This window comes from Crinia signifera, chromosome 7 (genome assembly GCF_055691185.1).
Source record: "Crinia signifera chromosome 7, ASM5569118v1, whole genome shotgun sequence".
NCBI lineage: Eukaryota > Metazoa > Chordata > Amphibia > Anura > Myobatrachidae > Crinia > Crinia signifera.
The window spans coordinates 162,165,180-162,289,715 of NC_139223.1; the positions used below are offsets into that span (position 1 = coordinate 162,165,180).

A 124,536-nucleotide genomic window follows, 5' to 3' on the forward strand; every position below is an offset into this window, starting at 1 on the left:
TTCCGCAGTCTTCACTACCCTCTGCAGTTTTTGTTTGTCGTTCTCGCTTGCGCCACCGTACCAGATTGTGATCGAGGAACATAAGACAGACTCCACGATGGTGGAGTAGAATACGCACAGCAGCTCCTGTGGGATGTTGAATTTCCTGAGTTGCCTCAGGAAGAAAAGGCGCTGTTGGGCCTTTTTGATGTTTGTGGTTATGTTTAATCCCCATCTTAGGTCACTGGACATGGTTGTCCATAACACTGACCAGTGGGTAAAACACGCTGGTATGGAGGGGTAGTAGGGTTACGCCTCTCCCATGTCTGTACAGACCATGTGTCATAACACTGACTGGTGTGTAAAACGCGCTGGTATGGAGGGGTAGCAGGGTTACGCCTCTCCCATGCCTGTACAGACCATGTGTCATAACACTGACCGGTGGGTAAAACGCGCTGGTATGGAGGGGTAGTAGGGTTACGCCTCTCCCATGCCTGTACAGACCATGTGTCATAACACTGACCGGTGGGTAAAACGCGCTGGTATGGAGGGGTAGTAGGGTTACGCCTCTCCCATGTCTGTACAGACCATGTGTCATAACACTGACTGGTGTGTAAAACGCGCTGGTTTGGAGGGGTAGTAGGGTTACGCCTCTCCCATGTCTGTACAGACCATGTGTCATAACACTGACTGGTGTGTAAAACGCGCTGGTATGGAGGGGTAGTAGGGTTACGCCTCTCCCATGTCTGTACAGACCATGTGTCATAACACTGACCGGTGGGTAAAACGCGCTGGTATGGAGGGGTAGTAGGGTTACGCCTCTCCCATGTCTGTACAGACCATGTGTCATAACACTGACTGGTGGGTAAAACGCGCTGGTATGGAGGGGTAGTACGGTTACGCCTCTCCCATGTCTGTACAGACCATGTGTCATAACACTGACTGGTGGGTAAAACGCGCTGGTATGGAGGGGTAGTAGGGTTACGCCTCTCCCATGTCTGTACAGACCATGTGTCATAACACTGACTGGTGGGTAAAACACGCTGGTATGGAGGGGTAGTAGGGTTACGCCTCTCCCATGTCTGTACAGACCATGTGTCATAACACTAACTGGTGGGTAAAACGCGCTGGTATGGAGGGGTAGTACGGTTACGCCTCTCCCATGTCTGTACAGACCATGTGTCATAACACTGACCGGTGGGTAAAACGCGCTGGTATGGAGGGGTAGTAGGGTTACGCCTCTCCCATGTCTGTACAGACCATGTGTCATAACACTGACTGGTGGGTAAAACGCGCTGGTATGGAGGGGTAGTACGGTTACGCCTCTCCCATGTCTGTACAGACCATGTGTCATAACACTGACTGGTGGGTAAAACGCGCTGGTATGGAGGGGTAGTAGGGTTACGCCTCTCCCATGTCTGTACAGACCATGTGTCATAACACTGACTGGTGGGTAAAACACGCTGGTATGGAGAGGTAGTAGGGTTACGCCTCTCCCATGTCTGTACAGACCATGTGTCATAACACTAACTGGTGGGTAAAACGCGCTGGTATGGAGGGGTAGTACGGTTACGCCTCTCCCATGTCTGTACAGACCATGTGTCATAACACTGACTGGTGGGTAAAACGCGCTGGTATGGAGGGGTAGTACGGTTACGCCTCTCCCATGTCTGTACAGACCATGGGCCTTATTCTGATCGGTGCGGCCAAACGTGCGTACGTTCACTATTAACGTACGCTAGCCGTACGCGGCCGTTGGGGTTAAGTCCACCCACAAATCAGCCGCTTACGTACGGGCAGAAATAACGTAGAGGGGGAGTGGCGTACAAATGAGCGTACGGCAACGTACGAGGATGGCCCAGCCCTTGCACTCCGACAACAGGCGTACAACTGAGCGTACGGCGCCGTTTACGGACGTCTTTCGTCCGTCTTCCCACCGACTTCTTGCGGAGATCTGAGCGTACGCCAGCTTGCACGGACGGGTCCCTATTGTTTTCAATGGAAAACACAGCTTATGTCACCGCTCGTGAGAGTGAGCGTACGTCCGTGTACGCTGCCATACCCTTCACATATATGGACCTGCAAATCTTGCCTTTCAACTACAAATCTGACAATTGATTAATTAATCTATTTGTTATTCAATTATTGTTTTCTATTAACTCAATTGTCTACCTTAATAAAGACCTAATAAAACCACATTTGAACCCTCATTACATGTATATTTGTTATGTTCTAATGTGGCATTTTAATCACTATCTATGTGTCCCCATATTGCTGTTACTTTTACATCAAGTTATGTTGGTGTTTCTGTATATGTACTAAATTATGTCCATAATTACTTTGTCCACAATGTGTAACATGTATACCTACCCTGATGTTATGTGTGATGTTTTAATCTAACAACAATAAACATGCATGCATTTTCACTATGTGTTATTTTACTCAAAAACACACACATTCACACATCAATCATTACCCCTCACCTCAAATTACAAGTATAACTTACAGTACACATCTGTATGTACCTACCCTTACAAGCCCTCTAACATATTTATTAGTAAAAACACAGGCAATTTCGAACTGTACATAAACTTTTATTTAGGACAAAAATAATAAGGGGGGGGGGATAAAAAAAAATTAAATCCGGGCCTCCAGAAGTCCAAACAGGATCTGGAGGTACAGGAGGGTCAGTACAATCTCCCGCATTAGGGCTGCCACCTCCTCCTGCTGCTGTTCAGTGTCTGTAGTGAAGGGATAAAAAAAAAAAATTAATATATAACATACACAAATGTTTGTTGTATTTGTACATAATAAAAAGTTCAGAGTTATGTGTGAAGGCCACATACCGTATATACTCGAGTATAAGCCGACCCGAATATAAGCCGAGGCCCCTAATTTTGCCCCAAAAATCTGGGAAAACTTATTGACTCGAGTATAAGCCGGGGGTGGGAAACACAGCAGTTACTGGTCTGACACACACACACACACACATACGGTATTACCGGTAGTATACATACAAACAGCGAAGAACTCACAATGTATACAAACAATACTGACAAAAACACACAAATGGTATACACACAGTTGACACAGACATACACACACTTGCACAGTATACATACACATGCACAGTATACACACATGCACAGTATACATACACACACAGACATGCACAGTATACATACACACACAAACATGCACAGTATACATTACATACACACACACAGACATGCACAGTACACATAGTGTGTAAAAAAACAGCATAAAGGTAATAAATTACAGCACATACGGTACCCAGAGCCCCCTCACTGCCCCCCCCCCCCCCCACACACACACACACACACACCAGAATTTATTTAAGGTAACATTTCATGTTGGTACGGTACCTTTATTCACAGTACCGGTACTTTAGACGCAGGACGGAGCAGAGGGAGCAGAGCACCAGGCAGGAAGTGTCCACCTCTGACACTCCTGCGTGTGTCCGGCCCCTGCTCTGTCCTGCTGCAGCGCGGCGCCGGCGGGAGAACGGGCGGGCAAGGTAGGGAAACGGCTGGTGAGCGGTTAGAGCGGGCGGATAAGGCAGGGGAGCCGGCGGCAGCAGTGCACAGCTCCGGCGCTTTGTGATATGTTTGCGCCCGGAGCTAGTGTTCTGCCGGCTCCGCCGATGCGAATTTTCACTTGACTCGAGTATAAGCCGAGGAGGGGGTTTTCTGCCCAAAAAATTGGGCAGAAAAACTCGGCTTATACTCGAGTATATACGGTACATTTTTAAACTACATTGAAGATGGGTCTGCTGTAAACACAGTACTAAAAAATAATATGTTAACACACACATACTGTACATAGTAAATAACATTAATTCAATTACTCCTTCATGGATGAATGTATGCTGTATCCCAATTGGTACTTTGGTTTTGGGGGACTGTCCTCTAACCTCACAATTAGGCTGTGCTATTTAAGGGTTATGACATTGTTGTGGCTTAAGCACTCCTTACTATTTTAAATTTCGGACATTGCTGTACAAATTATAGGCCTACAGCTATGTTTGTAAAGCATGCATCCGCATGGCCTCACACACTATTACCAAAACAATCTCTACATTTATGTTGCACCAGTGCCAGATTAAGCCTTCGGGGGGCCCGGGGTACTTTAGACCGGGGGGCCCCCTTGCACTTGTCATTACTGGCCGCACACTGCATGGGAGAATATTATACTGTCAAAACACAGAGTAAAGGCAGAATAAACTTGGTCAATGGTTAACTGCAGGGGATATATATATATATATATATATATATATATATACACACACACACACACACACACACACACACACCACATGAAAAGCCTGTGTTTGTCCCTCTGCCCCTTACTCTGGAGGAAACCTCACAGTCCTAGTGCTGCCTCTGATTAAAAACCCTCACATGACTAAGCTGCTGCTGCTGTTCTCCATGGACCTGAGAAGCATGTAATGAGCTCCACCAATCAGAGCTCAGCACAAACTTCTCAGCCTCTGTCCTCTGGTGCAAAGTGTCATGGGACTTAGTCAACTCCCAGAAATGCACTGCACACTTGTGCAATCAGTGTGCCTTGGCTCCCGATGCTCAGCACCATAAATCATTGTCACATTGGCAGATAGGTGAAGCTGCAGCACTACCCCACCCATGCACAAAACCTTTAGCTAAAAAAAACAAATAAAAACTTAAATTTTTTTTTTTTTTAAATACATGACAACCACAGGGGGCCCCTAGCTAGAGGGGGGCCCAGGGGCACTGACCCCTTGTGCCTCCATTATAATCCGGCCCTGTGTTGCACATCATGCTGGGAACTGGAGTTACCCAACACCTGGAGCCACATAACTACCACACCACTAATGTCGGATATCTCATTGGATGTACTGTTATGTCAATTATTCAAGGGGTGAGGTCATACTTCAGACATTAATCATGCAAACTAATTGATATGCTACACCCAAAAACTGAGTAAATACTTAAACCCCCCCCTATACACCCCATATCCCCCCCTATACACCCCATATACACCCATATACCCCCCCTATATACACCCATATACCCCCCTATACACCCCATATCCCCCCCATATACCCCCCTATACACCCCATATCCCCCCCATATACCCCCCCTATACACCCCATATCCCCCCCATATACCCCCCTATACACCCCATATACACCCATATACCCCCCTATATACACCCATATACCCCCCCTATACACCCCATATCCCCCCCCTATACACCCCATATACACCCATATACCCCCCCTATATACACCCATATACCCCCCCTATACACCCATATACACCCACATACTCAGGAACATATTTATAAAAAGTACAGAAAACATTAGCTAAAAAACGCAGACATACTAGTAATCAAAACTTACATCGGGCAATATGGCGGCGAAGGGTGCAGAGCAAAACTGGCTGCCGCCGGCGCAGGTCGGACCAGCGCCGCTCAACTTGCCCCAGGCTTCTGCGGACGCCGGTCGTCGAGTATATTAGGCGGCGGGCTGCAGTATACGCCCGCCGCTTGTCCATGTTGCTGACATATGGGCCCCTGGGCCCCAGGTGACGGTCCATTACGTCAACCAGGGCCAACAGCTCCTGGGTCGTAAACGGCCTAGCCCTGGTAGTAGTCATAGTGCCAATGGCGCAGTTAATAATTGCAGGTACATATATCACTTTTGGTGCTTGCTGATTGGTGTAAAAAATTGTTTGTTTGGTATTAACTTTATTAATCCCTCTTACATTAACAAACTGGATGCGAATAGAAACTTACGCGGACCGTTCCGATATACACACACCATAACCAACAGCATGCATTCAATGTATAGAGAGGAACTGTATATACCGTGTGCGGAAAATAATACACGCAACCATTTACTTACAACTACGCTGCTTAAAGGCGGCACGATACACCGATTTCCATGGAGAGGAGTACTGTATTTACAGTGTGCGGAAAATAATACACGCAACCCTCTACTTATAACTACGCTGCTTAAAGGGCCACAATGCAACATGTTGCTGTATGACAATTTCATACACATTACATATGTAAGGAAAGCATTGTAACGTGATGTTTTGAAATGTGACTCACAAAGCATACACGAACTCCAACAGATACCAGCTGACAACACTCATCATTGGAATGACAGGTGCACACATTTCACGATGTAGCCCACAATGCTCCACAACCTGTGTATGTGCATATACAGGTGATTGATCAGGTGCGTTGAGACCTGCGTAATTTAAGCGGGAATTATCGGCGGGAAATATCGGCGTAAATGAGCAAATACATTGCGGTGAAAAATATACGCCCCCTTGTTCATGGCGGGAGATTAACATATAAATATTCAGTCAGATGCAGGCCACAATTGCTGCAAACATGTCTAGTTCAGACGATTCCGCAGCTGAGGACGCTCTCCAGAGAGCAAGAGCAGAATCCTTGCTGGAAAGGTTGAGGCAGAGGGAGCAGGAGAGGACAAGGAGGAGCCAAGACCAAGCGGGCCCCTCAGTAACAGGCCCTGTTCAACCTCCACCAGCTCCACAAGGGCCAAGCAACCAGCCAGAACAAGAGGTTGCATCTCTCCAAACAGGTGTGACCCAGCAGGTGCATGGTGAGAGAACTGGGGCCACCAGAAAACGAGCTGCAACATCTAGGGTGAGGACTGAGCAGGATACCACCACCAGAAAGAGAAACCCTGCATTTGTAGAGGCCGAAATGCGAATTCTAGTGCCCAGGGCACGCGAATGGATTGAATTGCCAACCAGGAAGCCGGGTGCCAGTGCAAGGAGAAACCTTTGGGAGAAGATCACAGAGGAAGTGAACCAGGTGGCACCAGTGGTCAGAAATTGGGACGCGGTGAAGAAAAGGTTAGTGTGTTTGTCAGGGCTATTTTTCAGCAGTCTCCAGCAGGAACTGAGGCCCTTATTCTAGTTCACTCTTTCTGGCCAAATATTTATTAGATGGACAAAACCATGTGCACTGCAGGTGAGGCAGGTGTTACTTGTGCAGAGATAATCAGATTTGGGTGGGGTTTTACACCTGCCTCACCTGCAGTGCACATGGTTTTGTCCATCAAAGAAATATTTGGGCAGAAAGAGTGAACTAGAATAAGGGCCTCAGTTCCTGCTGGAGACTGCTGAAAAATTGCCCTGGTCTTTGTCCCCCTGATGTCATATGTGTGTACATATGTTACATGTATGTTTTGAGACTAATAGAAAGGTGTGTTTGTAGATAGTGCTACACTTCAATGTCACATGTGAACACAACCATGTCTAATAACCCACATTGATATATGAAACATGCACCATTGGTGTGATGTGAGGTTATGGGCACAGTTCTGCTCATGTGAAGTATGTGATGGGACAAGAGAAAGTGTGTTTTGTAAAGAGTTGTTGTAACATGTTCCATATGATGCTACTGAAACAAGAATGACCAAACTGTGCACATGTAGCTGGTGAGAAACTACACATCCCAGTATGCCATTCCATAGTTAAATTACTCCATAATAACCACATTGTCAAGCTATGGTGGAATGTGTAGTTTCACACCAGGTGGAGGTGCATAATTTGGCCATGGATGATGTCATTTCTGCATAGTGATGTATGTATGTGCATTTAGTGGCCTAATGAATGAGATGAGACACTGAAATGCCTCCTAATTGAGACATGAATGTGTGTGTGGGACACATATGGCAAAAAAACATAAGATCACCCACACTAGGAAATGTCACGTAGCTAGGGGTACCACATAGTCCCTTTAATTCCGGACACATATTAATTACACAGGTTCTGTGGCTGGCTGACTTCAAGACTCCACTTCACCTAATTTTAAACTGCCACAGAACCTGTGTAATTAACATGTGTCCGGAATTTAAGGGACTAGGTGGTAACCCTACACGTAGCACAGGGGTGCACATATCTCATGGTGATATTTGTATTTTTAAACTTGTAGGTGGACTGACTTCAAAACGGCAATGAAGAGGAAGATGACTGACCGGTACAACCACAGCAGGTCCACCGGGAGAGGTCCTATGCCCGACCATTTGGAGTATACCCCCCTGGAGCAGGACTCCTTGGACGTGATTGATGTGGGGGAGGTCAGGGGGATCTCCAATATGGACAGTGAGCTCCCGGCGGAGGTCTTTGCTGCTGCTTTTGATGGTAAGTCACAGTAATGCATTGTATTTAGAAAGATATTTTTTATTGCGTATGTGATGGTGACATTGTTTTCAATTCTTATCCTAGAAGAAGCAGAAACCCAGGATGTACCGGCAGCATCTTCCTCTGCAGAGCCACAGGTGGAGCAAGTGGTCCAGCCTCCACCAAGACGTCGCCCCCAGCACCAGCCACAGGAGACATGGGATGAGAGCCTGTTGGTGACACTGGAGAGGATCGAGCAGCAAGGGGTGGATGCTGCGATCCGTCAGCAGCAGGTGGCGGAATTTCTGGCGGAGTGGAAGGCCACAAACAGGCTGCAGTGTGAGGCCTTGAACCGCATTAACGACACTCTGGCGGCTGGCATAGTAAGCATTGGCCAACACCTCAGCCGCCAGAATGAACTTCTTGCGGAGCAGCTGTCCACCGCCAGGTCCCTAAGGGACAATCCCCCATCTGCTGCCCCACCCCAAGCTGCTCCCCAACCTTCCACCTCTGCTGACCCTCCTGTGTCGACTAGGGGAAGACGCCGCAAGGCAGCTGAGCCAAAGGCCCCTGTCCCCAAGGCCCCATCTAAAAGGGGGAAAAAAGGGCCCAAATAATGAGACCTGGTTCACTTCCTCTGTGGTTGGACCCCAAATGTTTAAATTGCACTGGACATCCGCTTCCTGAGTTGGCCATCTATCCATTTGCGTGCCATGGGCATGAAAGTTCGTATTTTGACCTCTACAAATGCAGGATAAATTTGTGGTGGTGTGTATCTTGCTTAGTATTCACCCTGGTTGTTGCAGTACGTATTCTGGTGTCCCCATTTCTTTCACCATTGCATTTGCAGGGTAACACATGTTTGGAGATATGCAACCTCTTGTTCTGGCTGTTTTATTATTTGTGTGTCTATTTTATTTGTTTATTTGATTTCTCACATTAAAGTGTGAAATAAGCTGTGATGCTGAACAGCAAATAAATTTATTTTACAAATTAAATCAAAATTGTGGTATGTGTCATTTCTTGTGTGAAAAAAATACTAGATTTATGTGTACTTACTGACCAGGGTATTTTTGAACATTTGTTGAAGTGTGGTCGAAGTTTCCCATGTGTAACCCTCTCCATGGCCATTCCCATGTTCCTATCCAACTTTTCCCTGCTAATTAGTTTGTGTCAGCACATGTGCAGAGCAACTTAATAGGTGAGAAAGCAGTTTGTGTGCAGGTGAGGTAGCTCCTACAGTAGTAGGTAAAAGCAGGTCCAGAACAATGCTTTCCTCATGGAGTGGGTGAGGCAGACAAACAAGGGTGAAAAGGTACATTTGTGTAGGAATGCATATGTGTCCTCCCTAAAAAAAGATGTGTGAATGGGCCAAACATGATAAAATAGCTTGTGAACAAACATGCATAACTTTTTAAATATATATGATTTTACAGTGTCATAAGCAGATGTAGGAATCCTTTGTTAGAGAGATGAGAGTGCAATAATGTGATTGGTGGCATCTTACATCCAGAGTGTAGTCAAATCCAAATCATAGCAGATGAGATAGTGGTACAGGTCATTATTTTGGGTACTATACAAAGATTGTGTGCAAAATAGTGGTCATGGGCTTAAAACATTGCTGAAACATCCTTTGTAGGTGTTAGATGTGGTTTATGTTATTGTATCCTAAATACAAAACCTATGTTAGTATTAGAGTGAACACGTTGACACATGTCGACTTGTGTAGATTGAGTGTGCTACTGTGTAAAGTCTATGAAAGCACGTAGTGAATGTGTCTAACTGTTTAGCAAATACCTACCTTAGCGTATATAAGCAGGTCTTAAAAAGATTCTTACCTTAAATTAAACAAACCTTTAAATGTGGAGAAGTATAGAAAGATAAGCTTCCAATGTGTTTGCGTGCTGTGTGTGGCTTGCAGGCAGTGAAGTAATGGTTTGGACTTAATAGACTGCAGCATTGCTTATTACATTCAGGTGTATGTGTTTGAGTAGTAATCAGCGTTAATTAGCAAACTCAGGCGCACGCTGGCATGCGGTATCTGTAGGGGTGGTCTGAGCTGGCGGTTGGCGGGCGCTTGTCTGGTGTCCGAAATGAACGGTGCTTTAGTCGATCGTGCGGTAGTAGCACCGCTCATTTTTGGTGCACACCCCCGTGTACGCCCATATTTACGCCCATTTTCCCTCATTATTTCGGCCGCTCCCCTCAACACGCCCCTATGCCGCCCCCAATACCCGTACACTCGCGTACAGGTTTTTTCGCACGTTGAGACCCGTCCGTAAGCGTTGTTCAGTGGTCGCGCCTGCGCATTAGCGAATCTGCACATGCGCAGATCATGAAAAACCCCGGGACGTACGCGTACGGCCCGGCCGCACCAACCAGAATAAGGCCCCATGTGTCATAACACTGACTGGTGGGTAAAACGCGCTGGTGTGGAGGGGTAGTAGGGTTACGCCTCTCCCATGCCTGTACAGACCATGTGTCATAACACTGACCGGTGGGTAAAACGCGCTGGTGTGGAGGGGTAGTAGGGTTACGCCTCTCCCATGCCTGTACAAACCATGTGTCATAACACTGACCGGTGGGTAAAACGCGCTGGGAAGGAGGGGTAGTAGTACGGTTAAACCACTCCCATGCCTGTACAGACCATGTGTTATAACCAGTCAGGTGGATAAAATGCATTGGGTAGGAGGGGTAGTAGGGTTACGTCTCTCCCATGTCTGTACAGACCCCATTTCCTAACACTGACTGGTGGGTAAACAGCGTTGGTGGGAGGGGTAGTTTGGTTACTTCCTGTTTTTTTTCCGGTGCGTGGGATGGCGATGTGGGTGGAGGCTCCATGTTGTTTTGGTGCTGAAGTGCAGCGTGCGAAGGAAGACGTGCAAGGGAAGAAGCTTAAAAATAAATCAAAATGTAGAATTCAGTTCTTGCATAAGTGTATTAATTTCTTCAAAAATCATGAGAGCAGCTTGATTTCTTATATGAACTGTATATATATATATATATATATATATATATATATATATATATATATATATATATATACACAAACACAGGGGGCCCAGCACTCACTACAACAAACTAACTCACCTTAACATTCAAATAATCATATAAATAAATAATGGGGTTTTAGTTCATGAATTGATCAATGCATTTAAGCTTGCAGCCCATCGCCAAGGGACCCCATTTCACTGCAAGTCCTACACTGGTGTAGGATGGGCTGCAAGCTTAAATGCATTGATCAATTCATGAACTAAAACCCCAGGCCCGAGGTACACCCCACACCCCAACTAACAGAACCGTATATCAGGGTTAGGTACTTGTGGATTATCACGGCTCCCACGATGTGCATCGCATAGCAAAAAATCAAATCGCATCGCATGCGATCGCATGCGTTTTTTAACAGAAAAGCATACAAATGCATTGAAATTAGTATCAAACATGTTCAATTGCCCCCAAATCTAATTTTTGAGGCTGTACCACCCCCACTATCAACGCAAACCCGAAGCGTGGCGAGTGCAGCAAGCCCACGAGGGGCGGCGGTACGCGCCCTACGACCTTTTCATACCCCCACTATCCACATCGGCGTGGAGTTGAGAATAGAAAGTGTGGCGAGCGCAGCGAACCACCGAGCCCGAAGCGTGGCGAGCGCAGCGAGCCCCGCGAGTGGACATGGATACCTTCACAGATACCTCGCGGGCTTCACAGGTGTCCGCGTCCCCTCGCCACGCTTCGGGCTCGGTGGCTTGCTGCGCTCGCCACACTTTCTATTCTCAACTCCACACCGACGTGGATAGTGGGGGTATGAAAAGGTCGTAGGACGCGTACCGCCGCCCCTCGCAGGCTTGCCACGCTTTGGGTTCGCGTTGATAGTGGGGGTGGTACAGCCTCAAAAATGACATTTGGGGACAATTGAACATGTTTGATACTAATTTCAATGCATTTGGATGCTTTTCTGTAAAAACGTAAAAAAAACAAAAAACGGCAAAAATCGCATTCCATTGCATGCCACTATATATGGCATGCGATGGGAGCCGTGATAATCCACAAGTACCCAGGGTTATAACAGTGGAAGGTGTTCCTTATACTGTAACACTTATTCAAATCAATACCAAAAGGTGGGAATCTAATTTAAAGAAATCCTGAAGTATTTCCTGTATCAAAAAGGATTATTGCCGTATAAAACAGAATGTAATCCAGAATGGTGACGCCACACTAGTGGGAGAATTCCTCCTTAGTGTCGGCATATGAAATTCAATCCCACGATAGCGCAGTAAGTTATTCACTGCTCTGCTGGCTGGGCCCCATGTTATCCTATGGGGAGAGCGTTACAGCTTCGCCCGGTGCTATCTTCGGTTCCCGGGGCGCTAGCGACGCGGGGCTGGGCTCGTTGGAAAGCTCTGGCTCTCATTTACAAAATGGGCCCATTTGGAGAGTGGGCCTGGAGCTATAGCTCCATCAGGCCCATTGTTAATCCGCTGCATGTTGGGAGATATGTTTATACAGTATATGTCATCCAGCTGGTGTGAGGTAAACTGACTGACGTCACCCATGCAGGGCACGTGACTGGCCTCTGCCATCAGCACCCCCCTCCCAGCCCGCTCGCTCTGTTGCCATAGAGACCGTGCGAAGCGAGGATGCAGCCGCGAGAGCCGCAAAGAACGCGCTCACCCCTTTCCCGTCCCGAACTCATTCAGCGCGGCCGGGCCCTCACTGCGCAGGCGCGCTTTTCCTGGGCACGCCCCCTCCCTCTACACCGTGCCCGCGGGATCAGGGACGCGCGCCTCCCCGGCAGCAGCAGCATCAGCAGCATCAGCATCTGGCGGTGCGCGCCCCCCTCTGCTCTCCTCACAGCCTGTGCGCGCCCCCGGCCTCCCCCTGTGCGCGTCCCCGTCCTCCCCCCTGTGCGCGCTCCCCGCTCTCCCTCCGCCGCAGTGTAGCAGCAGCAGCAGCAGCAGCGGGCAGCAGTCAGTGTGTAGCGGCGGCGGCTGCGGGGCTCCCGGCAGGAGGAGGATGTACTGCTGCTGCGGCTCCTGAGAGAGAAGATGGCGGAGCTGCAGATGCTGCTGGAAGAGGAGATCCCCGGCGGCCGGAGGGCCCTGCTGGACAGCTACACTAACCTGGAGCGGGTGGCGGACTACTGCGAGAACAACTACATCCAGGTCTGTGTGCCCCCGTGTGCTGGGTGATGTATAGGCATGGGTGAGAGTCTGTGCCCTGTGCTGCCCCTCACTGACCCGGATCTCACCCCAGTGCAACCCTGGCACTACCCATATACAGACCCCTCACACTGGCTGTGCCCATATACCCACCCCTCACACTGACTGTGCCCATATACCCACCCCCTCACACGGGCTGTGCCCATATACCCACCCCTCACACTGGCTGTGTCCATATACCCATTCCTGACATTGGCTGTTACCATATACCTACCCACCCCTCACACTGGCTGTGCCCATATATCCACCTCTCACACTGGCTGTTACCATACACCTACCCACCTCTCACACTGGCTGTGCCCATGTACCCACCTCTCACACTGGCTGTGCCCATATACACACCCCTCACACTGGCTGTGCCCATGTACCCACTTTTCACACTGGCTGTGCCCATGTACCCCCCCCCCCCTTACAGTGACTTTGCCCGTGTACCTACTCTCCACTTGCACAGGCTGTACCAGTAATGCCACCCTCTCCTCACACTGATGTGATGCCCTACAACCTTCTTCATACACAGGCATGGCATGGCATATACTGATATCGGCTGTGTGTATTGCCAGGCTCTGATGGCATGGTGCTGCCAGTTTACAAACATTATCTTTTCTACCCATTTAATATGGTCCTGCCTGGTTCTCATGTGCCGATTCTGGTGGCATACATCAGTGGGCAGATAAATAATCATTGGGCGGCCATTCATCATGCCACCTGTGCATATAGGGACATTGTGGGTATTGATCGGCTGAGATGGATGATCTGCTCCAGCTGGGTGTTATTTATTAGGTATTGCTATAAAATGATCATTCATCGGGGACAGATAAGCCCAAGCGTTACTCTGCTGGTGTACGGCAGTGTGCCAACCCTCGGTCATATATCTCCATAATGTATGCGTGTGTACGTCTGATGGGGCTGCATCCCTGCATGTGTGCATCCCTGCGCGCGTGCGTCTGATGGGGCCACATCCCTGCGTGTGCGTCTGATGGGGCCGCATCCCTGCGCTTGTGCGTCTGATGGGGTCGCATCCCTGCGCGTGTGCGTCTGATGGGGTCGCATCCCTGCGCGTGTGCGTCTGATGGGGTCGCATCCCTGCGCGTGTGCGTCTGATGGGGCCGCATCCCTGCGCGTGTGCGTCTGATGGGGCCGCATCCCTGCGCGTGTGCGTCTGATGGGGCCGCATCCCTGCGCGTGTGCGTCTGATGGGGCCGCATCCCTGCGCGAGTGCGTCTGATGGGGCCGCATCCCTGCTCGTGTGTGTCTGATGGGGCCGCATCCCTGCTCGTGTGCGTCTGATGGGGTCGCATCCCTGCGCGTGTGCGTCTGATGGGGTCGCATCCCTGCGCGTGTGTGTCTGATGGGGCCGCATCCCTGCTCGTGTGTGTCTGATGGGGCCGCATCCCTGCTCGTGTGCGTCTGATGGGGCCGCATCCCTGCTCGTGTGCGTCTGATGGGGCCGCATCCCTGCGCGTGTGCGTCTGATGGGGCCGCATCCCTGCGCGTGTGCGTCTGATGGGGCCGCATCCCTGCGCGTGTGCATCCCTGCGCGTGCGTCTGATGTGGCGGCATCCATGCGTGTGCGTCTGATGGGGCGGCATCCCTGCGCGTGTGCATCCCTGCGCGTGCGTCTGATGGGGCCGCATCCCTACGCGTGTGCATCCCTGCGCGTGCTTCTGATGGGCCGCATCCCTGCGCATCCCTGCGCATGTGCGTCTGATGGGGCCGCATACCTGCGCGTGTGCATCCCTGCGCGTGTGCGTCTGATGGGGCCGCATCCCTGCGTGTGTGCATCCCTGCTCGTGTGCGTCTGATGGGGCCGCATCCCTGCGTGTGGGTCTGAAGGGGCCGCATCCCTGCGTGTGTGCATCCCTGCGTGTGCGTCTGATGGGGCCGCATCCCTGCGTGTGTGCATCCCTGCGTGTGTGTCTGATGGGGCCGCATCCCAGTATTTACCAGTGGTATCCGGTACATCCATCTGCTGCTGGTACATGTAAGCAGCCGTGCAGGTAGCTGTGTACCTGATTTATATCATGTGTGCTGTAGGGGCCGATGGATGGATATATATATATATATATATATATATATATATATATATATATATATATATATGTAGATAGAACGTGTACCGCTGCTTGCTCTCAGGCTCTCTGGCTGTTACACGTTTGTCCCAGGTTTCTTGTGTATGAAGAATTTGGGTGCAGGCTGCTAATAGCCCCCAATGCCCCGACAGCCATCCATGGGAACGTTGCTGTATCTGCAGAATATTTGTATTATTTAGATTGCCATTCATGTAAAACCACATAGGAGAACGTAGTGATGGAACATGTGTCATATCCGAGAACACGTGTGTGCGAATCTCTGGCGTGCGTGTGCTTGTGAATGATTGGGGACTGATCATGGGCGGTATATGTGAGGGCTGCTGAGACTGGGTAAGACTGTTTCCTGCTGCCCCGGAGAGCCAGGAATCAGGCAGCACATGTGACGGTGGGAACGTGAGGCTCAGGTGTCACTGGCCGTGTCAGCGGGACCTCTCCTTACTGTAACCGTGATTGTGTAACTGGCCGTGTCAGCGGGACCTCTCCTTACTGTAACCGAGATTGTGTCACTGGCCGTGTCAGCGGGACCTCTCCTTACTGTAACCGTGCTTGTGTCACTGCCCGTGTCAGCGGGACCTCTCCTTACTGTAGCCGTGATTGTGTCACTGCCCGTGTCAGCGGGACCTCTCCTTACTGTAACCGTGCTTGTGTCACTGCCCGTGTCAGCGGGACCTCTCCTTACTATAGCCGTGATTGTGTCACTGGCCGTGTCAGCGGGACCTCTCCTTACTGTAGCCGTGATTGTGTCAATGGCCGTGTCAGCGGGACCTCTCCTTACTGTAGCCGTGATTGTGTCACTGGCCGTGTCAGCGGGACCTCTCCTTACTGTAGCCGTGATTGTGTCACTGGCCGTGTCAGCGGGACCTCTCCTTACTGTAACCGTGATTGTGTCGCTGCCCGTGTCAGCGGGACCTCTCCTTACTGTAACCGTGATTGTGTCACTGGCCGTGTCAGCGGGACCTCTCCTTACTGTAACCGTGATTGTGTCACTGGCCGTGTCAGCGGGACCTCTCCTTACTGTAGCTGTGATTGTGTCACTGGCCGTGTCAGCGGGACCTCTCCTTACTGTAGCCGTGATTGTGTCACTGGCCGTGTCAGCGGGACCTCTCCTTACTGTGATTGTGTCGCTGGCCGTGTCAGCGGGACCTCTCCTTACTGTAACCGTGATTGTGTCACTGGCCGTGTCAGCGGGACCTCTCCTTACTGTAACCGTCATTGTGTCACAGCGGGTGTATGTAACACTGATGGGGCGTCACATTGGGTTATGGGATGTTTATGTAATACTGATGGGGCGTCACATCATATATATGGGGGGTCAGTGTAACACTTATGGGGCGTCACATCAGATATATGGGGGGGTCCGTGTAACACGAATGAAAAGAGTTTGAATTTAATCAGAGAAGTTAATCGATGTTGAAGAAAATATTATTGGGGGCATTGGATATTACAATAATGTTTACATCTAGTTTTTGACATTTGTTAAATATACAAATGTCCACGTTCTGTGCTTGCTTTGCCTTATCCCAAAGCTTAACCCTTTGAGTGCCAAGTGAATTTGTCAAAATAGGTGTGAAAATTGACAAGCAATCCTTGTTCTTCGTCATAACGACCGGTAATGTCACCTTATATAGGAAATACACAACCTCTTCTATTAGTATTTATATAACAAATGTGAGCGACGCTGGGATTTTTAGCGGATATTTTGTGCATCTCTCACAGATGTTGGCACTCAAAGGGTTAATCCCAGAATCACCTCATTATTGATGATAATTTCCTAACCGTTGCTTTAGTTGTGGCCCCGGCATCCTGCTATACCTCCCCTGAGCGGCCCTCGGCGTCTCCTGTAATATGTACACTATGGTGGGAGATCCCTCTGCCCATGACGGGACATAGGGGGTTATACTGGTTGATTCATAAGGCTGTGAATTTGTGGCCTTGCGAGTCCACCAAACCGGCCCAGCAAATGCCGGGACGTCCGCCCCCCTCGCAGAGTGTGTTCCAACGCACTGGCTGAGAATGGATGGTTAATCCGGTGCACGCTCTTGCTATGTTAGGTGTGGGCACCCTGTGTATGCGCGTGTGCAGAGCAAAAACAACATTCCCCATGCGAACGCAGCCCTGCTACGTACATATCCGAATAACCCCCCTAGCGCATTGCTACATAGAGGAACCATTGCTACTTTTTGGTATTACTAATGGGGAAGCAGTCATCTATTAGAATGAACTTAGGTCTACAGTCATTAGGTCGACCCCACTAGGTCGACTGGCAGGAAGGTCGACCTGACTTAAGGTCGACATAGGCCAAAGTCGACATGACTTAAGGTCGAATTTGCATAAAGGTCGACATGAGGAAGGTCGACTGGTCATAAGGTCGACATGGGGTTTTTCACTGTTTTTCGAGCCGACATGTGCCGACAGGCGGTATTTCATGCCCTACCATCCACTAGGGCGTGGAGGAGGTTATTAAAGCTGTGGCGAGCGAAGCGAGCCACCGTGCCTGAAGCATAGCGAGCGTCCGATTCTCCATTCATGTAAAACCACATAGGAGAACGTAGTGATGGAACATGTGTCATATCCGAGAACACGTGTGTGCGAATCTCTGGCGTGCGTGTGCTTGTGAATGATTGGGGACTGATCATGGGCGGTATATGTGAGGGCTGCTGAGACTGGGTAAGACTGTTTCCTGCTGCCCCGGAGAGCCAGGAATCAGGCAGCACATGTGACGGTGGGAACGTGAGGCTCAGGTGTCACTGGCCGTGTCAGCGGGACCTCTCCTTACTGTAACCGTGATTGTGTAACTGGCCGTGTCAGCGGGACCTCTCCTTACTGTAACCGAGATTGTGTCACTGGCCGTGTCAGCGGGACCTCTCCTTACTGTAACCGTGCTTGTGTCACTGCCCGTGTCAGCGGGACCTCTCCTTACTGTAGCCGTGATTGTGTCACTGCCCGTGTCAGCGGGACCTCTCCTTACTGTAACCGTGCTTGTGTCACTGCCCGTGTCAGCGGGACCTCTCCTTACTATAGCCGTGATTGTGTCACTGGCCGTGTCAGCGGGACCTCTCCTTACTGTAGCCGTGATTGTGTCAATGGCCGTGTCAGCGGGACCTCTCCTTACTGTAGCCGTGATTGTGTCACTGGCCGTGTCAGCGGGACCTCTCCTTACTGTAGCCGTGATTGTGTCACTGGCCGTGTCAGCGGGACCTCTCCTTACTGTAACCGTGATTGTGTCGCTGCCCGTGTCAGCGGGACCTCTCCTTACTGTAACCGTGATTGTGTCACTGGCCGTGTCAGCGGGACCTCTCCTTACTGTAACCGTGATTGTGTCACTGGCCGTGTCAGCGGGACCTCTCCTTACTGTAGCTGTGATTGTGTCACTGGCCGTGTCAGCGGGACCTCTCCTTACTGTAGCCGTGATTGTGTCACTGGCCGTGTCAGCGGGACCTCTCCTTACTGTGATTGTGTCGCTGGCCGTGTCAGCGGGACCTCTCCTTACTGTAACCGTGATTGTGTCACTGGCCGTGTCAGCGGGACCTCTCCTTACTGTAACCGTCATTGTGTCACAGCGGGTGTATGTAACACTGATGGGGCGTCACATTGGGTTATGGGATGTTTATGTAATACTGATGGGGCGTCACATCATATATATGGGGGGTCAGTGTAACACTTATGGGGCGTCACATCAGATATATGGGGGGGTCCGTGTAACACGAATGAAAAGAGTTTGAATTTAATCAGAGAAGTTAATCGATGTTGAAGAAAATATTATTGGGGGCATTGGATATTACAATAATGTTTACATCTAGTTTTTGACATTTGTTAAATATACAAATGTCCACGTTCTGTGCTTGCTTTGCCTTATCCCAAAGCTTAACCCTTTGAGTGCCAAGTGAATTTGTCAAAATAGGTGTGAAAATTGACAAGCAATCCTTGTTCTTCGTCATAACGACCGGTAATGTCACCTTATATAGGAAATACACAACCTCTTCTATTAGTATTTATATAACAAATGTGAGCGACGCTGGGATTTTTAGCGGATATTTTGTGCATCTCTCACAGATGTTGGCACTCAAAGGGTTAATCCCAGAATCACCTCATTATTGATGATAATTTCCTAACCGTTGCTTTAGTTGTGGCCCCGGCATCCTGCTATACCTCCCCTGAGCGGCCCTCGGCGTCTCCTGTAATATGTACACTATGGTGGGAGATCCCTCTGCCCATGACGGGACATAGGGGGTTATACTGGTTGATTCATAAGGCTGTGAATTTGTGGCCTTGCGAGTCCACCAAACCGGCCCAGCAAATGCCGGGACGTCCGCCCCCCTCGCAGAGTGTGTTCCAACGCACTGGCTGAGAATGGATGGTTAATCCGGTGCACGCTCTTGCTATGTTAGGTGTGGGCACCCTGTGTATGCGCGTGTGCAGAGCAAAAACAACATTCCCCATGCGAACGCAGCCCTGCTACGTACATATCCGAATAACCCCCCTAGCGCATTGCTACATAGAGGAACCATTGCTACTTTTTGGTATTACTAATGGGGAAGCAGTCATCTATTAGAATGAACTTAGGTCTACAGTCATTAGGTCGACCCCACTAGGTCGACTGGCAGGAAGGTCGACCTGACGTAAGGTCGACATAGGCCAAAGTCGACATGACTTAAGGTCGAATTTGCATAAAGGTCGACATGAGGAAGGTCGACTGGTCATAAGGTCGACATGGGGTTTTTCACTGTTTTTTGAGCCGACATGTGCCGACAGGCGGTATTTCATGCCCTACCATCCACTAGGGCGTGGAGGAGGTTATTAAAGCTGTGGCGAGCGAAGCGAGCCACCGTGCCTGAAGCATAGCGAGCGTCCGATTCTCATTGCCAACTGTGTCCATGTCGACTGTGTCGACATTCGGATCAAAAACCAGTGAAAAACCCATGTCGACCTTATGACCAGTCGACCTTCCTCATGTTGACATTTATGCAAATTTAACCTTAAGTCACGTCGACCTTGGCCCGTGTCGACCTTAAATCAGGTCGACCTTCCTGCCGGTCGACCTAATGACTGTAGACCTAAGTTCATTCTGATAGATGTACCGATTCCTACTAATGTCACCCCCCAGCCATGGCCACGGAGCGTCTCCTGCGGTGGTCACTGCTGTACACGTCCCTAAAGAAGAGAATGAACAAATGGCTAACTGTAATGTAGGATATGTCCTACTAGCTGGCGCACCCAGCGCTGCCCGGGATTGTAGAACTGTGTACACACCGTGCAATATATCGCTCAGTGACCAGAGATGTGGGAGCCGCAGGGGGAAATAGCTGAACATGGGATTTATCGCCCACAGCCCAAGTCACTGGCAGGATGGTCGCTCAGCGATATGTGCTTAATATCGCCCGCGTGTACACAGCTTAACAATGTTTGCTTACAGAAATACATTACAATTTTAAACACACAGTATAAATAACATTGTTCTGTAAAGTGCCCACACGGGGGTGGATCAGGTGGTCACCAGCAAGTTGTTAGACAGTCATTAAGTAGACACCACCGACATGCATTTAAGTCGACATGTGTCTAGGTCGACAGGGTCATTAGGTTGACATGGGTTAGGTCGACAGTCAAAAGGTCAACATGGTTTTTTTTACTGTTTTTTGACCCGAATGTCATCATAGTCAACATGAACACATGTCGGCTCAAAAACAGTGAATATCCCCCTGTCGACCTAATGACACATGTTGACCTTCTTGCATGTGGACCCATGTCGATCTTGGCTTGTAAACTGTAGATTTGTATAGAAAGACTGAAGGACACATTTTTGCTTTTATATAGTAGAGGGAACTTCCTAGTAATTTCTAGTAATAATAACCATGGTATACCTTGTCTCTATGTAACAACCATCATGTTAGCAATGCAGCCATTATTATCAGAGCCCAGATATCAGAGTAGTGGGCGCCGGTGTGATATGACCCCACGGAGCTAGGCGTCATTACTTCTGTCCTCCAGACAGACTGCGGCTGATGAATAGTCTGAAGGTAACCCTAGGGGTTGTCTGCCAACGTTGTGGATCAGGCTACGGGCTCACCCTGAGCTGCTGGATCACTGGGCACAGGAATTGGCTGAGCTTAGGACAAGGCCCGGAACACGACTGTCTGTTATCACCAGTAATGGGAAATGCTGTTCTCCTGCCACTGCAATCCTCCTAATGCCGGAACGCTGTACTGAGACGGAGGAGCGATCGCTGAGATTGTGTCGTCTCACAAGCACAATGTTTTCTTGCACTATAAATGTGGTTACTTTTTCCTATAAATGATATTGTCTGATTCAGGCCTGATTGCAAATGCAAAATCTTTGTCATGCTGCACTGCAGGTGGGGTAGATGTAATGTGTGCGGAGAGTGTTAGATTTGAGGGAGGTATTTTGTTGCTGTGGAGAAATTTACACTGCAATTTAGATTTCAGTTTGATCACCCTTCCCCAAATCTAAAGGAGGCTGTACATCAGAAATACATCCAGTCCGCCTATCACAAAAACGCGGAATGTCTATGACGGAGATCCTTGTTGTAGTTAATGCAGGTTGGGGTGCGGGGGCAGGGGGGTGGGGTACACCGGCCCTGTACAGGCACATTCCTGAAACCTGAGTCATGAGAACGGACAGCAGTGGTATATATTGGATATAGGAGAACGGACAGCGGTGGTATACAGCAGATATAGGAGAATGGACAGTGGTGGTATACAGCAGATGTAGGAGAACGGACGGCAGTGGTATACAGCATATGTAGGAGAACGGACAGCGGTGGTATACAGCAGATATAGGAAAACGGACGGCGGTGGTATACCGCAGATGTAGGAGAACGGACGGCGGTGGTATACAGCAGATATAGGAGACCGGACAGCGGTGGTATACAGCAGATATAGGAGAATGGACAGAGGTGGTATACAGCAGGTGTAGGAGAATGGACGGCGGTGGTATACAGCAGGTGTAGGAGAACGGACGGCGGTGGTATACAGCAGATGTAGGAGAACGGACGGCGGTGGTATACAGCAGATGTAGGAGAACGGACGGCGGTGGTATACAGCAGATGTAGGAGAACGGACGGCGGGGGTATACAGCAGATGTAGGAGAATGGACGGCGGTGGTATACAGCAGATGTAGGTGTATACAGTATATAGCTATGAACCATCGGTGTAACTGATGAGCCCACCCCCCTGAGTGGAGTCCCTTGCACCTGGGTGACCAATCACACGCCATAATGAAGAGGTTGTGGTTTACAGCAGATGATGTCACTGATTAGGCCTAGGTGCTACATAGCAGCCTGCAAAGCTCAGGGTGGGGGTGTAGCATTACATAGATGGCAGCATTCACAGCAGTCACAAAACTAGGACGCACAAGACGACCTGAAGGTTTTTTTTACACTGGCTTCATTTTGCTGTTTCTGTATTTCTCCTTGTGCTAGAAAGCTCTATAATTATACAGTCTGATCTCTAGAAATGTCAGCTATAAATATAATGGTAGTGCAGTGATTATATGTTAGGATGGGAAGCAGGTCCATGCACATCACTATTCTGGTACCTGTCATTTAGTACAGTCCCTTTATTTTCCTAATTGCTGAGCACACTGACTTAACTTACAGCCAAATGTATCAGTAGAAAACTGCGATGCAGAGTGTGCGTGAGGCAGAGTGGGCACTGTACACGGCGGGGAAGAGTGGGTGCTGTGCGGGGAAGAGGGGTCGCGTGGGTGATGTGCAGGGAAGAGGGGTCGCGTGGGTGCTGTGCGGGGAAGAGGGGTTGCGTGGGTGCTGTGCGGGGAAGAGGGGTCGCGTGGGTGCTGTGCGGGGAAGAGGGGTCGCGTGGGTGCTGTGCGGGGAAGAGGGGTCGCGTGGGTGCTGTGCGGGGAAGAGGGGCCGTGTGGGTGCTGTGCGGGGAAGAGGGGTTGCGTGGGTGCTGTGCAGACCTGGCTGGCTGCACTGAGGAACGATTGTCACATGATCTGTGCTGTAGCAGTGTGCACCTAGCCATGACTTGGATCCGATTCATAGATCTACAGTGTCTATATAGACAGTTAATAAGTCTACCCCAAAAAGTTGACAGGGTCAAAAGGTCAACATGAGATTTCAAAGCATGGTAAGTGTAGCGCTCGGCACACTAATTGGGGCTTCATGTCGACAGTTTTGACATTGACAACAAAAAATGAGAAAAACGTATGTCTACATTTTCATGTCGACCTTTTGACCCTGTGGAACTTTTGGGGAATTGACTATTTATCTAGATGCTGTATATCTAATAATCCACACATCTATCACCGGGCCGTGATTCTGCATTGGTTATGGGATAAGAGGCTGACAGTGTCTTTGTCGACACAAGCAAAAGGTTGACATGGATAGTGTCCACACATGGAAAGGTTGACATCATTTTTTCACCTGAGCATGTGTACCCCCAATGAGTACTGCTAGTGGTACCCCATGACTCGGCACATGTTACCCATTCCACATGGATGGCAAAGTCCAGAAAACAACAACATCTTTTCCCAAAAAATCACATGTGAATCACATGGACCGCATCCCCTCTGTATAACCAGAGCCGTGACTTGTGGCGCGAGAGAGAACAGGCGCATGCCCCAGGAGGTGTTACTCAGGCTCACTATTACTGTTATGGGGTGTACACATGTTGGATTCAGGGTCATTTTCCGTTTGATTTTTTTTATAGAAGCAAAATAGAATCAAAATCGAATCGAAAATGACCCTGATGCACCAGCTGCGGCATCTGGATCAAAAGCAGAAGTAGACTTTCCTGGCAGCATCTTCCCCCCCGCCGCTCTCCCTCCCTCCTGTTTGATTCCGGCAACCCGCCAGATCCCCCCGGCCGTTGATATGGAACCGGTATTAGTATAATATAGTGACAGTAATGACGTGAGGGTACATCTCTGTACACAGCATACTCCTGTACACTTAATAGTTAATGTGGGACTGTAGAGGGTTCCTTAACTCCAGGAATGACCTCAAATGAGAAAATAATCCACCTTCGCTCTATGGAGTAAGCAAGATAAAATCTCTCTCTATTCAGACCTATTCCAGACTGATGTAACCCATACATAGGGGTACGTTTACTAAGCCAAGAGACAGATTTATCAAAGTGATAAACAGCCAGCCAATCAGCACCCAACTGTCATTTTTCAAACCCAGCCTCTAACATATAGGGTTCGCAAATCCTCGCTATAGCGCGTATTTTACCACAGACTACAGGCAGGGACCCGTTTTTTTTTTTTTAAACAGGCCGGTCCCCTGGGACGCGGTCCGCTTGGATTGGTCGGCGGGCAGTAAGTGGCAGGATGGACACAGTCTCCCGGGCGGGTCTGTAACTGCAACAGCTGTGGCAGGATGATGACTCCCCCAAATCTAACTCTCTGCACATGTTACACCTGTCCCCCCCCCTCTCTGTGTTGCACATGGTTTTGTCCATTAGAGAGTGAATTTGCTGTTGCAAGTGAACCAGAATAAGGCCCTCAGCTTCTAGGAAGTCCTGACATATACAATGTTTTCTTATCATTATATTTGTTTTATCAGCAACATAATTTGTAACTAATTTGTTAAATAGTTTCCTATGAAAACAGAGATAGTATTTGTTATTTATTTAAATAGTTGTAGGATAACGGATTTCAGCAGGAGACATCCCCGTGATGCAGTGATCAGTCTCCATTCATTTTCCCATGCACCTCTATGAGGGTACAACAAACAATTAGCTGCACTCCCCATATAGTCATACCCCCCACCCCCCCTCTGACCCTATGGTTATGGAGGCTGAGCACCAGGAACCTGTCACTGATGACCTATCAGACGCCCTGTGCTATGACTGGCTTCCAGCTCGCAGCATTGATTTGCAGTGACAGGTAAGGGAGACGCCTGTCCTTGTAAATCTCTGCTCCAGCCGCCATCCAGGCCCCATAATACTGAGGCTGGCATTATACTGACTTGTTACATGTGCATAGTGATATATGGGCCTGGGCTCCTGCAGCTGTTTATATACAGTATATTATATACATTGGGGGGGGGGGGGGGGGGGGGTCTCTCCCATGCGACTGAGTGGTACTAAGATGGTGCTAGACAGGTTCCAGGTCTACCTCACAAGGTCGACATGAAAAGGTAGACGTGAGTTTTGAATGAGTTTTCTTTAAGCTGGTTTGTTCTTGCTTCACTATGAGGGTGTGCGTTACAGTAACGAGGGTCTATGTCAACAGTTGTTGACACTGACACCAAAAAAAGAAGAAAAACTTGTGTACCTTTTTCATGTTGACATTTTGACCCTGTTGACCTATTGCATGTCGACCTTTTGGGGAAGACCTAATGACTGTCTATCTAATAATGTGCAGCCATGCTAGACATCAGCACTGACCCGTAGGAAGTGGCCGGGGGACAGCAGCACCGACCTGTAGAAAGTGGCCGGGGGACAGCAGCACCGACCCGTAGGAAGCGGCCGGGGTACAGCAGCACCGAGCCGTAGGAAGTGGCCGGGGGACAGCAGCACCGAGCCGTAGGAAGTGGCCGGGGGACAGCAGCACCGAGCTGTAGGAAGTGGCTGGGGGACATCAGCACCGAGCCGTAGGAAGTGGCCGGGGGTCATCAGCACCGAGCCGTAGGAAGTGGCCGGGGGACAGCAGCACCGACCCATAGAAAGTGGCCGGGGGACAGCAGCACCGAGCCGTAGGAAGTGGCCGGGGGACAGCAGCACCGAGCCGTAGGAAGTGGCCGGGGGACAGCAGCACCGAGCCGTAGGAAGTGGCCGGGGGACATCAGCACCGAGCCGTAGCAAGTGGCCGGGGGACATCAGCACCGAGCCGTAGCAAGTGGCCGGGGGACATCAGCACCGAGCCGTAGGAAGTGGCCGGGGGACAGCAGCACCGAGCCGTAGGAAGTGGCCGGGGGACATCAGCACCGAGCCGTAGCAAGTGGCCGGGGGACATCAGCACCGAGCCGTAGCAAGTGGTCGGGGGACATCAGCACCGAGCCGTAGCAAGTGGCCGGGGGACATCAGCACCGAGCCGTAGCAAGTGGCCGGGGGACATCAGCACCGAGCCGTAGGAAGTGGCCGGGGGACATCAGCACCGAGCCGTAGGAAGTGGCCGGGGGACATCAGCACCGACCCGTAGAAAGTGGCCGGGGGACATCAGCACCGACCCGTAGAAAGTGGCCGGGGGACATCAGCACCGACCCGTAGAAAGTGGCCGGGGGGACATCAGCACCGACCCGTAGAAAGTGGCCGGGGGGACAGCAGCACCGAGCCGTAGGAAGTGGCCGGGGGACAGCAGCACCGACCCGTAGGAAGTGGCCGGGGGACATCAGCACCGACCCGTAGGAAGTGGCCGGGGGACATCAGCACCGACCCGTAGGAAGTGGCCGGGGGACATCAGCACCGACCCGTAGGAAGTGGCCGGGGGACAGCAGCACCGAGCCGTAGGAAGTGGCCGGGGGAGAGCAGCACCGAGCCGTAAGAAGTGGCCGGGGGAGAGCAGCACCGAGCCGTAGGAAGTGGCCGGGGGACAGCAGCACCGAGCCGTAGGAAGTGGCCGGGGGACAGTAGCACCGAGCCGTAGGAAGTGGCCAGGGGACAGTTGGTCTCATACCTACCATCGAGTGGTGCAGCGTGACCACACATGACTATTAACCGGTCTGCATAGTGTTTCTGTTTGTAGTATTGTCACATCTGTAAGGAAGAAGGTGCCGTGATGGATTCTCTAGGGCAGATAAGGAGTAAATGTTTGCTGTAGTTCTCAGCGTAATGAGATTCTACAGCGACCCGAGCAGTGTGATGAGCTGACTGCATTTATTATTACACACGATTTAATGCTCGTCTTTTAACAATTATGTGGTTCATTCAACACAAGGGGGTAAGAGGCACGGGTCCTTCATAGAGGAAAAGTCAGAACAGGATCCTTCTGTTCCGCTGGGAATTCCTGATCGTGATGGCGGCTCAGCAGAAGGGAGCCCAATAACATTCATTTGTGAATGTTTTATTGAATCTTATATAGGAACTGGGCTGCATGCCAATGCCGGCTCCCCTACGTGGCCAAGATGGCATCAGTGGCACTGAAGGGGTTATCCCTCATGCTGTGTTGCCGTTTACAAATAAACCAATAGCACTAGGCCCGATTTTCAAATGAATTACCGGTGACTGGTGCAGAATATTTAAAATTTTTATATTGACAACAAAACTCCGACCAAGGAGCTGCAGCGCTCAGCAAGGAGGAAGTGTAGGGCTCAGCGCATTAACCAGTGTGGTCAGGATCAGGTGCGCTGCAGCGCTCAGCAAGGAGGAAGTGTAGGGCTCAGCGCATTAACCAGTGTGGTCAGGATCAGGTGCGCTGCAGCGCTCAGCAAGGAGGAAGTGTAGGGCTCAGCGCATTAACCAGAGTGGTCAGGATCAGGTGCGCTGCAGCGCTCAGCAAGGAGGAAGTGTAGGGCTCAGCGCATTAACCAGTGCTGTCAGGATCAGGTGTGCTGCAGCGCTCAGCAAGGAGGGGGGGGGAGGGTTCAGCGCTCAGCAAGGAGGGAGTGTAGGGCTCAGCGCATTAACCAGTGCGGTCAGGATCAGGTGCGCTGCAGCGCTCAGCAAGGATGGGGTGTAGGGCTCAGCGCATTAACCAGTGCTGTCAGGGTCAGGTGCGCTGCAGCGCTCAGCAAGGAGGAAGTGTAGGGCTGAGCATTAACCAGTGCTGTCAGGATCAGGTGCGCTGCAGTGCTCAGCAAGGACGGGGTGTAGGGCTCAGCGCATTATCCAGTGCTGTCAGGATCAGGTGCACTGCAGCGCTCGGCAAGGAGCGGGTGTAGGTCTCAGCACATTAACCAGTGCGGTCAGGATCAGGTGCGCTGCAGCGCTCAGCAAGGAGCGGGTGTAAGGCTCAGCACATTAACCAGTGTGGTCAGGATCAGGTGCGCTGCAGCGCTCAGCAAGGAGGAAGTGTAGGGCTCAGCGCATTAACCAGTGTGGTCAGGATCAGGTGCGCTGCAGCGCTCAGCAAGGACGGGGTGTAGGGCTCAGCGCATTAACCAGTGCTGTCAGGATCAGGTGCGCTGCAGCGCTCAGCAAGGACGGGGTGTAGGGCTCAGCGCATTAACCAGTGTGGTCAGGATCAGGTGCGCTGCAGCGCTTAGCAAGGAGGAAATGTAGGGCTCAGCGCATTAACCAGTGCTGTCAGGGTCAGGTGCGCTGCAGCGCTCAGCAAGGAGGAAGTGTAGGGCTCAGCGCATTAACCAGTGCTGTCAGGGTCAGGTGCGCTGCAGCGCTCAGCAAGGAGGAAGTGTAGGGCTGAGCATTAACCAGTGCTGTCAGGATCAGGTGCGCTGCAGTGCTCAGCAAGGAGCGGGTGTAGGTCTCAGCGCATTAACCAGTGCGGTCAGGATCAGGTGCGCTGCAGCGCTCAGCAAGGAGGAAGTGTTGGGCTCAGCGCATTAACCAGTGTGGTCAGGATCAGGTGCGCTGCAGCGCTCAGCAAGGACGGGGTGTAGGGCTCAGCGCATTAACCAGTGCTGTCAGGATCAGGTGCGCTGCAGCGCTCAGCAAGGACGGGGTGTAGGGCTCAGCGCATTAACCAGTGTGGTCAGGATCAGGTGCGCTGCAGCGCTCAGCAAGGAGGAAGTGTAGGGCTCAGCGCATTAACCAGTGCTGTCAGTGTCAGGTGCGCTGCAGCGCTCAGCAAGGAGGAAGTGTAGGGCTCAGCGCATTAACCAGTGCTGTCAGGGTCAGGTGCGCTGCAGCGCTCAGCAAGGAGGAAGTGTAGGGCTCAGCGCATTAACCAGTGCTGTCAGGGTCAGGTGCGCTGCAGCACTCAGTAAGGAGCGGGTGTAGGGCTCAGCGCATTAACCAGTGCGGTCAGGTTCAGGTGTGCTGCAGCGCTCAGCAAGGAGTGGGTGTAGGGCTCAGCGCATTAACCAGTGCGGTCAGGGTCAGGTGCGCTGCAGCGCTCAGCAAGGAGGAAGTGTAGGACTCAGCGCATTAACCAGTGCGGTCAGGATCAGGTGCGCTGCAGCGCTCAGCAAGGAGGAAGTGTAGGGCTCAGCGCATTAACCAGTGTGGTCAGGATCAGGTGCGCTGCAGCGCTCAGCAAGGAGGAAGTGTAGGGCTCAGCGCATTAACCAGTGTGGTCAGGATCAGGTGTGCTGCAGCGCTCAGCAAGGAGCGGGTGTAGGGCTCAGCGCATTAACCAGTGCGGTCAGGGTCAGGTGCGCTGCAGCGCTCAGCAAGGAGGGGGGTGTAGGGCTCAGCGCATTACCCAGTGCTGTCAGATCAGGTGTGCTGCAGCACTCAGCAAGGATGGGGTGTAGGGCTCAGCGCATTAACCAGTGCGGTCAGGGTCAGGTGCGCTGCAGCGCTCAGCAAGGAGGGGGGTGTAGGGCTCAGCGCATTACCCAGTGCTGTCAGATCAGGTGTGCTGCAGCACTCAGCAAGGATGGGGTGTAGGGCTCAGCGCATTACCCAGTGCTGTCAGGGTCAGGTGCGCTGCAGCGCTCAGCAAGGATGGGGTGTAGGGCTCAGCGCATTAACCAGTGCTGTCAGGGTCAGGTGCGCTGCAGCGCTCAGCAAGGAGTGGGGTGTAGGGCTCAGCGCATTAACCAGTGCTGTCAGGGTCAGGTGCACTGCAGCGCTCAGCAAGGAGCGGGTGTAGGGCTCAGCGCATTAACCAGTGCGTTCAGGATCAGGTGCGCTGCAGCGCTCAGCAAGGATGGGGGTGTAGGGCTCAGCGCATTACCCAGAGCTGTCAGGATCAGATTCGCTGTAGCGCTCAGCAAGGATGGGGGTGTAGGGCTCAGCGCATTACCCAGTGCGTTCAGGATCAGGTGTGCTGCAGCGCTCAGCAAGGAGGGGGTGTAGGGCTCAGCGCATTAACCAGTGCTGTCAGGATCAGGTGCGCTGCAGTGCTCAGCAAGGAAATGCCGCAGCGTCCTTGGTTTGCGGAGGCCAACCCTGTTATTTGGCCAGACTGCGTTCTAGTAATTTACAAATTGACTTAGTCATGTGTTTAAACTCGTTCTAGATAAAAGGCCGGGTAGCACTTACCGGGAAGACGTCACTTGTCCATAGGAGCTGCTGTATCAGAATGAATGGGGATTCCTGCAATGCTGAGGGACTACACTGACTGGCTAATGGCTCACTCATTTCCATGGGTGATCTTTCAGCGCTGGCTCCACAGCATTTCAGTGTTTATTTCAATTAAATATCACGTTCCGCAGGCTCTTGGCCTTGTAGTTCTGCTCGTTACAGCACCACTGTGGTAATTATCAGTCCCACCACATAAGTCCCTTTGCTACAGGGCACCATGCATACCATCTGAGGGTAGTTGATGGGTAACTGCTGAGACTGGCATGGTCTCCATGGCAATTGTCTTTTATGGGAATATCATTAGCAGAGAATATTCCAATGCGTAAGATCTGCAACGTGGAAAGTCCACCGATTGCACGTATCCGTCGGTGCTTCCTACCGCCTGCCCGTGTCAGCCGGCGCTTCCTACCGCCTGCCCGTGTCAGCCGGCGCTTCCTACCGCCTGCCCGTGTCAGCCGGCGCTGCCTACCGCCTGCCCGTGTCAGCCGGCGCTGCCTACCGCCTGCCCGTGTCAGCCGGCGCTGCCTACCGCCTGCCCGTGTCAGCCGGCGCTGCCTACCGCCTGCCCGCGGCAGCCGGCGCTTCCTACCGTGTCAGCCGGTGCTGCCTACAGCCTGCCCGTGTCAGCCGGCGCTGCCTACCGCCTGCCCGGTTCAGCCGGCGCTGCCTACCGCCTGCCCGGTTCAGCCGGCGCTGCCTACCGCCTGCCCGGTTCAGCCGGCGCTGCCTACCGCCTGCCCGCGGCAGCTGGCGCTTCCTACCGGGTCAGCCAGCGCTGCTTACCGCCTGCCCGGGTCAGCCGGCGCTGCCTACCGCCTGCCCGGGTCAGCCGGCGCTGCCTACCGCCTGCCCGGGTCAGCCGGCGCTGCCTACCGCCTTCCTACCAACATGCCCATCGCGCTGCCAATACAGTGGTAGGCCGAAGCTGATTGATTGCTCCAGGTAGGGCTGGTACAAGGTTCCTCAGCACCCTATGCAGACTTACCAGCTCCCTAGGCAGCGGCCTGATGGTAGAACCTGCCCTGGCTCCGGGTCATTTCTATACTTTTCTCCAGGGTTTAGAAGATTTGCTGCATTTCCCCACACATAGTCCAGATCTGATTTTGATGTCCCCAGACAGCAACCACCTCCTTCTGTTCTACTATTCTACTAGCGGCCTACACCAACACCTGTATCGGCTTTCCATGGGGCTGTTATACCTATTAGTGGCTCCCCTCTAATCACCCCCTTATCTCATGATCCTCTTTCAGGGTTTTCCCAAATGTTCCTTACATGCCCCCAATTCCTCTCAGATCCCTGTGTTCCCTGCAGTAAGGATCTTGATCTATACACTACACCCAGCACCTGCACCTTTCATAATCTGAGCAGTTCCTCTTCCCTGCCTGGGGTGTCGCTCTCTGCTGTGGTGAGAGGTTTGGTAGATGAATGGAACATACTGTGGTGAATTTGTTGTCCGCCACTAGAGGGCGCGCGCTGGCAGAAATTCAATTGTGCTTCTGTGTAAGCCCCTGCTGCTGGCACCAACATTCCTTCTAGCAGCTCGTCCCCATGTTGGTGAGGACTAAAGTGCAGAAAGTGTTCGGATGCGCCCAGTGATTTGATTGGGTTATTCCCGGTCTCTCTGGGCGTTAAGCAATGCCATAGAAAAGCAATTGAATTATGCCCCAAGGTCTCCCAAAACCAGTTCTGTCCCTGTGTGCGATATTGATGCATCCTTGCATTGTAGATTTGGGCACAATTCTCACATCCCGTCCGCACCCAGACACCGATGGTGATAACTGTGCCCAGTACTATACTTATAGGTGTCTGGTTCCATTGATTTCCCCACTGTCAGTTACATAGTTACATAGTAGGTAAGGCTGAAAAAAGACTTGCGTCCATCTAGTTCAACCTGGTATAGATATCCATTGCTGATTTGGTAGGTTCTGGTATTTTACAGACAATTTATATTTCTTATTAGTACCCATGGATGTTTTTCTCCAGTAAATGTTTGTCCAACTTTGCCTTGAACGCATTTAATGAGCCAGCCGTTACCACCTCTCTGGGAAGAGAGTTCCAGAGTTTGACTGTTCTGACTGTAAAGAAATTCTTTCTACTAGCTGAATGAAATCTTTTTTCTTCTAATCTATACTCATGCCCTCGCGTCCTAGATTCCTTTCTAGTAGAAAAGAGGGTGCGTGACAGTTCCTTATATTGGCCCTTGATATACTTGTACATGTTGAGCATGTCCCCCCTTAAACGTCTCTTTTCTAATGTAAATAGTCCCAAATTGCTTAATCTCTCCCCGTAGCTTAAATTCTCCATTCCCCTAATAAGCTTTGTTGCTCGCCTTTGGACTTTTTCTAATTCTATGATGTCCTTTTTATAGTGTGGGGCCCAGAACTGTACTCCGTACTCGAGGTGAGGTCTCACCAATGCTTTATATAGTGGCATAATTACCCTTGAGTCCCTAGTTTCCATTCCCCTCTTAATACATGCCAGAATTTTGTTGGCCTTTTTTGTAGCTACATTACAATGGGCACTACATCCTAGATTGCTGTCTATTTGGACTCCTAGATCCTTTTCAAGTATGGAATTACCCAGTTCCTCTCCGCTAAGGTTGTAACTTGCACACTGGTTGTGTCTCCCAAGGTGCATAACCTTACATTTATCTACATTGAACCTCATCTTCCATTTTTTTGCCCACTCATCTAGAATTGCAAGATCATTTTGAAGCATGGTGACATCTTCTGATGATTTAATGACTTTGCTAAGTTTTGTATCGTCCGCAAAGATGGATACATTGCTGAGTAACCCTAAGAGTTCTGTTAGGACCCTCTCCTCTGTATTCTGAATGTCCTTGTAAACGATCTGTGGCCCCTTCCCCTCTCCTCGTGTGGCCCCTTCCCTGGTGTATATACAATATTTGTACAATATAATGCTGTTTAGACCATTTATGTATTCTTTAATAATTGAGTGGTTGGGGATGTCCCGATTTCAGCCCTTATTACTGACCATATGGATCCCTAAAAGTAAATAAAAGTGAGATCTGAGTATTTCTGGATTTCTGCCTGGTCTGGATTCCTGCACGCTGTATGTAGTAACAATCATCTGGGGATGGTAATGGCCGCTGTCAATCTGACCCTGTAAAGGCTCATTGTACAGAGATTTCTGTGACTGAGGCAGACAGAAAAGCCGTTTTGTTTCTCTCCTCACAGAACTTGCTGATCACTGGTTTTACCTGTCCACAATATCCTTGCACAATGGGAACGGCGAGTGCTGCTTGGTGGCGGTTATTCATCCAGTGACGATCACTATTGTTATCATTTGTGACCTCTTCCAGAATTTGTACCCTGATAACATTATATTATTATTCTCATTATTGTTGGGATTTGTGTCTCTGTAATGTAATAGGGAAGGTCTGCACACTACTAAGTTTGAGCCTATTGATTTTAGGCTGGGGATCTTTTTATATTATTAAAACAAACCCAAACAGAAATATTTTTCATTTGGGGGGGGGGTTAGGGTTAGGCTGCGGGGCAAGAATAAAGTTAGGCACAGCTGGTAGTGCTGGTGGTGGTTGGTGGGGGGGGTATAGAGTTAGGCTGCAGGAAGGGGGGTATAGAGTTAGGCTGCAGCAAGGGGGCGGGTATAGAGTTAGGCTGCAGGGAGGGGGGGTATAGAGTTAGGCTGCAGGAAGGGGGGGGGGTATAGAGTTAGGCTGCAGGAAGGGGGGGTATAGAGTTAGGCTGCAGGAAGGGGGGGTATAGAGTTAGGCTGCAGGAGGGGGGTATAGAGTTAGGCTGCAGGAAGGGGGGGGGTATAGAGTTAGGCTGCAGGAAGGGGGTTATAGAGCTAGGCTGCAGGAAGGGGGGGTATAGAGTTAGGCTGCAGGATGGGGAGGTATAGAGTTAGGCTGCAGGATGGGGAGGTATAGAGTTAGGCTGCAGGAAGGGGGGTATAGAGTTAGGCTGCAGCAAGGGGGCGGGTATAGAGTTAGGCTGCAGGGAGGGGGGGTATAGAGTTAGGCTGCAGGAAGGGGGGGGGTATAGAGTTAGGCTGCAGGAAGGGGGGGTATAGAGTTAGGCTGCAGGAAGGGGGGGGGTATAGAGTTAGGCTGCAGGGAGGGGGGGTATAGAGTTAGGCTGCAGGAAGGGGGGGGGTATAGAGTTAGGCTGCAGGAAGGGGGGGTATAGAGTTAGGCTGCAGGAAGGGGGGGTATAGAGTTAGGCTGCAGGAGGGGGGGTATAGAGTTAGGCTGCAGGAAGGGGGGGGGGTATAGAGTTAGGCTGCAGGAAGGGGGTTATAGAGCTAGGCTGCAGGAAGGGGGGGTATAGAGTTAGGCTGCAGGATGGGGAGGTATAGAGTTAGGCTGCAGGATGGGGAGGTATAGAGTTAGGCTGCAGGAAGGGGGGGGGGTATAGAGTTAGGCTGCAGGAAGGGGGGTATAGAGTTAGGCTGCAGGATGGGGGGGTATAGAGTTAGGCTGCAGGATGGGGGGGTATAGAGTTAGGCTGCAGGAAGGGGGGTATAGAGTGAGGGCTGTTTCACACAGTACGGTTCCTGCCGCACGGTGAAATCCCGTACGGTCAGGGAGCCGTGCCGCACTCAGCAGTTGTGAATGGACACTATTGTGTCCATTCACACGGGACGGCCACGGCCCGGCCGCACGGCTGCAGCCGGATCCCCCCACTGGAAGGGACGGCTGCCGGGCTGTGGCCATCCCTGCCATTATAAAATTCTGAGTGCGGCGCGGCTCCCTGGCCGTACGGGATTTCACCGTGCGGCAGGAACCGTACTGTGTGAAACAGCCCTTAGGCTGCAGGAAGGGGAGTAGAGAGTTAGGCTGCAGGAAGGGGGGTATAGAGTTAGGTTGCAGGAAGGGGGGTATAGAGTTAGGTTGCAGGAAGGGGGGTATAGAGTTAGGTTGCAGGAAGGGGGGTATAGAGTTAGGCTGCAGGAAGGGGAGTAGAGAGTTAGGCTGCAGGAAGGGGGGTATAGAGTTAGGTTGCAGGAAGGGGGGTATAGAGTTAGGTTGCAGGAAGGGGGGTATAGAGTTAGGTTGCAGGAAGGGGGGTATAGAGTTAGGCTGCAGGAAGGGGGGTATAGAGTTAGGCTGCAGGAAGGGGGTTATAGAGTTAGGCTGCAGGAAGGGGGGTATAGAGTTAGGCTGCAGGAAGGGGGGTATAGAGTTAGGCTGCAGGAAGGGGGGTATAGAGTTAGGCTGCAGGAAGGGGGGTTATAGAGTTAGGCTGCAGGAAGGGGGGTATAGAGTTAGGCTGCAGGATGGGGGGGTATAGAGTTAGGCTGCAGGAATTGAGGAGGGGTATAGAGTTAGGCTGCAGGATGGGGGGGTATAGAGTTAGGCTGCAGGAAGGGGGGTATAGAGTTAGGCTGCAGGAAGGGGGGTATAGAGTTAGGCTGCAGGAAGGGGGTATAGAGTTAGGCTGCAGGAAGGGGGGTATAGAGTTAGGCTGCAGGAAGGGGGGAATAGAGTTAGGCTGCAGGAAGGGGGGGCATAGCGTTAGGTTGCAGGAAGGGGGCGTTAGGGTTAGGCTGCAGGAAGGGGGGGTTAGGGTTGGGGGGCAGTGAGAGGGTAATCCTACCTCCATTATGATGCTGCTGTCGGTATTCCGTCCGCCGGGCATCTGTATGTATTCCCTCCTAGTGTCCACGTGATAATTACACTGTTACAGTTCTGGGGCCCACACACGTAGCGATATGTGTAGATGGGCGTTCTTTTTTTTACGCAATCAGTGTTTATTATGATAAAACAACATACATACATTGTAGTATAAACAATAATATCTTTACCACCACCTGGGAAACCAGGTGGTGGTAAAGATATTAGAGGGAAGCTTGGAGGAAGAGGAGGATGTGAGATCTTCCATAAGCATGTAGCGATCTATCCTCAGGAACCAGTGGGAGATTGGGGGCTGTGTTTGGGTTCTCCAGAAACAGGGGATAGTTGCTCTTGCTGCGTTCATTAAGTGTCGGAGGAGGGATTTCTTAAACAGTGATATAGGGATCTCCATGTAGTTGAGCAACCAAAATTCAGGGGTGAGTGGTAAGGGAATATCAGTAATCTGTATAGATAGCCTCCTAATTGTCTTCCAATAATCAGTCAGTTCGGGGCACTGCCACCAGAAGTGTAGTGGGGAGCCTTGAGATCGTTGGCAACGCCAACATGTGTCAGGAATAGTAGGGAACATCCTATGGACATGTATAGATGGGCGTTCTGAGTGCTGCACAGAGATGTGTTCTGATCCGTTAGGGCCACCCCGGCACCGACTGACTAATAACCAGTGTGCCGGGAGATACCGACGTGGTGGACATCGCACCTACATCTCTATGGCCCCTGCACACACAGCGATGTAAGTAACATGGCTCAGAGAATGCCTGTATATCGCTACCTGTGTTGGGCCCATGAGTGTGTTGTGCTCCTGAAATGCCCTCCAGCGGGCGGTGCTTACAGATAATGATGTCGATGTCTCCTATTTGGTGCATGTAACCACTTTCCTAGTAGGATCTGCACATTTAGCCTCTGTGATCGGGTTCTCCAATGTCACAACTGTAGCATTATGTTCTATGTGTGCATTGAGTTGCTATGGAATCCTGGTGAAGTCTTCATAACGTCACAGGAGAGCGTTCGTTCTAGTACCCAGCACCTAATGAGCAGGTTCTAGATCTTCATCTTGGTTATGGTCTAAATCAGGCGTAGCCAAACTGTGGCCCTCCAGCTGTTGTGAAACTACAAGTCCCAGCATGCCGTGCCACAGTTTTAGCACTCCCTAATAGCAAAACTGTGGCTAGGCATGCTGGGACTTGTAGTCTCACTACAACAGCTGGAGAACCGCAGGTTCCCTACGCCTGGTCACACCAAATTGTCAACATGCACGAGGCTGCCATAGATATAAGGTTGACATGGAAATGATCGACACATGGAAAGGTTGACATGCATTGTTGTTGTTGTTGTTGTTGTTTTTGTGGAGAGGGGGGTCAATTTGTACATTTCTTCACTTTTGCCTCGGGGTGAGGGGACACCTGTGTCCTAGGTGTGCTCTCGTTAGACAGGTGAGGATGATCAGTGTCTCGGGAGGGGGAATTAATGCTGAGCTTCTGAGAGAAGCCTTTAATCATTGGAATGATGAATGGGCCGCGCTGACTGGTGTAACCGTCTCATCATGGGGCTGATAGTCGTTACAAGGAGTTTACAATGCAATTTGGCTTTGATCATATGTTATACTTTGAGGATGATGCCGCTGTTATTAGTGTAACCCAGCCGGTATAGCGCGTTACAGGGTCTCACCAGCGAGGTCACTGCTACCGAGTGAGGGCTATACAGAGCGCACTGGGCGGTTCCCTCACATAATAAGTCTATTAACTCCATTCAGTTGGTTTTCCGATAGGCGGCCATTACCCCCAGCGCGCACATGTTTGCAGGCTTTGCCCGGGTAAGCCTGGAGCTAAGATCTGCATGGTTCAGTTGCTATCGTCCAGAGTTTGCTGTATTGTATTGTGCTGTGACTACACGCGCTGCCTCGACTTCATTAAGCATTATACTAAAAATAGTGTGGCTGCCCAGTGCGAATACATATATTCAAGCCAAAGGAGGGAGCTGGTGTTGGGGCATATTCCGATGCCATAGGAATGACGGCCGTTAAAGATATTGGTATTATCGAGAGAAAATAAATCATATGAATATTGGATTGGGGGGAATTCAGGTCTTTTCAACAGTTGTCTATTGCTCTGTTATTTACTGAACAGGTGCAATTCAATGGTTTTATTTGGACCGGCTTGTGGATGTGAGTAAGGGGGTGGGGCGAGGTAGAGTAGCGGGTGACTAGGCGGAGTTTAGTCCGTGTTTGGCGCTTGTGCTCCATGTTGGACGGTACGGCTGCAGTAGGAGCAGATTGCGTTGCACTGTACGCGCACCTGTGCGTTTGGTGTACGGTGCGGCTGCAGTAGGAGCAGATTGCGTTGCACTGTACGCGCACCTGTGCATTTGGTGTACGGTGCGGCTGCAGTAGGAGCAGATTGCGTTGCACTGTACGCGCACCTGTGCGTTTGGTGTACGGTGCGGCTGCAGTAGGAGCAGATTGCGTTGCACTGTACGCGCACCTGTGCATTTGGTGTACGGTGCGGCTGCAGTAGGAGCAGATTGCGTAGCACTGTACGCGCACCTGTGCATTTGGTGTACGGTGCGGCTGCAGTAGGAGCAGATTGCGTTGCACTGTACGCGCACCTGTGCATTTGGTGTACGGTGCGGCTGCAGTAGGAGCAGATTGCGTAGCACTGTACGCGCACCTGTGCATTTGGTGTACGGTGCGGCTGCAGTAGGAGCAGATTGCGTTGCACTGTACGCGCACCTGTGCATTTGGTGTACGGTGCGGCTGCAGTAGGAGCAGATTGCGTAGCACTGTACGCGCACCTGTGCATTTGGTGTACGGTGCGGCTGCAGTAGGAGCAGATTGCGTTGCACTGTACGCGCACCTGTGCATTTGGTGTACGGTGCGGCTGCAGTAGGAGCAGATTGCGTTGCACTGTACGCGCACCTGTGCATTTGGTGTACGGTGCGGCTGCAGTAGGAGCAGATTGCGTTGCACTGGGTGAGCCAAAGTTTTACCAAGGCACCATACCCTGGTGAGCGGTGCAGCTCTGGGATGACAGGAGATTCCTTTTGTGCATCCGGACGTCACGCAGCCAAAGCTGGGTTTTAGTTATTGGGCACTTTTTGCAGTAACTGAGTCCACTGATGTTATAATCCCGGGGACCGGCTGTCAGCAAATCATCATGTTGTCAGAAAATGTGCGTAGGTGTTCCGTGTGGTTATTTTTGGATCACAGAGTTAATGCATTATTACCGGGCTCTGTACGTAACCCTGATCTCCACCCGTTGCTACTGATTTCACTCCACAAATACTTTCTCTGTAATATGCCGTTTCCACCTAGCAGCCAGTGTTAGAGGTGCTGCACCCGCTGACATTAATATTCTGCTTAGAAGATGCTTTCAGAACACAAAGCCGCTGAGATGTGAACATAATAATGATTGGACCTACTTACATTGAATGTGCGGCGCTGCAGAGCTTTGTACCGCTGTGCGTTCCGCTGCTGAAAGCTTACAGATACCTCTATGGGAGTTCATGGTCAGGGCAGTGTAATGCCGCTAGGAAGCCTTTACATTGCAGCTGTCTACTCACACAGACATTTAGCCCTTGATGCTTTGCTATTAGTCTGCAAAACTTATTACGATGTCGTTGTTCCAGTCTTACATCATCCGTCTGATGCTGTAATTATATAGACGCGCCATTTGTGTTCTGTTTGGAGGCCTCAAATGTTGGCGATATCTGTTAATGTCCATGTTACGGTTAGTGAACTTGCAGCACACGGCACACGTGTTCAGTCCTGCCGGTGTGATCTAAGCTGCCGGTTCCAGATGTCTGCCTGCTGTGCTGTATAGTCTCATGTGTTACCTGTAACCTGCTCATAGACAAAAGATGGGTCCAGGCCATGAAGGGTGTTTTATCCTGCGACACCCAGGCTCATCTCTATGGGTATCTGATCTGCGGCTTCCTCAGAGCTATAAAGGACAAAACATACACAATCTGCTTCCCCCTGAGCTGGGTTCCTGCCAACCTGATCTCTACCTTGGCAGGAGGCCGTATACGGTGGAGGTAGTACCCGCCATGTATTACTGGGATGCGTTCGGAATCAGTGTTCAGGTTGCCAGCAGTTGGAATCCTGACACTAATCACAATGCTGACGCAGGAATGCTGACTGTTGGCATCACATACGTATGCCAGGGGTAGATATGGTAGATTTAGGCAGTATAGAGGCGTCTGGGGAAGATGAAGGTCATGGTTGGATACGAGGGTTAGGTGCTAGTGTGGAGGGGATAGGGTTAGGCTGCGCTGGGACGATGGGTTAGGTTGCAGGTTAGAATACTACCATCTGGCTGTGGAGATTCTTCATGATGTCGCTGTCAATCTTCTGTCCGCCGGCATTCCAGATGCGTATAACACCCCTATTACCTGTTATACACTATACTGTAGTTTTTGTTTCAGATTTTATTTACAGGTTAATTGAGGCCACAAGTGAATCTTTACCTTGCTATAGAAACTAGTGTTGGCCATTGACCATCGATGTTTACAGTGGTCGATGGTGTTACCTTCAATGGGGGGGTCTAATGTTAAATAGCCCAGCATGTGATGTTATATAATCCTTCTCAACCATTGCAGCTAATGGTTCGTTAATGGTTTGGCCATTGATGGTGACCTGACCAATGGTGGGTACCTTGATTATGGACAGCCATAGTACAAGCCACACACGTATTTGGGCAGTTCATGGGTGGGTTCTTTCCATCAGCTAATGCCTGTAATATAATACCGATTGTATTGCTGACACGCTATTGTTCTGTTCAGTCTGCAGATAAGCAGAGAGCCCTAGAGGAAACCAAAGCGTATACAACACAGTCCTTAGCCAGTGTGGCATATCTGATCAACACCCTAGCAAACAATGTCCTTCAGATGCTGGATATCCAGGCGTCTCAGCTGCGGAGGATGGAGTCCTCCATCAATCACATATCACAGGTGAGTGCCTGGCGGATTCGCTGTCATTTCCGAACAAACATTTTCTTAGTTATCTAGACAAGAACAAGTAAATCAGTTTCCCCAGCATACTGCGATGGAACACAAACGGAGATTGGCATCCTACATGGTAATAGTACTGCAGAGATCTCAGTTACATACATTAGTAGCGTAGGGTAACCCCCCAGCCACGGCAAGGTGTCTGCTCTGGTGGTCCTACACTACATGGTAATAGTACTGCAGAGATCTCAGTTACATACTTTAGTATCATAGGGTAACCCCCCAGCCACGGCACGGTGTCTGCTCTTGTGGTCCTACACTATATGGTAATAGTAATGCAGAGATCTCAGTACATTAGTAGCATAGGGTAACCCACCAGCCACGGCAAGGTGTCTGCTCTGGTGGTCCTATTCTACATGGTAATAGTAATGCAGAGATCTCGGTTACATACATTAGTAGCATAGGGTAACCTACCAGCCACGGCAAGGTGTCTGCTCTGGTGGTCCTACACTACATGGTAATAGTAATGCAGAGATCTCAGTTACATACATTAGTAGCATAGGGTAACCCCCCAGCCACGGCAAGGTGTCTGCTCTGGTGGTCCTACACTACATGGTAATAGTAATGCAGAGATCTCAGTTACATACATTAGTAGCATAGGGTAACCCACCAGCCACGGCAAGGTGTCTGCTCTGGTGGTCCTACACTACATGGTAATAGTAATGCAGAGATCTCAGTTACATACATTAGTAGCATAGGGTAACCCACCAGCCACGGCAAGGTGTCTGCTCTGGTGGTCCTACACTATATGGTAATAGTAATGCAGAGATCTCAGTACATTAGTAGCATAGGGTAACCCCCCAGCCACGGCACGGTGTCTGCTCTGGTGGTCCTACGCTACATGGTAATAGTAATGCAGAGATCTCAGTTACATACATTAGTAGCATAGGGTAACCCACCAGCCACGGCAAGGTGTCTGCTCTGGTGGTCCTACACTACATGATAATAGTAATGCAGAGATCTCAGTTACATACATTAGTAGCATAGGGTAACCCACCAGCCACGGCAAGGTGTCTGCTCTGGTGGTCCTACACTACATGGTAATAGTAATGCAGAGATCTCAGTTACATACATTAGTAGCATAGGGTAACCCACCAGCCACGGCAAGGTGTCCGCTCTGGTGGTCCTACGCTACATGGTAATAGTAATGCAGAGATCTCAGTTACATACATTAGTAGCATAGGGTAACCCAGCAGCCACGGCAAGGTGTCTGCTCTGGTGGTCCTACACTACATGGTAATAGTAATGCAGAGATCTCAGTTACATACTTAGTACCGTAGGGTAACCCCCCAGCAACGGCAAGGTGTCTGCTCTGGTGGTCCTACACTACATGATAATAGTAATGCAGAGATCTCAGTTACATACATTAGTAGTATAGGGTAACCCACCAGCCACGGCAATGTGTCTGCTCTGGTGGTCCTACGCTACATGGTAATAGTAATGCAGAGATCTCAGTTACATACATTAGTAGCATAGGGTAACCCCCCAGCCACGGCAAGGTGTCTGCTCTGGTGGTCCTACACTACATGGTAATAGTAATGCAGAGATCTCAGTACATTAGTAGCATAGGGTAACCCACCAGCCACGGCAAGGTGTCTGCTCTGGTGGTCCTACACTACATGGTAATAGTAATGCAGAGATCTCAGTTACATACATTAGTAGCATAGGGTAACCCCCCAGCCACGGCAAGGTGTCTGCTCTGGTGGTCCTACGCTACATGGTAATAGTAATGCAGAGATCTCAGTACATTAGTAGCATAGGGTAACCCACCAGCCACGGCAAGGTGTCTGCTCTGGTGGTCCTACGCTACATGGTAATAGTAATGCAGAGATCTCCGTTACATACATTAGTAGCATAGGGTAACCCCCAGCCACGGCAAGGTGTCTGCTCTGGTGGTCCTACACTACATGGTAATAGTAATGCAGAGATCTCAGTTACATACATTAGTAGCATAAGGTAACCCACCAGCCACGGCAAGGTGTCTGCTCTGGTGGTCCTACACTACATGGTAATAGTAATGCAGAGATCTCAGTTACATACATTAGTAGCGTAGGGTAACCCACCAGCCACGGCAAGGTGTCTGCTCTGGTGGTCCTACACTACATGGTAATAGTAATGCAGAGATCTCAGTTACATACATTAGTAGCATAGGGTAACCCACCAGCCACGGCAAGGTGTCTGCTCTGGTGGTCCTACACTACATGGTAATAGTAATGCTGTGATCTCAGTTACATACATTAGTAGCATAGGGTAACCCCCCAGCCACGGCAAGGTGTCTGCTCTGGTGGTCCTACACTACATGGTAATAGTAATGCTGTGATCTCAGTTATACATTAGTAGCATAGGGTAACCCGCCAGCCACGGCAAGGTGTCTGCTCTGGTGGTCCTACACTACATGGTAATAGTAATGCAGAGATCTCAGTTACATACATTAGTAGCATAGGGTAACCGACCAGCCACGGCAAGGTGTCTGCTCTGGTGGTCCTACACTACATGGTAATAGTACTGCAGAGATCTCAGTTACATACATTAGTAGCATAGGGTAACCCACCAGCCACGGCACGGTGTCTGCTCTGGTGGTCCTACGCTACATGGTAATAGTAATGCAGAGATCTCAGTTACATACATTAGTAGCATAGGGTAACCCACCAGCCACGGCAAGGTGTCTGCTCTGGTGGTCCTACACTACATGGTAATAGTAATGCAGAGATCTCAGTTACATACATTAGTACCATAGGGTAACCGACCAGCCACGGCAAGGTGTCTGCTCTGGTGGTCCTATTCTACATGGTAATAGTAATGCAGAGATCTCGGTTACATACATTAGTAGCATAGGGTAACCTACCAGCCACGGCAAGGTGTCTGCTCTGGTGGTCCTACACTACATGGTAATAGTAATGCAGAGATCTCAGTTACATACATTAGTAGCATAGGGTAACCCCCCAGCCACGGCAAGGTGTCTGCTCTGGTGGTCCTACACTACATGCTAATAGTAATGCAGAGATCTCAGTTACATACATTAGTAGCATAGGGTAACCCACCAGCCACGGCAAGGTGTCTGCTCTGGTGGTCCTACACTACATGATAATAGTAATGCAGAGATCTCCGTTACATACATTAGTAGCATTGGGTAACCCCCCAGCCACGGCAAGGTGTCTGCTCTGGTGGTCCTACACTACATGGTAATAGTAATGCAGAGATCTCAGTTACATACATTAGTAGCATAGGGTAACCCACCAGCCACGGCAAGGTGTCTGCTCTGGTGGTCCTACACTACATGGTAATAGTAATGCAGAGATCTCAGTTACATACTTAGTACCGTAGGGTAACCCCCCAGCAACGGCAAGGTGTCTGCTCTGGTGGTCCTACACTACATGGTAATAGTAATGCAGAGATCTCAGTTACATACATTAGTAGCATAGGGTAACCCACCAGCCACGGCAAGGTGTCTGCTCTGGTGGTCCTACACTACATGATAATAGTAATGCAGAGATCTCAGTTACATACATTAGTAGTATAGGGTAACCCACCAGCCACGGCAATGTGTCTGCTCTGGTGGTCCTACGCTACATGGTAATAGTAATGCAGAGATCTCAGTTACATACATTAGTAGCATAGGGTAACCCCCCCAGCCACGGCAAGGTGTCTGCTCTGGTGGTCCTACGCTACATGGTAATAGTAATGCAGAGATCTCAGTACATTAGTAGCATAGGGTAACCCACCAGCCACGGCAAGGTGTCTGCTCTGGTGGTCCTACACTACATTGTAATAGTAATGCAGAGATCTCCGTTACATACATTAGTAGCATAGGGTAACCCCCAGCCACGGCAAGGTGTCTGCTCTGGTGGTCCTACGCTACATGGTAATAGTAATGCAGAGATCTCAGTTACATACATTAGTAGCATAGGGTAACCCACCAGCCACGGCAAGGTGTCTGCTCTGGTGGTCCTACACTACATGGTAATAGTAATGCAGAGATCTCAGTTACATACATTAGTAGCGTAGGGTAACCCACCAGCCACGGCAAGGTGTCTGCTCTGGTGGTCCTACACTACATGGTAATAGTAATGCAGAGATCTCAGTTACATACATTAGTAGCATAGGGTAACCCACCAGCCACGGCAAGGTGTCTGCTCTGGTGGTCCTACACTACATGGTAATAGTAATGCTGTGATCTCAGTTACATACATTAGTAGCATAGGGTAACCCCCCAGCCACGGCAAGGTGTCTGCTCTGGTGGTCCTACACTACATGGTAATAGTAATGCTGTGATCTCAGTTACATACATTAGTAGCATAGGGTAACCCCCCAGCCACGGCAAGGTGTCTGCTCTGGTGGTCCTACACTACATGGTAATAGTAATGCAGAGATCTCAGTTATACATTAGTAGCATAGGGTAACCCACCAGCCACGGCAAGGTGTCTGCTCTGGTGGTCCTACACTACATGGTAATAGTAATGCAGAGATCTCAGTTACATACATTAGTAGCATAGGGTAACCCACCAGCCACGGCAAGGTGTCTTCTCTGGTGGTCCTACGCTACATGGTAATAGTAATGCAGAGATCTCAGTTACATACATTAGTAGCATAGGGTAACCGACCAGCCACGGCAAGGTGTCTGCTCTGGTGGTCCTACACTACATGGTAATAGTACTGCAGAGATCTCAGTTACATACATTAGTAGCATAGGGTAACCCACCAGCCACGGCACGGTGTCTGCTCTGGTGGTCCTACGCTACATGGTAATAGTAATGCAGAGATCTCAGTTACATACATTAGTAGCATAGGGTAACCCACCAGCCACGGCAAGGTGTCTGCTCTGGTGGTCCTACGCTACATGGTAATAGTAATGCAGAGATCTCAGTTACATACAATAGTAGCATAGGGTAACCCCCCAGCCACGGCAAGGTGTCTGCTCTGGTGGTCCTACACTACATGGTAATAGTAATGCAGAGATCTCAGTTATACATTAGTAGCATAGGGTAACCCACCAGCCACGGCAAGGTGTCTTCTCTGGTGGTCCTACGCTACATGGTAATAGTAATGCAGAGATCTCAGTTACATACATTAGTAGCATAGGGTAACCCACCAGCCACGGCAAGGTGTCTGCTCTGGTGGTCCTACGCTACATGGTAATAGTAATGCAGAGATCTCAGTTACATACATTAGTAGCACTGGGTAACCCACCAGCCACGGCAAGGTGTCCGCTCTGGTGGTCCTACACTACATGGTAATAGTAATGCAGAGATCTCAGTTACATACATTAGTAGCATAGGGTAACCCACCAGCCACGGCACGGTGTCTGCTCTGGTGGTCCTACGCTACATGGTAATAGTAATGCAGAGATCTCAGTTACATACATTAGTAGCACAGGGTAACCCACCAGCCATGGCAAGGTGTCTCTGCTACAGTGGCTATGTTAAAAATGACTAATACCACACAGACAATGATATGTTTTCATGTTTTTTATTTACCCCATGTAAACATTCACAGTGCAGGGGGGACAAGGTATGTGAACCCAAGACTAATGACTTCTCCAAGAGCTAATTGGAGTCAGGAGTCAACCCACCTGGAGTGCACTCAATGAGATGAGATTGGAGATGTCAGTTAAAGCTGCCCTGCCCTATAAAAAACACACACCAGTTGTGAGTTTGCTATTCTCCAGAAGCATTGCCTGATGTGAACCATGCCTCGCACAAAAGAGCTGTCAGAAGACCTACAGATGAAGCCCCTGTCAGCCAGCCTGCAGTATCCAGGAGATCTATCCGATGGAGTAGCGTGGGGCTCTCTATTGAGAACTGCTCCATCTGATTAAGACTTGCATAAGGCTGGAAAGTTTAAAAAAGTATCTCTAAAAAGCCTTGATGTTAATAAGTCTACAGTAAGACAAATTGTATATAAATGGAGAAAGTTTAGCACTGTTGCTACTCTCCCTATGATTGGCCATCCTGTAAAGATGACTGCAAGAGCACAGCGCAGAATGGTCAGTGAGGTGAAGAAGAATCCTAGAGTGTCAGCTAAAGACTTAAGCAGCCCATACACGCTGCGATGCGGGCTGTGCGTTCTGTGCTTTGAGGTGCGCGCTCCCGCGCACCTCATCGCACAGTACAAAAAGTATGTGCTGCACATACTTTCTCTACCGTCCAATGGGATACTGGGCTTCACTACTATGGGGATTGAGACCTCCGCAGGAGAGACAGGCACATCAAAGAACTTTCAGTGTGGGTGCACTGGCTCCTCCCCTCAATCTCCCTCCACTAGTCAGTTTTGAAAAATGTGCCTCAGGGGAGGCAGTGCTTCTGGATGCTCCAGAGTTTTTTCTACATTTATTTTCAAAGTTTGTTATTTTGGGGCGCTGTGGTGACCACACAGCTGTCCTGCTTCATGGGTGTCAGGGGAAGGGTCAGTCCCCGACCTCTTCAGGTGCAGAGCTGACCCTGCTACAGGACAATTCGGTCCTGTGTGGGGCTTGTCACCGCACAGCATTGCGCTGTGGCGAGCAAGCCTCCTAGCCGCCGCACACCCCCTGACAGGTCTGAAGACTTCAAGTGGTGAGTACAGGCTGGGGGTTCCACAAGGGGACCCCGCAGCCATTTCTGGTGCGGCAAGACGACGGGCAGTAATGGCGGCCTTCTAGCAGGGACCGCGTGAACCCTGCGTCTGGAAACTGGCATAGGGATGCTGCCGCTGGACACCAGGGACACCCCCCAGGGTATATGTATGTAATATTATACCTTTTTATTATATGTCAGTATAAACGTATGAAAGCGCCAGCTCCGTGTACAGGGGGGCGGGGCTTCACTCAGAGCGGGACCAAGCTCTGCTGGGCACGCGCTGTCACTTCCTGCTTCTTTACACGCTGCCAGACTCCATTACAGAGGGCTCCTCACTGGCGTGGTGGATCCGGATCCTTGCAGCACGGCAGAGACAGCAGGTTTTTATAGCGATTTAGCGCTGCTGCGCTATCTGGCTTATTTTAGACACTGTGTTGTTGATATCACTGTGTTTTAGCGTTACCAGCTCACCCAGATCTGTGAGTTCAGGTTAGGGGTGCACTTGGTTCCTCAATTGCTCTGTTTTTCCCCCACTGATTAGTTACAGACACACATAAAACAAGCACATAGTCTGTTTTTTAACATCCAGCGGTGTGGTGTGTGCACGTGTGTGACTGCGTGGGGGTTGTATTGTACTGCTGTACACTGTAGTACTGTCTCATCATGGTGAAAAAGTTCACTTGTATGGTGTGTAGCACCAAGTTTGTGCCCAAATCACAGTCACAAGTCACTTGTGAGGCTTGTATGTCACCACAGCCCAGTAGTGCTGACACTCAGATCATTGGGGTACCCCCACAGCTTGTGGGGCCATCTCAGGCTGACGAGCAGGAGCCTGTCTGGGCCTCCAACATAAAGACATTGTTGGATTCTGTGGCTTCACAGCTTTCCACTAACACTCAGCAAACGCAGAGGGTTCAGAGGGAATTGTCCATGTTAGCTGCCAGGGTGGATATTCTTCATACTCTTAATGTACCTCCTCCTGCCGCACAGCCCCAAAAGAGGCCGGCTGCTGCGATGGCCCCTGATTCAGATGATGATGAGGAGGACATATTGGAGGAGGGTGAGGAGCAGGTTCTGCAGGAACCAGTCCCTGAGGCAGCAGTGCATGGTCCTGAACCGCTTATCAGGGCCATCAGGGATGTTTTAGATCTCCCGGTGGAGGCATCCGCAGAAGGAGATCCTTTCTTCATGACTCAGAGGAAACAGCCAGTATATTTCCCTGAGCAGGCGGAGTTAGAAACGGTTTTCAAGGCTGCATGGCAAAACCCTGATAAGAGGTTTACTCTTTCAAAGCGGTTCACTTGCTTATCCTTTTGAACCTTTGGGCAGGAAGAAGTGGGAGGAGCCACCAGTAGTGGACTCATCTGTCTCCCGTCTTTCTAAAAAGGTGTTGTTACCAGTCCCAGGTGTATCCACTCTTAAGGACGGGGCGGACAGGAGGCTGGAATCTACCCTCAAGTCCATATACACGGCTAGTGGGGCCTCCCAGCGCCCAGTTCTAGCCAGCTGCTGGATGGCTAAAGCCATACATACCTGGTCAACCCAGATTCAGGAGGGGTTGTTAGGTGACATGACTGTGGCTCAGATTGGCGACAGCCTGCGTCACATTCAGGATACCGCTAAGATCCTGTGCGAAGCGCAAAAAGAATTGGGCGCAATAAACGCACGCAATTCAGCCATGGCGGTTTCAGCCAGACGGGCCCTGTGGCTGCGTCAGTGGTCTGCGGATGTGGACTCTAAAAAGAGTGTGGAGGGTATTCCCTTTACAGGAGAATGGCTTTTTGGAAGCAAATTAGATGGTTGGATTTCCAAGGCCACGGCAGGAAAATCTACCTTCCTCCCATCAGCTCCCACAGTAGCAAAGCGTCCCTTCACAGCTACTTCCCAGCAGTCCTTTCGTGGGAACAGGTTTCGCCCCAAAGCTAGGGGCGCCTCCAATGCCAACAGAGGCACCAGAGGCAAGTTTAGGAAGCCCAACTCCTCCAGCACACAGGACCGTCCCAATGCCGCGGCTTCCTCCAAGCCTGCAGCATGACAGGGTTTTCCCGCCACGAGACTCTCTCGCGGTGGGAGCACGATTGTTGCATTTCAGCCAGGTGTGGGACGCCTCTGGTCTGGATTCCTGGGCCAGGGATCTCATTTCTCTAGGTTACAGGCTGGAATTTGACAAACCCCCTCCCAGACGATACTTCAGGTCGGCCCTTCCAGCATCCCAGGAGGATCAGGTTCTCCTTCAGGGGGCCATTACCAGGCTGCTTCAGTCTCAGGTAATTGTACCGGTGCCAAGCACGGAGCGGGGCCAGGGATATTATTCCAACTTATTCCTGGTGCCGAAGCCAGACGGCTCAGTAAGGCCCATCCTGAATCTAAAATCACTGAACCCCTTCCTGCGGGTGTTCAAGTTCAGGATGGAGTCCTTGCGCTCCGTGATTGCCGGTCTAGAGAGAGGGGAGTTCTTGGCCTCTATAGACGTCAAGGACGCCTATTTACACATCCCCATTTGGCCCCCACACCAAATCTATCTCAGGTTTGCCTTGGGGAACGACCATTACCAATTCCGGGCCTTACCTTTCGGCCTGTCTACTGCCCCGCGGGTTTTTACAAAGGTAATGGCGGAAATGATGTCACTACTCAGACTTCGAAGGGTGAATGTCGTGCCATACCTGGACGACCTGCTAATAAAGGCAGGGTCGGCAGAGGCCTTGAGGAGTGCTCTCAATCTGTCCATGCAAGTGCTAAGAGACCACGGGTGGATCCTGAACATGGCCAAATCATCACTGGTTCCGACCCAGAGGATGGTTTTCTTGGGCATGATCCTGGATACATCGGAGCAAAGAGTCTTTCTGCCGATGGAAAAGGTCAGTGCAATACAACAGCTGGTCAGGGAGGTCCTACAGTCTCCTCTGGTACAGATCCATCTTTGCCTCCGGCTTCTAGGCAAGATGGTGGCTTCATTCGAAGCAATACAATTTGCCCGTTTCCATTCCAGGGTCTTTCAATTGGATCTCCTGACAAAGTGGTCCGGCTCCCCCCTGCAGATGCGCAGAAGGATTGGCCTTGCAACAAGAACCAGGATCTCGCTACAGTGGTGGCTAGATTCATCCAATCTGTTGGCAGGCAGACGGTTCCAGATCCAGGACTGGACGTTGGTAACCACGGACGCCAGCTTGAGGGGCTGGGGAGCTGTCACACAGGGAGTCCGCCTCCAGGGTCGATGGTCTCCACTGGAGTCGGCCCTTCATATCAACAAGCTGGAGTTGAGGGCGGTCTACTATGCCCTGTTACAGGCAGCTCCATTGTTACAGGGCAAGGCGATCCAGGTCCAGTCGGACAATGCCACCACTGTGGCCTATATAAATCGGCAGGGTGGTACCAAGAGCATGCCTTGCATGAGAGAAGCGTCAAAGATTCTGTCCTGGGCGGAACAGAATGTCCAGGCCCTGTCTGCCATTTTTATCCCGGGAGTCGATAACTGGGAGGCGGACTTCCTGAGTCGTCACGATCTTCACCCGGGAGAGTGGGGCCTTCACACTCAAGTGTTCGATGCCATAGTGGATCTGTGGGGGCTCCCTCAGATCGACCTGATGGCTTCACGACTGAACCACAAGGTAGCAATGTACTGTGCACAGACCAGAGACCCAGGGGCGATAGCAGTGGATGCTCTCACCTGGACCTGGGAATTCCAATTGGTGTACCTGTTCCCACCTCTCCCATTATTGGCTCGGGTGCTAAAGCGGCTCCGGCATCAGGGGACGGAGGCCATACTGGTGGCGCCAGATTGGCCAAGAAGGGCCTGGTATGGGGACATTCAGGCCATGCTAGTGGAAGACCCGTGGCGTCTGCCCCTAAGAAGAGACCTGCTCCTCCAGGGCCCGTTCGTCTTTTAGGACTTACAGCGGCTACGTTTAACGGCCTGGAGGTTGAGCGGCAGATCTTAGTCAACAAGGGTCTCCATCCCTCTGTCGTCACTACAATGATAAAAGCCAGAAAGCCGGTGACGGCTTCTCATTATCATGTAATATGGCGCAGATATATTGCCTGGTGCGAGAAGAATGGCTTGCCTCCGGCCAGTTTTCGACTAAACAGCCTGTTACGTTTCCTCCAGCCTGGTTTAGATAAGGGACTCAGATTGGGTTCCTTAAAGGTCCAAATCTCCGCATTGTCTGTGTTTTTCCAGAAAAAGATTGCGGCCTTGCTGGAAGTGCAAACCTTCTTACAGGGGGTTCTGAGGATTCAGCCCCCCTTTGTACCTCCCACTGCACCATGGGATTTGGAAGTAGTTCTTACTTTCTTAAAATCAGTCCGTTTTGTTCCTTTGGAGGAGTCGGAGCTGCGACACCTTACTTGGAAAACAGTTGTTCTGCTGGCTCTAGCTTCGGCCAGGAGGGTGTCCGAGCTTGGGTCCTTATCTTGTCGGAGCCCTTACCTTGTGTTCCACAACGACAGGGCGGAGCTCAGGACTAGACCACAATTCCTTCCAAAGGTGGTGTCAGGGTTCCACCTAAACCAACCTATTGTGGTTCCTTCGGGTGCGGCACACCCGGATATTCCAGATACCTTGGACGTGGTCCTCACCCTTAAGGGATATGTCAAGCGCACAGCTAGGATCCGTAAGACAGACAGCCTATTTGTGCTTTATGATGCGCAGAAGAAGGGTTTACCTGCTTCAACGCGTACCATTGCCAGGTGGATAAGATGTACTATCCAACAGGCTTATGCATCAGCTGGTCTATCGCTTCCTTTTTCAGTAAAGGCTCATTCAACCAGGTCTGTAGGTACCTCTTGGGCTGCTGCTCGAGGGGTGTCGGCTATGCAGCTTTGCAGGGCCGCAACTTGGTCAGGGCAACACACGTTTGTGAAGTTCTACAAGTTTGACACCCTGGCCAGGGAGGATTCCCAGTTCGGGAATGCGGTTCTACAGCAGACTCCGCACGTTCCCACCCGTTCTGGTAGCTTTGGGACCTCCCCATAGTAGTGAAGCCCAGTATCCCATTGGACGGTAGAGAAAATAGGATTTTGGGTACCTACCGGTAAATCCTTTTCTCGTAGTCCGTATGGGATACTGGGAGCCCACCTCGGTGCGGCTTTTCTGCTGTCAGATCCTACTTCTTGTTAGGCTTATTGCCTTGTTTTCTATAGGATAGATATGTCTATAGACTTGTTTACAGTTACAGGTGTCCTCTGAAGTTGTTAGGATTCACCTCTTTTTTATATGTTGCTTTCTTCGTTTGGGTGTGCTGGATGAATCTCACCACAATACATTATCACATGCTCTCCTTCGGCACAGTTTTTGCATTAACTGACTAGTGGAGGGAGATTGAGGGGAGGAGCCAGTGCACCCACACTGAAAGTTCTTTGATGTGCCTGTCTCTCCTGCGGAGGTCTCAATCCCCATAGTAGTGAAGCCCAGTATCCCATATGGACTACGAGAAAAGGATTTACCGGTAGGTACCCAAAATCCTATTTTTTGTACTTTGTTTTCATCACATTGCATCGCATTGCATGCACAGGCAATGCAATGTGATCCGTGCTTGTTAAGCACGGAACGCACGCACGTATCGCAGCGTGTATGGCCAGCATATGAGACATCTCTGGCACATGCTGACATCTCTGTTGATGAATCTACGATATGTAAAACACTACACAAGAATGGAGTTCATGGGAGGACACCACGGAGGAAGCCACTGCTGTCCACAAACAACATTGCTGCACCTTTGAAGTTGGCAAAAGAGCACCTGGATGTTCCACAGCACTACTGCCAAAATATTCCGTGGACAGATGAAACCAAAGTTGAGTTGTTTGGAAGGAATACAACACTAATGTGTGGAGAAAAACAATCACAGCACACCAACATCAAAACCTCATCCCAACTGTGAAGTATGGCGGAGGAGGCATCATGGCTTGGGGCTGCTTTGCTGCCTCAGGGCCTGGACAGATTTCTATCATCAACGGAAAAATGTATTCCAAAGTTTATCAAGACATTTTGCAGTAGAACTTGAGGCCACCTGTCCACCAATTGAAGCTCAACAGAAGATGGGTGAAGCAACAGGACGACGACCCAAAGCACAGAAGTAGATCAACAACAGAATGGCTTCAACAGAATAAAATAAACCTCCTGGAGTGGCCCAGTCAGAGTCCTGACTTCAGCCCGATTGAGATGCTGTGGCAGGACCTCAATAGCGATTCACACCAGATATCCCAAGATTATTGCTGAACTGAAAAGAGGAATGGTCCAAAATTCCTCCTGCAGGCCTGATATGCAACTATAGGAATTGTTAGAAAGAGGTTATTGCTGCAAAGAAGGGTCAACCCGTTATTAAATCTAAAGGTGCCCACACACTAGAAAGATCTGCGATCTTAAGATGAGCGCATAAATTAGCCTTAAAATCTTTTTTACGTCCTGGACAAAAGATTTCAGGCAAGCGCACATCTTTACCAAAGATTTTTCTTAAGATCCTGTGTGCGTTCCTATGGATCTTTTGTTAAATCTTCTTATCTTTTGTGCAACACGTAAGATCAGAAGATTCAGCTAAAGATCCACGCATCGGACTAAAATCGGCCGATTTTCGACCGATTATCGGTACACATCGGACGAAATATCAGCCGATTTATCGGATATCTGCCAATCGGCCCAAAAATCGTTCTAGTGTGTGGGCACCTTAAGGGTTCACATACTTTGTCCCACCTGCACTGTGAATGTTTACATGGCGTGCTCAATAAAAACATGATAACATATCTTTGTCTGTGTGGTATTAGTATAAGCAGACTGTGTTTGTCTATTGTTGTGACAGGTGAAGATCAGGACACATTTTTTGACCAATTTTAATCCGGTAATTCCAAAGGGTTCATACTTTTGTTTGCACCTGTATATGATATATATGATGTTTATGTAATAGTAATGCAGAGATCTGTTACATATGTTAGTAAGTGTAGCTTACCCCTGTAATGTTTGGTTGTATTAATGGGTTAATATGACATGACTCATTTTGCAGACGGTCGATATTCACAAAGAAAAAGTTGCAAGAAGGGAGATCGGAATTTTAACAACCAACAAAAATACGTCTAGAACACACAAAATTATTGCTCCAGCGAATTTGGAGAGACCGGTCCGTTACATTCGGAAACCCATCGACTACACAATTCTCGATGACACCGGACATGGGGTGAAGGTACATATCACACTAGCTATAAAGGCTGAAGGGATGCAAACGGCTCATCTCAGCGCCCTGTTAAGGATGTGATAAATACCATGCTTTCTTATATTATATATTCCACTGTTTGAATAAAATCTATATATGAAATGTCAGCAGTCACACTCCTGATGACCACAATCCTATTTTCACCCTACCCCTAACCCCACTGTCTCGCAGCCTACCCCTAGACTTTCCTTTGGATTCCATTGTCAGTGTTCTGAGTGTTGGTATCCTGACTGCAGGTATCCGCATTACATCCTTGTAGATGGAATCTGTGTCTGCTTTCTGCTGCACCCCTCGTGTGTCTCACTGTACCTAGTAAATCTGTGAGGGATCCATAAGATATTCAGGTGGTCGCTGTGTACTGCGTATGTGGAGTATAATCATTAATAACAATGAGCATATTGTTCTTCTCTGATCTCCTGTATAGCCCACACTAACCCGCTTGTTACTTGTCTCTTTACCTCTCTTCTTGCTTCCTTTGCACACTAAGTGGTTGCTGAGATTTAAGGTAAGAAGCTCGGCGGGCCTGGCCCCTGTATTACACATGGAGAAGTCCAGGGGGCTGCATTCCCACCATGGGTTATTTCATTACAAATGTTTTCTCCTTTGATATCGTCATTATAAGATCACACGTGTTCTCTGTGTTGTATGTTAGATGGAAAGTGCAGTTTTCCAGGACTGATTCACCCCGTTGGCGTCATATGTGTTCTGGTTCTCTACTCTATATGCAGTGTTTCCTTTATGTGACATTTCTTACACATTGGCTGAGAAGGTGTCACCCTGCTACTCCGGCTGTGACCCAGCTGCAGAAAGCGCTGAGAGCAGGGTGTGACATCACGCCGGTTATTAATACTCTGCCTTCTCCCATTTCCTGTCACTGCGCTAACACTGGGAAGGGGCTCGTGTCCAGAGATAATTATCTGTTAGATTGCTTCCTTCCTCAGTCACTTCAGTGCATTAGCGATGAGTCACATCGTCACGGTTATACTAATATTACATAACAGGTTCCTTCATCTTAGCAAGTAGGAAACATGGGATATAATATCAGCATAGCATATGTATATTCCAGCATAAAGGATACTGACTAGTGTGGTACTGTGACCAGTGGTGCTTACACTCTATACTCCCTATCACATACTGTATACACACACATTACAAAGAGCGTATCAGTCACATCAGTCCCTGCCCCAGTGCTGCTTACACTCTATATTCCATATCACATGTACACACATTACAGAGAGCGTATCAGTCACATCTGCCCCAGTGCTGTTTACACTATATATTCCCTATCACATGTACACACACATTACAGAGAGCGTATCAGTCACATCAGTCCCTGCCCCAGTGCTGCTTACACTCTATATTCCCTATCACATGTACACACACATCACAGAGAGCGTATCAGTCACATTAGCCCCTGCCCCAGTGCTGCTTACACTCTATATTCCCTATCACATGTACACACATTACAGAGAGCAAATCAGTCACATCAGTCCCTGCCCCAGTGGTGCTTACACTCTATATTCCCTATCACATGTACACACATTACAGAGAGCGTATCAGTCACATCAGCCCCTGCCCCAGTGGTGCTTACACTCTATATTCCCTATCACATGTACACACATTACAGAGAGCGTATCAGTCACATCAGTCCCTGCCCCAGTGGTGCTTGCACTGTATATTCCCTATCACATGTACACACATTACAGAGAGCGTATCGGTCACATCAGCCCCTGCCCCAGTGCTGCTTACACTCTATATTCCCTATCACATGTACACAGATTACAGAGAGCGTATCAGTCACATCAGCCCCTGCCCCAGTGCTGCTTACACTCTATATTCCCTACCACATGTACACACACATCACAGAGAGCGTATCAGTCACATCAGCCCCTGCCCCAGTGCTGCTTACACTCTATATTCCCTATCACATGTGTACACACACACATTACAGAGAGCGTATCAGTCACATCAGCCCCTGCCCCAGTGCTGCTTACACTCTGTACCATGTGCAGCCTGAGGCTGTCCCTAGGAGGCCAATTAGCCCCCTACCTAGGCATCCGTCCTTATGGCTGTGCACATTTTGATGTGCAGCCTGGTCTCTCTGTGCCAGCGGGTTCCTGGGTATTCTTGTGGAGAGATCTGGGAACAGCCAAGGTCATGTAAGGCTGATCATTCTAATTATTAACAAATCACAACAATCCCTTCTCTGCAAGGTTCTCTCTTTTTGGACCATTAAATAGAAGGCAGAGTGTTTCTGGTGATTAAAGAACTGATTAATAAAAAATGGGAACAGATGGGCAAATATCAATGTAACCTTAAAAGATTTAACTGTATGTATCCCTTTCTGTGAGCAGCAGATTGTAAGTGGTGGTCAGGGCCTAATATTGCTGCAGCTGTAGTCCCCCCCCCCCCCCCATAGAACAGGCTACCAGACCCCGCCTACTATAGGAGCACCGCTGACATTCACAGTGATCGCGGATTCAGTTTACGGGTGCAGACCCGCTACGTGTGTAGGGCCCAGAACTCCTTATGCATGTATCTACTCTTGTACATGTTGTAGTATATTTGTATCCCTGAGACAGCACTGGCTATCGAATAAGATACAGTGGACGGTTTTTCCATCGTGTTTCCGATTTACATATTCCACGTGGATGGTCCCTTCTTATACTGGTTAGGGGTGTATTTATCAAAGCTTGGAGACAGGTAACATACCTGTCAGCTTCTGCCTTATATGTTACAGGCTGTGTTTCACAAGTCACAGGAGCTGATTGTTTGGGACTTTATCTCTCACAATTTTTTCTCACCAAGTTTTGTTGAATACCCCCCATAGAGTTGGACATAAGGAGCTGGCTGTACAATATGCGTGTAATGTAAATCAGGGCTCCAAGTGCTTTCTCCAATTATTGTGATGTTGTCTAGTAATGATGTGGCCGAATACAGGATCACAGGTAATGATCTGGAGAGCAGAGGAAAACTGGAACTATGTCAAATACTTTTGGTTTTTACCAGATTCCTTTTAAAAGTTCTCTTAGTGCCACCTCTAACTGTCTGTACTTCAGAAATGCATGCATGTACGTTTGACCATCCAGCTGCTCGCCAGCGTTACAGGTCACATCCTCCTATTGCTTGTTTTTCTTTATTCTCCCAAATTATTATGTATGTTTCACCTTCCTTTTGCTGCCCATTGTTGCAGGACATGGCCTCGTGCATGCACGATACACCATCTCTCTGGTGTACCAGGACACAGCCTTGTGCATGCACATTTCACCATCTGGCAGACATTGCAGGACACAGCATGCACGTTTCACCATCTAGCCGGTGTTACAGGACATAGGGCAGTATTCAATGAGAAAAATTCTCTGTGCATGGCGAGAGATTTTTTCTCTCGCCATGCACTCGCCCTGTTCCGGAGGGCTCGCTGCCACTCCTGCTCCCACTATTCAATGTGGTTAAGACTCGCCACCACTCGCAGCGAGTCTTAACCCCTGCAGCGGATGAGCGTCCGCGGCAGGGAGCTGGCAGGGAGCCGGGGGACGGTGGCAGGCAGGGAGATTAAAGTCTCCCTGGCTGCCCCAGAACATATGTGGAGGGGAGGAGGGTTTCCCGGGACCCAGGCAGCACAAGCTGCCCCCCCCCCCCTATAGCCAGCGGGGGACCCAGTATTCACTGCACCCGATCGTGCATATGTAATGATCAGGTGCAGTGAATATATGAATATCTAATGAGCGGCTCGAGAGCTCCGGCCCACTGCTGGCTGCTCTGTGTAAAAAAAAAAAATATATATATATTTTTTAAAATTAAATATATATTCATGTGCTATAAGCACATGAATAAAAATAACATGCCCCTTCACAGAAAAAAACTCCTGATTTTTTTACACCAAAATAAAAAAAAAAAAACCTTTTAGTTTAAAAGTGCACATTCCAGTTCTCCATGAAAAGATGGAGAATTGCTACACGGAGAGACACGGCGAAAATCACTTAAAAAGATGGCGAAAATATCACATTGAATAGGGTAGTTCACTTTTGGAGAGCAAAATGCTCCTTCCAACGCGAAAATAGCACAAACTCGCCATAAAACACGGCAAATTTTTCTCATTGAATACTGCCCATAGCCTCATGCACGCACATTTCACCATGTGGCCGATGTTGCCGTACACAGCCTCCTCCACACATGTTTCTCCATTTGGCCGATGTTGCAGGACACAGCCTCGTTCACGCATGTTTCACCATCTGGCTTGCAGGACACAGCCTTGTTCACGCATGTTTCACCATCTGCCCAATGTTGCAGGACACTGCCTTGTTCACGCATGTTTCACCATCTGGCTTGCAGGACACAGCCTCGTTCACGCATGTTTCACCATCTGGCTTGCAGGACATATCTTCCCATCCAATGTTGCAGGACACTGCCTTGTTCACGCATGTTTCACCATCTGGCTTGCAGGACACAGCCTCGTTCACGCATGTTTCACCATCTGGCTTGCAGGACATATCTTCCCATTGCTTAGTTTTTTTCTTTATTTTCACAAACCACAATTATTATGTATGTTTCAACCTTATTCTGTTGCCGAGCTGTCTTTCTCTTAATGCAGGTCAGTACCCAGAACATGAAGATGGGCGGTCTGCCACGTACCACGCCACCGACTCAAAAGCCACCCAGTCCACCAATGACTGGCAAAGGAACTCTTGGGTAACTATTGTGTTATGAAGTAGTTGAGACACAATACAACAAGTGCGATAGGGAGCCATTCTGATCATACTCTTCCAGTGCAGTTGTTCCATATAAAGTCATAATCTTGTTTATTAGCTGGTATATAGTGTACGATGTGCTAGTCACATGTCAGGGATTCTAAATCACTCAACTGTAGTGACTACAAGTAAATGTGCATGATGTCTCTGCAGTCCATACAAAGGTACCTGTAGGACAGTCAGTGTACCTAGTACATAGACGTGGCATAACGTATCTCACGTGGTCTGTGTTTTCAGTTAATCACCCCTAACAGCAGAACGGACTTAAAATAGTGTCTTATCTTATTTGTAATGGAAATCCACATTGTGTGATATGTTTATTGTGTTTTCAGGGTCATTGCTGTCTCCATCACCCCCACCCTGTGCGGCAGATCCTTCACAATGCTTTATTCATTTGTTTTATAATCTGTAGTCTCACAAATCTAACCGTTGCCTCCATTCTCCACCAATGCTCTGCCAATTGTGTAGCAGTGAAGGGGTTAAAATAAGTCAATTGTGAGTCCCAAGCGAGCCTGTATTTTCCGGCTTTTCCAAATGGTAGCCGACTGAATGCACGTGAAAGCCCCCACGCCCGATGCGGGTTTGGCGGTTACGATTCTGTCCTGATGTCCCGCGTTTTTGGGCTGACGTTTGGAAGTTTATTTTTTTTATTTATTTATTTTTTTCTTGAAGGCGACACTCACCCTATCGCACACTGGAGCCCGTGCGTCCCCCTGTGGTACCAAATGACTATGTACCCAGCCCCACGCGTAACACGGCTCCCTCACAGCAACAGAGCCCTGTTAGAACAGCTTCATTCAACCAGAGGAACCGCACATACAGGTATATGTCATGTAAGCAACTGTGCCAGATCATTCGTGGCATATTCCTGCTGCAGCACACTACGGGTGGCTGGAGTTGTCCTTTTTAGAATGAAAGAAATGTTAAATCAGACAAAATCCATGAATCAGAAGCTGCGGCACAAAGGTGTCTCTTTTTTTTTTTTCTATAGGATCTATTTTTATTTGAATACAATTTTGAAGCCTTTCATGGTTTTCTGGTTCTGTATTGCACCACATAAATCCCTGGGTACTGACAACTCTGTTATAAATAGTGATAAATTGGGCCGCACATTGTTGCGCCGTTGCCCTGTTTTTTTTTTTTAACGGCGCACCTTTTTATTTTATAGAACATTTATCAATCCTGTGCAGAAACTCCTTCACTACTACAGAGCATCAGGAGGGGTTAGCCGCTGCCTGTGCTTCTAGAAGTGTTTGGTATCATTCTTTTTTTTCTTTGTGTTTTTTTCTTTTTATACCTAATGCCATGTAGGTATTTTCCTTTGAATGTAGTTATTATCTGTGTCTCGTTTTCAAATCATATTATTCCAGTCCTTTCAGATATGTCACATGTTTAGTTCTCTGTACAGGCGTGTGTCTGAGTGTCCATGTATTATTTTAGTTCTTGTCCTTTTAAATGTTCGGCCAAGAAGTTAGCCACAATGACGAAACCGCGGACTATAAACTCTTCACATTAAATTGTTGCTCAGTTTATTCATAAGATCAGGGTGATTGTATTATTTACAGCATCTCGGAAGGGTTTGGTCCCTCAAAGCGTAGCCCCATAGGGTATTGAGCACTTTTGAGCAGATTGGGTGGGAATCAGCAGGGGAAATCGCATTTGGCGGTGTTGAAAGTCAATAGAAATTTGGATTTTTCACCCACAATTGTTTTCTTTGTCTTTATCTTGCTTCCTTTGCGCGTTCCGCCATGTAGTTATCTATTTAGTCAATTGTGCCGGATATTGCATTGCTACACCAGTGGTACCCCTAACAGTTCATGTTTCCCAGGTCACCTGTGGATTTTTAGACAGTTGGTGATACACAGTGCGCCTGCCGGGTTACTTGGTAAACATGAACTGTTAGGGGTGCTTGAGGACCAGAGTTGGATATCACTGGTCTACATTGACATTGGTTCCGATTATGGGGCAACTGGGCCTTGTATCCAATGATATGAAATCGTTCTGGATCATATATAGACATGGCAAACTGCAGGGAGTTAGAATATCCGTGTATTTAGTATTATGTCCATCAATTGTGACCGGCACTCCGGTATTGAAACAGATATTCTTGTCCTGGTGCCTTCCTCCGACCAGAAGAATCCCTCCAACCGCTGTATACAATAGGGAATCAGGCGGCACTCAGGACAAATCTCTGTGCAAACAGGTGCAGTATTTATTCGGCAACGTTTCGGGGATATCTCACCCCTTTCTCAAGCCTTACAACAAGTGTTGTAAGGCTTGAGAAAGGGGTGAGATATCCCCGAAACTTTGCTGAATAAATACTGCACCTGTTTGCACAGAGATTTGTCCTGAGTGCCGCCTGATTCCCTATTGTATTTAGGGTACTTGTTTCCTAGCAGGGCGCCCAGATTTTCTACGTACGGCACCGTAGTGAAATCGGATCGCATCGCATCGTATGCCCTTAATGGCATCCAATCAGATGAGATCCAATTTATTATCTTATCCTATCTTTTTAATGGGCTAAGTCAGAGAATACATTAAAAAGATAGAAATCGGATCGCATCGCATCGTATGCCCTTAATGGCATCCAATCAGATGAGATCCAATTTATTATCTTATCCTATCTTTTTAATGGGCTAAGTCAGAGAATACATTAAAAAGATAGGATAAGATAAAAAAATCGTATGGCATACAATGAGATGGGATCCAATTTTTTTTATCTTATCCTATCTTTTTAATGGTGAAAGTGCCTAAATACATGTGAAAGATAGGATGCCCCCCACTATCCACGCCACCCCGTAGCGTGGCGAGCACGGTTGACGCCACCCCGCCATCAACGTGAACCCGAAGCGTGGCGAGCGCAGCGAGCCCGCGAGGGGCGGCGGTACGCGTCCTCCGACCTTTTCATGCCCTACTATCCACTAGGGCGTGGAGTGAGAATAGAATAGTGTGGCGAGCCCCGCGAGGGGACGCGGATACCTTCACAGTTATACGCGTCCCCTCGCGGGCTTCCCAGGTGTCCATGGCGACGCGGACACCTGGGAAGCCCGCGAAGGGACGCGTTTACCTGTGAAGGTATCCGCGTCCCCTCGCGGGGCTCGCTGCGTTCGCCACGCTTCGGGCTCGGTGGCTCGCTGCGCTCGCCACACTATTCTATTCTCACTCCACGCCCTAGTGGATAGTAGGGCATGAAAAGGTCGGAGGACGCGTACCGCCGCCCCTCGCGGGCTCGCTGCGCTCGCCACGCTTCGGGTTCACGTTGATGGCGGGGTGGCGTCAACCGTGCTCGCCACGCTACGGGGTGGCGTGGATAGTGGGGGGCATCCTATCTTTCACATGTATTTAGGCGCTTTCACCATTAAAAAGAAAGGATAAGATAAAAAAAATTGGATCCCATCTCATTGTATGCCATACGATTTTTTTATCTTATCCTATCTTTTTAATGTATTCTCTGACTTAGCCCATTAAAAAGATAGGATAAGATAATAAATTGGATCTCATCTGATTGGATGCCATTAAGGGCATACGATGCGATGCGATCCGATTTCTATCTTTTTAATGTATTCTCTGACTTAGCCCATTAAAAAGATAGGATAAGATAATAAATTGGATCTCATCTGATTGGATGCCATTAAGGGCATACGATGCGATGCGATCCAATTTCCTTACCCTGAATAGCCCACTACGTAAATAGAGTAGTGGGCGCCCTGCTAGGAAACAAGTACCGTATTTAGTATTATGCATGAACAAATAAATTAACATGAACTAAACCTTGTTAAGAACAAGTAAATTAGTGCAAGCTAATGTATCAGAAAGCAATGGAAAGTAAATGAAGGTATTTCTTCTGTTGGTTGTATTCTGTTTGTATAACCTAGCACTGGCCGTCCGCGGAGGTCCTCTGGTGCTGTACTGACCCTTTATTTGCTCCTTATAGTAGCAGTGGAAGTAGTGGCAGCAGTCACCCCAGTAGTCGGAGCAGCAGTCGGGAAAACAGCGGCAGCGGTAGCGTAGGTGTCCCAATCGCTGTCCCCACTCCATCTCCTCCGAGCGTCTTTCCAGGTACGTCTTTCAGGAAGTGTAGTAAAGCAGTCACGTTATTGCTGTGCTGCCATATTTAACGGATAATTCCACCAAAAGCCTGGAAGATGCAGTGTAACAACCTGATTCCAAGAGGGTACTCCACATTCTCGCAGTGTGATTGTCCGCTGACGCCGCAAGACCGCACCGTGTTTCCAAGTGTGTGCTGCCTGTCCCGGGTGCAGTCCAGATCACAGCTCAGTGTTTGGTGGAATTTTCTGTTATTACTGTTCTCGCTCTGATCAGTAATAATTCATCTGTAGTTACAGTAAATGTTTGTGGTTTGTGCTCTGCTTTATCCCTTCCCAATGTCTGTATAATGAAATGATTAATTTTCCTGGGAGAGGGGGTGGTTGTATAATATTGTGCGCTTATTGTAATCGCCTTATGATTTAGTAAGTTGTGCATTTAGGTTTAATTTTTATTTAGAGTACATTCACTTAGCTCCTGCTCACTACCTCTGCCTGTGCACAGCGCTTCCAGGATACGTAACACGGGCAGTGCGATTGTCCGGTTTCCTGACTGCAGCCGATTTTTAATGGATTATTATGTTATGACAATCGGACACAGTGCATGGCAGATTAGTACAAGTATATAGTAAATTAATACAGTTGCACCAGGGGACAGTACACTGACACAATTATATATTCTAAGAAAAGCACATGAGGAGAGAGGGCCCTGCTTGTGAGATCTTACATTCTAAAGCGGAGGGGAAGACAGACTGGGGTGACACGGAAGGGATAGAAGTGAGCATGAAAGGAGGTTAGGATGAGAGATGGGAGACTCCGTCTGTAACAGGAAGTTGATTCCTCCCTGTCAACACGGCCCCAGTCTACGCTAAGGGGCTTATTCGCTTACAGGCAAGCTTAGCCGCCCAGTGTGGTTGCTGATTCTGCTCAGCCCGCCATGGGCCACTGTACCCTTGGATGCCAAATCCTCCATAGACTCTGAAAGCAGTGCCCCCAGCTCTCACGGATATTAGAGCAGGTGGACAGCTCCTATATGAGTTTCCATGGAGCACAATATATAACAATATAATTGGTAAAGTAACCGTCCCCATTACTGTAGTGTACACGACCAGAAGTGTGTTTCTCTGTATATTTGGTGACTGGTAATACTGACTCCTGCTTGGGTGCACACAGAGGCTTCTCCTTGCATGAGCCTTGACCACGGCTGGTGTGATTGGGGGGATCACCTGTGGACTTAATACCTAACACTGCGCTTCATGAGAGCATCTCTAATCTCTCCTATTAACGTCACATCTTCCTCTCTCCACATAGCCCCCGCTGGCTCGGCTGGCACTCCTCCCATTCCTGTTACCTCCACACCTGCCCCTGTCCCTCATGCTCCTCCTACTAGCCCTCCCACCTCAACTACCCCAGATGCTGCTGCAGGAGCCCCACCCCCTGCTGATGGTTTCACCTCTCCAACTCCCCCTGCTGTCTCCTCTGCTCCTTCTACAGGTGAGTGCGTGCATGGATCTAACCCGTGGTGATGCTCATGTCTAATATCTGCCACATTTGCATGCCTCAAACTGTGTTCACGTGCACCATTGGTGCTCAAGACCGGTCCACAAGTAGCCCCGGCAGGCCATGTTTTCTGGATTTCTTTAGTCATGCCCAGGTGAGTTAGTCTGTTTCTTTGGGTTACTTTTGGCACCTCCTTCCGCAGATCAGAATCCTGTAAACATGGCCTGTTGGGGGCAAGTTGAGGACTGGAGTTGAGAGCCCCCGGGTTTCCAATTATTACCTCACCAGTCTGTACAAGAATCCTGAGTTGTTTTTACGTCTTGTTGTGGGTTTTCCTGGTGGTCGGGAGTTTAGCTAACTATATGCCTTACAATTCAACTTATTTGTGTATGTGATGTCACCGTGATGTGTTAGTGTTTGTCTTTGGGTGTAATCATAAATTCTTAGCTTCTATTAAACGCCGCAATACACTATGCATCTTGTCTGAGGGGAGAAGTCACCTACCATGCTCCTTGAACATACGATATATATCGCATGCGGCCCTTATGAAACATCGTATGCAGATGCGATCCAGTTCCCCGCTGCCGGGAGGGTGGCTAAATCGGCGGTCAGACGTGCGGCAAGTCCGACCTCCGACTTTGATCTGATGCACGTGGGACCGCGCATCGCTTCGGATGTCAAACACCTGACATTTGGACATTTGAAAAGAGGCCAAATCGGACACGTGTATGGGGGCCTTAAGAATTTAACAACACTTAGCCTCGTTATAAAAATAAAACTTTGTCCATGACAATGTAACAAGTAACACAATGTCTGCTATAATAGTGATCTAATGGACTCCAATTATCGCCTCCAATCATCCAAGTGACAAAGTTTATATCAGGTAAAATCTGATATCACTGAGGGGTATTTGTCCATGTGTCTCGGAAAAGAACATCTGTATCCCGTATACATAATACAGACACAAAGCCACATAACGTGTGATGGGATCTGATGCATTTGTGGTGCCACAGTGTCAGATATCCGGGAAATGTATCCTCAGCACTAGAACCTTAACCAATATTATGCTGGGCTGCATTGCCATACAGTCTACAAGTGATACTTAGAGGTACTGTAATAGTCTGCATTATACATTGTCCTGCACCTATCACTAGCAGGCAGCATGTACGCGAGAAGCTCCGGCGCGGATGGAGGGCTGCTGTGGGTGGCCTATGGTGCAGACCCTCTAGAACATGTACATGGGGTGGCCCCGTCCACTGATTATCCTGAGTGGAGGTTCGTGGCTTATGGGAAGATGTGACTGTAAATCACACAGACGGTTTCATTGCAAATACAACTCAAATGTTTTTAGCTGGTTCTATGAAAGCTACCGGATTGTGATAATTTATTTAGTGTGTCAGTGACCCCGTTGCGGCTCGGGGTGTGTCGGAGACCCAGTTGCGGCTCGGGGTGTGTCGGAGACCCCGTTGCGGCTCGGGGTGTGTCGGAGACCCCGTTGCGGCTCGGGGTGCCATACATCCTGTATATGTTCATTACTCATTAGGCAGTGATACTGTAATTTGGGGAATGTATGTTCCTTGTCCTGTACCTGGTGGCACTTCCATTGGGCTAATATGTCTGCTCTGTCCTCTAGGTAACCCAGCTCAGTTCTACAGTATGAACAGACCCGTGTCTCGGCACACCCCACCAGCAATAGGAGGTTCTCTTCCATATCGTCGTCCTCCATCCATGACCACACAGCCAACCCTACAGAACCAGATAAATGGAGGACCCTTTTATAGCCAAAACCCAGGTAAGGCGGCGGCTGGGACAGTTGGGGCTCTATCTTATGTATTGCTCGCAGTACAGAACCTGGAGTTGAAGTGCAGTCCCCGTGTGCTAAGTATTCAGTGGGCGTGCACTGTTCTCTGATCACATGACCGGCTCCGCTGTCATGGGGGAATATGGATGTAAAACGGTAGCCAATCAGCTGTGCTACGAGTGGGGCTGCTCGGGCGAGCGCTGCCTCGGTTATTGAAACCACTTACAGTAAATATATTTGTCATCTGTCCCGGGTAAATCTCTTTGCAAACTGTGATGTAAATGAATTGAATTCTGGCTGGACTCTCCTGAGTAGTGTTTTTTATCATGGATGGTGTAATCTATAATCACCATATGGGGCAGGTTCAGTTACTGTACCTGCGGGTTGTGTCCTGTGGTCTGGTGTCAGCGTGCCCTGAACTATATGATCACAGAGCAGGGGGTAATTCTGGCACTGTAACCCGGGAGAACAGACCCCACGACACTACCACTGCTGGACATCTGCTCCAATGTACAACCAGCTATGACTAATGTGTCACTAGATCCTTTCTGTTACTTATATTCCCACACCGGCACCTGTTTATGGCGTACTGTCCCCAATTACAGGACGTGTCTACAAGTAGATGTGGTGGTCTGAGCATATGTCATAATGAGGGATAGTACGGAATACCTATGTTATGCAGTGTGTGTGTGTGTGTGTGTGTGTGTATAATATGTATGTATGTATGTATGTATGTATGTGTGTGTGTGTGTGTATAGATATAGAGAGATATATTGATATAGAGATCTATAGATATATATGTATATATATAGTGTTCATTCTAGCACCCGCTATCTTTGAAAACCCATGCAGTCCCTCTTCCCTGCCTGTGGTGTCGCTGTGGTGTTTCTAGCACAGGTCTGGTTTGCAGATCAGTGCTGATATACAGACCACACTGTGCTAGAAGCACTACAGCAGACAGTGACACCCCAGGCAGGGAAGAGGAACTGCATGGGTTTTCAAAGATAGCGGGTGCTAGAATGAACACTAAATATATATATATATATATATACACATACATACATATACACAGATATTATATATATATGTGTGTATGTTTTGGCGTTCAGAAGTCTTTGGCCAAGGAAAATAATATAATTAATAATATATATGAGAGAGGATATATTTTAAGGAAATAATAAAAACATTTATTCCTAATATTTCACATGATATTGTAACTAAACATGATCAGAATGATTTCCCATTTTATAGTATAACACACACATTTCCGGTTACACTTGGCGCTCATCAGTGTGTTCCCCCGAGCTGCTTCTCATCATTGGGGCTCTACAGACCAACTCTTCTGCCTAATTCATCCCAGAGTCTTTCAATGGGATTGAGATCAGGTGACTGTAGAGACCATTCAGCGGTGTCTAGGGGGTGCTGGAGGACTTTGGGTGTACCCGCCAAGGGGTGTCATCGCAGTGCTTATTAACAGGAGCTACAGCGGTGGCACTCTCCAGGGAGAGCTGGCATCTCCTGGTACCGCCCATAGTGACTGTGGTGGGGGTTTGGCCAGCAAGGCCACACCCCCTTTCCCCAGCTCGTTGTGTGGACTGCAGACCAGGCGGGCATACCACTGACGCCATGTCAAAATCTGTAGGACTTCTGCTATTCTTCACTTTTCAATTCATTTCTACACTGCTAAGTCTGTCTAATGGTCGTTACTGTGTCACGTGAAGAATCACTGTGCAATACTCATGGGCACCGTGTGATGTACTGACATACTGCAGTATTCTTTATAATCCATCGTTGATGGTATTTGAACTAAAATTCCAAGTTTTCCTCCTCCAAATCCCCCAAAACATGACCTGACCATAACTGTATAACTCAGAACATAGTTATGTCTTCTGGTTCCAAAAAGTTACAACGTGGACTTGTTGGTCCAAAATATTTTTTTCAACTTGCCCAGTGTCCACTACCTAGAACCCGTGCTCTATGCCCCATTGAATGCGTCTTCCATCAGTGATGTTCTCTGTTCTGTGATTGCAGTTGCTGGGAGTCTTCCTGATTCCAGGAATGTATTTCTCTTCCATCACTGATGTACACCTGGGTCTCCAGGACGTTTTTAGTCACGTTTGTTTCTGTCACTTTGTACAGAGATAATGCATACGTCACACAGACTAGACTGTGGAATGTTTTCTTTAACAATTTGGCGATGTGTATAGCCTTCAGGAATATCGTGATTTCTGCTGTGCAATTTAAGTCGGTATTCGCATCTTTTTTTTTTTTTCATTTTGAAAAATTTCTTTTTATTATTTTTGATTTTAACACACACAAAAAAAGCTCTAGAATATTCCATTACTAACATTTGTTACATATAAATATTATCAAATAAACCATCATACTTATCAGATTTATGAATGATTGGCTCTAAATAAAGGACCTTACAGATCATAAAACTCTTGGGACTGCGATGAAAATAGGCTTAAAAATAATACGATAAATGTAAGCATAGTACATCTGATCTCAAGTTTCGTTTCTAATAGTGACAGTGATGTTAGGGAGCAATTACAGTTATTTATTTGTATTAAGAAAGAGGAATATATGTAAACATCTATACTTTGGCCAAAGACCTTTGCACACTAGTTTTGTGTGTGTATATACAGATAGAATAAAATGAATGTGTATTATAGATAGATATAGGAGCAGAAACACTCGGCACTGTGTATGATATGTAGAAGTTCAGCCATTTGCTTCTTGTCTTAAGTTCCGAGAGTGCCACCTGTCCTCCAACAGCTATGTGTGTGTGTGTGTGTGTGTGTGTGTGTGTGTGTAGAAACAGGGGGCTCAACATTCACTATAATAAGCTAACTCGCCTTAATATATAATATAAAAGTAATCAAAAAAGTAATGTGGTTTTCGTCATAAGTCGGAGCCGGGGACTTCAATAGAAAACCCGGAGGGAGGAGGCAGCGCCACAGAGGGGAGGGAGCCGGGCAGCACTGAAGCTGCCTGAGTTCAGTGATTGAACTCAGCAGCGCTGCCCGGCTGTAAACAGTGGCAATCCCGAGAATTTTCCGGGCTTGCCAGACTGGGCACTGAGGCACAGCCCGGAAAATTCTCGGGCTTGTCACTGAAGGGGTTGTCAGCTGTGACAGGTTTAGGGTAAATGAGCGGTGCAGGAGAGGACTATGATCACAGGGTAGGTGGCTACAATGTGGATGAGAGGAAATAGGTCTGTTTCTGACACCTATTCCCACCTGGTGTGGTATATACCAGCATTAGTATGGCCTACTGGAAGCAGCGGACACACCAGTCTCACGTGCTTCTGCTCCCCAGGTCTCCTGCAGATGTTCTCCGGTCTTGCAGCTCACATCCTCCTCATTGTATTTTCAGTCTAACAATTGAATTGTATTGTGTTTTATAACAGAAGTATATTGCTTTTTTTTTATTTATTTACAGTTTCTTGTATTGTGCAGCAGATTCCGCTTTACCATTGGAAACAGTGATAAAACTGCTGGTTTCCTAGCACGGCGCCCATCGCATACCGTATTTAGTGGTGTGCGATGCGATATTCCCGTTAAATTAACAGGAGTGCTTGTACAATGAAATATCGCATAGCATCGCATGCCAGCAAATGGCATGCGATGCGATGCGGTTTTTAATTGTACAAGCACCCTAATGGGTGCTTACAATGTTAAATGCACCCCCATTGTCAACGACACCCCCACTATCAACGCCAACCCGAAGCGCGGCGAGCGCAGTGGTTCACGTTCTCCGACCTTTTCATACCCCCACTATCCACGTCGGCGTGGCGTTGATTTTAGATAGTGTGGCGAGCGCAGTGGAATACGAGCCCGAATCATGGCGAGCGGACGCGGAATACATGTGAAGTAATCTGTGTCCCCTCGCGGGGCTCGCTGCGCTAACTACATCTAAAATCAACTCCACACCGACGTGGATAGTGGAGGTATGAAAAGGTTGGAGGACGTGTACCGCCGCCCCTCGCTGTGCTCGCCACGCTTTGGGTTGGCGTTTATGGTGGGGGTGGCGTTGACAATGGGTGTGCATTTAACATAGTAAGCACCCATCAGGGTGCTTGTACAATTAAAAATTGCCTTGCATGCCGCTATATTGCATGCGATAAGATGCACTTCGATCAAAATCGGGGGCGCCGTGCTAGGAAACAAGTACCCGCTTATTGCTCAGTTATTCTTTTAGGGCCATGCACAGATGAGGGGGCGGGGGGCATTGTGGCTTTAGTAGAGGATGTGGCATCGCTGTTCTCCTGTGCCTGCACCTGACCTCTCCCTGAGCATCCAGCTCTGCACACAACTAGCCATGCCTGTGTCTCCGCAAGGAACGCATGTTATCCCAGTACAAGGATGGCTTGTTTGCTTTGCACCCATGTTCTGCATGTGTCCATAAATGTGTGCATTCTATGTTGCTGTACACCCCTCACTGCTAACCCTACGTTGTCATCCAGCATCAGAGCATTCCTGTGTTGTTCCTATGGCTACAGACCCAGCTGGTGATGCAGTGTGTAATGGTTGTGTTGTGCCCTGTTATCGCTCTGTATCTGGCAGTACCCACATACTTGTGTCATGTACTATGCTGTAGTAGCGTGCCATAGTAGCCAGTGTCCTATTGGGTGCCTCGCCATGCAGTCACACGCTGGGGGCAGTATTGATATCAGGATCATGATCTAATACTTGCTGGGATAGAAGCGTCATGTCAGCGTGGTACAGACAATCCCATCAGATACAGTATAAATAATCTGTAACGGAGCCCTAGCAACAATCATTATATCCAGACAGACGTCAGTGCCATCGCCTCCATGTACCCACATACAGGGGTTGGACAAAGGATTTTACACATAAATGAATACATTGCAATTCTAACCTTAAAGCAATTCGCTGCCGCCGCCGCTATATGTAGAGGTTTTGTCACTCCGTCTATATCCTTACGTCCTACATAGAGGGGAGAAGGAAGGAGTGGAACGGTCAGTCCTCGGCAGCGAGTTATGGTGACTGTCTTATAATGTCACGTGTTGGACCTTCTGATGTCACGCCATGTCATTTATTCTGGATATTTTATTAAAACAACGAAGTGATTCTAAAGGTTGTGCTTAGGGTGTTGTGAACGATGGTGAAATGTAATAAAGGTGAAGCTTGGGAGTAATGGTCTTTCCCAGTGATGCCCTGTAGCCTGGACTATAATCTGCTCCAGAAGAGCAGACGTATCCCTGCTTATCTACAGACACTACCCTGCAGGACATTGCACCACATACGTACATATTCTCCCCTATATTATCTGCCTGCTGTCCTGTCCCCTCTCTCCCCGTCCTTCCCAGGCCACTGTGCCTGCCATGAATGACTTCCAGTGACTCCTGCATGCTGTTACGCACCAGTTATCCCCCCCCCCCCGACCCCCCTTTTCTCTCCTTCCGTTTTGCTGACGGTCTCAGTAATAGCGGAATAGATGTGCTCTCAGGTGTCACGCTGACTTGTGTCATGACTATTAATAGCAAAGGATAAAGCAGTGTGCTGGATGTGACGCGCCATGGCGTGCGCTATGGGATCGCAAACAGCTTACAGTATCGTTCATATCCAAGCAGCAGAGACGCAGAAGAAACTGCCGGAAACTCTGCCCAACTGCATCCAAATAATGAGCTGATACCGCGGATTAATAGCATTGTATATATGGTGTAGTATTAACATTGACTTGGTTTGTGTTCTAACCCCCTCTCACGTTGATGTATAAAGTGCAAGCTGTTGTGTGCAGGACTGTGGGCTGAGGTTCCTGCATTGTATAATGCTGGCCCTGCAGCCAGGGGGCGCACACACGATCAGGCATGTTACCTTGCTCACATTGCTAATTTATGTTCCTGCGGGCTTGATTCACTGATGTGCCGAATCAGCCCCCTCCCGGTGTCCGGAACCCCCAACTAGCACATTCTAGCTGGTAAGTGGCAGTTTCCTGGCTCGCCCGCGTCACCTCAGTGAATCAATCTCCCATTGATAAATAGATCTGTACACTTTTAACAATTCCCTTTTTCTTGTTTTCCTTCATTTTAGGGTTCCCATCTTCCACATTCTGCATTATCTGTCTGGCTTCTAAGTCTTGCTCTGCATTGTTCACCCCTCTCTAGACCTGTGCATCCTCTAACATTGCTCTACCTTTCTGGCTCACAGATAGACCTCCTGTTCTGTTCTGTGGAATGCTTGTCAGACTGGTAAACAAAAGGGACATGACGCAGCCAGCAATTGCAAGAAATGTGAGGGTGAAAAAAGTGCTAGGTCAGTACCCGTCCTTCCCGATTCCAGTGTCCCCTGCACACCACGGTCACTGTACATGCCTTGTCTTCTGGTACACATTAATGTGAGAACACAGAGCGTAAGGTGCAGGGAATGGGACTAAACACCCACCTGGGAGCAATTCGAGCCAATACAACCCTTGGCCATGGGAAGTGACAACACATTCAGGAGGCCTCATCCTGGGGGATTCCCGCAGTCTCCTCTTAGTCCACTCTTGGTTTCTCTTGAACTGAGATAGTATTGGTGTGGAGGTCGGGTGTGGTGTGACATGTCGACATGTGCAGAATGTTGACATCAAAAGAATGTCAACAGTTGGCATGTTGACGTAATATTTTTAGGGTAATTCAAGCCTAACCATAACCGCACAGCCTAAACCTAACCTCAGTCTAAAACTAACCTAATCCCAATTACAGCCTAACTATAACCATAACTACCTCCTTATCCTAACTACAGCCTAACCCTAGCCCTAACTACCTCCTTATCCTAACTACAGCTTAACCCTAGCCCTAACTACCTCCTTATCCTAACTACAGCCTAAACCTAGCCCTAACTACCTCCTTATCCTAACTACAGCCTAAACCTAGCCCTAACTACCTCCTTATCCTAACTACAGCCTTACCCTAGCCCTAACTACCCTTATCCTAACTACAGCCTAACTATAACCATAACTACCTCCTTATCCTAACTACAGCCTAACTCTAGCCCCAACTACCTCCTTACCCTAACTACAGCCTAACTATAACCATAACTACCTCCTTATCCTAACTACAGCCTAACTATAACCATAACTACCTCCTTATCCTAACTACAGCCTAACCCTAGCCCTGACTACCTCCTTATCCTAACTACAGCCTAACCCTAGCCCTAACTACCTCCTTATCCTTACTACAGCCTAACCCTAGCCCTAACTACCTCCTTATCCTAACTACAGCCTAACCCTAGCCCTAACTACCTCCTTATCCTAACTACAGCCTAACCCTAGCCCTAACTACCTCCTTCTCCTAACTACAGCCTAACCCTAGCCCTAACTACCTCCTTATCCTAACTACAGCCTAACTCTAGCCCCAACTACCTCCTTATCCTAACTACAGCCTAAACCTAGCCCCAACTACCTCCTTATCCTAACTACAGCCTAAACCTAGCCTTAACTACCTCCTTATCCTAACTACAGCCTAACCCTAGCCCTAACTACCTCCTTATCCTAACTACAGCCTAACTCTAGCCCTAACTACCTCCTTAGCCTAGCCCTAACTACCTCCTTATCCTAACTACAGCCTAACTCTAGCCCCAACTACCTCCTTATCCTAACTACAGCCTAAACCTAGCCCCAACTACCTCCTTATCCTAACTATAGCCTAACCCTAGCCCTAACTACCTCCTTATCCTAACTGCAGCCTAACCCTAGCCCTAACTACCTCCTTATCCTAACTACAGCCTAACCCTAGCCCTAACTACCTCCTTACCCTAACTACAGCTTAAACCTATCCCTAACTACCTCCTTATCCTAACTACCTCCTTATCCTAACTACCTCCTTATCCTAACTACCTCCTTATCCTAACTACAGCCTAAACCTAGCCCTAACTACCTCCTTATCCTAACTACAGCCTAACCCTAGCCCTAACTACCCTTATCCTAACTACAGCCTAACCCTAGCCCTAACTACCTCCTTATCCTAACTACAGCCTAACCCTAGCCCTAACTAACTCCTTATCCTAACTACAGCCTAACCCTAGCCCTAACTACCTCCTTATCCTAACTACAGCCTAACCCTAGCCCTAACTACCTCCTTATCCTAACTACAGCCTAACCCTAGCCCTAACTACCTCCTTATCCTAACTACAGCCTAACCCTAGCCCTAACTACCTCCATATCCTAACTACAGCCTAACTCTAGCCCCAACTACCTCCTTATCCTAACTACAGCCTAAACCTAGCCCCAACTACCTCCTTATCCTAACTACAGCCTAACCCTAGCCGTAACTACCTCCTTATCCTAACTACAGCCTAACCCTAGCCCTAACTACCTCCTTATCCTAACTACAGCCTAACCCTAGCCCTAACTACCTCCTTATCCTAACTACAGCCTAACCCTAGCCCTAACTAACTCCTTATCCTAACTACAGCCTAACCCTAGCCCTAACTACCTCCTTATCCTAACTACAGCCTAACCCTAGCCCTAACTACCTCCTTATCCTAACTACAGCCTAACCCTAGCCCTAACTACCTCCTTATCCTAACTACAGCCTAACCCTAGCCCCAACTACCTCCTTACCCTAACTACAGCTTAAACCTAGCCCTAACTACCTCCTTATCCTAACTACAGCCTAGCCCTAACTACCGCCTTATCCTAACTACAGCCTAACCCTAGCCCTAACTACAGCCTTATCCTAACTACAGCCTAACCCTAGCCCTAACTACCGCCTTATCCTAACTACAGCCTAACCCTAGCCCTAACTACCCCCTTATCCTAATTACAGCTTAAGCCTAACCCTATCCTCAGTCTAACCCTAACTACATTAGTAGTTTAACTCTAACCGCAGCCTAACTTGAACTGTAACAACTCTAACCTCAGTCTAAACCTATCCCTTTCTGAAGCCTAACCCTATCTATAGCTTAACTGTAACCCTAATTACAGCCTTAAGCCCCATACACTCTACACACGACCGTAGCCAATATAGTTAACCACATTGGCCGCTGGCAGACAATATTGTCCATTCCCACTGAGCGGTATGAACCGACAAAATTGCTCAGTGACTTCACCGGCACCCACTGAACCTGCAGATTATTTGGCTATATTGCCATGGCTGCATGGTCAATAGATATCACTATCGTTTATGGCGCGTGGGAGTACGCATAGTGTCCACACAATATCACTCAGAAGCCCCCTTTCTGAGCGATAGTGTTAACAATATTGCCTAATGTGTGGTAAAGGTGCATACACACTGGAGAATGTTTTTGGCCAATTTCATTCATTTTGGCTCTTGTGAACGATATTGGTCAAAATATCTTTCAGTGTGTGCACTGAGAGACATCGATGACCATGTTCTCTTGAACCCAGTGTCCTGGACGAAAGATGTTGACGAAAGACGACAGAAGAACAATCTAGGTACAATCTATAGGCTTTTAAAAAAAAAAAATATATATATATATGCAAATTGAGCTGCATGCACAGGTGACGAACAACCTTGATGAACAACCGACAGGTACGCGCATCATCATTCGTCGCATACACACTGAAAGATATTGTGACCAATATCCTTCAGGAGGGCCAAAATGAACGAAATTGGACCAAAAAATTGTACAGTGTGTATGGACCTTAACTCTAACTACAGACACTGAGAGAGGTCTCTGTCCTGTGACTTCATGTGTCCTCGCTGTCATACATGCTAAGTGTATCATCCTGTGATTGGGCCTTCTGACTCCTGCTCCCGGACACACGTACAGCGCTACATGTTACATATTAGGCCGCTTTGGCAGGGGAAAGATCTTGTGTCACTGGAAGTGCCCTCCGGGGTCTGCCACCCCATGCAAGCAATAGTAATGGGGATTGGGAGTGTGAGACCAATGGTTTCAGTCTGTTGTATGATATAACCAGACCTTAATGACTGCCTTTATAGTGGTGCCACAATGTTACCAGACACCAACATGGGAAGTTAGAATTTGTCCTCCCAGTTCTGTATGTATAAGTCAGCGGGTTGGGGAATTGGTAGGTGATGGTAGACGCCCCCTTCTGTAAGGAATGTGTGATAGGTGAGGCATGGGAGATCACCTCTCGCCCCTCATTAGGGGTGGTGGCATTACTATTAATCTGGTGACTCAGATTAGGAACGGGTGAGGAACCAGCCTTGTACCTCCATAGATCTCTGGGCCAGTAGGGGGCGCCGTGTAATCGCACAACATGCAGTATTAACATAATTGGCCGTGTTGGACCCTATTTTATGTGTCTTCCTGAATAACGTTTAGAATGGCTGCATAATCCCCAGAAGCCTCTAGGAAGTCTAATAAATGACAGATGCTACCGGGGGAGGTTTAAACCTTAGCATCCAATGAGAATCTTGCTATATTTTCTGGAAAATAATGGTGGGAATATGGTTGGTTATTATTGGGAAATGCCATAGTCTACCAGGCCTAAAGTATTGCACCTCCCGCTGCCCAGTCCCCCTCCATTCATCCAGTGTAACCCACATCAGCACCTAGTTTCTGCTGCCCACATCTGTCCAGTCCTATCATTCCTGCATTCTCCAGATACCTCCACTTGTTCCTCTGCACATCCTCTCCTCGCTATACGGTCCATCTCCCATCACCCTATCACTACCTGCTTCCTATCATACGTACTCCCTCACTAGATCCTTTCATCTCACTAGTAGTCAGTTCCCACGTCACCCCCTTCCTCCTCTTAGCACAGTATTCCCCTCACCTATATCTGTTCCAGCTGTATCTTTCCTACTTTACTGGTTTTGGCTACAAGGACAGATCTCCAATCTCATCCCCAGCCTTATGTCCACATTCTGCTCCCATTTTAGATGTTACCCCTTGGCCTACATGTAATCCTCCCAGTCTTGTCCACATCCCTCCACTTCCCACGCTCTCCCCTTAATGTCCTGTTCCCCACTTACAATCTCTTTATCTCCACCTAATCCTGCTGGCTGTTATGGGGGTCTCTCCTCCCATGATCAGAGGGGTGGTTTCTTATCCTGATCTCTCCATGCTGTACATTGTTATTCCCCCTGGGTAGAAATGGTGTAATACACCTGTAATCAGAGACGTGCTTATTGGACATGCTGTGTGGCTGGTTGTCCTCACTTGGTGTTACACAGAACCTGTGTGCTCCTGAGATTGTAGCAACCTTACATCTGAGCCCTCTCCTCTGTGTCTTCTATCCAGGCTATATAACAATCCCAACCCACCATCAGCCCTTCCGCCCAGTTCCTTAATATGCTTGTATCTGCTTTCCCTCCCTCTTCCCTCTCATTCTTTTTGATCTCTGCATCGCTCCTGGGAAACCTACAGCAACTGCTTGCACCGCGCTCCTCTGTCTTCTCACCAGTGACTTCCACACCACCACAGTGGCCATTCCTTTATCTAGTATTCTCTCACCTCCAACCAACCCACCACTTCCCAACTACAACCGTCTTTCCTGCAGCATTTCTCCGCCTTCCGTGCACACACTCGTTTTTTCCTTTCCCTCGCTTGAACCAGTCTGTTCTCCTATGATTGCTCCGTTATGCCCCAATCATGTAACCCTGTATAAGCACACATTCACCTCCGTCCTGATGTGACTGTCATGCTCACAGCCTCTGGTGATTTATGGCTCAGTTATGGTGCTCAGAGCAGTCCCTTCACATGGTGCTATCTCTAACATGGTTCCCTGATGTTACAGCTCTGATGTCTCTCTTGTTAGACCTATTTAAGTCTATGCTCCAAGCTACTCTGTCCTATTCCCACCCACCCCCGCCAGCCCTCTCCATTTGCCCATGGCGTAAGCCTCCTTTTGCTCTTTCTTTACCATTTTCTCTACAAGCCTTTTGGTGGATTTTCTCTTGTAATGTTTTCCTTTCTGAATTGCTGATTTATTACCAGTTTAATTTAGTCTATTGAAAAGCTAAAAAATAAATCCCTGCTTACAATCCTCCTGAAATTACAGTTTGTCTGTAGCTCCTAATTCATGCAAATGTATTCTTCTTCATCTTGTACAAGCTGCTGTTATAATAATTATGTGCATTTACATATAGAAGAGGAAACAAGGAGATGGATAGAATGGGGTATGTTCAATGGTCTTTGGCGAGCTGTGGCAGCAAGCAGTGCCGATAGCTGGCCGTGGCAGCGAGCAGTGCCGATAGCTGGCCGTGGCAGCGAGCAGTGCCGATAGCTGGCCGTGGCAGCGAGCAGTGCCGATAGCTGGCCGTGGCAGCGAGCAGTGCCGATAGCTGGCCGTGGCAGCGAGTAGTGCCGATAGCTGGCCATGGCAGCGAGCAGTGCCGATAGCTCGCCGTCACAGCTCGCGGTTCAGTATTCAAGTGTTACAACCAATGTTCCAGGTGTGGATTTATTCTGGGATTTTAGCACACACAAACACACATATAAACACGTGTGCGCACACACACACACTTACACTGCTTCTCAGCACGAAGATCTAATTAATAGATCTGATATGGGATAAATAATAAATATAAATCATAAATAATACCAAACAATAGCAAAGCTCCTTCTGTGATTGGTTCAAATACATTATAAGGACTTAGTCTTTGAAAGGAATTAGTGGACTATAACTGGCTGTCACGTGGATGCAGTGTCCTATCAGAACCTGTACATGTTGCGGTCATGTGATGTTAATATGATCTGTCTCCTTCTACTGTACGATTTTACTTTGTGTCGCATATGTGTCTTTTATTGTTATTAGTTTTGTGAATCCTGTAATATAGAGAGGTCAATGTACTGTATTTCTGCCATTATGTTTTGTACTCTGATGAAGTAACACAAATGGTAATGAAACGCGTTAGCATTTTGCAGACTGACACTCCTACGTACAGTTGCTTATCACTTTTATCCTGATGATTATTGGTGACAGTTGCTGGGTCCTCTCTCTCCTGCCTGGACGGTTTGAATTCTTGTTTCTATCATTATATTATTCCTACAATCTCTGTGTTGAGCCTGATCCAGGTTTGGTTGGAGACTTATTATTTTTATATACAGATGTGTCCCCATACACTGGCTTCAGTTACATTCAGCTCCCATTCTAGGCCCCAGGTTGCTGGGCGTCTTTCTCATTTTGGTACTTGTTTCCTAGCACGGCCACAACGATCATGATCGCGGTCATCGGGGGTAAAATCGGGGCCATCGCGGGCATCGCATGCACTAAAAAATCGGGTGCAATGGGCCAGACGCGATGCCCGCGATTTCCCCATAGAGAACAATGTTAAATGCCTCAATTTACCCGCGATGACCGCGATTTCCCATAGGAAACAATGTTAAATGGGTCAATTTACCCAAATCATCATAGGGAAGAATGGTAAATGGGCCAGAAACCCCCCAAAAAAACCCTGAACATTGACATGGCCCCCCAAATGTACTATACGCCACCCCGCGATCAACGTGAACCCGAAGCGTGGCGAGCGCAGCGAGCCCGCGAGGGGCGGCGGTACGCGTCCTCCGACCTTTTCATACCCCCACTATCCACGTCGGCGTGGAGTTGAGAATAGAATAGTGTGGCGAGCGCAGCGAGCCACCGAGCCCGAAGCGTGGCGAGCGCACGCGGACACCTTCACAGTTATACGCGTCCCCTCGCGGGCTTCCCAGGTGTCCATGGCGACGCGGACACCTGTGAAGCCCGCGAAGGGACGCGTTTACCTGTGAAGGTATCCGCGTCCCCTCGCGGGGCTCGCCACGCTTCGGGCTCGGTGGCTCGCTGCGCTCGCCACACTAATCTATTCTCAACTCCACGCCGACGTGGATAGTGGGGGTATGAAAAGGTCGGAGGACGCGTACCGCCGCCCCTCGCGTGCTCGCTGCGCTCGCCACGCTTCGGGTTCACGTTGATCGCGGGGTGGCGTGAACTACTTTTGGGGGGACATGTCAATGTTCAGGGGGGGTTTTTGGGGTTTCTGGCCCATTTACCATTCTTCCCTATGATGATTTGTGTAAATTGACCCATTTAACATTGTTTCCTATGGGAAATCGCGGTCATCGCGGGTAAATTGAGGCATTTAACATTGTTCCCTATGGGGAAATCGCGGCCATCGCGGGTGGACCATTTAAGCATTTTTGGCCGCATACGACCCGACCCGACCGAAGCGATTTTCACTGTTTTCAATGCATTTCAATGGAAAAATCGGGGGCATCGCGTCGGTCGCGTCGCAGGCCACTAAAAATTACCTCGATGGCCGCGATTGTGGCCGTGCTAGGAAACAAGTACCCTCATTTTAAATATGCATCTTATCTGATAACGGAACAACTGGAAGCAGCAAAACTACTTTGCCGAATGATTGTGATAAATCAGATTTGTGACATATTACACCTACAGTACTTACGTATGGAATGAGTCTGTATACAAAGTGCTCAGACGCCGCGGCTTCTCCTCACGCCAAGTTCCACTGTAACATTCATGCATCTAAAGATCATTTCTGCATGGTGAAAGTCATAGCGGGCGTCTCTGGTACACTGTGTGGTGTCTCGCTTTGTCTGCGATATGACGCAAAAGATACGGTACACTACACATTTCAGAGTGGCGCTAGATGTATGAGGAAACATCTGTATGTGTATCGTTATATTCAGCTGATGGTTAAAGTCAATATAATTCTGCATTTGGTTTTGATATATTGTATTTATTGTGTCCAGTAAAAGAGGGATTTTAGTGATCCACATCTTTTGACCTGTTATTGAATCTTCTAGTTTTTTATTCCTTTATCACTATCAGGATTTTTATTTTCAAATCTCTATTCATTCACATTTTAGCGTTTACATGGTTACGGTATTGCGTGGGAGGGGAGGGCGAGCTTACAGTGTGGTGGGGGCGTGCTTCCGGTGTGTATGTGCGGTGCTGGGGTGTGATAACAGTGTGGTGGTGCCGTGCTTCCTCTGTGTGTGTGTGTGAGAGAGAGAAGAGGCGGGATTTGGTGGTGCTTCCGGAGGGTGTGTGTGCGGGGTGTGCTTACAGTGTGGCGGGGGTTGCTTATGGTGTGTGGGTGCTAATGTTGTCGCAGGGGGCATGCTTCCGGAGGGGGGGTGCTTACGGTATGTGTGTGTGTGTAAGCGGGGCATGGGTGTGCTAACAATGTGACAGGGGGAGAGCTTATGGTGTGTGTGGGGGGCGTGCTGTGTTGTAGGGGGCATGCTTATGGTGTATGTGTGTGTGGGCATGTTTACAGGATTGTGGGGGCATGCTTATAGTTTGGCAGGGCTGGCATAGAATGGTGGGTACATACAGATAGTGGTAGATGCTCAATTAGTTCAGTAATATTACCCAGGTGCATGAGGGAGGGGTTAAGTAACACAAGACATTTTTTCCCTCGGCACACTGAGTAATATTAGTAACCAATCTAGAACACTACATGATAATAGAATTCAGAGATATTGGTTACAGGTATATGCTATGCCCCCAAGCCGCATCAAGCCTTCTCTGTATATTGGGGGTCCCTAGCGCTATATCTAGGTGCAGGGTGCGGCACCCCAAAAACTATCATAAGCTAGGAAGCCCAGTGCAGCATGCCAGTGAGATACTAAGTGTTAATAATTAGTGATGAGAAGTCAAAGCTATATATAAAGAGAGAGATAAATGCAATGTAATTAAAATAAGAGAGAGATAGTGTTAGTGAGGGAAAAGTGTTAATAGAATGTAAGGGCATGCCGCACTAAAGCCACCCAGCCCATCCAGTCCAGGAGCACCAGTGGGTGGGTGTCTGACATACAACTTACATAATTTATTGCACTCCAGGGTAATTTCCATTTTTTTCAGTATTATCAGTACTATATAATACCCATAGTAATATAATAATTGTATTTATGTAGCAGGACTCCAGCCAGCTAGCATTGTGCTTGTTCTCCCTGCCACAGGGTTTGTGAAATGTTCCTACCTGTCATTTTTCAAACCAAGCCTGTAACTTCACAGTTACGAGCTGATTGGCCGGTGATAAAAAACAGACATTTTATCGCTTCACCAAGCTTAATAAATCTGCCTCTTAAGGTGTCCACACACTAGAACCATTTTTTGGCCGATTTCCAATAAATTGGCCGATATATAGTCTGATGTTTACCGATAATCGGTCGAAAATTGTCCGATTTCGGTTCGATGCGCGCTCCCGTGGATCTTTAGCTGAATCTTCTGATCTTACGTGCTGCATGAAAGATCAGAAGATTTAACAAAAGATCCATAGGAACGCACACGGGATCTTAAGAAAAATCTTTGGTAAAGATGTGCGCTTGCCTGAAATCTTTTGTCCAGGACGGACCAAAGATTTGAAGGCTAATTTATGCACACATCTTATGATTGCAGATCTTTCTAGTGTGTGGGCACCTTTACTCTCTTAGTGCATTGAGGATAGAGGTATGAGGACACATCTGTAAATAACCTTGTATATTGCCAGGATAGATAACCTTTGTTACCGAGAGGCCTTATAGTCTACGGGGAATTGTATACAATATGGTTAGACATTTTATCCATCAGAGGTGTCACACTCGGAAATATTTGTTTATGGGAAACCAACCTGCACCTATTTCTATGTAACCCGCTGGGCCAGCTTAGATCCCTGGCCTGTTACTTAGCTGCTGCCTTGGGATCCGGGGCATAATACATCCTTATTGGTAGCGACAAGATTTGTTTTACCAAATTCTGTCTCTTCCCGTCCCCCGTGCTCTTTTGTCTGACCAGAGTCAGACATGCTTCAATATCCCAGGAGGGTGCAGAGTGTTATAGAAGTAAAAGGGGGGGGGGGGGGTAATATAAAACGTCTGGTCTGGGAATAAGATGTCCAGCAAGCACAGATAGGCGTGGAGTTCTGGTGTACACGTTGTGGCCACGTACAGAATACTCATGGTCGGTTGGTATATCCCATGACCCATCTGCCCCACCCCTGTAGAACCACAGAACTGACAGGTCAGCGATTACCAAGCAGCAGCACTTCTATGTATAAATAACATCCGTCACAGTAACAGGGAAGTAACGTGCACAGTGTTAGATCTTCTAGGAAGCACCGGCCTTGGTTGTGTATAAATAGTGTGATGCCATGACTCCGGGGCCTGATCATGTGGTTGGGGCTGGCTCGGTCATGTCTGTTCTACCCCGTGATCATTGAGAAATCATTGTGACTTCCCATGTTGCTGTCATCGTTAGGTAATGAGCTGCCAATACTTACACTGCAGCCCGTTCTATACAAGCCCTGTTACATCTGTAGCTGCCCTGCATCGTGTTCTGGTCGCTGCTGTCAGCGGTCACTCTGTGTTGTTTACCCTAGTCACCAATCTCCTCCTGGGACTACTGTCCCTACCCTCGTCACCAATCTCCTCCTGGGAACCACTGCCCTTACCCTAGTCACCAATCTCCCCCTGGGAACCACTGTCCTTACCCTAGTCACCAATCTCCTCCTGGGACCACTGTCCCTACCCTAGTCACCAATCTCCTCCTGGGAACCACTGCCCTTACCCTAGTCACCAATCTCCCCCTGGGAACCACTGTCCTTACCCTAGTCACCAATCTCTTCCTGGGACCACTGTCCTTACCCTAGTCACCAATCTCCTGGGACCACTGTCCCTACCCTAGTCACCAATCTCCTCCTGGGAACCACTGTCCTTACCCTAGTCACCAATCTCCTCCTGGGACCACTGTCCCTACCCTAGTCACCAGTCTCTTCCTGGGAACCACTGCCCTTACCCTAGTCACCAATCTCTTCCTAGGACCACTGTCCTTACCCTAGTCACCAATCTCCTCCTGGGAACCACTGTCCTTACCCTAGTCACCAATCTCTTCCTGGGACCACTGTCCTTACCCTAGTCACCAATAGCCTCCTGGGAACCACTGTCCTTACCCTAGTCACTTCCCATGTTGCTGTCACCGTTAGGTAATGAGCTGCCAATACTTACACTGCAGCCCGTTCTATACAAGCCCTGTTACATCTGTAGCTGCCCTGCATCGTGTTCTGGTTGCTGCTGTCAGCGGTCACTCTGTGTTGTTTACCCTAGTCACCAATCTCCTCCTGGGACTACTGTCCTTACCCTCGTCACCAATCTCCTCCTGGGAACCACTGCCCTTACCCTAGTCACCAATCTCCCCCTGGGAACCACTGTCCCTACCCTAGTCACCAATCTCCTCCTGGGACCACTGTCCCTACCCTAGTCACCAATCTCCTCCTGGGACCACTGTCCCTACCCTAGTCACCAATCTCCTCCTGGGAACCACTGCCCTTACCCTAGTCACCAATGGCCTCCTGGGAACCACTGTCCTTACCCTAGTCACCAATGGCTTCCTGGGACCACTGTCCTTACCCTAGTCACCAATCTCCTCCTGGGAACCACTGTCCTTACCCTAGTCACCAATCTCCCCCTGGGAACCACTGTCCTTACCCTAGTCACCAATCTCCCCCTGGGAACCACTGTCCTTACCCTAGTCACCAGTGGCTTCCTGGGAACCACTGTCCTTACCCTAGTCACCAATGGCTTCCTGGGAACCACTGTCCTTACCCTAGTCACCAATCTCCCCCTGGGAACCACTGTCCTTACCCTAGTAACCAGTGGCTTCCTGGGAACCACTGTCCTTACCCTAGTCACCAATGGCTTCCTGGGAACCACTGTCCTTACCCTAGTCACCAATGGCTTCCTGGGAACCACTGTCCTTACCCTAGTCACCAATGGCCTCCTGGGAACAACTGTCCTTACCCTAGTCACCAATGGCTTCCTGGGAACCACTGTCCTTACCCTAGTCACCAATCTCCTCCTGGGAATCATTGTCCTTACCCTAGTCACCAAACTCCCCCTGGGAACCACTGTCCTTACCCTAGTCACCAATGGCTTCCTGGGAACCACTGTCCTTACCCTAGTCACCAATGGCTTCCTGGGACCACTGTCCTTACCCTAGTCACCAATCTCCTCCTGGGAACCACTGTCCTTACCCTAGTCACCAATGGCCTCCTGGGAACCACTTTCATTACCCTAGTCACCAAACTCCCCCTGGGAACCACTGTCCTTACCCTAGTCACCAAACTCCCCCTGGGAACCACTTTCTCTTTCAATGGTCCTGGTGACACAGCTCAACACTGGGATGTAGGAGGGTCCGAAGGAGCCAGGCACCTATCCTAAAGCTTTAGAGGGTAGGCTCCTCCCCTACTGCATCCCTGGACTCTTCAGTTCGTGTTAGGTGCCCACTGGAGTGGGTGCTATTCTAAAGGGCTGCAGGAGCAGCCGAAGAATTAGAGTAGTTAGGGGATTTTTATTATTTTATTAACTATTACCCTAGCTAGGTAGGCACAGTGTGAGGATTTTCATAGTGAATCCTCACACTGCTAGCGCAGCAGGAGCTGACAGAAGCGCGTCCTGTCAGCTATCTGTGCACAGGGTAGACGCTGTCTGGTCTCCCTGTGCTGCGCTCATAGCCTCTATTAAGAGGCTGCCTGGGCTCCGGAGCTGCCTGAAACCGGCTCCACAGTTAGGTGGGGATCATGGGGGACAGGCGCTCCGTGATGGCGGCGGCCATTTTATGCGGAGCTTACACGCTGAGCTCCTGACTGAGAGGACAGCAGCGCTGTGACAGGCATGTTCCAAGTGGTCCCCATTTGAGGGGGAGACACTGGAACAAGGAAATCCTACCTAAGGAGCGGCTAGCTGGGGGTGGTTGGCGCCAAAAGGTCACGGACCCCGCAGCAGCAGGGACTTTGGTCTCTTCCTTCACTCTGACTTTGGCGCCTTTCAGAACGCTTGCAGCGGAGCTGAGCTGGCGAATTGATCCTGGCAGAGTGACTTGGATTTCCTGGGCATCGCTTCCCCGCAGAGAAACCTACAGACAGCTAAGTGACTGGGTGCATTGACTTTGTATAAGCGCTTGTACAATTGTTTGCACTGTGTATACTGTTAGATATACAATTATCACTTGCATCATGTCTGAGCATCAGGCTGTGGTTTTGGGGGAGGGAGCCCTTAATGCACTGAGCGCGTGCAATGTTTGCACACAAAAGTTTGTCCCTGAGCAGATGGCCAAGGGGGGCTTATGTATTACTTGCGCTGATGTGAGACCCATGGGCAGCGATCCCCATAGGGCAGAGCATATGGAACCTGCGTGGGCCAGGGCCCTAGGCAGGTCAGTAAACGCTTTGGTGCAGCTTTTGGACAGGCAGAGTGATGGGCTGGTAGAATCACAGAGACCTATGCCATCATCTCAGCAGTCGTCTGGCTCCTTGCCTCTTACCCAGGCAGATCCTGCACTGATTCAGGTGATGCAGGATACTGCAAAAGGGATTAACAGGTTCAGTGAAATGCTGGACAAAATGGATGATGTGGCAGGGACCCCTAGAAGGTCTTATGCTTTAACTACTGTGGTAGATGAAGAGGAAGGAGAGTATAATGACATCCCCTGGGATCAGGGTGATGATTTGGAAGAGAACTCTGCTGCTGGTATAGAGGATCTCATTGTAGCTGTGAAGCAGGCTTTAAAGCTGACTGTGGAGGATAAGACTCCTGTTAAGGGTGTTTTTAAGCGACAGCGGAAGGAGGCTGTTACTTTTCCTTCAGATGAGGGGTTACAGGAATTATTAGAAGGAGCTTGGAAAACTCCTGATAAGAGGCTTCAGATGCCTAAGCGATTCCTTAGTCTGTACCCCATGCCAGAGTCTCATGCGGAGCTCTGGGAAAAGGTCCCAGTGGTGGATGCTTCAGTGGCACGTTTGTCCAAGGCTACTGTATTACCAGTACAGGGCGGTGCAGCTTTCAAAGATTCTGTGGATAAAAAGCTGGAGGGAAACCTCAAAGCTATCTTTGAAGGGGTGGGGTTTACCTTACGGCCCCTTATTGCTTCAGCCTGGGTCTCTAAGGCCATGATAGAGTGGGCTGGTGAATTATGCACCGTGCTGCAGGCTGACCCTGGTGCATTACTGCTTGCAGAAAAGATTAAGGCAGCAGCAGAATATGCAGTGGAAGCAGAGGAGGAAGCTATTAAAATGGCTACCAGAGTGTCCACAGTCTCCATTAATGCCAGGAGAGTGCTTTGGCTTAAAGCCTGGGAAGCAGATAATGAGTCCAAGAAGGCTCTGGAAACATTAGCCTTCAAAGGAAAGGTACTCTTTGGTACCGAGCTAGAGGAGATTATAAAACAGGCCACGGGCGGCAAAAGTACATTCCTGCCGGCCTCCTCAGCAAAGCAGATGTCAAGATTTTCTGCTTTTAAGCCGTCCTTTCGGCCCTCCCCTAGAGGTGGTGCGTCCTTTCGAGGACAGTCTTTCAGGGGAAGGTTTCAGTCCTCTAGAGGCAAGACACAGAAGTCAAAATTTGGCTCTTTTCACAAGAAGCCAGCCACAAAGGGAGAGGATAAACCCTCTGCATGACTGTCAGGGGCTTCGCCCGACAGTGACAAAAGTGGGGGGGCGTCTCACACTCTTCAGGGACGCTTGGACTGCTTTAGGCCAGGATGCCTGGGTGTTAGATATTATAACACAGGGTTACAAAATCCCTTACAGAGGGCCGCCTCCGAAGAGGTTCATCCCCACATCCTTACCAAAGGAGGCACGGCTTCGTACAGCTCTTGTGAGAGCAGCTCACTCCCTTTTGGAGAAAGGGGTGGTTACACCAGTCCCCAGGGCAGAGTGGAAGAAAGGCTTTTACTCCACGCTGTTCCTGGTGCCCAAACCAGACGGGTCTTTCAGACCAATACTAAATTTGAAATCCCTAAATGTTCATTTATGGGTAGACCATTTCAAAATGGAGTCCCTACGGTCAGTACTCCTGAGTCTGGACCAGGGAGAATTTTTGGCGTCCATGGATGTCCAGGACGCATATTTGCACGTTCCTATACACCCGGAGCATCAGACCTTATTGAGGTTTGCCATAGGAGACCTGCATTTACAATTCCGGGCGTTACCCTTTGGGCTAGCAACCGCGCCAAGGGTATTCACAAAGATAATGTCAGTAATGGCGGCGGTGCTGAGGCTCAGGGGAATCACAGTCATACCCTATTTGGACGATCTCCTGTTCAAAGCAGAGTCAGCAGTCTTGCTGCAGAGTCATTTGGCAGAGGCCATCAGTTTTTTGCAGGCTCACGGCTGGATTTTAAATTTGCAAAAATCTCAGTTGGTACCGTCGCAAAGGCTCCAATTCCTGGGAGTCATACTAGACACCCATCTTCATCGGGTATTCCTCACGGAGGTAAAGGCCAGGGATCTGGTCACCCTAGTCCAGGAGATTCTCAGGGCTCAGAGCATTTCAGTATGGAGGTGCCTCAAGCTTCTGGGGAAGATGGTGGCGTCATTCGAGACGCTTCAATTTGCCAGGTTCCACTCTCGGAGGTTCCAATGGAACATCTTGTCAGCCTGGTCAGGAAACACTTTGACCATGAAATCCGAGATGATAGTGCTGTCTTCGGACACCCGAGAATCCTTGAAGTGGTGGACAGAAATAGATTCACTTCAGTGGGGTCGGTCATTACAGACCTGGGACTGGTTGATAGTAACTACCGACGCCAGTCTCAGGGGCTGGGGGGCAGTAGTCCTGGATCTCAGGCTTCAGGGCCTGTGGACGGCAGAGGAATCAGCGTTACCAATCAACATCTTGGAGCTGAGAGCTGTCTGGAAAGTGATTTCCTTGGCGGGAGACAGGTTACAGAACCTCCCTTTGAGGATTCAGACCGACAATGCCACAGCTGTGGCGTATCTGAATCACCAGGGAGGTACACGCAGCAGATTGGCCATGTGGGAGGTGTCCAGAATCTTCCTATGGGCGGAACAGAATGTTCCAGCTGTATCGGCTATATTCATCCCGGGGATAGAGAATATAGAAGCCGACTTCCTGAGCAGGGAGGAGCTCAAGGAAGGGGAATGGAGCTTACACCCTCAGGTGTTTCACCAAATCACTTCGAGGTGGGGAACTCCGGATGTGGACCTGATGGCATCCAGGATCAACCGTCAAGTGCCCAGGTTCTATGCCAGAACAAGGGATCCACTAGCGGAGGCAGTGGATGCCATGACTATTCACTGGCAGGGAGATCTCCTTTATGCATTCCCACCTGTACCAATGTTACCGAGACTTCTAAAGAAAATACAAGGGCAGAAGGTTCCAGTGATCTTAGTGGCCCCAGATTGGCCAAGGAGATCCTGGTACTCGAGACTTCAGAGGTTGTCTGTGGACTCATGGCGTCTACCTCTGAGACCAGACCTTCTAAGACAAGGCCCATTCAATCACCTGGATTCAGATCGATTGATTTTGACGGCCTGGCTATTGAAACCATCATTTTAAAAAGAAAAGGGTTTTCTGACGCAGTAGTACAGACGATGATAAAGGCCAGAAAAGCTGTATCTTCGGCAAATTATTATAGAGTCTGGAAGACTTACATTCGATGGTGTGAGAGAAGAAAGGCTCATACATCTCATTTTAAGCTATCAAGAATGATGGAATTCTTACAAGATGGTTTTTCATCGGGCCTAAGCCTTCAGTCACTGAAGGTGCAGATCTCGGCCTTGTCCATCTATTTCCAGAAAAAGATAGCCATTTTGCCGGAAATTCAAACTTTTTTACAAGGAGTATCCAGGTTGAAGCCTCCATACAAGCAACCAGTAGCTCCTTGGGATCTATCACTGGTTTTGGAATGCCTTCAAAAGGCACCTTTTGAACCTTTAAGGTCGGCTGACTTTAAGTTTCTTACGTGGAAGCTAGTATTTTTGTTAGCAGTAGCATCTGCTAAAAGAGTTTCAGAGTTGGGAGCTTTATCATGTAAATCTCCCTTCTTAATTTTTCATGATGACAGGGCTGTTTTAAGAACAGTGCCTCAGTTTTTACCGAAGGTGGTATCTACCTTCCATTTAAATCAGGAGATTGTTCTACCTGTGTTTCAACCACCAGAGGGTTCTAAGAAAAGGGACAAATTGAGAACTTTGGATGTTGTGCGTGCCTTACGCATATATGTGGACAGAGTGAAGAGTGTCAGGAAGACTGACACATTGTTGGTATTGTATGACGTACACAAAATTGGTTGGCCTGCATCTAAGCAGACTATTGCTAGGTGGTTGCGGTCTATGATAGCCTTTGCTTACACCAAAGTGGGTAGACCAGTACCGGCCAAAATAAATGCGCATACCACCAGGTCAGTTGCCACCTCTTGGGCGGTTCGACATGGGGCCACAGCAGAGCAGGTTTGCAGAGCTGCCACTTGGTCATCTGTTCACACATTTGCCAAATTCTATAGATTCCATGAGTTCGCGTCGGAGGACGCATCATTCGGGCGAGCAGTGCTGAGAGCTGCAGACCTGAGCGTACCCTCCCAAAGGACCGGCTCTGGAACGTCCCAGTGTTGAGCTGTGTCACCAGGACCATTGAAAGAGAAAAAGGGATTTTTGTAAGAACTTACCGTTCGAATCCCTTTCTCTGATATGGTCCTGGTGACACAGCGATCCCTCCCTTACGCTCAGTAAGTATGCCAGAATTTCATGATGTTCATGTTAAAATGGTTAAAAGTTAACAGTTTCTGTTATAAAATGTGCAGATAATGTGCAGGTGTTTGTACTGAGTTAATGTATTCCAGTGGCTTTGAAAGTTGAACTGAAGAGTCCAGGGATGCAGTAGGGGAGGAGCCTACCCTCTAAAGCTTTAGGATAGGTGCCTGGCTCCTTCGGACCCTCCTACATCCCAGTGTTGAGCTGTGTCACCAGGACCATATCAGAGAAAGGGATTCGAACGGTAAGTTCTTACAAAAATCCCTTTTTCCTTATTCTAGTCACCAATGGCCTCCAGGGAACCACTGTCCTTACCCTAGTCATCATTGGCCTCCGGGGAACTAATCAGAGGGTTACTTCTCTATACTTCATTACTTGTTCTAAGTGGTATAGTCCTCTCTTGGGCCCTTATTCTGGTTGGTGCGGTCGAGCCGCATATGCGGCTCCGACCGCACCAGACGAATCCCCGCCCACCATACGGTTCGCCACGGCCGTCCGTACACGGACGGCTGGCGAACCGCACGAAAATGGTGGAGGCGTACGCCTCCACCATGCTGGGAGCTGCCCCCTGCATTCGATGGTCGACGACCATCGAAGGCAGGACCGCACGCCGCGGCAGCTCCCGCAAGCTGAGACCACACGGACAATCGTCCGTGTGGTAGCTTGTATGGGGGCTGAAAGCTGACATCCGGCGACGTCAGCTTTCCGCCCCCATGAGTGGCGTCATGCCCTCATTACCATGCGTACGCCCCGCGTTTGCATGGGAACGCCCATGAAACGCGGGGCGTACACATAGGGAAATGAGGGGATGAAGCCCCTCACGCCCCTATACGCCCCCTTTGCGGCGTCTAAATTTTTACCACGGAGAATTCCCCTGCACATGCGCAGAGTGACCTCTGCGCATGTGCAGAGAGAAAACATCGGCGGTACGGCCGCACGCGGGCCGTACCGAGCCGATTAGAATAAGGGCCTTGGTTCTTTTTCATTACCCTCACCGCCTCTGCCACCTCCCTGTAAGTGTTACTTTAGGCTCAATCCCAGGCCCTCAACTATTCACACTCTAAACTTATCAACGTTGATGACGCCCACCGAAATGTAGTGCCCTGACCTCTCACCTTCAATGTCCCAATACTTTTCCAATCTTAATATGTCTAAGACTGAGCTCACTAGTGCGACTAAAACTCTTGTCCATACCTTCATTTTAGCTCAACTTTTCCAGCCTTACCTCTCACTCTCCCTCCAAGATTCCTTCCATGCTGCTCCCTGTACCCTCCAAGATTCCATCCATGCTGCACCTCTCTCTCCCCTCCAAGATTCCTTCCATGCTGCACACTCTCTCTCCCCTCCAAGATTACTTCCATGCTGCACCTCTCTCTCCCCTCCAATATTCCTTCAATGCTGCACCCTCTCACTCTCCCCTCCAATATTCCTTCAATGCTGCACCCTCTCACTCGCCCCTCCAAGATTCCTTCCATGCTGCACACTCTCTCTCCCCTCCAAGATTCCTTCCATGCTGCACCTCTCACTCTCCCCTCCAATATTCCTTCAATGCTGCACCCTCTCACTCTCCCCTCCAAGATTCCTTCCATGCTGCACCTCTCTCTCCCCTCCAATATTCCTTCAATGCTGGAGCGCTAAGAACAATAATTGGTTTTACAATCAGTTTCTATCAGCATGAAAAATGTATTTCTAAAACAAAATCCTCAATCAGTGTGTTGGAGTGCGGGGAGTCCTCAACAATGGTGCGGAATTTGTAATCCTTATTGTGCAGGTGGTGGTTCCCAGGTGGATATTGCAGCTGTTTGACCTAGGTGTTGCAAAGTGGGGGAAATCGGTCTCCAATATTGTGATAGTGAGAGGTGGTGGGAGTGAGACCAAAGATGCCCAATTAAAATCAGCAGGTGCTCCCTGACATGTTTCGCCGTTCAACTGCCAGCTTTTTCAAAGGTGTAGCACCATGTGCAGAGTCCATGTTTTTATACCTAGCCACAGGAAGTTCACTTAACCAATTTAGCATACTCATTAACCAATTATATATGATATCACGAAACATGTCAGGGAGCACCTGCTGATTTTAATTGGGCATCTTTGGTCTGACTCCCCCCACCTCTCGCTATCACAATATTGGAGACCGATTTCCCCCACTTTGCAACACCTAGGTCAAACAGCTGCAATATCCACCTGGGAACCACCACCTGCACAATAAGGATTACAAATTCCGCACCATTGTTGAGGACTCCCCGCACTCCAACAGGGGCTCTAACATCATCCTCCAGCATGAAAAATGAATCCAGCAAGGTTCAATGGACCCTATCCCCTTTCAGCTATACAAGGATTGACCCCAGGATTGTTCAAATACCATCGTCTCCCACCCTTGGGTGAAACGGGACTCCAGACCATAAGTATCAGACCCATTTTTCACAATTTTTTATTTTTCATACAATAATGTACATTTTTAATGTTCTGTAATATTATACATTTTGTGCGATATATTATGCTATCCATGCATTGATCGTACACCTACCCAGTGCAACTGCACACTGATTGAGGATTTTGTTTTAGAAATACATTTTTCATGTTGATAGAAACTGATTGTAAAACCAATTATTGTTCTTAGCGCTCCACCCACCCCCCCTTTTTTTCCATTGTAAATTTTACCAGGGGATTGACACCCCCAGTAGGAGCAGCTTGACAAACCACCCCAGTAGGCGCCCTATAACTATAAGCCACTAGGCCAGGGGTGGCCAACCCGTGGCTCGCGAGCCACATGCGGCTCTCCGCCTTGTAAGGTGCGGCTCCTGCTCCCACTGCTGCCCGTCTCCATTCCCCTCCCCCCCTGCCAGTTCTCCGAATCCATATTTCTTCTGAGGGGAGGAGAGCGCGCATCGCACATCTCTCCTACCCCTTACTGCGCATCCTTGTGACTGGGCCGTCCGCCAATTAGAGTTCACGGGCCGGCAGCCAATCAGGAGTCGGCCCCCAAGTTTTGATTAGTGGACGGCCCAGTCACGGGGAAATGAGGGGGGAAAGAGACGCGCTGTGTCCTGTGCTGTGCTCTCCTCCCCTCGGTGACATGATAGGTCTGCAGGGGGACACCAGACTGTCCTCTCCCCGCCCGGCAGCAGCAGCAACAACAATGGTGAGTGCTGCTGCTGGGAATTTTGCACTGTGGGGGCATAGCAGTTTGTGGCACTGTGGGGGCATACCAGCTTTTTGGAACTATGGGGGCATACCAGCTTTTTGGCACCGTGGGGGGCATATGTGTATCTGGCACTATTGGGGGCATATGTATATATGGTACTGCACTATTGGAGGCATATTTCTATCATACCCACCCAAGGGGTCAAAATAGACCACACCCCTTTTTTGGGCGTGCGCGCCTTTGGCGCGCGCATGATGCCGGCTCTTTAGCTTGACTACCGATATTTTTCTGCTCTTTACCTCTGACCGGTTGGCCACCCCTGCACTAGGCTATTAGTTCATTCCTTTTTCCAATCCTCTCACTCTCCCCTCAAAGATTCCTTCCATGCTGCACATCTCTCTCCCCTCCAAGATTCCTTCCATGATGCATCCTCTCTCTCCCTCCAAGATTCCTTCCATGCTGCACATCTCTCTCCCCTCCAAGATTCCTTCCATGCTGCACATCTCTCTCCAACTCCAAGATTCCTTCCATGATGCATCCTCTCACTCTCCCCTCCAAGATTCCTTCCATGATGCATCCTCTCACTCTCCCCTCCAAGATTCGTTCCATTCTGCATCCTCTCTCCCCTCCAAGATTCCTTCCATGATGCATCCTCTCTCCCCTCCAAGATTCCTTCCATGATGCATCCTCTCACTCTCCCCTCCAAGATTCTTTCTATGCTGCATCCTCTCTCTTCCCTCCAAGATTCCTTCCATGATGCATCCACTGTCTCCCTATCCTCACCCTGCTCTAAAGTCTCACTCTTCTTTCTCCCTACGCCTCTAACCCAGGGCTCGACAAAACCTGGGGGCCAGGTCGCCATGGCGACCAGATTCTGCTTCCTGGCGACCAGATTTGCCAGGAAGCAGAACCCCGGGGAGAGTGGTGGCTTGAATTATGCACAGCAGCGGGCCCCGCAGTGGGTTATAATTATCGTTTCAGATAGCTTCCTTCCTTTTGCGGGGCGCTGCGCCCTGCCCGTTTTTTTTCCTGCTACTTACGCTGCCTTGTGCCCGGCCGCCGATAGGCTGACAGCCGCGCTCATCAATAGGTCAGGAGGACGCGTCTCAGCGCAGCAGGGGGCGGGATGTGGCTGGAAGAGCTGACACGCTGCTAAACTCAGAGCAGTGTGTAAGCGCTTCCAGCTACCCACGCCATGCTGACAGGCCACTCACCTTCTCTGGTGAGAGCGGCTGTCAGCTGTAAAATGCATTTGTCCTCCTCCCTGCCACACTGACACGCCGCAGCTCTCCCATGTACAGTACCTGCTCACCCCGCCTCCTCTCCCACTCTCAGCGCAGCGGCGTGTCAGCGCTGTGCGATCCCCTCTGCTGTGATCAGCTCAGCGGGGACGCACTGGCATCCATGTGCTTTAACTGGCCGCAGGGAGACCCGGCCAAACAGTTGGCAGGGCACTCGGGAGGTATATTCTATATTTTTAATGTGGCGCCAATTGGAGCGCGGGTGCCTGAAGCCGGGGTCAGTGATTGGCTGCCTGGCTCACGAGCTGGCGCCAGATTTCAAATGCCTGCTGGGGTCACCCAGTGTGGTGGGAGAAGAGAGACCTTGACTTCTCCCCTCAATAAGTAAGTAGGCAGCAAAAGAAGAGGCCAGGCAGTGGTGGTGAGTATTACTGCTGCTGGGGGGTATTATACTGTATGTGTTGTACTGCTGGCATCAGGGCACTACTGGGGGCATCAGGGCACTACTGGGGGCATCAGGGCACTACTGGGGGCATCTTTTGCAGGGCACTACTGGTGGCATCAGGGCACTACTGGGGGCATCAGGGCACTACTGGGGCATCTTGTGCAGGGCACTAATGGTGGCATCAGGGCACTAATGGGGGCATCTTGTTCAGGGCACTTACTGGGGGCATCTTATCGCGCTGTGGATCTTCTCTGATACAGTGGCAGCCAGGAGAGTTGTGCACCAGTCTGCTGGCTGTTATATTGAACCATATAACCCACCGCGGGGCCATCTGCTTACGTGCCTGCTAAATGGGGCACCCGAGGCTGCTGATAGGATAACCAGCCACGGAACCCGCTGCTTACGCAGAGGCTGCTGCCAGCTCTCCCTGCCAATCTCTACCTCCTGGATCCTGCAATGGTGCCCACCCCCTCTGTCATTTTTTTCTCGATCTTTCCCTGCCTGGCATCATGTCAGAAACCCATATGTGGCATACTATGTCATGGGCATTATATGTAATGGGCATTACAGTGTGTGGCATAATTTGTAATGGGCATTACTGTGTTTGGTTTACCCTGTACTGGGCATTACGGTGTGTGGTATATGTAATGGGCATTGTTGTGTTTGGTTTACCCTTTACTGGGCATTACAGTGTGGTATATGTAATGGGCATTATTGTGTGTGGCATAGTATGCAATAGGTTTTATGGTGTGTGGCATAATGGGCATTGTGGCATGTGGTGTAATATGTAATGGGTATGTGACACGTAATAGCCATTATGGTGTTACTATTTGGCGCACACTGTCACTATTTTTTTTTCTGGCTCCTACACTTTCATTCTGGCTCCTAGATTTTTTACAAATTTGTCAAGCCCTGCTCTAACCTCCATTTCCCTCATCACTCCTCCCACACTGTCCAGTCAGTAGGTGACCGCTGCCTATTCTCCCTATCTCTTGCTCCCTCCTCCAAGACTTCTTCTGTGCTGCTTTCTACCTATGGAATGCTCTACCTTGATCCTCTAGGCTTTCCCCGTGGCTCCTTGTAAATAAAAGATACATGAAGCAAAGGACAATATACCAACAGAAATTGCTCTGTAAAGTGGGAATACAGTATATTGCACCATTCAGCGCGCCTAACCCTCTCACTGCAGTGTATGTAGCGCAGAATGCTCCATGTTTGATCAAGGATTCTGTGTTGTACAGAAATTTGCATGATAAACTGAATTGCTTTAAAAAAAAAATCCCAGTGTTGTTGTCATGAAGCAAACAGTGCAGTGGTTAGATGGGGGCAGTCCGTATGTGATTCACATTCTACTTGTTCTGTCATTTAAACTTGGGAGTAGAATGAGTGGTATGGAAAGCCCACTGTCCTTCCCATGCTGTTGTGATTGGCCAGAGTGTGTCCCACATCATGAGTGAAGCTTTATACATTCTGTTGGTGCGTTCTCTCTGGTGCACTAAATTACTATACCATAGCATCTGATGCCGGCTCATGTTCTCTCCCTGGGTGCACTATGTTACTATACAGTAGCATCTGATGCCGGCTCATGTTCTCTCCCTGGGTGCACTATGTTACTATACGGTAGCTTAGAATGTGATGCCGGCTCATGTTCTCTCCCTGGTGCACTATGTTACTATACCGTAGCATGTGATGCCGGCTCATGTTCTCTCCTTGGTGCACTATGTTACTATACAGTAGCATGTGATGCCGGCTCATGTTCTCTCCCTGGGTGCACTATGTTACTATACAGTAGCATGTTATGCCGGCTCATGTTCTCTCCCTGGTGCACTATGTTACTATACAGTAGCATGTGATGCCGGCTCATGTTCTCTCCCTGGTGCACTATGTTACTATACAGTAGCTTAGAATGTGATGCCGGCTCATGTTCTCTCCCTGGTGCACTATGTTACTATACAGTAGCATGTGATGCCAGGTCATGTTCTCTCCCTGGTGCACTATGTTACTATACAATAGCTTTGAATGTGATGCCGGCTCATGTTTTCTCCCTAGATGCACTATGTTACTATACAGTAGCATGTGATGCCGGCTCATGTTCTCTCCCTGGTGCACTATGTTACTATACAGTAGCTTAGAATGTGATGCCGGCTCATGGTCTCTCCCTGGTGCACTATGTTACCATACGGTAGCTTAGAATGTGATGCCAGGTCATGTTCTCTCCCTGGTGCACTATGTTACTATACCGTAGCATGTGATGCCGGCTCATGTTCTCTCCTTGGTGCACTATGTTACTATACAATAGCTTTGAATGTGATGCCGGCTCATGTTTTCTCCCTAGATGCACTATGTTACTATACAGTAGCATGTGATGCCGGCTCATGTTCTCTCCCTGGTGCACTATGTTACTATACAGTAGCTTAGCATGTGAGGCCGGCTCATGTTCTCTCCCTGGTGCACCATGTTACTATACAGTAGCTTAGAATGTGAGGCCGGCTCATGTTCTCTCCCTGGTGCACTATGTTACTATACAATAGCTTTGAATGTGATGCCGGCTCATGTTCTCTCCCTGGGTGCACTATGTTACTATACAGTAGCTTAGAATGTGATGCCGGCTCATGTTCTCTCCCTGGGTGCACTATGTTACTATACAGTAGCTTAGAATGTGATGCCGGCTCATGTTCTCTCCCTGGTGCACTATGTTACTATACCGTAGCTTAGAATGTGAGGCCAGGTCATGTTCTCTCCCTGGTGCACTATGTTACTATACCGTAGCTTAGAATGTGATGCCGGCTCATGTTCTCTCCCTGGGTGCACTATGTTACTATACAGTAGCTTAGAATGTGATGCCGGCTCATGTTTTCTCCCTGGTGCAGTATGTTACTATACAGTAGCTTAGAATGTGATGCCCGCTCATGTTCTCTCCCTGGGTGCACTATGTTACTATACTGTAGCTTAGAATGTGAGGCCAGGTCATGTTCTCTCCCTGGCGCACTATGTTACTATACGAGTAGCTTAGAATGTGATGCCGGCTCATGTTCTCTCCCTGGTGCAGTATGTTACTATACCGTAGCTTAGAATGTGATGCCGGCTCATGTTCTCTCCCTGGGTGCACTATGTTACTATACCGTAGCTTAGAATGTGATGCCGGCTCATGTTCTCTCCCTGGTGCACTATGTTACTATACCGTAGCTTAGAATGTGATGCCGGCTCATGTTCTCTCCCTGGTGCAGTATGTTACTATACAGTAGCTTAGAATGTGATGCCCGCTCATGTTCTCTCCCTGGTGCACTATGTTACTATACCGTAGCTTAGAATGTGATGCCGGCTCATGTTCTCTCCATGGTGCACTATGTTACTATACCGTAGCTTAGAATGTGATGCCGGCTCATGTTCTCTCCATGGTGCACTATGTTACTATACCGTAGCTTAGAATGTGATGCCGGCTCATGTTCTCGCACTGGTTGTATTAAAAAAAAAAATGTGAAATTGGCCAAATGACTTCTTTCTGGTGAGGGATTGGTCTGCTGCTGGCCCTGGCTTGGGAACGGAACGACGGATCGTGTGAGGCTGAGTAAGGCGTTTGTCACAAGGGTGATATTTATCATGGTAGGGAATCATTATATCAGCAATCAGTATGTCGGCAGCATTATGCCGACATTGTTGTGTCTGCTTTGTGTGACGTAAAGCAACATGTTTATATTTGTAATATCAACACTGTTAATGCTTCAAGTAGCATTCCAACCATGTATAATGCTGCCGGCGATGTGCAGACTTTAGTAGCTGTGAGGTGCAGGCACCCACACTATGCCCATTCCTGCACCCTATATAGCAGGTTTTGTGTTTCATTTGGAGCTGCAGCAGGAGGGCCCTATGTCCTGTGGGTCGTCCCCGTCCCCCCCCCCGTCCCCCCAAAGCACACACACCACCCCTTACTCTGTCTGGTGGTTAGAAGTATGCTACAATACTGTTACTGGCTTTGACGTCCTCCCATTCCTGTAGTCCGTTATAGGCTGTATTGTGTAACCCTGTCACCTGCAGCCGGGATCCTGCGTGCTAATAACCTCTCTTCTTCCTGCAGTATCGCATGCGCCTCCTCCGCCTTCCATACTGCAGGTGACCCCGCAGTTACCACTGATGGGATTTGTGGCCAGAGTTCAGGAAAACAGTAAGTGCACCGTATATATCCCTGCTCGCGTTCTATTACTACTTGTCTGCCGCTGCGGATGAATACAATCCGGTTATTTGGTTTTGTTTTCTCGCTAATCCGCACAAGTGAGAGGAAGTGGTTATTAAGAGGCCTCGTGTGTAATTGGATTACCATTGTCATGTTAATTGTCTTCTTTTCAGTACGTTGCGTTATCACATTTCCACTGTGAAGTGTTCTTAATTAGGCCTCTAAGCCGGAATGAGAGGATGTTTGTTTTATTTCATAGAAAATAGAAATTGTTTGTATTCTGCTTAACGATGTAGTTGGTGCCATTTCTGTGCATGTTGGTAGAGGGGTGGGGCCTGGTATGGGAGTGACCACAAGCTCCGCCCCTCCCCCTGTATAATGAGCTGCACAGACTGATGGGCATAGCGGTTCTGTCCATTTCTTATTCTGTGCTGTTACCTAGTTTCAGAGACTCCGCCTCCGCCTCCCCCAGCAGAGGAACCTGTATTTGATGAATCCCCCCCACCGCCGCCACCTCCGGAGGACTACGAAGAAGAGGAAGCTGCGGTAGTGGAGTACAGTGACCCATACGCGGAGGAGGATCCTCCCTGGGCTCCAAGGACCTATTTAGAGAAAGGTCTGTACTGAGCTTTTCCTTGTTAATGCCAGTCATCACTTGGTCTGTCTATCCGTGTGTCCGCCTGTCTCTGCATCCCTCCGCCTGTCTCTGCATCCCTCCGCCTGTCTCTCATGGGTCTCTGCATCCCTCCTTCTCTCCATCTATCCCTACAGAAAGGTTCCATATGGAAGCCATAATTGACACATTTAGAGTACATTGAATGCTATCAGAAGTTGTTTCCTCCCCGTCCTATCTGACTGACCCAGTGCTCCTGTAATTACGCCCTGTCACCAGGCGAGGTCGCAAGATCACTCATTGTGCAGCATATTGATCAGTAATAAAGGCATACTGACAATAAGACCATTATTCATCTTATTCCTGAGCCCAATCTCCTGCTCACCCACGTCCCTCCGGGCATCCCCTTTCTGTGCTGGCTAGGTTTGAACATTTCTCTTGCTGTAGTATGCAGGACCAGGCCGGGTGCTAGGTTTGGGTTATGGCCTGTGAGTTGGTGCCACAGTGACCCCTGCATTCACAGCTTTGGGAAGTACTGGACGTGTGGCTGACCAGCGGTATACAAAGGGATGTACATGTAATGCTGTGTGGCTGACCGGCGGTATACAGAGGGATGTACATGTAATGCTGTGTGGCTGACCGGCGGTATACAGAGGGATGTACATGTAATGCTGTGTGGCTGACAAGCGGTATACAAAGGGATGTACATGTAATGCTGTGTGGCTGACCGGCGGTATACAGAGGGATGTACATGTAATGCTGTGTGGCTGACCGGCGGTATACAGAGGGACGTACATGGAATGCTGTGTGGCTGACGGGCGGTATACAGAGGGATGTACATGGAATGCTGTGTGGCTGACCGGCGGTATACAGAGGGATGTACATGTAATGCTGTGTGGCTGACCGGCGGTATACAGAGGGATGTACATGTAATGCTGTGTGGCTGACCGGCGGTATACAGAGGGACGTACATGTAATGCTGTGTGGCTGACCGGCGGTATACAGAGGAACGTACATGTAATGCTGTGTGGCTAACCGGCGGTATACAGAGGGACGTACATGTAATGCTGTGTGGCTGACCGGCAGAATACAGAGGGATGTACATGTAATGCTGTGTGGCTGACCGGCGGTATACAGAGGGACGTACATGGAATGCTGTGTGGCTGACCGGCGAAATACAGAGGGATGTACATGTAATGCTGTGTGGCTGACCGGCGGTATACAGAGGGATGTACATTTAATGCTGTGTGGCTGACCGGCGGTATACAGAGGGATGTACATGTAATGCTGTGTGGCTGACCGGCGGAATACAGAGGGACGTACATGTAATGCTGTGTGGCTGACCGGCGGAATACAGAGGGATGTACATGTAATGCTGTGTGGCTGACCGGCGGTATACAGAGGGACGTACATGGAATGCTGTGTGGCTGACCGGCGGAATACAGAGGGATGTACATGTAATGCTGTGTGGCTGACCGGCGGTATACAGAGGGATGTACATTTAATGCTGTGTGGCTGACCGGCGGTATACAGAGGGATGTACATGTAATGCTGTGTGGCTGACCGGCGGAATACAGAGGGATGTACATGTAATGCTGTGTGGCTGACCGGCGGTATACAGAGGGACGTGCATGTAATGCTGTGTGGCTGACCGGCGGTATACAGAGGGACATGCATGTAATGCTGTGTGGCTGACCGGCGGTATACAGAGGGACGTGCATGTAATGCTGTGTGGCTGACCGGCGATATACAGAGGGATGTACATGGAATGCGGTATACAGAGGGATGTACATGTAATGCTGTGTGGCTGACGGGCGGTATACAGAGGGATGTACATGTAATGCGGTATACAGAGGGATGTACATGGAATGCGGTATACAGAGGGATGTACATGGAATGCTGTGTGGCTGACCTGCGGTATACAGAGGGATGTACATGGAATGCGGTATACAGAGGGATGTACATGGAATGCGGTATACAGAGGGATGTACATGGAATGCGGTATACAGAGGGATGTACATGGAATGCGGTATACAGAGGGATGTACATGGAATGCGGTATACAGAGGGATGTACATGGAATGCGGTATACAGAGGGATGCAGGTAATGGTACATTTCCTAGTTACACCAGTGTCCTCTTCTCTTCCCCCAGTTGTGGCGATTTATGACTACTCGAAAGACAAAGAGGACGAGCTGTCCTTCCAGGAAGGGGCCATCATTTACGTCATTAAGAAGAACGACGATGGCTGGTACGAGGGGGTGATGAATGGGGTCACGGGGCTTTTCCCGGGCAACTACGTGGAGTCCATCATGCACTACTCTGAATGACGACCTGACCGAGCCCAGCAACAAACTCTTCCCTGACCGCTGGGGCCCCTCTTATTTACAGGGGCCCCCCGAGGTCACATACATAGACTGATGAGGATCATTGTCTTTTGAAACCACTTTATTTTTGTTTCCTTATTTTTTGCCATTAAAAGAAATAGTGATAAAGTGATGTTCCTGCTGCTGCGGAGCTGGGTCACCAACGTCTTACACTACAATGTAATGGGACTGCGACCTGTAGGAGAACCACCTCACCCTTGTTTCCCGAAATGTAACCGAATAGTCAGCTCTGCCTGTCCCGTCCCCCCCCCCCCCCCCGTCCGTCCCCCCCCCCCCCCCCCGGGTTCCCTCTTCCCTTCTGCAGACAGGGGCCCGGGCTGCTCTTCCCTTCTGCAGACAGGGGCCCGGGCCGCTCTTCCCTTCTGCAGACAGGGGCCCGGGCCGCTCTTCCCTTCTGCAGACAGGGGCCCGGGCCGCTCTTCCCTTCTGCAGACAGGGGCCCGGGCCGCTCTTCCCTTCTGCAGACAGGGGCCCGGGCCGCTCTTCCCTTCTGCAGACAGGGGCCCGGGCCGCTCTTCCCTTCTGCAGACAGGGGCCCGGGCCGCTCTTCCCTTCTGCAGACAGGGGCCCGTTACAGTGATCAGTTGCAGAACCGGTCGCTGCCTGACTTATGGGCAAAACCATTCTCTCCTATGGCTGTTACTTGCCAGTCGCAGGAACCGTGCTCCTGACATTGTGCTAAAGCAGCGAGTGGGCCCCAGACACAGAACACATTTATATGGTCATAATATAACAATCCGCACAGAGCAGAGATGATTCTACACAATGTAATCTTCAAAGCAACATTTACCGTAATAAATATTAGAGACTTCTGTATATAAAGAAACCCAAAGACGTCCGATAAGGACGAGAGCCGCTCCCGCCGCTGGCCCCCCGGTTACATACTGTAGGTGTACGGAGACCGGCTGCAGCTGGCGCAGGTCGCAGTGAAACGCGTGGAGAATTCTAGATTATATGTCTATGTGCCTGGCCATTTTGGTGGCTCCGCTGGTGTATTAGAGACAATCGTTGGCATGGTGATTGCGCACATGATGTGTTGCCGAGGGTGTTTACGGTGTGATCTCAGGAACCTTGTATGTAGGTCAGTATCTGGGGTGACTGTATATAGTAATCGTGTCTTAGTATAACATATTACTGCTGCCCAACACCAAGATATCCTGTCAGGGGAGCCCAACAGGTCATTGCTGTGTGATAATACCTCCGTATGAGCTGAGGCAGTGAGGAGAGGGGCAGCAGGAGCAGTGAGGAGAGGGGCAGCAGGAGCAGTGAGGAGAGGGGCAGCAGGAGCAGTGAGGAGAGGGGCAGCAGGAGCAGTGAGGAGAGGGGCAGCAGGAGCAGTGAGGAGAGAGGCAGGAGGTGTCACAAATACTCCAATCACATCCCCGCTGTCAGGCCGGACAGTACATGTCTGAACAACACACAATCCCTACTAAGCATCTGCATGTAAGGTCATGGAGCCCTGGTGCTTCAACATATATTATTCTACAGCTTTCAATTTTTAAGCAGTGTTTCCATGGTAACAAATTGGGGGATGCAATAAGTTGCAAGGTTACGTTAACGGTGTCACTTCGGTCTGTGGTAAACCTGGCATTGGCTTATAGCCGAAATCACGCCAGTTCTGTCATCTGGAACATGAATTGTGGAATTGCTAAAAAGACGACGTAACAACATTCATTAATGTATATCGTACATTACCCATCATTCCCCACTGCTGGCCCCATCATGACCGTCCTATACAATAACTGTGCTGCTTAGTCAGGAGCAGTATAGACATCACTATACACATTGAGGGATTCCTGTATTTGTATTACTTTCTAATTCTGGAAAACGTTTAGTTTGATCAATGGAGAGAGACAGACTGAGCAGCAACTATTTAACCTGGTCCTGAAGTGATTACTGAAACCATGCAGGGCAGACAGACATTTGTTGCAGATACTTTGGGGGGGTATTCCATCTTGGTTCACGGCTGTCGATGGCCCGACAGCCGCGACCCTGTCCCGTTTTCCGTGTGCTCGACGGAGAATTTGCAGGCGGGATTCAATGTCCCGCCTGTAGTGAGAGATGAGAAGGGGGCGTGGCCGCGAACCGGTGAGCTGCAGCGGGAGCTCGTCAATTCCCGTCCGTTCTCGGCAGAACGAGCCCGACTGCTTGTGAAGTCAGGCTCGTTCTGCGGAGGTCCCCTGTTCAATGCTGTCTGTGAAGAAGGCTGCGGGAGATTGAATACCCCTTTGTGTCCGGTTCTGTTTACTGTGTCATACTAACCTGGGATTCGCACACGCGTGTATGGCACAGAATGTCAGCATGTAACTGGTATGTTTGGGGCCAAATGATCTCACATAAGTATTGCGATCATTGCATGTATTTCATTATGTGGTGGGAAACCTGTTCCGCCATTTGTTGTCTCTATCAGAGGGAAAACTATTGGAGTCTTATACCACTTTCAGATCACAAAATGCAGAGTCACACCGGGACTTTGAAGCGGTTCAGTCACGGAGCGACCCTGCATTTCTCTCTCTGGCCCGTTCAGCGACCTGGCAATATTGCAGATTCGCTGACAACATGCCGGGGTGGGGCGTCATGGGGGGCGGGGGAGGACACATCGCTTGGAGATGAGGCTTGCTGCAAGCACTGCCTTCTCCATCAGGGGAACTGGGTCCCTCAGTCCGATTCAACCCGTTCACACTGCACAGCAACCCGGCAACGAACCGGTAAGGACCTTTTTTTATGGGTTGTAATCCTGGGTTGCTGCACCCGGTAAGTCCTTTCAGATCGCACCTATCACGGTGACGAACCAGCAACAAACCGACATGAACCCAGTAACTAGGTGTGATCTGAGAGGGGTATTACAAATGTCACTTGTCCATGCTATGAGGTGTATTCATCTACCGATATTCCCATTGTTTCCCCAGTAAGTAGATGGATGCGGTGCCACCTTCATGCATGTGTACAAGGACATTTGGCTGAGCCACCGCTCTGGTATCAATGGGTGTTTCCCAATAATGACCGCACTAGGGCCGCGCGTGTGCGGCAGAAGGGGCTCAGCCTATAGAACAGGACGGCCCCCTGGTACGGTCTAACCACCAAGTATCTGCTGCTAGAACAGTAATCAGGGAACCTGAAAGGGTTAAGAGCCATTTATCGGGGACAATCATTACACAACGGTACCTTAATGTTTACACTCATTTGCCAAATTCATTTACTGGAAAGTAATTAGCAGTCTTAGAGTATACAGAAGCCACAATATATAACTTATAATATATATCTATTAGCACCATGGCGGTTAGCTATACCTGGGTAATACGTTGCTAAAGCCAGTGTTGGTGATGTTCCCATATCAATCACCAACTCCGCGTCGCCCCCACACCAGAGGCTGTTGTACGGAATGTGTTATAAACCAGTTACACAGAATGTTACTGAGTGACACGGTTACATCACAATGGATACATTACCCTGTGGCGCCCTCTATAGGTGTTATAATGGTAGTGCTGCTTTACACATTAGTTACATCTGAATTCTCTAACCACCAGTGACATTGTAGGACAACCCAATTCCCACTTCTGTGCCCTTCCTGTTAGAAAGGCGGGACTTTCAAGGTAGGGATTATCAGAGTTTCATCTATGCCCAGGTTACATTTATGTCTGCTTGTGATGTATATAAATGAGTACTTTGGGTGGGAGTGCAGGCGTGCCTGTGCTATCGCTCCACAGCACATGCGTTTTATAAACAGATCATTTCTGTGATCATTGCCACTCTGAGCACTGAATGATTGGCTCTCCCACAGCTGCTGTGAGCACTGCAGGATTGGCTCGCCTGCTGCTGTGGTGAGCATTGCAGGATTGAGATTAGCTCTCCCACAGCTGCGGTGAGCACTGCAGGATTGGGATTGGCTCTCCCACAGCCGCTGTGGGCACTGCAGTACTGGCTTTCCCACAGCCGCTGTGAGCACTGCAGGATTGGAATTGGCTCTCCCTCAGCCTCTGTGAGCACTGCAGAATTAGCTTTCCCACAACCGCAGTGAGCACTGCAGGATGAATGTATACGCACCAAATGCACAAGTGAGGCTGTAAATAGCAGCCTCAGAGAACAGATTATATATATATATATATATGTATACTGTATACATACATACATACACACACACACACTGTAGGACAGTGCGGCACTCTGGCTCTGTCAGTGGGTTGAAGGAAGGAGATGACTCCTCTGTGTAATGCAGCGTTTCAGTTTTATTAACTGTTGTCAAGTCATATACAAAAGTAACAGTGAACAAACCTTTTTATAAAGGAGAATATCACCCGTGCAAATGAGGACCGACGGTGCTGCCGTCCCAGCTACCTCTTATGACGTCAGCGCGTACACATGCCGAGGTGTCCTAGGTGCAAAAAGTTTACCATCACCATAGAGACCAAATAGAACAACATCCATTAAATTCTCTGAGATACAGAATCATAGATATGATCCCCCATCAATCAGAGGTTGCTACAATGTGAGGCTAGATGGATTTTTGAATTAGATTTAGTTTCGCCTAAAGGCCTCAATGAAAGTATATCCTATGCCTGTTTTAGATAAGTTATCTTATGCTTTTCCGCAAATGTTATTTTGATATATGGTCACATTGTTAAGCCTTCTATGCTGGTCCTTGTTGTTCTATTTGGTCTCCATGGTGATGGTAAACTTTTTGCACCTAGGACGCCTCGGCGTGTGTACGGCAGCACCGTCGGTCCTCATTTGCACGGGTGATATTCTCCTTTATAAAAAGGTTTGTTCACTGTTACTTTTGTATATGACTTGACAACAGTTAATAAAACTGAAACGCTGCATTACACGGAGGAGTCATCTCCTTCATTCAACCCACTTACAGAGCCTGAGTGCCGCACCGCTTGCTACAGTATTCAATTATTTCAGTGATGGCACCGGGCGCAGACCTGTTCATTATTGGGATTGCCGGACCACAACAAATTATTATATATTATGTTTTTATATATATATATATATATATATATATATTTAAATTTTAAACCATACGGGTGCAGAGGAAAGGGACGATTTGGGTGGAGGAGGGTTGAGGAAAGGAATTCTAGTGTTACAGTGGCAGCATGTACTCTGTGCATGGGGGGTGCCGGCCACGTTCCCGACAGTCATTTACCCGACTGTCAAAACGCAGACAGGCGGGTGCCCGATGGCCACACACTGTTTTCCCTCGGATTCCGTGCCCATGGCGAGCGCAGCGAGCCCGCCCGCAAGGGGCTTTTTTGCACTCGCCATGCTGTCTGAGTACGGGCAGTCGGGATAACGACGTGGGGCTAAAGACTGTCGGAGCCCCATACCACACCCGTGCATGGGTACTTCTGTTACATGTAGTGACAACTTCCTGTACTACTTGTACACGTGCATCGTACATGAAATACAGCCCCGAGTTAGTGTTGCAGTCATAACAAATATACAGTATTGACAAAGAACCTCAGTGATGCTACTAATAAGCTGATCTGTTACATTTCCTCATACATACAGGCTCAGCCACGGAATTCTGGTTGTGTCCATGTGAGGGAGATATGGCCACGGAATGCTGACTGCATGTATGTGAAGGGTGATATGACCACAGAATGCTGGCTGTGTCTGTATGTATGTGGGTGACTTGGCCGCGGGATGCTGGCTGTGGCTGTATGTGGGTGATTTGGCCGCGGGATGCTGGCTGTGCCTGTCTGTATGTGGGTGATTTGGCCGTGGGATGCTGGCTGTGTCTGTATGTTGGTGATTTGGCCGTGGGATGCTGGCTGTGTCTGTATTTGGGTGATTTGGCAGCGGGATGCTGGCTGTGCCTGTCTGTATGTGGGTGATTTGGCCGCGGGATGCTGGCTGTGCCTGTCTGTATGTGGGTGATTTGGCTGCGGGATGCTGGCTGTGCCTGTCTGTATGTAGGTGATTTGGCTGCGGGATGCTGGCTGTGCCTGTCTGTATGTGGGTGATTTGGCCGCGGGATGCTGGCTGTGCCTGTCTGTATGTGGTTGATTTGGCCGCGGGATGCTGGCTGTGCCTGTCTGTATTTGGATGACTTGGCCGCGGGATGCTGGCTGTGCCCGTCTGTATGTGGGGGTGATACAGGAATTCCAGAATAATACTTGTACATCCGCTTCCTGCCTCCCTAGCACTTTGCACTTATCCTGACCAATCATTTAGGGGTTTAATGACACAAACGGCGGCACCAGGAATGTTGCTGTGCCGGAGCTGTTACCCACAATCTCTCAGGGGATTCCTTACTGCAGCCGTACAGCTGCCCTATGATCAGGGGATCTCATGTGATGCCCCCGGGACTCGGCTTGGCTTTATTGTCCAATGGGGGACCCTATGGCAGGTGCGGCACCGCATTCACTTCTTGGTGACTTCCATGGCTCACGCTCAGTATGTAAGTCTTAGGGCAATAAGGGTGTAAGTGGCTATAACAGCGCACATTGTCCTGGTCTCACCCGTGAGCGGATAGTGAGTGGTGCCCATTACACCCCCCTGGGTGGTTTCCGGACATATTCCCCTGTAAGATACACGTGACCGGTTTCCCCTCGGATATTGGGCCGGCTCTGACACTATTTCTGGTTATATTGTGTGCCAATGACACCACATGGAGAACCAATATTGTTATGGATTTGGATTTTTTTATTATTATACTTTAATTGATTATTGCTGTGTATTATGAACTGTTAAAAGTCCTAAATAAACAAGTATTAAAGCACCGTTTGTTGTACTCTGTTGGAATGTTTTAGGTCCCAAAGCTGCTGTACTGTGTATCACCCCTGGCGCTACCTATATAGGCTGCGTCCAATACAAAGGGGCTGATTCAGAGGTAGACTGATGTGGCGGAGTCTATTGGTGGCCGCCATTTGTGACTATATGTGGATGCCGCTACATTGCCCTTTCTGGTGAAAATCCATACGGCCATTGTGCGAGGATGAGGAAGCCTCCGGTCATGTGTCTGTAGTCGCTGTAATATCGGTTGGTGCCCCAATTGTACAGCAGCGAATGGTCTCCCTCCATCTATGGGCAGTTCATGGTCCGTTTATGCAACCACTGTATCAGTAAGTCATAGTCTGTTACTGTGTACTGGGTGGTATGTTCGGAGCTACCACCAGTTTATAAGGAAAAAGGAGATACCAGTAGGCGCCTCTTGCACACAAGTATAAAATTTATTGAGTAAACATATCATGCGAACATTATTAGTACTGTACAAATCAATAAACACAGAATATACACAAGAAATAAATGTGATAAATGATGAAATAAGGTACTAATGGAACAAATTTATGCCAATAAAATTAAGTTAAATTAAATTACAAATAATAAAAAATAAAGAAAAATAAATAAAAATAAAAATAAAAATAAATATAAAAATAAAAATTAAAATAGAAAAGACAAGGGGGGGAAAAAATTGTTTTTTGCGCAAATAAATGTAAAAGTATTATTATTAAAAATGCATGTGCAAAATTAGCAACTGTTTAAAGTGCAATATATAGTTACCAGGTCCTGGTTAATTGGTTTCTTTTCATATGCGCATATGAACCAGGAGATGATGTCCCAATTTAGGGAAATAGGTCACCACCACTTCGTGGGAATGAAGGAAGGTTGTGAAATGGCCCAACAGGGTATTTGTAATCCACAAGGGTAATTTTCCAAAGGGTTGTGAGAAATCAGCAGGATAGATGATATAGCGCTGTAGTCGACACTTGTGTCGGTGAGGTCGGCAGCTGTAATCTTGTGTAACAAACTGGTTACTCTGCAACAGATTTGGGTCCGAGATGGTAAGCTGTGCCAATTGCCCTGCGTGCTGTGTTAGTTGTTAGTACAGCGGCTGTGCCGGCCAGACAGCCAAACACAAGCCGCTAAACACTGACGCCGGCAAAGGCTGTGTATCGGTCTCCTGCTCTCCACCAGAGACACGGGGCGGCTGTATGTTTGCAGGGAATTCAGTGTCTGCTGCCGTCTTCCGTTAACAGCCACTGCTGCGCCCGTACGTGATTACCAGGGACCGAGGTCGGGTGAATATAATGAGACTCTGTAATTGAGTATTTACCTCCAGGTCCTCTGGTTCAGATGGCAGCAGCGGGGCTCAGGTCCAAGACGCGTTTCGCCGCACTACGGCAGCTTTTTCAATTGGGGATAAGAGGTGCAGCTATGTGGGCCGGTTTTATACCTTGATTTTGTACACAGGTGTGTGTGGCCAGTTGTCTATGGCTACACAATTAGCAGCTTCATTACGGTGTTTCACTTTAAAGCTCAGCTGCAACAATCATTACAGCTTTCCTATTTTGCTGTTTACTGCACGAATAACAATCAATTCTGTTAACACATGCTTGCATATATAATATATGTATATAATCACAATAAAAATAAAATCGACAAGAGAATATTAGAAAAAATTAATAATAATAAAAAAAAAAAAAAAAAAAAAAAAAAAAAAAAAAAAAAAAAAAATAAAGGTGACAAAAAATAATACTTAAACCCCACGGTATGAATGAGACTATTGATCTGGAATTTATTTAAATCATCCAAATAATTCAATCACGAATCCTCTGATAAATCTCTAAAAATCCAGAAATTAATTAATAAATAATAAAAACCCTGTTTAAGAAACTGTGTACTCCTTACTTCATAAACTGTTAAAGATTGCTAAAAATTGCTAAAAACTGACAAAAATTGATAAAAATTGTTCTTAAAAAATTTCTGTTATATATATAAAAATCGTTAAAAACATAAAAAATTGTTTAGAACCATATAAAATTATTATATTGGTCTCTGTACTAAAGAATAAGTAACTCTCTATTTTTGTGTATAAATATACAAAAAAAGAATAAATTCAAAAATATCCTATTGAAATAATGAATGATTTTTCGTACTCTCTCCACTGTCTCTCTCATGAATATGCTCCAAAATCTACCACACCACTGTTCCAGTGGGATATGGGATTTAACTTAATGTTAGGCACATCTGAATTTCTCAGATATTTCATCGGTCTCAAATATGAGATGTAAATGTCTGAATTTTCACCTAAAGCATAGTCATAAGCATTGAACACCTTATTTTACATGCATAGAAAATAAAAGTGCTATATTTGTCTGCTGATATATACTCTTTCTCATATACTAGAATGAATACATGCGTATATACCATTCATTTTGAATATGCACGCATGATCTAACGTATTCTCTCTGTATGCCTCTGTGTTTAAATAGCATTGTAGGCTGCACTCATGGTTTAGCGATATATTGCAATGGTAATAAAGAAAAAGAAAAATATATATATTTTTTGATCTTGATGTGATATTATGCAATTTTTGCGCTTTTACTGTGCAGGGTGTTTAACCTAGTTCTCTGGGTCTCTGTTACTCTACTTTTGGATATATCTATGGGTTTAAGATATATCTTACCCATAGTAGCAACTATCTATAAGTTTGAAAACAGTTGGATGCAATATTATGTGATATTATATTAAAGATGCATCCTATATGATGAAGGACTTTACTAATAGTCTGTCAGTGCTACTTTTCTAAAATCAGGATATGAACAAATATTTGAGGTGTGTATCTTAAGGACACATCGAAATATAATGAGAAATGCAATGCCTGCCCCTGGAAATGTCTGTATACACTATAAAACCTATGTGTACCAGCAATTGGATTTGCTATACTATATAGTGTTGTCCCAAAATGTATTCTGTATTTGCAGAATTATAACTGATTTATTATTTCTATCTCTATCTCTATATTAACTTGTATTTGTATTATTATTTGTATTATTATTTTTATAGTTATCTTTATTTTTATTTTTATTTTTATTTATTATTTTTTGTCACCTTTATTTTTTTTTTTTTTTTTTTTTTTTATTATTATTAATTTTTTCTAATATTCTCTTGTCGATTTTATTTTTATTGTGATTATATACATATATTATATATGCAAGCATGTGTTAACAGAATTGATTGTTATTCGTGCAGTAAACAGCAAAATAGGAAAGCTGTAATGATTGTTGCAGCTGAGCTTTAAAGTGAAACACCGTAATGAAGCTGCTAATTGTGTAGCCATAGACAACTGGCCACACACACCTGTGTACAAAATCAAGGTATAAAACCGGCCCACATAGCTGCACCTCTTATCCCCAATTGAAAAAGCTGCCGTAGTGCGGCGAAACGCGTCTTGGACCTGAGCCCCGCTGCTGCCATCTGAACCAGAGGACCTGGAGGTAAATACTCAATTACAGAGTCTCATTATATTCACCCGACCTCGGTCCCTGGTAATCACGTACGGGCGCAGCAGTGGCTGTTAACGGAAGACGGCAGCAGACACTGAATTCCCTGCAAACATACAGCCGCCCCGTGTCTCTGGTGGAGAGCAGGAGACCGATACACAGCCTTTGCCGGCGTCAGTGTTTAGCGGCTTGTGTTTGGCTGTCTGGCCGGCACAGCCGCTGTACTAACAACTAACACAGCACGCAGGGCAATTGGCACAGCTTACCATCTCGGACCCAAATCTGTTGCAGAGTAACCAGTTTGTTACACAAGATTACAGCTGCCGACCTCACCGACACAAGTGTCGACTACAGCGCTATATCATCTATCCTGCTGATTTCTCACAACCCTTTGGAAAATTACCCTTGTGGATTACAAATACCCTGTTGGGCCATTTCACAACCTTCCTTCATTCCCACGAAGTGGTGGTGACCTATTTCCCTAAATTGGGACATCATCTCCTGGTTCATATGCGCATATGAAAAGAAACCAATTAACCAGGACCTGGTAACTATATATTGCACTTTAAACAGTTGCTAATTTTGCACATGCATTTTTAATAATAATACTTTTACATTTATTTGCGCAAAAAACAATTTTTTCCCCCCCTTGTCTTTTCTATTTTAATTTTTATTTTTATATTTATTTTTATTTTTATTTTTATTTATTTTTCTTTATTTTTTATTATTTGTAATTTAATTTAATTTAATTTTATTGGCATAAATTTGTTCCATTAGTACCTTATTTCATCATTTATCACATTTATTTCTTGTGTATATTCTGTGTTTATTGATTTGTACAGTACTAATAATGTTCGCATGATATGTTTACTCAATAAATTTTATACTTGTGTGCAAGAGGCGCCTACTGGTATCTCCTTTTTCCTTATAAACTCTTGTTTTTTGGGGGCGGCAACCCCCTACCAGAGGGCAGCCATTTGCACACAGCATACACACATTAACCCATAGCGCTCAGAATCTCTCGCTGTTTTGGAGCTACCACCAGGTCCTACTCCCGGCTATGGAACCACTTTACAATTATGTATACTTGGCCACGTTGCGGATAAACCTCTTGATTGGTGTCTGACATTGACCAAGCTCTTCCTACCTGGCAGAGAGCGGAGCTTGGACAGGATTACCTGTAGTCCAAGATTCAGAAGCCGTCATCTAGATGTCCATATGCTGAGAAAGTGTTAGAAATACTCAGTCCGTCACTAAAGTCAGTGTCCAGGGTTATTCCACCACATACAAGATGTTACAGCAGCATCTCTCCTCTAACTAATATCTATAATTAGGCAGGAGCCACAAATTACATTACACAGGGATATAATAGTACAGTATATGTATCACACAGATTCTAAATATCTATATGGTGTCTGCAGCAGAGGGGTTATCCTCCTAGAGTGGGCAAAACCATGCTTTGTAAGTCATCGCAGTATTAGACCGGCATCCAGCACTGCTGCTGAAATTGGGCTGCATTATAACCCACCATACATTTAAAAGGCCTAATATTGTCTTAATACAGTGTATCTGTAACATGTGATTCCGTTACCTGCTGACACTGTACGGAAACACCGCACTGAATATAACATGTTCAGACACGCGAGTAAACGTACATTTAGTCATTTACAGGGAGCATCAGGGGTGATGGAAACCAGTGTCAGTCTCATTTTACTGTTCTCATATATGGGTTACCTATACATGCTGGGACAGTAGTGAATCTTTACATACGTGTCGGGTTGTATGCTGACAATTTAGTTCATGTTTTAATTTGGAAATTATTTCCGTGCTTTATTTTGTATAAAATCTAATCTCTATAAGTGTGGTAGGTGTTTATCATTTGAATAAAATATGGTGATTTTAATAGGACAAGAAAGGGGAAATATAGATTTTTTTTATTATAAGCTGATTTAAAGTGTTTTGTTTCTGGCGGATTTATTTCTCAAAGGACAACGGCCATTATCTGATTATATGAGACCAAACCCCAGACAAGTGTTTTAAATGGTACATATGTCACTATTCGTATCCATGCTTCTCAATCCTGGGACAATATTGTTCCCCTTGGGCCGGATTCTGGCAAATTCTCTCTTTAATGGACAAAACCATGTGCACTGCAGGTGGGGCAGATGTAACATGTGCAGATAGAGTTAGTTTGAGGTACAAGCCCCACCCAAAGCTGAGATCTATATTGCAGTGTAAAAATAAAGCAGTCAGTATTTACTGCACGGTTTTGTCCATTAGAGAAAGAATTTGCTTTGGCAAGTGAACCAGAATCAGGCCCCTTGTGTCTAAATACAGTATATAACATGCTTTTATAGAATAGTTATTTCCATCACTCAAAATTGAGTCAACAACACCCCATACTGGGTTATTTTCTTAATAATTTATTTATATTTTGCAATTTGAACTTTGGAACCATTAATAGCTTAGTCGGGAGAGGTTAGCCTATATACGCTGGAATCAGGCCTGGAGAAAACTAATGACTCTAGAAGTACCAGGAAGATCTGTAAATAACGCAGAGGTCCAGACTCCTGAAGTTTCGATGTTCTCTGTATTGGATATCTGCCGAATCTCATCAATAACCTGTATCCCAGTGAGTCCCTAAATAAAAAATGAGATTTATGTCTTACCTGGTAAATCTCTTTCTTCGAGGACATCAGGGGCCACAGTGTTACAGTGGGTAGTGGAGTGGGAGTGAGCACCAGCCCCCTAGAGGTTAAACTTCAACTGCCTCCCAGGCAGCCAGGCTCCTCCCCTCCTCTACCCCGCCTCCAGGCCAAGGACCTCTGTTTTTTTTAACAAGCTAAGGCAGGAGACAAGAGAGAAGAGAAGCACCACACAGAACACATTCTGAACACATGTTAGTACCCTCAACAGAGGAACAATATAACATAAGCGTAACTTAACACAACTTTAACTAAAGTAAAGCAGGCGCGGCAGGGAGGGATCCCTGTGGCCCCTTATGTCCTCAAAGAAAGATTTACCAGGTAAGACATAAATCAAATTTTCTCCTTCGGGAGACATCAGGGGCCACAGCATTACAGTGGGACGTCCTAAAGCAGCCACCTATGGGTGGGGACACGCCTGTGCCGCAGCCAACACACTCTGGCCGAAGGCCGAGTCCTGGGAGGCAAACGTATCAAAAGCGTAAAAATGCAAGAAAGTACCAGCTGACGACCAAGTCGCAGCTCTGCAAATTTGCTCAGCTGTTGCACCCCCCCCCCGCAACAGCCCAAGACGCCCCCACAGACCTAGTGGAATGTGCCCAGATACCAGCCGGAACCGGAAGGGAGGCGCCCAGGTATGCCTGCCTGATGACAGAACGGATCTATCGGGCAATTGTTTGTTTAGTGGCCGGCCATCCTCTCTTCTGGAAGCCATACAGCACAAAGATAGAGTCCGACTTGCGAAAGGACCGAGAGCGGCGCACAGATGCGCAACGGGCAGACAACATCCAAGGAGGACTGATCCGGGGACGCATCTGACCCCTGAAATGCCGGAACCACAATTTCCTGGTTGACGTGGAAACTGGACACCACCTTCGGTAGGTGAGAGGGGACGGTGCGAAGAACCGCCTGGTCAGAATGCAAGACCAGGAAAGGGGACTTACAAAACAGAGCAGACAGATCCAACACCCTCTGGGCTGATGCTATGGCCAATAAGAAAACCGTTTTCCAGGTGAGCCAACACAGGTCCACGGAAGCACAGATAGCACAAGGGAAAGGTCCCAAGGAGCAACCGGAGGGACAAAGGGAGGCTGGATATGCAAAACACCCTGCATGAATGTGCGGACATCCGGCAACAGTGCTAACCTACGGCAAAACAAGATGGACAAAGCCGAGACTTGAACCTTTAAGGTAGATAAGCGCAATCCAGCTTCCAGGCCCTTCTGTAAGAAAGATAGAATCCGAGTCAGGTGGCAAGTCCTAGGATTGAAGTGGCGCGTCCGACACCAAATAAAGTAGGCACGCCAAACACGATGGTAAGCCCTCGCTGAGGAAGCCTTCCTCGCTCTAAGCATGGTGCATATTACTCGTGCATTAAACCCCCCAGCTCTCAACAGGGAGGTCTCAATAGCCACCCCGTCAAAGCTAGGCACCTCAGATATGGGTGCAGACACGGACCCGGAGAGAGGAGGTCTAGGCACAATGGAAGATGAATCGGGGGGGGGGGGGGGGGGGGCAGGGACAGGGCGTTCACCAAGATGGTGGCCGGGTCGCGAGCCCTGAATCCGTAAAGGGGGACCTTGTGGTTGTGTTGAAAGGCCATCAGGTCCACCTCGGGTAAACTCCACCGTCGCACCAGCATCTGGAACACCTCCTGATTGAGGGACCATTCGCCGGCATTCAACGTTTGACGGCTTAGGAAGTCCGCTTCCCAATTCTGGACTCCCGGGATGAAGACCGCTGAGAGAGCTGGAATCTCATAGCCCACTGAAAGATGCGGGATGCTTCCACCATTGCGGTCCGGTTGCGAGTGCCGCCCTGGTGGTTGATATAAGCAACCATGGTCACATTGTCTAACTGGACCTGCACGGGGTGACCCCTCAGCCAGGGTTCCGCCAAGCAAAGAGCTCGGAAGACCGCCCTCAGTTCGAGGACATTGATCTGGAGCTTGGCCTCAAAGGCAGACCAAAGGTCATGGAATGACCTCTGGCAAGTGACCTCTCCCTAACTGCGGAGACTGGCATTTGTGGTGAGGAGGGTCCATCGGTGGATCCAGAATGGCCGTCCCATCGTTAGGTTCTGGTCCAGGAGCCACCATGAGAGAGAGAGACGGACTGTTGGTGATAAAGTTATCACCTGAGATCGGAGAGAATGGTAGGATCCCGACCACTTGGAGAAGATCTCTTTCTAAATGGGGGCAGGAGTGGAACTGGGCATATTCCGCCATGTCGAAGGCCGACACCATGGAACCCAGTACCTTCATGCAAGCATGCATGGACACCCGTCGAGTAGAGAGGAGCCGACGTATTCGGGACTGCAGAGTCCGACGACGGTCCTCCGGCAGGTAGATCCATTGATGGATGGTGTCCAATCTGGCTCCCAGATGAACCATCGACTGGGCCGGAAGCAGTGAAGACTTGTCCCAATTGATAATCCAGCCGTGATGTTCCAGGAGGTATATCACCATAGTCTGGTGGTCCCGGAGAAGGTCTGCAGAATGTGCCAGAATCAACAGGTCGTCCAGATATGGGAGTATCCGGATACCCTGCCTGCGCAGACTGCTGGCCATCACCTTTGTGAATACCCGGGGAGCAGTGGATAGACCAAATGGCAGGGCCCGGAACTGAAAATGCCGGTCCTGGATGGCAAATCGCAGGAACCGTTGATGTTCTGGACGGATGGGGATGTGCACATCTTGTATGTCCAGAGATGCCATGAAGTCCCCGGGTTCTTTAGCTCCTTCAAGTTGAGGATGGGCCTGTAGGAACCGTTTGGTTTCCTGACCAGGAAGAGGCTGGCGTAAAAACCCCAAACCCCTTTGGGCTGAAGGAACGGGTATGATGACTCCAGTTTGGAGCAAACGTTGAACACATTGTTCTAACGCTCTGCGCTTTTCCAGGTCTGCTGGGAAACTCGTGGAAAAGAACGATCTTGGTGGGTGATGTGAAAAAGTTAAGGAGTAACCCCGAGAGACCACCTCCTGAACCCAAGCGTCTGTGGTGGATTCCAGCCAGATGGCTGAAAACCCCAACAGACGACCGCCCACCTTGGGATTTCCCAGGTGGGGGCCCACCCCGTCATGCGGAAGGCTTGTCCGCAGGTTTGGGATCGGGGCGTCTGGTGGCCCAGTGACGCCTGCCTCTAGGACGGGAGGATCTGCCTCCTTGGGAAGATCTGGAGGAGAAGGCCTGTCCCTTACCACGGCCCTGGAAACGAAAGGACTGAAAAGTAGGCCGGAGTCGGGGTGGATGGTAGGAAGGCAGTTTTTGAAGCCGCCACCGTAGCAACCATTTTATCCAGTTCAGGACCGAATAAGAGGGAACCCTCGAAGGGAAGAGCCTCCAAAGCCTTCTTTGAGTCAGTGTCAGCCTTCCAGGAACGCAGCCATAGGGATATGCGAGCGGACACTGCCGAAGCTAACACCCTAGAGGAGAGAGTAGCGGAATCGCCTACGTAGAGGGCAGTCCGATTTAACTCTATAGTAGGCAGCAGGGTTTCCGCTGGGGCCCCCTCAGACACCTCTGCCGCCAGGACAGCAGTCCATTTAATTAGGGCCATAGCCACCCAAGCTGATGCCAGGGCAGGTCTGCCCGCTGCCCCAGCCGTGGTGTAAATAAGCTTCATATAAGCTCCAATAAGCTCTTGGTCTTTAAGAGATGCTGTAGGAATTGGCAACAGAGAGGCTTTTACCAATTTTTCCACATGAGCGACTACCCTGGGGGCTGTCTCCCAGGGGGTCCTATCCTCCTGGGGGAGAGGATAGAGGGAGGAAAAGCATTTGTGAATGACAAACTTCCTATTGGGAACCGCCCAAGCCTCCCTAATGGCCCTGTCCAGGTTATCCGACTTGGGGAACAAAAACAAGGAGCGTTTAGGGAGCTTAAATATAGAGCCCGAATCAGTAGGCGGATCAGCGTGGTCTTCTAATTGAAGGACCTTCTGAACCGCTGTAACCAGGCCCAGCACATCGAGACGAGACGGGGGGTCCTCTCTAATGCAGGCGTCCCCGTCGTCATCGACGGCCTCCTCCACATAATCCTCATCCTGATCCTCCTCCTCATCATCATCCGTATCCTGAAGGAGAAGGGGCCGGAGTGTTTTTTTAACTAAAGACCTGCGTCTATCTGTGGGCAATGAACCCTCTCCCTGGGCATCCAATGCTGGGGGGGCTACACCCACCGCCGATGAGGACGGTATGGGCTGCCGGGGCAGCACAGCTGAGACTTTATCTACTAGCTGCGCCATCATCTACACAAGCGATGAGGCCCAAGCAGGCTCCTGAGAGGAGGCCGTAGGCGGCGCCTGCGCATTGTAGCAGCTTGCGCATAAGCCGTCCTGTATATAGTCCAGGGGAGATAGGCCCGCACTACAGGCCATGCATGACAGCAATGCTGGGGCCTCCCCCCTTTTGGACTTGCCCTTGTTGGGCATAATTGAAAATACAGGAGGGCTAAGTACAATATGACACCAAATACACTGTTCAGCAGTTAATGGGTTAATAAAGTACACAGAATACAGCAAGCATACAATGCAGTGAAAAGCAAATGGCACCAGGCTCTTGCAGCAGCTATGGCTGGCTGGAGCAGTAATAAACTGTGACCTGTGTCCCGCAGGAGAGGTACAAGCCTGGCAGTGGAGGAGTGGAACCCCGGGTGGCAAGGAGCTTCTCAGTGTCCCTCCTCACGTGCAGCCAGGCAGGGATGTCAGTGGCGGGAAGTCTCTGTGCGCCAAGCACAGTTCCCTGCCTACTGCCCCCGGGGGAGGGGCTGTGGGGGGAGCCACCTCCCCCTGCTAACAAATGGCCACCAGGGATTTGAGTCCTCAGGCAGCGCCGGTAAGATGGCGGGGATCCGGGCGGCCCGCATACCGGTGCTGCTGCCCACAAACAAGGTACCCTGGTGGTCCAGCGGGACGGGCGGCGAGCCGGCCGACCGCTTGTTAGCACAGCCGGCGGTCACCCCTCGCCGGCTGTAACATCCGTTCTGTGCGCAATCGCACGTGCTCCAGGCTGGGAGCGTGATACTCACATTGCGCGGTGGTCCCCGGTGCGGCTGTATGCTCCCCACCCTTGAGTGGCGATGCAGCACCGGACCCGGGTGATGGAGCCAGCAGCCCCCAGTGCTGCTGCTCTGTCACTGACAGGGTCAGTGTAAAAGATCAGAAAAAATAAAATAAAATGACGTTTGGCTGCTAAAACAGCAGCCCCTCTAGTGGGTGCATCTTGTTCCTGCCAGCACCCGAAAAAACTGAGGTCCTTGGCCTGGAGGTGGGGTAGAGGAGGGGAGGAGCCTGGCTGCCTGGGAGGCAGTTGAAGTTTAACCTCTAGGGTGCTGGTGCTCACTCCCACTCCACTACCCACTGTAACGCTGTGGCCCCTGATGTCTCCCGAAGAAGAAATGTGGTTTGGTCATTTTGGGGTTTAGTACATGCAGCCTTGTTGCCTGTACAGCAATATATTGCGAATCGTTCTAACCCGATATTGTACTGTCACATCGGCCGGAACATGTCAAAGTATTTAAAGCAATGCAATATACAATAATGTCCTCTTAAATGGACAAGGAGTGAACGATGGTCACAATAATTTGTCCGCTCAATGTAAAGCGTAGAAGCCGCATTACTAGACGCACCTGGCGCACAAGTCGCTCTGAGGTGGGCAATGGTTATATCTGATCTCTTCCCTACGGAATCCAGATGGCTCACAGACCAGGGCTAGGTAGAGCCAACAGGTCGACACAAGTAAAAAGGTCAAAAATAAGAATGGTCGACACATGCAAAGGTTGATATGGGTTTTTCCCCTTTATCATGCAAAACCATCCACGTGGATTCTGATTAGGAACTGTAAAGTGTGGGATGCAGCGCGGAATCCTCCCTCCCCCTGGAGCCACCACTGGTTCTAGCCCAATCTCTGGAGCCCCCTCTGGCAGGAACTAGTATCGGAGCACGATGCAGTTTTAAGACCTTACAAGACCACGTCTACCACCGTCTCATTGTATCCTTTTATTGTACAGTATATGTCTTGTAGATCATTTTAGCAATGTTAAATGATATTCAGGGTAATAAGTCCAGAGAGATTAAACTGTATAACAGTGAACACAGACGGATCATTTCCACAATATCATGACCAATATTTTTACGTAAAATTACATACAATAAAAATAACTTTCAAAAATATCTTAATATAACAATTAAGTTGTAGTTACAGACTTTGCTTTATTACGTCAGAGGATCTACGCAGAACCCTGTGTGTGACCGATGTTGCCCTAATCCTATTGTATCTAAATTATTCCTAGAAAATCAGGACTAATCTCACAACATACTTCTGTCCACTGGAAAATCACAATGCAAATGTGAATAGCTACCAGTCAGCAGCCACCTTACATCAGGAGAATGGAATTCAGATGAAAGCAAACACCTCATTGGCTTCTGTGATGTTCTGCAGCTTATCAGGAAAGGCCAGTGTTGTGGACATCGAAGTTTCTCCAGGCACACTGGGGGTTCTACAAGTGGGAGGAGGGCCTTGCCTATTTGGTCAGTCCCAGGCCCCACTATATTCCGAGTCTTGTGTTGAGCGCTGATGGCGGACATCCCTCACTTATTCTGACACTACAGGCGGACTAATAATATAATTCGTGTCTGCACACTCACCGCGTAAAAATGATGCGCCACGCACGCGTACTGAAGTCTTCCCACCTGAAGATATCCAGCAACCTTGGACCGTCCACCCGCCATGCTTACAGTAATATAACAGACCCAGGGATACGGGACGCCATTTGGGAATACGGTGCATTAGAAAACTTTTCTAGGTTTTCGCTTTGAATATTAAATACAGGCTGCAGCGGTAATCAGACGTGGCGGCTTCTTCTACAACAAAGTATCACGCAGCCCATCAGGACAACAACGGAAAGGAAGCGGTGGACACTCACCTTCTTACCGCGAGCGGAAGCACATAATCTATTCTCTGTCAGCATCTGGGATCTACAATATAATTTATATACCACAAATATACATTCATATACGGGCAGATTCCATACATAAAACAGGCAAAATAGTAGCAAAATTGATCAGCCACCGATGGGCGTTCACAGACCCACATCTAGTGCGACTCGCACACAAAGTAACATACGTCTGACCCTTCTGTGCATCCCACTATAAGCAGAATCCTAGGGACGTGCCTCGTTACTTCCGACCCATTACATTGCAGTCAATACATTTCTGAATATATTACGTACTTTCATAAGAGATTTGCCTACAGACAAGAAGGTGCGCATTGAATAGACAGAGAACACTGCCGCCGCCGCCCCCGCCACCGCAACTCCCCATCTTCTCTACCGATATCATTTCTTAGGTTACGGAGATAGAAAATGTCACAGATCAGCATCTACGTTGGGGCCTTGATATATCGTTACGAAGATATTTATAGGAAAAAGCTCAAGAAATGGTTACAGAGCATTATATATATTATATACTGGATGTGTGGCCTTTATAAAGCGTCCCTCTGATAAACCACACGGTGCAGTCATGGATGTCCCAGGTAGCGCAGGGGATCACCTCCAGTTCCAGGTCACTACGGTGGGATCTGGTTACATATGTGCAGTCACCGACTGTGGGGGGGGGTCACCTCCAGTTCCAGGTCACTACGGCGGGATCTGGTTACATATGTGCAGTCACCGGCTGTGTGATCACCTCCAGTTACAGGTCACTACGGCAGGATCTGGTTACATATGTGCAGTCACCGGCTGTGTGATCACCTCCAGTTACAGGTCACTACGGCAGGATCTGGTTATATATGTGCAGTCACCGACTGTGTGTGTGTGTGTGTGGGGGGATCACCTCCAGTTACAGGTCATTACGGCGTGATCTGGTTACATATGTGCAGTCACCGGCTGTGGGGGTGGGTGGTGGGGGTGTGATCACCTCCAGTTACAGGTCACTATGGTGGAATCTGGTTACATATGTGCAGTCACCGACTGGGTGTGTGTGTGTGATCACCTCCAGTTACAGGTCATTACGGCGTGATCTGGTTACATATGTGCAGTCACCGGCTGTGTGATCACCTCCAGTTACAGGTCACTACGGTGGGATCTGGTTACATATGTGCAGTCACCGGCTGTGGGGGTGGGTGGTGGGGGTGTGATGACCTCCAGTTACAGGTCACTACGGCGTGATCTGATTACATATGTCCAGGCAGTGGCTGTGGGAA

At 48.8% G+C, this 124,536-nt stretch overlaps 1 protein-coding gene across 29 annotated transcripts; it reads left to right on the forward strand.

Annotated features, from left to right (window-relative positions):
* The first annotated feature begins 12,887 nt into the window (after window positions 1-12,887).
* On the forward strand, window positions 12,888-103,510 carry ABI2 (abl interactor 2). 29 transcript variants are annotated; one of them, XM_083154177.1, is made up of 13 exons: window positions 12,892-13,303; window positions 40,921-41,088; window positions 54,692-54,868; window positions 55,386-55,403; window positions 59,490-59,587; window positions 60,319-60,468; window positions 63,584-63,705; window positions 65,004-65,186; window positions 66,826-66,984; window positions 73,170-73,274; window positions 100,309-100,395; window positions 100,847-101,020; window positions 103,170-103,510. In XM_083154177.1, the coding sequence occupies exons 1-13, from the start codon at window positions 13,187-13,189 to the stop codon at window positions 103,343-103,345; spliced, it is 1,734 nt and encodes a 577-aa protein (XP_083010303.1). In that variant the 5' UTR covers window positions 12,892-13,186; the 3' UTR covers window positions 103,346-103,510. The 29 variants fall into 29 exon arrangements, with proteins under 29 accessions (XP_083010316.1, XP_083010314.1, XP_083010329.1 ...); XM_083154176.1 differs by having other exon boundaries at window positions 12,893-13,303; window positions 63,581-63,705; XM_083154188.1 differs by lacking the exon at window positions 65,004-65,186 and having other exon boundaries at window positions 12,889-13,303.
* Window positions 103,511-124,536: the final 21,026 nt, after the last annotated feature.

Bases quoted from the DNA above. Each gene is read 5' to 3' on its own strand.
- ABI2 (XM_083154176.1), top strand. From the start codon at position 13,187: ATGGCGGAGCTGCAGATGCTGCTGGAAGAGGAGATCCCCGGCGGCCGG. The intron at 63,706-65,003 runs GTACGTCTTTCA...CTCTCCACATAG, and splicing joins TCCTCCGAGCGTCTTTCCAG to CCCCCGCTGGCTCGGCTGGC. The intron at 100,396-100,846 runs GTAAGTGCACCG...GCTGTTACCTAG, and splicing joins GGCCAGAGTTCAGGAAAACA to TTTCAGAGACTCCGCCTCCG.